Source organism: Balaenoptera acutorostrata, chromosome 2 (genome assembly GCF_949987535.1).
Source record: "Balaenoptera acutorostrata chromosome 2, mBalAcu1.1, whole genome shotgun sequence".
Lineage (NCBI taxonomy): Eukaryota > Metazoa > Chordata > Mammalia > Artiodactyla > Balaenopteridae > Balaenoptera > Balaenoptera acutorostrata.
Genome location: NC_080065.1, coordinates 178,895,677 through 178,997,750, shown reverse-complemented (window position 1 = coordinate 178,997,750; position 102,074 = coordinate 178,895,677). Strand labels below are relative to the sequence as shown.

At 53.3% G+C, this 102,074-nt stretch overlaps 3 protein-coding genes and 1 non-coding gene across 17 annotated transcripts; 2 read left to right on the top strand and 2 right to left on the bottom strand.

The window, feature by feature from the left end:
• Positions 1-5,272: 5,272 nt before the first annotated feature.
• Positions 5,273-29,874, bottom strand: TYK2 (tyrosine kinase 2). Of its 8 annotated transcripts, none has more exons than XM_057540752.1 (25): positions 29,748-29,842; positions 28,247-28,352; positions 27,716-27,931; positions 24,606-24,729; positions 24,341-24,488; positions 23,857-24,020; positions 20,502-20,868; positions 19,708-19,914; positions 19,427-19,584; positions 16,712-16,820; positions 16,428-16,617; positions 16,240-16,343; positions 15,962-16,144; positions 15,786-15,873; positions 14,740-14,867; positions 13,717-13,852; positions 13,480-13,634; positions 12,608-12,758; positions 12,040-12,137; positions 11,607-11,799; positions 11,119-11,237; positions 10,530-10,702; positions 10,192-10,309; positions 9,133-9,243; positions 5,273-9,049 (listed from the first exon to the last, which is right to left on the bottom strand). In XM_057540752.1, the coding sequence occupies exons 3-25, from the start codon at positions 27,909-27,911 to the stop codon at positions 8,915-8,917; spliced, it is 3,555 nt and encodes a 1,184-aa protein (XP_057396735.1). In that variant the 5' UTR covers positions 27,912-27,931; positions 28,247-28,352; positions 29,748-29,842; the 3' UTR covers positions 5,273-8,914. The 8 variants fall into 8 exon arrangements, with proteins under 8 accessions (XP_057396735.1, XP_057396738.1, XP_057396736.1 ...); XM_057540755.1 differs by having other exon boundaries at positions 28,288-28,352; XM_057540753.1 differs by having other exon boundaries at positions 29,621-29,754.
• Positions 29,875-39,449: 9,575 nt separating this feature from the next.
• On the top strand, positions 39,450-39,553 carry LOC114236198 (U6 spliceosomal RNA). The gene has a single exon (XR_003622194.1). It is a non-coding gene; the product is annotated as a U6 spliceosomal RNA (small nuclear RNA).
• Positions 39,554-43,146: 3,593 nt separating this feature from the next.
• On the bottom strand, positions 43,147-52,859 carry CDC37 (cell division cycle 37, HSP90 cochaperone). The gene is made up of 8 exons (XM_057539882.1): positions 52,634-52,859; positions 46,671-46,952; positions 46,222-46,330; positions 46,003-46,118; positions 45,794-45,916; positions 44,992-45,174; positions 44,820-44,891; positions 43,147-43,725 (listed from the first exon to the last, which is right to left on the bottom strand). Exons 1-8 carry the CDS (start codon positions 52,733-52,735, stop codon positions 43,573-43,575), a joined length of 1,140 nt encoding a protein of 379 aa, XP_057395865.1. The 5' UTR covers positions 52,736-52,859; the 3' UTR covers positions 43,147-43,572.
• A 1,282-nt stretch (positions 52,860-54,141) lies between these two features.
• On the top strand, positions 54,142-101,581 carry PDE4A (phosphodiesterase 4A). 7 transcript variants are annotated; one of them, XM_007168982.3, is made up of 17 exons: positions 54,142-54,335; positions 60,071-60,178; positions 60,954-61,153; positions 85,654-85,845; positions 86,758-86,794; positions 86,916-86,986; positions 87,778-87,827; positions 88,006-88,118; positions 91,581-91,674; positions 93,217-93,440; positions 94,504-94,602; positions 94,699-94,863; positions 95,426-95,525; positions 95,684-95,838; positions 96,072-96,194; positions 96,663-96,845; positions 98,919-101,581. In XM_007168982.3, the coding sequence occupies exons 2-17, from the start codon at positions 60,131-60,133 to the stop codon at positions 99,597-99,599; spliced, it is 2,535 nt and encodes an 844-aa protein (XP_007169044.2). In that variant the 5' UTR covers positions 54,142-54,335; positions 60,071-60,130; the 3' UTR covers positions 99,600-101,581. The 7 variants fall into 7 exon arrangements, with proteins under 7 accessions (XP_007169044.2, XP_007169048.2, XP_057395863.1 ...); XM_057539880.1 differs by lacking the exons at positions 54,142-54,335; positions 60,071-60,178; positions 60,954-61,153 and adding exons at positions 72,645-73,027; positions 73,141-73,196; XM_007168986.2 differs by lacking the exons at positions 54,142-54,335; positions 60,071-60,178; positions 60,954-61,153 and adding an exon at positions 63,759-64,314.
• Positions 101,582-102,074: the final 493 nt, after the last annotated feature.

The following is a 102,074-nucleotide window of genomic DNA, read 5'->3' as shown; positions in this document are numbered from 1 at the left end:
AAATCCTGAGCCACCGTCTGCCAAGGGTGCTACTTGTAACCGGCTCTTACCCCTGTCCCCCTCCCCCCTTGCCCTTCTCCAGGTAGCTGGTCTCTTTATCCCAAGAGCAGGGACTTGGCTGGGGGGGTGTGGTGGTCAGGTGGGGACTCCCACCTCCATCAGTTCCATCTCTCAGGCCTCTGACCTGCCTCCTGTGCCTCTGATCTGAGCTCCAGAGAGGGACTTTGTTGAAGATCTTTTTTTTTTTTTTTTAATTTATTTATTTATTTCTGGCTGTGTTGGGTCTTCGTTTCTGTGCGAGGGCTTTTTCTAGTTGCGGCAAGCGGGGGCCACTCTTCATCGCGGTGCGCGGGCCTCTCACTATCGCGGCCTCTCTTGTTGCAGAGCACGGGCTCCAGACGCACAGGCTCAGTAGTTGTGGCTCACGGGCCCAGTTGCTCCGCGGCATGTGGGATCTTCCCAGACCAGGGCTCGAATCCGTGTCCCCTGCATTGGCAGGCAGATTCTCAACCACTGCGCCACCAGGGAAGCCCCTTGTTGAAGATCTTGATGGCACTCAGCATTCATCCACTCTCCCCATCCCTAAGGCCACACCCCCTCCTCTCTCACCTGGAGTACCCTCCCCAATGAGGTCTCTCCTCACCTGCCCCGCCTCCCAAAAATCCATTTCGCACATGGTGTCCAGAGAGCAACTAAAACCCAAATCAAAATTATTTGTAAATAATATATCTGATAAGGTATTAATATCCAGATTATAAAGAATTCCTACAACTCAACAACAAACCCAATTCAAAAATGGGCAAAGGACTGAAGTAGACATTTCTCCAAAGCTATACAAATGGCCAATAAACAAATGAAAAGATGTTCAACATCATGAGCCACTAGGGAAATGCAAATCAATGCCACAGCAAGGGTCTTCCCTGGTGGTCCAGTGGCTAAGACTCCGTGCTCCCAATGCAGGGGGCCTGGGTTCGATCCCTGGTCAGGGAACTATATCCCACATGCATGCATGCCGCAACCCAGAGCTCGCATGCCACAACTAAGGAGCCCGTGTGCCGCAACTAACTAAAGGAGCCCGCCTGCCGCAACTAAGACCCCGTGCAACCAAATAGATAAATAAAAATAAATAAATATTTTTAAAAAACCACCACGAGATAGCACTTACACCTATTAGGTTGGCTGCTATCAAAAACAAAAAACAAAACAGAAAATAGCAAGTATTGGCGAGGATGTGGTGAAACTGGAACTCTCATACTCAGTATATGCAAATCAATCAATGTGATACACCATATTAACAAACTGAAGAAGAAAAACCATATGATCATCTCAATAGATGCAGAAAAAGCTTTTGACAAAATTCAACACCCATTTATGATAAAAACTCCCCAGAAAGTGGGCATAGAGGGAACCTACCTCAACATAATAAAGGCCATATACGACAAACCCACAGCAAACATCATTCTCAATGGTGAAAAACTGAAAGCATTTCCTCTAAGATCAGGAACAAGACAAGGGTGTCCACTCTCACCACTATTATTCAACATAGTTTTGGAAGTCCTAGCCACGGCAATCAGAGAAGAAAAAGAAATAAAAGGAATCCAAATTGGAAAAGAAGAAGTAAAACTGTCACTGTTTGCAGATGACATGATACTATACATACAGAATCCTAAAGATGCCACCAGAAAACTACTAGAGCTAATCAATAAATTAGGTAAAGTTGCAGGATACAAAATTAATGCACAGAAATCTCTTGCATTCCTATACACTAATGATAAAAAATCTGAAAGAGAAATTAAGGAAACACTCCCATTTACCATTGCAACAAAAAGAATAAAATACCTAGGAATAAACCTACCTAGGGAGACAAAAGACCTGTATGCAGAAAATTATAAGACACTGATGAAACAAATTAAAGATGATACCAACAGATGGAGAGATATACCATGTTCTTGGATTGGAAGAATCAATACTGGGAAAATGACTATACTACCCAAAGCAATCTACAGATTCAATGCAATCCCTATCAAATTACCAATGGTAATTTTTACAGAACTAGAACAAAAAATCTTAAAATTTGTATGGAGACACAAAAGACCCCGAACAGCCAAAGCAGTCTTGAGGGAAAAAAACGGAGCTGGAGGAATCAGACTCCTTGACTTCAGACTATACTACAAAGCTACAGTAATCAAGACAGTATGGTACTGGCACAAAAACAGAAATATAGATCAATGGAACAGGACAGAAAGCCCAGAGATAAACCCATGCACCTACGGTCAACTAATCTATGACAAAGGAGGCAAGCTATACAATAGAGAAAAGACAGTCTCTTCAATAAGTGGTGCTGGGAAAACTGGACAGCTACATGTAAAAGAATGAAATTAGAACACTCCCTAATACCATACACAAAAATAAACTCAAAATGAATTAGAGACCTAAATGTAAGACCGGACACTATAAAACTCTTAGAGGAAAACATAGGAAGAACACTCTTTGACATAAATCACAGCAACATCTTTTTTGATCCACCTCTTAGAGTAACGGAAATAAAAACAAAAATAAACAAATGGGACCTAATGAAACTTAAAAGCTTTTGAAAAGCAAAGGAAACTACAAACAAGACGAAAAGACAACCCTCAGAATCGGAGAAAATATTTGCAAGCAAATCAACGGACAAATGATTAATCTCCAAAATATATAAACAGCTCATGCAGCTCAATATTAAAAAAACAAACAACCCAATCCAAAAATGGGCAGAAGACCTAAATAGACATTTCTCCAAAGAAGACATACAGATGACCAAGAAGCACATGAAAAGCTGCTCAACATCACTAATTATTAGAGAAATGCAAATCAAAACTACAAGGAGGTATCACCTCACACCAGTTAGAATGGGCATCATCAGAAAATCTACAAACAACAAATGCTGGAGACGGTGTGGAGAAAAGGGAACCCTCTTGCACTGTTGGTGGGAATGTAAATTGATACAGCCACTATGGAGAACAGTATGGAGGTTCCTTAAAAAACTAAAAATAGAATTACCATATGACCCAGCAATCCCACTACTGGGCATATACCCAGAGAAAACCATAATTCAAAAAGACACATGCACCCCAATGTTCATTGCAGCACTATTTACAATAGCCAGGACATGGAAGCAACCTAAATGCCCATCGACAGACGAATGGATAAAGAAGATGTGGTACATATATACAATGGAATATTACTCAGCCATAAAAAGGAATGAAATTGGGTCATCTGTAGAGACGTGCATGGATCTAGAGACCATCATACAGAGTGAAGTAAGTCAGAAAGAGAAAACCAAATATCGTATATTGACGCATACATGTGTTAACCTAGAAAAATGGTACAGATGAACCGGTTTGCAGGGCAGAAATTGAAACACAGATGTAGAGAACAAACGTATGGACACCAAGGGGGGAAAGTGGCGGGGGGGTGGTGTAAAAAAAAAAGTGAAATTCTGGGTCTTCCCTGGTGGTCCAGTGGCTAAGACAACACACTCCCAATGCAGGGGGCCAGGGTTCGATCCCTGGTCAGGGAACTAGATCCCACATGCTGCAACTAAGAGTTCACATGCTGATGGGACTTCCCTGGTGGCGCAGTGGTTAAGAATCCACCTGCCAATGCAGGGGACACGGGTTTGAGCCCTGGTCCGGGAAGATCCCACATGCTGCGGAGCAACTAAGCCTGTGCACGACAACTACTGAGCCTGCGCTCTAGAGCCCGTGAGCCACAACTACTGAAGCCCGCACGCATAGAGCCCGTGCTCCGCAACAAAGAGAAGCCACCACAATGAGAAGCCCGCGCACCACACGAAGCGTAGCCCCCACTCGCCACAACTAGAGAAAGCCTGCGCACAGCAACGAAGACCCAATGCAGCCAAAAAATAAATAAATAAATAAACTTATATTTAAAAAAAAAAAAATGAGTTCTCATGCCGAAACTAAAGATCCCGCATGCTGCAACTAAGACCCGGAGCAGCCAAATAAATAAATAAATAACTATTAAACAAACAAAAGAAGTGAAATTCTGACACGTGCTACATGGATGAACCTTGAAAACATTAAGTGAAATAAGCCAGACACAAAAGAACAAATATTCCACTTATATGAGGTCTCTAGAATAGGCAAATTCATAGAGAAATTAGAAGGATGGGTACCAGGGGCTAGTGGGAGGAGGAAAGTTAGTATTTAATGGGGACAGTTTTTTTGGAAGATGAAAAAGTGCTGTAAATAGATCGTGATGTTGACTATAGAACATTGTGAATGTACTTAATGCCACTGAATCATACACTTAAACCATTTAAAAATGGTTAAAATGGTAACATTAATATTATGTATATTTCACCATAATAAAATAAAGTGACATCCACCTATTTTGGTTTTTAAAAATTTTATTTTATCTATTTATTTTTTTTAATTTATATATTTTGTTTTATTTTTGGCTGTGTTGGGTCTTCATTGCTGCGCGCGGTCTTTCTCTAGTTGTGGCGAGCGGGGGCTACTCTTCATTGTGGTGCGCAGGTTTCTCATTGCAGTGGCTTCTCTTGGTGCGGAGCACAGGCTCTCGGTGTGCAGACTTCAGTAGTTGCAGCACACAGGCTCAGTAGTTGTGGCACACAGGCTTAGGTGCTCCACGGCATGTGGAATCTTCCTGGACCAGGGATTGAACCCGTGTCCCCTGCATTGCCAGGCAGATTCTTAACCACTGCGCCACCAGGGAAGTCCCACCTATTTTGATTTGTATCCAATACATGAGATGAATTGATGGATGGGCAGAGGAATGGATAGATAGATGGATAGATACATCATGATAAAGTAAATTTAGCACCATGGTAATTGTGGAACCTATGGGTATTCACTGTACTCTTCTTCCAACTTTTCTGAATGTTTGTAATTGTTCAGAATAAAATGTTGGAAAAGAAAAACTGCCTCTTGGTGGATCTGGGTGGCGGCTTGTGTCACAAAAGAAGGGACAAGCAGACTCGGACAGCTTCCCGCCAAGAGGACACATTGCCCTCTGTGAGAGAGACTTGCCCAAAACTGGACACGGAATCTGACCCTCGGTTGGTCAAGTTGAGGATGGAGGAATGTGTTAAACTATGCCACAAGGATGACATCAGACTGGTAAAGTCTACAAGACAAGCAGCCTCTTCTTCAACAAATATGTTGCAAGGGGGGAAAAAGAAGGAGAGGAATCCAGAACTTAAAGGAAGCTGCCCCCAAACAAAGTCAATGCATGGACCTTGTTTGGAGTTTTATTTGAACAAACTGTAAACAAACAAACACCAAATATTGAAGAGACAATTGGGGAAATCAAAACACTCTAAATTATACAATGATATAGAAGAATTATTGTTTAAACTTTCCAGTTGTGATAATGACATTGTAGTTATTGTTTGTGGTAATATCTTTCAAGATAGATATCAAAGTTTTTACAGAAGAAATGCTATGCCTTCTGAGATTTGCTTCCAAATGATCCAGTGGCATGGGTTAAGTTGAAACAAGACTGGCCATGGGGTTTCCCTGGTGGTGCAGTGGTTAAGAATCCACCTGCCTACGCAGGGGACATGGGTTCAAGCCCTGGTCCGGGAAGATCCCACATGCCACGGAGCAATTAAGCCCGTGCACCACAACTACTGAGCCTGCGCCCTAGAGCCCTCGAGCCACAACTACTGAGCCCGTGCGCCTACAGCCCATGCTCCTCAACAAGAGAAGCCACTGCAATGAGAAGCCCGTGCACCGCAACGAAGAGTAGCCCCCGCTCACTGCAACTAGAGGAAGCCCGCACACAGCAACAAAGACCCAACGCAGCCAAAAATAAATAAATACATTTATTAAAAGAGACTGGCCATGGGTATTAGAAACCGTTGATGCTGGCTGTTGGTTAAGTGTAGGTTCATTACATTATTCTCCTTAGTTATGAATATGCTTTAAATTGTTCATAATAAAAGTTTTAAAAGGTAGCTGCCAAAAGCAAACTATTACACAGAGTTTACAACAAGGATAAACAATAAGGTCCTGAGATTGGATCAAGATGGCGGAGGAGTAGGACGTGGAGCTTACCTTCTCCCATAGATACATCAAAAATACATCTACAGGGACTTCCCTTGTGGTCCCGTGGTTAAGCCTCTGTGCTTCCACTGCAGGGGGCATGGGTTCCATCCCTGGTCGGGGAACTAAGATCCCCCATGGCATACCGCACGGCCAAATAAAAAAAAAAAACAATTGACATGTGCAAGGATTCTCACAGAACATCTACTGAACACTGGCAGAAGATACCAGGCTTCCAAAAGGGCAAGAAAATCTCCATGTAACTGGGTAGGACAAAAGAAAAAAGAAAAAGAATAAAACAGAGAGAACAAGGTCCTACTGCATAGCACAGGAAACTATATTCAACATCCTGTGATAAACCATAACAGAAAATAATTTTTTAAAAATATTTATTTATTGAGTTGCACTGGGTCTCAGTTGCAGCAGGAGGGCTCCTTAGTTGTGTCATGCACACTCTCAGTTTGGCAGGCGTGTGGGATCTAGTTCCCCGACTAGGGGTCGAACCTGGGCCCCCTGCACTGGGAGCGTGGAGTCTTAACCACTGTGCCACCAGCTAAGTCCTGGAAAATAATTTTTGAAAAAAAGAATGCAAAAAAAAAAAGTAGCTGCCCGAGAACAAGCCAAGATAATTTTGAGAAAAGAATGAGAGACTTGCCCTATCAACTATCAAAATATATTCTAGTGGCAATGACTTTCCAAATTACCAGGTTAGATCGTGCAGCTATTCCCATTGGGAATTTGTCCTACAGATACCCTTGAACGTGGGTGAAACCATGTGCACACATGGTTACTCACTGCAGAAGCCTGGGTATGGCAAAGGATTAGAAATGATTACATGAACAAATGCCGATGACATTTGAATGAGCTACAACACAACCATAAAATAGAAAGAGAAAACACTGTTTGCCTCCAAGGCCTATTATGTGGGAAAAAAATAGAAACGATACCGGCTAGAGCTCTATATAGCAGCACATACTATTATTTTTGCGAAAAATGGGGAAATATAATATGTGCACAGATTTCCTTGTATCTGGATAAAATGTCTCTGGAAGCCAAAACAGGAAACCAGATAACATTAGTTGTCTCCCGGGGAGGTGACAGTGGTGGCTGATGGACAGAGGAGGGAAACATTTCACTGCCTATGGCAATATTACCTTTAAAAAAAAAAAAAAAAAAAAAAGGAAGATTTACAATTATAATGAATATTTAATTTTAAAAACTGTTATAAAAAGCAAATATCACTAGAATAGTGTGAAACTGTCCAGTCAGGGGAGCCGCAATGCACAGGGTCTTAGAAAATCCCACGGGAAAGAACTCTAACTGCCTTTCACAATGTGGCAGACCCATCTCAAGTATACCTGTTAAGCAGAAACACATTGGCAAACACCAGATTAACAATAATATCAAATATTTATTGAGCAGTTGTTTGCATATCTCTCTGCTAAGCATTTGACAGATACGACCTCATTAGCTCTTTTTTTTTTTTAATTAATTTATTTATTTGTTTTTATTTTTGGCTGTGCTGGGTCTCCGTTGCTGTGTGCGGGCTTTCTCTAGTTGCAGCGAGCAGGGGCTACTCTTTGTTGAAGTGCGGGGCCTTCTCATTGTCGTGGCTTCTCTTGTTGCAGAGCACGGGCTCTAGGTGCGCGGGGTTCAGTAGTTGTGGCACACAGGCTCTAGAGTGCAGGCTCAGTAGTTGTGGTGCATGGGCTTAGTTGCTCTGCAGTATGTGTGATCTTCCCAGGCCAGGGATCAAACCCGTGTCCCCTGCATTGGCATGCAGATTCTTAACCATTGCACCACCAGGGAAGCCCTCATTAGTTCTTGACATTAGTCCTACAAGGCAGCAAGCATGACCATCCCAAGTTCATAGTTGAGAGCTAAGGCCCAGAGAGGGGAAGCCACTTGCCTGAGGTCACGCAGCGAGAAAAAGGTGAAACTGGCAATCTTATTTACATGGCATGTGGTCCCCCAGGTCCTTTATTGATATATTTAACATATATCTTGAGGGCCTTCCGTGTTCCAGGCATTGGTCTAATTGCTGGCTGGTGATTTAGAGGTGAGCAAAGGTTCAATAGTTGAATCTGACTTCTTCTGCAATGAGTTGCTCTAGCTGCAGTCCCCAGGGGAGTGGACACTCACTGAAGAAGGGCCCAAGGACCATGCCTCTAGCAGAGGAAATATGAGTTTTTAACCAGTTAGGGGAGATAGTGAGCTCCAAGGGCAGGAGCTGGGGGAAGATAAAAAGATCGGATTCAAGGGCCTGGTTAAGCTCCTTGCTTGTCCTGGGTCCCTCAGGAGCCTGTGTCAGGCTCATGATCTTGGAAGGTTCAATGGTTTGAATGTTTCTGTCCCTTCAAAATCACTATGTTGAAATCCTAACACCCAAAGTGATGGTATTAGGAGGTGCATAGGTCATGAGGGTGGAGCCCTCATGAATGTGATTAGTGCCCTTGTAAAAGAGGTTCCAGAAAGATGCCTTGCCCCCTTGGACCTTGTGGGGACATAGTGAGAAGGCATAGGCTATGAACCAGTAAGAGGGCTTTTGCCAAAATTCAACCATGCTGGTGCCTTGATCTTGACTTCCCAGCCTCCAGAACTGTGACAAATAAATTTCTGTTGTTTATAAGCCACCCAGTCTGTGGCGTTTTGTTATAGCAGCCCAAACGGACTAAGACAAGGAAAGTCAGTTCAGAGGGGTGGGGCCTCCAGACAGGGGTAAGGCACAGGGAGTCAGTGAGGCTGACCACCCCCTCTTGGGCTCCTCTTAGGGTGGGGAGCAGGAGGCCCTCTCTTTGAGTACTGTCTGCTCCAATCCCCCCAAGCAGAGCTGCTGGCGGGCTTCAGCAGACACTGAACACTGAGGGTGGCTGGCCTTGGTATTTCTCGTGGACCGTTTTGAGGATGGGTATGAGGTTCTGGAAGGTCGGGCGGAATGAGGCCTCTGCTTTCCAGCAGTTCTTCATGAGGCAATAGATCTGGGGAAGGAAAAACTGAGGCTGTGATCTCTGCTTTCTCCCTGGTCCGATGGTGGAGGCAGGGGGAAAAGGGAGGGTCTCACCTCACAGGGACATTTCTCTGGCTGTGGCAGCCTCTCCCCTCGTTCCAGCAGCTCAGTGAGCCTCAGCACTGTCATCTGCCCCTGGGTGAGGCCTATGAGCTCGATGAATTTCTACAGAAGAAACAGGACAAGCTCTTTTTAAGAGGCGGGGCTGCCTAGATAGAGGTCAAGAGCCTGAACCTGGACGGCAGGAGTTCTAATGCCATCTCTACCACTTCTCAGCTGCATAACATTGGTCTTATGACTTCGCCTCTCTGGGCCTCAGTTCTCTCATCTGTAAAATGGGTGATAACATCTACCACCTGGGGTTATTGCGAAACTTAGATAAACTAATATTCATAGAGTAAGACTGAATTAGGTGCTTGCTATTATTATTAAGCCTCAGCAAGTTGTTTTTGCCTGTTCAGAAACCTTTTTTTTAAATTCTCCTATAAAGGCACTCTGATTGGCTTTGGGAATAAACCCCTAACATACTCTAGGCTCCTCCCCTCAGCCAAGGACTACACAGCGAGTGGCTCCCTGGAGGGCACGTGAGCCAAGCTGGGCCAATCAGAGAGTCCTGAATTATGTTGGAAAGAGAAAGACCCTCCTCCCCTCAGCTGAGTCCACTGTTGCCACAACAGAGGGAAGGCTTGCTTGAGAAATGCTACCAGTGGTTAAGACTCGGTGCTTCCACTGCAGGGGGCACAGGTTCGATCCCTGATAGGGGAACTAAGATCCCACGTGCCGCATGGCACAGCGAAAAAAAAAAAATGCTACCACGGAGAAGAGCAGAGCTGAGAGATGGAGAAAATGGGATTCCTGATGGCATTTGAAGGTCTAGATCAAGCCATGTTCCCACTGTCCCCTTGGGGTTTGCAAATGGCAGAATAAGCCGTTCCTATTTGAGTGGGTTTCTGTCACAATCCAAGCCCTCTGCAGTGTAACTGGCCCACTTTACAGAATGCGACTGTGAGGCTTAGGTGGGTTAAGCTCTTGCTAGGGTGGGGGAGCTGGGAACTGAATGCATGCCTCGCTAACTCCTCTAGTATGGGGTCGGGGTGCGGGCCTGGCTCTCACCGAGGGGGGGCTCTGGGTGGAGTCACAGTAGGTCAGCAGCTCATACATGGTGACCCCAAAGGACCAGACGTCGGATGCATAGTAGAACTTACACTCCTTCAGGCACTCCGGGGCATACCTGGGGAGAAAGGGCACTCAGGCCTTGGGCCAGACCAAGCTGCAGTCCTTACCTGAGGCTTAGGAGCCCTGTGGCCCCAGTTAGGGCCCCACCCTTAAGAGTGGGGGCAGTGTCACTTGACCAAGGCCCTGTCATCTGAGACCCCAGCATCCATCTCCTCCACCCTGTCTGCTCCAGGTGACCCTGGCGCCCCTCCCTCCGGCTGGGTCCCGCTGGTTACCAGAACACGGGACTGTCCCCATCCTCGCGCACACAGTAGTACTCGTGGCCTTCGGGCACGGCCTTGGCGAGGCCGAAGTCCCCAATCTTGACCAGCCTGTTGTTGTCCAGCAGCACGTTGCGTGCGGCCAGGTCTCGGTGCACGTAGTGCTGCGCGTGCAGGTAGGCCATACCCTGGGGGTGGGGCGAGTCAGGATCAGCGCGGGGGCAGGACCGGGCCTGGGAAGCAGTGACCAGGATGGCTGGGAGACAGTCAAGTTGGCGGGGACCGGGCGCGAGAACGGGCAGGACGGCGGGTGGGGCCAGAGCAAAAAGGAGCAGAGCCGGACAGCAGAGGTGGAGCCACATGGGGGGCTCCCCTGGGGCAGGGGGCGGGAGAATTGGGAGAAGCCGGCCTGCCGGGCCTGATCACGTCAGCAGTGGGTATTAACGGGGGTGGGGGCCCGGGCCAGCGGGGGTGTGGCCAGGTGATCGGCAGAATGGACAAGGATGGAGGAGAGCAGGCCCAGGGGGGTTGGCGGGGTAGATAGGAAGCTCAGGCCAAGCCAAAGAAGGGGGCAGGTTCTGGGAGCAGGGGCAGGCAGGCCCACCTCGCAGATCTGCTGGGAGAAGAGCAGCAGCTGGGCCAGCCCGACATTGTGCCGGGGCAAGTAGTCTCGGAGGCTGCCCAGGGGCACGTACTCCATGACCAGCTGTACCGACTTCTCGCCTGACACCGGAGAGGAGGGGCCCGTAAGGGTGGTAGAGACCTGGACCACAGGCTGCCCACCCTGCACCCCCTATCCCAAGGTGGGGAGGGAAAACCAAGATCCATCCACACTAGGACCAGTCCTCAGGTGGGGCGGACCCATCCTGAACCCGTCCGCAGGCAAGGGAGCTGACTCCCACCCATCCTGGCCCCAGCAGAGCGCCTAAGGATGGAAAGGAGGCAGCCGGGCCTCGCCCACCTTGGTGTCTGCAAACTGCATCCTCCAGCCTGGAACTGAGAGGCTCTAATTGGCCAGGTCCTCCTGGCCCCGCCCACCAGGCCACACCCAAGACATAGCCCCACTCTGTTACATCTCTAGGCCCCGCCCACCTTGGTCCTCGCAGCAGCCCTTGTACTTGACAATGTGCTCGTGGTAGAGTGTGCGCAAGATTTCGATCTCTCGCCTCCAGCCTGTACGGAGCTGGGGACCGCAGTCTGCCCTGAGGGCCTTCACGGCCACCATCTCACCAGTGCCGTCATTGGTTGGATCATAGCAGTACAGGCTGACCTTTCCGAAGTGACCCTGGCCGGAGTGTGCAGGAGCGTCAGCCCCACCCCCAGCTCCCCAGGCCCCACCTCCAGGCAGGTTTGTTTGGAAAATCCAAGGCCCCACCTACTCCATGTGGATGGGTCCCCTTGGGGCCGAGGCCTCCCTTTCAATTCCCCGGGGCCTCCCTTGAAGCTGAGGGTCTCTAAGGCCAGGGCCTTCTAGCAGCCCATGCCCCCCCCCCCCCCAAGCCGGTCCTCCAGGCCTCGCCCTTACCTCACCCAGATCCCGGATCTTTTTCAAATAGCGCTTGTGGAAAACCGTAGGATCTGACGCCGGTGAGTCCGGGTTCACAGACAAGACATCAACGAGATCTGGAAGAGCTACAGTGGGTGAGTCTGGAACACAGCCCTTTCCCCAAAAGGGTCCACACTTGGGGACACAGAAAGCCAGCTACTGCTATCCCCAGCATCTGATCCCAGAGATAAGGAAACTTTTTTTTTTTTTTGCAAGGGCTGGAAAATTCCACTTCTTGTCCAAAACACAGAGTTGGCTGCACACATAACCAAAACCTGGGATGTTCTGAGATGGGGTAAAAAGGGCACAAACTTTTCATTAATAACCAAAAAATTTGCCAGGGTCTAATTCATCCAAAGAAGCTGTGGCTCTCCCCAAGCAAAACATAAAGGAGAGCTCGAGGCTTCCCCTCCCCCTTACTTAAGTGAATTAGAAACCGGCACACACCCTAAGCCACTGTACAGAGACTTGGGTGCACCATGCCCGAGTCAGCAGGGATCCCAGCCCCTCCCCCTCTCCAGGGTCCCTGCCCCGGAGTCATGCTCACTTTGGGGCTGCAGCTGAGTGAGGTCACGCAGGATGGTGCGGAAGGATGGCCGCTGGGCTGGCTCATAGGTCAGGCACTGGCTGGTGAGTGTGGCCAGCTCTGGGCACGAGGGCTCAGGCAGCTTGTGCTGCTTCTGGTAGAAGCGCTCTTTCTGTTGGAGAGGGGACCGGAAGGAGTCAGTGTACACCCTCAGTCCCCTTCCCCAAGAGGCAGAGTCAAGTCCCCAGAGCAGGGCTGGACCAGCCAGGTCCTTGTTCTTGTCATTCCCATTTTACAGATGAGGCCACTGAGCCTCGGCAATGGGATGCAGACTTGCCCACCACCGCAGAGTCAGGATTGGAACCCAAGTAGAGCAGACTGTGCTGTGCTGGAGCATCTCACACTTGGCCCTTCCTGCCCTGACTTCCACGCACCTCTGCTCCCAGGACGCTTTTGCATACTGCAGCTCCCTGAATGCCCCAAAGCCTCCCGGCCTTTGCATAGGCTGTGCCCACCACCTAGGCTGCTCTTCCTAGCCTGGGACACTGTGCTATTTCCGCACTGAGATTAAAACCTCCTCTGGGAAGCCCTGCCCCATCCCTCAGCTGGGTCAGGGGCATCCTCTGGGTCCCCTTCCTCCCGACAGCCTGTGCTCCCCCTTGATGCCCTGGTCACTCTGCCTAAAGCATGTGATCTATTTGCTTTGTGCCATAACGACCTTATGAGGGTGGGACTGCAGTTCACTGCAACTGACAGGTGACCTGATGGAGCCCCAGGGAGACGAGGCTGCACAGCCAGAGGGGAGGCAGCTCTGGACCCTGAATGTACCCTCTGGACTCCTTGGCGGTGCCAGCCCTCTTTGTGGCAAGGGCCCAGGGGTCCCCTGGACATACCTCAGAGGGGCTGCGGCCCTGCAGGGGGGCCTCCCCATCGAAGCAGATCTCCAGGAGGGTGGCACCAAAGCCCCACTTGTCGGCTGCAGTGCTTAGGCTGTTGGCTCCACCGGACAGGCACTCAGGGGCTGTCCAGGGGATCCGCTCCACCCGTTCTGGGGGCCAGAGTCAGAGGTCAGCAAGGTAAAAGGAGTGGGGGAAGCCCGTCCCTGTGCCCAGCCCTGCCTGCGTCCTCACCCTCCCTGGAGAGGGCGCTCAGGCCCACGCCGGGGTCACTCAGCTTGATGAAGGGGCTGGTGCCCTCCGCCAGCCCCAGCCGTGCCAGCAGGATGTTCCGGCCACACACGTTGCTGTGAACCAGGCTCTTGTCTTCCTGGGGTGGAGGGGAAAGGGAGCATGGCCACTGGGGGCTGTAGACCCCACCCCTACCCCATCCCACATGGTTCCCCCAGGGACAGCCCAAGTGAAAAAGACAATCACGGTCATTATGGAGATGCCAATCCATTGTCATAGTGACAAGGCAGCACTGGGTCTCCAGTGGGTCCTTCCTGTTTTCCCAGTGCTGGTGGCCAAGGCTCTCAGCCAGGGACAAAAGGCCAGAGGACCCTACTGCGGTCCTCAAACCCATGGCAGGCATGCTCCTTCCCCAGGGCCTTTGCACTGGCTGTCCCCTCTGCCTGGAATGCACTTCCCCCAGATACACTCACAACTACCCGCCTCTCCCCCTACCCCATGTCACCTCCAGGTCACCTTAGTGAGGCCTTCCCCAACCCACCTGTTTAAGACGTCACCTCTTCCCCAAACTGTATCAAATCCTCATCTCCACCTCTGCTTTTTTCCCCACAGTTCCTGCTACTTTCTGGCATATTATGTAATGTAACGTACTAACTATTATTTCTCGTTTGTCCCTCCCAACTAAAATGCCAGCTCCCCAAGGACAGAAACTTCTGTCTGTTTTGTTCTCTGTTGGGTCCCCAGGGCCTAGGACAGAGCCCAGCACACAGGGGGTGTTCTGGAAACTGGGGTGACTGGACCAGGAAGGGCTGGGGAACAAATGGCAAGAGTGATAGAGGCGACTGCCACAGGGCCTTGGACACCAAGTGGAGGAGGTGGAAGAGACGGGAGCCACAGGGCTGCGCGAGCAGAGGAGGCTCATGAGAAGATCTAGTGCGTGGACGGATGCGTTCAGGCCTCCATACGCAACGCGGGGGCTGCCCTGGCCCTCCCCGCCCACGCAGGCCCCGCCCGCAGCCCACGAACCAGGTAGCTGAGGGCGCTGGCCAGCTGCTGGGCCACTGCCAGCTTCCAGGCCAGGGGCACGTGGCCCCGCTCCCGCCGCAGCCACACGTCCAGGGGTCCGTGCTCCACGTACTCCGTCACCATGATGTCTGCAAAGGCCCAGCCACTGCAGGTGCTGCCCACCAGCTTACCCTCCAGGGTGCCAGGGGGCAGGACGCAGGGGGGCTGGGATTGTAGGTGGGGAAGGTGTCGGGCAAGGGTGCGGGGGGAGGCTTGGGGGCGACTCTGGGGAGAGGAGGAATGCAGTACAGAGGGCAGGCGGAGGTGGGTGCAGGGTGAGGCCGAGGTGAATGGTGGCATTTGGGTCCAGGGTGGGGCTGGGGTAGAGAGGAGGCTGCGAGTAAGTGACAAAGGTCAGGACGGGGCTGGGGAACTGGGGGGAGGGTGCAGACGAGCGGAGGGAGTGGAGCTGGAGGTTGGGATCCCACAGGGCTGGGGGTGCTTGTGCAGTGAGAGGTGTGCAGGGTCGGCACGTAGGCCAGCGTTGGGGGGAAGGCAGGAGAGATGGACACATGGCGTTGAGGTCGGTGGGTCTGGGGGCTGACCGTGGGCGCCCTGTACAAGGAGGTACACACAGAGTAGCGGGAGAGGTGGGGGAGGAGCAGGGGCTGAGGTCTGGGAGGATCGGGGTGGCCAACAAGGCTGGGGTCTGCATGCTGTCACGGTATTGAGGGGGTCAGAGGATACACAGAGGCAGGATTGTAGAGGTGTTTGGGTGGTAGATGGAGCTAGGGATGCAGTCTGGAGTCGGGGTGTAGGTAGACGGTTGGGGCGTAGCCAGGGATCAGGGAGCTGCTAAGGGTCATGGTGTAGACAGGGTTTAGGCTGTAGGTGAGAGTCGATGGGCACAGACTGGAGTGCGTTCAGGGGTCGGGGTGTAGCTCAAAGGTCAGTGTGCAGTCAGGGATAAGGATGCAGGTCAAGAGTGTAAGTGAGGTCGGGCTGTAAGTGGGGCAGAGTGGGGTGGGGTGTGTGTGTATGTTGGGGGTGGGGCAGGACCCACTCACTCTCGGAGCCGTGCACGTAGATGCCGTGCACGAAGACCAGGTGCACGTGGGAGACCTGGCTCATGAGGCTGGCTGTCTCGTAGAAGGCCTGTGGGGACGGGACAGGTTAGGGGCCTGCAGGCCCTGACCCTGACCCTCTTCACCCTGCCGCCCATCCCCTGGCCACGCTCACTCACCAGGGCGATGTCATGGTGACTGGGATCTAGCACCTTGAGCACCACTCGCAGCTCCTGTTCACAGCCCGCCCCGGGCATGGGGGGGTCCCCGCCATCCACCTTGTCCTCCTCGGGGCCTCCGCCCCCCACTCGCAAGAGGCCCTCATACACGTTGGTCCTCGTGCCCTGGCCCAAGTGGGACAGCTGGGGGGACATGGTGTGGAAGATCTCCATGACAACAGCTCCAGGCGGCCTCCCTGGTGCCCCACGCCCGCAGGGGCCACCCCTGCGCCACGCACCTGGGTGATGTCTTCCTGGCGGACCCGGTGGAAGCTGAGATGGCTGAGGTTGAGCGGCCTGCTGCTGGCCCGAGGTCCCCGCGTGACGATGAGGTTGGAGATCTCTGGGGATGGAAGCAGTCCCTGAGGGCTGGCACGGAGGGAAGAGGCCCCCCCTCCCCGGCCCCGTGGCACCCCCGTCTTGGTACCTCCTGGCCGTGGCAGGCAGCAGTGGCGCAGGGAAAAGCAGTCGTCGCCGGCCCGCAGGGAGCAGCCCTGCAGGGCAACCCGCAGCTCGCGCACGCTGGGGAAGGACCGGTCCCAGCCCTCCAGCGCGACAGTCCCAGCCTGCAGCTCGATGGGGAACTTCCGTAGGTGCAAGCCCTTCACGCCACGTGCCTGGAGCGGGTGGCAGCAGGGGTGAGGGCGGTGAGCAGGGGTCCAGGCAGGGAGCACGCCCAGCCCCAGCCCAGGACCCCCGCCCCAGGCCCACCTGGTCGCGCTGGGCCACCGTGAGGATGAGGCGGTTGAGGTGGCTGGTGCTCCAGTGGATGAGGTAGAGGCCATCCCCGGGCTGCAGCTTGGCCAGCACAAATGGCTCCCTGGGCGGGGGTGGGGGTGGGGGGGGGCAAAGGGGCACCATCAGGGCACCTGGGGGCACTGCTGGGCCCACACCTGGCAACAAGGACACACAAAACCTGCCCAGCGGGGCACACTCCCAGCTGGGATAAATGTCAGACACAGCTTATGTGGTGACACTGTGTCTGAACACACACACGCCTGTAACACTGTCCCATGCATGAAAACTCACACACAGACACAGGTACCGGAACAGGCACACGCTCGTGCGTAACAGCTGTGGACACCGTGGCTGACAAGATCACACACACACACACACACACACACACACACACACACACAGGAAACAGCCATCAGATACCAAATGGGCACACACCCAGCCATAGACACTGCCACTCCCAGGGTGACGCACAATGCACAGTCTGTCACACACCGAAAGGAAAAGATCACAGACAGAGGACTGCCCTGGTGGTCCAGTGGTTAGGACTCCACGCTTCCACTGCAGGGGGTGCAGGTTCAATCCCCGGTCGGGGAACTAAGAAGCCACATGCCGCGCAGTGCGGCCGTAAAAAAAAAAGAAAAGAAAAGTATGAAAGATCACAGACACAGCCGCTGTGTAACATAACAGCACAGGGGCACTGGCATCCCAGACCCAGAGGTGACAACTGTCATAAGCACAAACAGGTACCACAAGGCGACACAGCCACACAGACTCTGACAGTTACATACGTAGTGCCATAGACTGAATGTCTGTGTCCCCCCAGAATTCCTATGTTGAAGCCCTAACCCCCGACCAAGGTGATGACATTAGGAGGTGGGTCTTGGGGAGGTGATTAAGTCATGAGCGTGGAGCCCTCACGAATGGGATTAGTGACTTAGAAAATGGACCCCAGGGACTCCCCTGGTGGCGAAGTGGTTAAGAATCCGCCTGCCCATGCAGGGGGCACGGGTTCGAGCCCTGGTCCAGGAAGATCCCACGTGCCGCAGAACAATGAAGCCCATGTGCCACAACTACTGAGCCTGCACTCTAGAGCCCGCGAGCCACAACTACTGAAGCCTGAGCACCACAACTACTGAAGCCCGTGTGCCTAGAGCCCATGCTCCGCAACAAGAGAAGCCACCGCGGTGAGAAGCCCGGGCACCGCAACGAAGACCCAACGCAGCCAAAAAATAAATTAAATAAATAAATTAAATTAAATAAATAAATACATAAAATAAAATGGACCCCAGAGATCTGGCTCACCCCTTCCACCACATGAGGACACAGCCAGAAGACTGAACTTCGGTTATGTAACAGGAGATGGGGCTCTCACCAGACACTGGATCTGCCAGCACCTTGAACTTGGACTTCTAGCCTCCAGAACTGTGAGAAATAAGTGTCTGTGGTTTCTAAGCCAGCCAGTCATTGGCATTCTGTTACAGCAGCCCGAATGGACTAAGACACACGCTGACATGGCCCATAGACCCCGTACGGCCACAGCCCTTGAGAGGTGAAACGACCACTTCACCCTCCTCTGGTGTAGAGACTAGGCTTGGAAGGGTGAGACCTCTTAGACTGACCCAGGGGCCAGTCCCAGTGTCACAGGTAGGACAGGGGACACCCAGGCACAGGGCCAATGACCAGACAAGCTGATAGTAACAAACCCCAACCCGGCAGCATACAGGATGGCCACACACACCTGATGACCACATAAGCCCTGACACTTCACATTCTCAGCCCCACACGTCCAAGCAGGAGTGCTCAGACAGCGATCCACAAGTACCAGGACAGACACATGCCTGCAGGGGTGTAAACACCCACACGTATATCTGAACAGCCACCAGCGTTTGGACAACGCATAGCCCAGCAAAACTCACCAGTCCTGTCACGTGCAAAAACACACACTGACAATTTAAAACGCAGTTGGAGGACTTCCCTGGTGGTCCAGTGGTTAAGACTCCGCGATTCCACTGCAGGGGGCACAGGTTCCATCACTGGCCGGGGAACTAAGATCCCGCATGCCATGTGGCGCGGCCAAACCAACAACAACAACAAAACCAAACAAAACGCACTCGCCAGAGTAGTGACACAGCTGCATGCCAAATGGGCTGTTAAACATGCAGACATGCACGGTGACAGTCCCAAACCCAGGCACTCTCAGCATGACATGCCATCCATGCCATTACAGGTGCCCTTTCTCCCCCCATAACCCCTGGTTGCACACATGCACGCGTCACACGTGCACCCACGTGAGCACCCACTGACGTGAACGCATCACAATGCAGTATGAGCAAATCCTTGCACGTGTACATGCACGCACATACAGACACATGCATGTGCACACTAGACACGAATGCTCTCACACACGTGCATGCACACCCACCCACACTCACATGCACACACAGGCACACACACACACACTGACATGTACACACTGCGACATGAATGGTTGCGCACACATGTGCACTTATACACATGGGTGAACACACAGGCCTTCACACCCTAAGACACAAATGCACACACTAAGACACCGACATGCACACACCTCGTTCAAACCCCACGGTCCCTAGAGCTCACTGCCCAGTTCACAGTCACCACCACACAGCCCACCCCCGCTCCGCCCGCCCCCCCCCCCCCCCCGGCACGCACAGCAGGGGTCCGTGGATACCGTCCTGGATACTCATCACCAGCCGCGGAGGGGCCACCTCATGGCATAGGTAGTGGCTCGAGTCGGCCGTCAGGCGGAAGTAGCCATCCACCAGTGACACCAAGGACAGGGCCGCAGCCCGGGAAGGCAGGGTCAAATCCTGCAGGCCAGGGGGGGCGGCGGCGGGGAGGACAACATCAGGCAGATGTCACAGGCCAGAGGCTCCCACCGCTCCCCAACCTGCCCCCCCCCGGCCAGCCCGGCCCCCAGCCCCGGGCCCCACCAGGCACTTGTTGTCCTGACAGTGAATGCTGACGCGGCGTTCCTTCAGCACCACGTGGGTGATGTCCTGGAAGTCGCAGAAGTAGGCCCATGGGGCCTCCTGGGGCCTGTCCACTGGCTGGCTGCCCACCTCCTGGGCCTTGGCTTTCTTCCCAGATGCGCCAGCGTGGGGCATCCTTCTGCCGCCGCCGCCGCCAGCACTGGGACCCTGGAAACCAGCACGTGGGGCAGGTGAATGGAGCAGGGCAGTGCCTGTTTAGTCCCGCTGCACTCTCCCCCGGGGGAGAGGCGGGAGCTGGAGGGACCAGGCATCCCCCCCATGAATCCCAGTGTCACAGGCTGGACAGGAGACCCACCCAGAGAGATACACATGCCAGAAACTGGAACTTCGGGGAGAGTAGAATGGAGGCTCCTCACCCTCTCGGCCCCAGATGCCAGACCCTAAAAATCAGGTCCCCAGGGGGGCAGGCAGACAGAGGACACTCCCCAAGAAACAGACCCCCAGGGACTTCGCTGGCGGTCCAGTGGTTAAGACTCCACTCTTCCAATGCAAGGGGCACGGGTTCGATCCCTGGTCGGGGAACTAAGATCCCACATGACACGCCACGTGACCAAAAAAAAACAAAACAAAAAACCAAAACAAAACAAAAAAAGAAACAGACCCCCAGGCACAGACTGACATACCCCAGAGGCACGTGGGGGAAAACCACCTTCAGAGGACAAGGCCAAGGCTGAGCAAGAGCGCGCCACCCCCAGCTGCCCTGGACTGCCGGATGGAAGAGGCGCCCCACTCACCTCTGCCTGCACCAGCCGCCACCGGATGCCGTCAGTGCCCGACACCAGCACCTCGTGGGTGGGGGGTCCGGCGGCAGACTCGGGCCCGGGGTCGGGAGGGGCCTGTCCGCCAACCCGGATGTAGCAGGGCTCCCCCTCGGCCTGGGCCAGTAGCTCTAGGTGGCACACGGGCACGCGCTCTGTGCCGAAGCGGGGCGCCAGCCGCTCGAGTGTGGCCAGGTACTTCACCATGACAACCTGCCGCGAGAGGCAGCCCGGCTGGAAGGCCCGCAGGAACTTGCGGAAGATGCTCCGCAGGCGCAGCCGCGTCAGAGCGTTGTGCTGCCGGATCTGCTGCCGGAAGGAGCGTGGGATGCAGTCCTTGAAGCTGTGGGGACGACCAGGAGGGGCCAGTCAGGGGCCGGGATTGCAGGCCTAGCTGGGTGACGTGGGGCAAGTGGCTTAATCTCTCTGAACCTCAGCTGCCTCGTCTAGAAAAACAGACAGGCTGCAACTTAAATGTCCATCGACAGATGAATGGATAAAGAAGATGTGGTACATATATACAGTGGAATACTACTCAGCCATAAAAAAGAATGAAATAAAAAAATAAAAATAAAAAATAAAAAATAAAAAAAAATAAAAAAAAAAAGAATGAAATAATGCCATCTGCAGCAACATGGATGCAACTAGAGATTGTCATACTGAGTGAAGTAAGTCAGGAGGAGAAAGACAAATACCACATGATAGCACTTATATGTGGAATCTAAAATACGACACAAATGAACCTATCTAAGAAACAGAAACAGAATCACAGACATAGAGAACAGACTGGTGGTTGCCAAGGGGGAGGAGGTTGGGGGACAGATGGAGTGGGAGGCTGGGGTTAGCAGATTTAAGCTTTTATGCATAGAATGGATAAACAACAAGGTCCTACTGTATAGCACAGAGAACTATATTCAATGTCCTATGATAAACCATAATGGAAAAGAGGATGAAAAAAACAAGAATGTATATATATGTATAACTGAATCACTTTGCTGTATAGCAGAAATTAACACAACATTGTAAATCAGCTGTATTTCAATTTAAAAAATATTAGGGGGGGCTTCCCTGGTATCGCAGTGCTTAAGAATCTGCCCGCCAATGCAGGGGACACAGGTTCGAGCCCTGGTCCAGGAAGATCCCACATGCCTCAGAGCAACTAAGCCTGTGCGCCACAACTACTGAGCCTGTGCTCTAGAGCCCGCAAGCCACAACTACTGAGCCCATGCACCACAAGTACTGAAGCCCACACGCCTAGAGCCCGTGCTCTGCAACAAGAGAAGCCACCACAATGAGAAGCCCGCACACCTCACCAAAGAGTAGCCCCCACTCGCCACAACTAGAGAAAGCCCGCACGCAGCAACGAAGACCCAGCGCAGCCAAAAATTTTAAAAATAAAGATAAAAAATATTAAAACTGAAAAAAAACCACAAACAATAAAAAAACAGGCAGGCTGTCATGAAGGTGGAAAGAGAATGCTATAAAGGGCCAGCACAGGGAGGCCAGGTGGTGTCTGGGCCCAGGGCCCAGGACTTTGGAAGAGACTATGGGTCGGAAATCCCAGCTCTTGGGCAACTTCCTTAAGCTCTAAAGGGCTCTGTCTTTTCATCTGTAAAATGGGATCAAACAGTGCCCACTTCTAGGGCTGATGAGAGAATCAGGACTATTGATTGGCATAAAATACGGACTATGTGAGTGTTGGCTATTATTATTATTGGAGAAGTCGCTATTGTTTTGATCATTAATATGATTATCAATAAAAGGCACAGCTCTGGGAAGCCACTCTGCTCTTCACAAAGCCATACCCTTCACCCCTTCTCCTGCCCTGCACCTGCGCACCAGCATAGCCCACTCAGATAACAGATTTCCAAGCCTCACCCTCCATGTCCCAAGCCACCTCTTCCAACCTTTGAATAGAAAGATCCTAAAGGTCAAGGTTCTAGCTGCCTTCTGCCCCCACTTCCAAGCTTTCCAGGGCTCCCTAGTGCTCTCAGGGAAAAAGGTTCCCTGACTAGTGCCTGGCCGTCTCCTGCACTTGGGCAATCACATTCCGAGTTCAGTTCCCCTGGAAATGGGCCTTTGCCACCTCCTGCCTCTGGGCCTTTGTATATGCTGTTCCCTCTCCCTCGAATGCTTGGCCAAAGCAATCCACATCTGGATAAAGCCAACTCAACCTTCAGATCTTAGCAGAAATCACCTTCCCCCAGGAGAATCCTCTGATCTCCAGGCTGGATAGGGTCCCTCCTCTGGGCTTCCCAGCGTCCTGGGCTTCACTGTCACAGCCTTAGTCCTCCAGGGATAACACGACAGGGATTGAAAAATATGTGCTTTAAGAACTGCAAGTCCTGGGAAATTCCCTGGCGGTCCAGTGGTTAGGACTCGGCGTGGGTTCAGTCCCTGGTTGGGGAACGAAGATCCCATAAGCTGTGTGGTGCAGCCGAAAAAGAACTGCAGGTCCTGAAAGACCCATTTCTCTTGCTGCCTCCTCCAGGCAGTGTGCCCTGATTGCCCCAGCTCTCACTGCAGTGGAGGCTAGCAGCTCTCCAGACTCCTGCCTCCTTTTTTCCCTTGAATTCTAGGGAGTCCTCCAAGCTCACCCTGCTCCAGCCACACTTCCTCCACCATATATCAAGCATGGTACAATCTTAGGGCCTTTGCACTGGCTGATCCTTCTGTGGAGAATTCTCTTCTCCCAAATACCCACCTGGCTCCCTCCTTCACTTCCTTCAGATTTTTGAATTTGAATGTCACCTTCTCAGTGAGGAATTCCCTGATGACCCAGTTTGTTTTTTTTTTTAATTTAATTTTATTTATTTTTTATATAGCAGGTTCTTAAGATGACCCAGTTTTAAATTATACGCCCCTCATTCCCTGACACACCGCTTCTTCCTCTTTTCCTGCTTAATTTTTCCCCATTGCACTTATCATCGTCTAAAACACTATATATTTTATTTTTGTATTTTGTTTATTGCCTGTCTCCTTCATCAGATGTGACCTCCAGGAGGGCAGGCATTTTTGTCTGTCCTGTTGGCTGTTGTGTCCCCAACACCCAAAACTAGTACCAGGGACTTCCCTGGCGGTCCAGTGGTTAGGACTCAGTGCTTTCACTGCCAGGGCCCTGGGTTCAATCCCTGGTCGGGGAACTAAGATCCTACAAGACGCTAAGCACGGCCGGAAGAAAAACAAACAACTAGTACAAGCATACAGTAGGCGCTCGATAAATGTTTGTTGAATGAATGAAGGCATGACAGTACGCAAGGTCTACCCTGGCCACCAGATGCCTGGGCATGTCTACCCACCTATGCAGTGTTCCCGCCTCATTCTCAGATACCTTATCTTCTTGGCCACCTTCTCAAGGGGGACACCATGGCAGAGAGCGAGGTGGCAGAGGTGCAGAAAGGCCATGCCCAGGCTCTCGTTCTGAAAGTGGTGGATCTCCTCCTCGCTTGACAGCTCCCACAGCGATGCCACGTCATTTACAAACTCATGCTTGCCCTGGGGATGGGGAATCAGGCAGAAAGGGAGGCATGAGAACCTGTTCACTCCCCAGCTTCTGGTCACTTTGGGGAAGGGAAGGATCCCACATGTATGCCTCCTCTGCCCAACCCTATGCCTGTGGCAGACATCACTAATCGATCACAGCACTCTTATCCCTACAACCCTAAGAGTCTCAAAACCCTTTGGTTCAGGCAGCCAAAGGATCCCAGATGGCATGAGTTGAAACCTACTAGCCATAGCAAATTGGGAGGGAAGTGAGGACTCCTCATTTGCAACCTCCCACACAAACAGTCTCACCTCCCCAGCCCTGCTCACACCTGCTCAAAGAGGTACTCAAAGGAGGCAGGGTCCAGGAGTTGCACCCCCTGCTCTGCCTGTTCTGAGGAAGGCTCGGACCCTGGGGGACCGCAGCGGTACACAGCCGGCTCCTGGGGATGCATGCCATGCCAGTTCCGGAAATAAAACCTGCAGGAAGGGAGGGGGCACAGCTGGGGTTTAGCACAGATTCAGACCAGGTCCAGGAAGGTGGGGACAGGGGAGGGAGGGGACAGAACGAAAGCCTTCCAAGGGGACTTCACCCACCTCATGCGGAAGTGCAGCATCAGGCTCGAGTCTCTGGACATATCCAGGACGTGGTTTGGAGGCAGCCAGACCTGGGCCTGGACATCGAAGAGGGCAAAAAGATTGAAGCAGGGTGGAGTGATGCCTGGACAGGGGAGAAATGAGTCAGGAGTCAGTGCCTGCTGCTGTTAGCCCTGTGGACCCCCAGACCCACTGTCTCCCTTCACAATCCCTCCCTGGGCCTCCTGCCTTGCCAACAGAAGATAATGCAATATGTAAACCATCCTGTGGCCTCACAGGAAAACTACATTTCCCAGCCTCCCTTGCAACTAGGATGGAGGCATTGGGCTGGTTTTTGGCCAGTGGGATGTGGGCATAAGGGATGTACATTTTTCCAGGCCCAGAAATAAACTTTCCTGCCATCTTCGCTGCCCCAGGAATGTTGGAAACCCCTTATGCCTAGTGGTGAAGCTATAAGACAGAGGGGAACCATCTGACCTGCATTAGATTTTAGGTAAATTGTCATTGTCTTAACCCAGTAGAATTGGGGGGGCTGCTTGTTACTACAGCAAAACCTATCATAGACTGACTAACACAGCTCTACAGACTGCTGGCACTTTGCCTGGTCTCTCTCTGAACTCCAGACCCAGAGAAATATCCAACTACCCCTTGGCTGTCTTCCTCTAGACATCTCGGGCCCCCTGAGATGTGCCTTGTTCCAAATAGATCTCATCTGAGGTCCCCAAACCTGCCCCCTCTCTGCCGGACTTCATCCTTGTCCTCAACTCATCCCATCCCCTCCACATCAGATTGGTCACAAGTCCTGTTCTTTCTGCATCCTCCATCTCTCTGGAATCTATCCACTTCCTTCAAATCCAAACTCAGCCCTAGTTCAGCCTCCAAACTTACTGTCATTCCCTACACTGGCTGCCCAAGCATCTATTTTTTATACACATCACTTAAAAATTGTATCTAAAATAGTTCAGAATTATTTACTTATTTTTATTTTTTTATTTTTAATTTAAAATTTTTTTTCTTTCTTTCTTTCTTTCTTTGTTTTGGCTGTGCCGGGTCTTAGTTGCGGCATGAAGGATCTTTAGTTGTGGCATGCAGACTCCTTAGTTGCAGCATGCATGCAGGATCTAGTTCCCCAACCAGGGATCAAACCCGGGCCCCCTGCATTGGGAGCACAGAGTCTTACCCACTGGACCACCAGGGAAGTCCTTCAGAATAATTTATAATCACCTAAGTACCAGCCACAAGAAAAAGAATAAAACCTGGCAAGTACAACTGAAGCCCCCACCTACATCCACCTCCTCTCCCCTCCCACAAAGAGGTAACCATACTCCTGAACTAGTTTATCATTTTCATATTCTCTATCACCTAGCTTTGAATGTTATAAATTCAAATGCAGTATTATACCATTTGCTGCAATTTGTTTTTTCATGCTACGATAGGTTTTAAGCTTCACACGTGATATGTGTAACTTTGGTTTAATTCCTTTTTCCTGGCTGTATAGTATTCCAGTGTTCAACCATACTGCAACTGATTTGTGCATTCTCCTACACACAGACTTTGAGATGGTCTCCTGTTTTCACTAAGATAAATGAGGCCACTCTGAACATTCCCGTGTACATCTCCTGGAACACATGAGCTGAGTGTCTGTAGAGTGCATATCTAGGAGTGGAACTGTGTGCCCTCAGGGAATGTACATTTCAACCATGTTAGACGATGCCAAATTGCTCTCCAAAATCATTGCATCCGGGAATTCCCTTGTGGTCCAGTGGTTAGTACTTGGTGCTTTCACTGCCGAGGGCCCGGATTCAATCCCTAGTCAGGGAACTAAGATTCCACAAGCCGCATGGCGCGGCCAAAAAAAAAATAAAAGAAAGGAAAAGAATCATTGCATCCAAGTGTACTGCCCCCCAAAGAAGGAGCATGCCTCCCTATGAGACAACTTCCTAAAGAACCAATCTGTTTCACTCTCTGGCTTAAAACTTCCATCGCTCCCCTTTGCCCCCTGAGAAAGCCCAACCCCCTCAGCACTGAATAACCATGACCTGGACCCAGACAATTATGCTCTGCTTTCAATTCCTACTTCCTCTTCCAAATTCTTGAAAACTATGCTCCAGTTACTCTTAAGATCTTTTGCTTCCTCAAAAATATCAGGTTCTCTGGGTCCTTGGCCAGGCATGTTTCACACCACCCAGCAAACCAGTACTTCTTTAAGAATCTGCCATGGATGGGAAAGTACAAGGTGTTATAGAAATCTACCAGAAGGCCCCCATCCAGTTGTGGGACAGGCGGTTTGAGAGGACGTCCTGGAGGAAAGGGTATGTAAGCAAAGTCCCCTTGGAGAGACCTTCTCCTCCTCCGGCAGGAGAAATTAACTTTGAAGCACATCTGCTGCCGGCTCTCTCAACCATTCCATGCTTCACTACTGTTCCTGGGGAAAACTTTAAGCCCTAAACTCCTCCCTCTGGGGTTTAAAACACTGTAAGATCTGAACCTGGCTGACTTCTGCCCCATCACCTCCTACTTGGAGGTCCTTACTCCCGCCCTCACCCGCCACAGTCTGCTCCCCCTACAGCAGCCAGAGATCATCCGTGACACTTGCGTCCAATTACATTCCTTCTTCACTCACAGTCCTCTGTGGCTCCCATCTCACTTGGAGTAAAATCCAAAGTCCTCCCTGAGGCCCAAGAGGCCCTGTACAACCTGTGCCATCACCTGCTTGCCCTCACCTATTCCTGTCTCCCCTTCACGCACTCGGCTACAGCCACACCGGCCTCCTCGCTGCTGCTGGCAAGTTCCCACCTCAGGGCCTTTGCACTTGCTGTTCCCGCTGCCTGGCGCCATCTTCCCCAAGCTATACCTGTGGCTCAGTCCCTTATCTCCTCAAGTTTTAAATCTTTTACCATGATCTCTGGCCTCATACAGTTTTCTTATTTATTGTGTTTCTTGTTGATCCCTATTAGAATATCAGCTCTACAAATGTAGTTAACTGGGGGCTGGCACACACTAGGTGCTCACTCAATGTCCGCTGAATGAATGGACAGACGACTGGATGGATGAGGCCCAGAGGCTGCCAGCACCTCCACCCTGCCATGGGGCTGATGCCCGGGACTCACCGACTTTGTGTGCAATGTGGATGCAGACCTCCTCCGCAGTCAGTGTGGCCTCGCTGAAGGTGACCCAGGGCTCCCCGCCACCGGGGCCGGCCCAGTGCAGAAGCACCTTCAGGCCTCCTCTGGTGGCCATGGGCTGAGCTCCATCCCCATCGGGCTTTCTGCCCCGGGTGGTGGCCCCCCATTGGCACAGAGGCATGCTCTTAACAGCTGGCTTCCCTGGGAAGGAACATCCTGTCAGCCCCAGGCCTCAGCCTGGAGGCCCCTTTGAGCACCTCAACCTTCCAACCATCCAGACTGAGGCTTGGGGGGAAGATTCTGGACCCCTGCTCGCTGTGCAAACTTAGGCACCCAATTCCCCTTCCTGAGCCCCAGTTTCCACAACCGTTTGATGGAGTTGGGGTATGTGTCCCCACCTACCAGATCAGTCATGAACAATAACACCACCAAACCCCTTTATTGGACGAATTCACCAATATAAAAATCTGCTCTGTCCAGTAAAATTTTTTTTTTTAAAATCTGCTCTGAACCCACCTTTCCAAAATAACCAGGCAGACAGGGGTGGCCAGACAGACCTGGGGGTGAATCCTGTGTCGACTCAGATGAGTCACTTAGCCATGCTGGGCCTCAGTTTCCCCATCTGGAAAATGGAGATGCTGAGAGTGTTGCCATGAAGAGATGGTTGTGAAGTTTCTACATTCTTTTTTTTTTTTTAACTTTTAAACTAGAGTTGTAAGTGAATTACGCACCACTGTCACCATATTACAGATAGGTAAGGACTTACTATTGCCATTTTGTTGTTTTCTGTTTGTTTTGTAGATCCATTGTTCCTTGTTTCTTATCCTGCTGTCTTTCTTTGTGTTTGGATGTAATTACTATAAGATTTTTCCTTTGTGGTTACCCTAAGTTTAATGTTATAAGTTTAAGACATTTTATGAGCCTTACATAACATACCTTACACTTGTAACACCCTATTTTAAGCTAATAACAGCTTCACTTCGATAGGACTGGTAAACATTATACTTTTCATTCTCCTCCACCTCATATTTTGATTACTGCTGTTACACTTTACATGTTTTTTATATTGTGTAACTAAAACAGATTATTGTATTACGGTTATTTTTTCTACATCCTTTTTTTTTTTAAACTAGAGTTGTAGATCGATTAGGTTGTGACGTTTCAACACAATTCTGCACATCACATGTTCAGTACCTTGCTACAGGCATGAAAAAATAACAAATATGATAAAACCAATAATGAAGTCATTATTGGTTTTATCATCATCATCCTTTTTCTCTTTCAAGCCGAGATTCCTGCATACCACATCTACCCCCACCAGCGACCCCAGTCCCTGCTGGCTCCCTGAGCGGAGGAGGGGCTGTGTTCAGCGCTTTCCCCAACAATCTGGAACTTTTCTAGAGTCAGGCCCAGGGCTCAGGCCTCCTGAGGTCTCCAGTATTTGCAGGGAGGGGCTGTCAGCGATTCGACCGATGTTACTGATTTAAGACAGTGATGGGGGAAAAGAGAAGGTTGTAATAGGACAACGTCGGAGTCGTCAAGAATCAACTCCTCTCCGAGCCTGTTTCCTCATTTAGAAAATGGGCATAAAACAGTCTCTCTCTCAAAGGGTTGTTGGGAGGATTCAGTGAGGTGAGACAGGGAAAGGGCTCCGCACCGGGCCTGGCGTGCAATAAGTGCTTGATAAATGTTCGCTATTATTATCTTATTAACGTTCGAGATAAGATCGTGGGGATGGGGTTTTGCAGGTGTCCATCTCCTCCTTCCTTGTCCCCACTGGGCCCAGACCCAGCTTTGAAGATGAGGTCTGGGTGAGGTCCGCAGCCCCCGCCCCCCAACAGAAATCTCCAAACCCTGCTGGCAGGGGCGGGAACCGCGACGTGTACCCACCGGGCATCAATCAGTCCCAAGGCAGCGTGGGGGCTTCTACCGACCTCCTGCAAAGGGCAGTCCCGCCGGCCGCATCCTTCTTGATGACCTCCCGGGCGCGCCCCCTCCCGCCCCTCTCCAGACTCACCTTTTCCGGGGAACTCCGGCTCCAACCTGGGACCCCGCCCAGCCCAGCCGCCAGGGACAGCCGCCGCTTGATCGCCGCTGGGACACCGCCTCCCATTGGCTGCCTGAAACGGGCACACTCATTGGCGACCGCTCTGTTCCGCCCCCTCGCTGCTACGGCGGCATTCCCATTGGTCCCGGCTTCATGTTTCGCTCAGCAGCGGGCGGGCGTGTGAGGTCTTCCCGCGCCACTGCGACTTTCATTACCCACGCGGGCGGTGGGCTTAAGTCAGGCTTCCGGACCTGACCTTGGTGCAAGCCCAGGTCCTCAGCTCGGCAGTCTTTCAGTCCTCCAACTCCCCTGCCATATGGCCCTACATCTGTCCTGCCTTTCGTCCCTGTCTGCCTGGCCAGCCCTGCTTCGCGGCCTGAGACCCCCTTCCTCTACGGGAGGCATTTCCGGCCCACCAGCTCACATCCCTTTTCTGATCACCCGTAGCCCTGTCCTCTGAGGGCCCCTTGCTCTCAGGGTAGCAGCTTGGACGTCCCACCTGATCCGAGTTCTGACGCCTACACAGCAGGTCGCTGCCCTTTTACAGAAAAGGCTATGCGCTGAGCGTTTGACACGCGTTATCTCATTTGATGCTAGCAGTAGTCCTCTGGGGACTCTTATCCCCATTTCTCAGAGAAAGAAACTGAGGTCCAGAGAGGTGGCAGACTCTCTCCTTGACCAAACTGTAGTCTTCTGAACCCTTTTCTCGACTACTCCTCAACCTTGGCCGCAGTCCTGTCTTTGGCCTGCACAGTCCAGTCTGAGCAAAGAATCCTTCTAAGTTATCCCCCAACCCTTGATATCTGATCAAGTTTCTCATTCCCCACCATTGATGTATACATCCTTGGCCTCTCTTTAGCAAGAATCCCCCTACCCTCGATGTCTCCATGGACCTCCTCACTCTGCTCTTTGGCTGTCAATCCCCAGCTGTCTTTGCTGCATTCAGAGCTGAGCCCAATGCTTTCCCCTTTTGCAATCCGCCTATTGCAATAGTCCTGAATAAAGTCTTCCTTACTGTTCTGTGAATGAAAAATATTGCCTGCCATATCAATAAACAAAGGATGTTGTAGCCATCAAGCCATCACATTACAGCCCCCAGATGGTGACCCCAGAGGGAACTCAGGATAGAAACAGGATGCCCACCATCAAGCCATCAGCCACAGCACACCACACCACACCACCCCCCCACCCCCGCAATGATGCACCCTGAGGAGACTCAGGATGAGAAAGCCCAGGATACTGGCCCTAGATAGCTGAGGTGCCTATCAAAGGAACGACTTCAGTGAGCCCAGACTCTTGCATCTTCCCATACATAGAAAAGTGCTAAATTCCTTAACTTGAGATAGTTGGTTTTCTTTAATTAACAATAATCTTTTGATGTTCCAACTACCTGGTCTTTGATGCAAAAACTCCTATATATCCTAGACCCCCACTTGCCTCTTCAGAGCAATCTCTCAGAGTTATCTGAGATGCTGTGTCCCATACTTAATCCTCAGTTTTGTCTGCTGAATAAAATATAACTCTCAACTTTTAGGTCATGCTTTTTTTTTTTCAGTCGACAGTTTTTAACAAGTGTCAGAGTAAATTTTTTCTTTAACAGAGGCTGAGTAACTTTCCCAGGTTAGCTAGTTTCCCTGCACAAAAGAGCAGAACCAGGTTTATTTCTGAAGTTGGAGCCATAACTGCTGTGACCAAGGGCATGTGGCTACTCATCTCAGTCTGAGAAAATGCGGGGACAAACCGACTCTTCTTCACAGGGCAGCTATGGAGATTCAATGTGAAGTTGTAGATAGAGACTTAGCCTTGCACCTGGAGGGTAGTGAGTTCTAGGAACTTGGGAACTGGGGAATCAACAGTGATGCATCCTGACAAGGGAATAATTTGCAACTGGGGGAAAAAAAAAAAAAGAGGAGCTCTGTACTGATATGGAGACATCTCCAGAGTGTCTGTATATTTCATAACAGAAAATGAAATATATAGAATAAAGAGAATGTGTTATATTTCTCTGTGCCTGCTCAGCCCACCTATGGGAAGACTCAAGAGAAATACAGAAATATTGGTTAGCTCAAGCAAAAAAATTTCAGAGAATCTCAGGAAAAAAAATCTCACATTTGTCTCACACCAACCTTTGGTTCATCAGCAAAATCTCACCCCTCCTGGTCCAGATCCCATCATCACTTGCCTGGACCAATGCAGTTGCTTCTATCCTGATCTGAGGCTCCTCCCCTTGCCCCTGCCCACCACCACCTCCTTGTCTATCCTCCCTGCATCACCCACAGGGCATCTGTGAGCATCTGAGCACAATCTCTTATCCTTTATAGATATGTGTGATCAGGCCCAGAGCCTGATTGTGTGGGTTACAGAATTGTAAAACCATTTAAATGCTCAGGGTCTCTTATGCTAAGGTAAGGGCACTGACTGGGGAGGAGTGAGTCTCTGAGGTTTGGAATAGGAATATTGGGCAGACACAGATGACCCTGAGAACTTTGACCCCATCAATACACTTGTCTGAAGGAGTTGGCCCTTCCACGTGTGATATTGTGATGTAACAAGAAATATATATTTGGTCTTCATCCCTGATTCCTGGCACAGAACTTCAAAAACTCTTGAAACTTCTTGAGTGAAAGAGCTGATAGCATCATGTTTTGTTATAGTATTTGGGTTTAGTTCCTGGTTCCTGGCTCAGAGCTCCTAAAACCCTTGGAATTTCCTGAGTGACAGAGGTGAGAGGTGAGAAAAACATCTTTTGTTTTTCGTAATAAGCCTGAGCAACCATACCCGAGTTTATGCTAATGAGGTGACTCATGGATGGACTCATGGGTCAAACTAAGTGAAGCAAGTCAGATAGAAAAAGACAAATATCATATGATATCACTTATATGACGAATCTAAAAAAAATGATACAAATAAACTTATTTACAAAACAGAAACAGACTCACAGACTTAGAGAACGAACTTATGGTTATGGGGGGGAAGGGTTGGGGGAGGGATAGACTGGGAGTTTGGGAATGACATGTACACACTGTTATATTTAGAGTAGATAACCAACAAGGACCTACTGTATAGCACAGGGAACTCTGCTCAATACTCTCTAATAACCTAAATGGGAAAAGAATTTGGAAAAGAATAGATACATTTATATGTATAACTGAATCACTTTGCTGTACACCTGAACCTAACACAACACTGTTAATCAACTATACTCCAATATAAAATAAAAATTTAAGGGTCTTCCCTGGTGGTCCAGTGACTAAGACTCTGCACTCCCAACGCAGGGGGCCCGGGTTCGATCCCTGGTCAGGGAACTAGATCCCACATGCTGCAACTAAGAGTTCACATGCTGCAACTAAAGATCCTGCATGCCTCAACGAAGATCCTGAGTGCGGCAACCAAGACCCGGCGCAGCCAAATAAATAAATAACTATTTTAAAATATAAAAAGAAAAAAAAAAAAACTTTCATGAGCTTCACCCGTGGGCTCAGTTTTAAAGAAAGAACAATAATAAAACAAACCAAATACCCAAGCCAAGAAATAAACCCTCACCACTCCCCAGAAGCTCCTCATTCTGAATCAGCAAGCCCATCTTCCTGTCCCCTTCACCTGCTATATTTTTCTTAGCAGCCTTTATGACAGTCTGACATTCCACTGGAAGTCTCTTTGAGCACTGGTTTTAATGCCTGGCTTCCATTCTAGAATGTCAGCTCCACAAGGGTTCTCCACGGTGTTCTCAGTGCCTGGAATTGTGCCTGGCACCCAGTAGGTTCCAAGAAGCTGGTGGAGTGAATGATCTACGGAGATGTCTAGGCTGGGGCTACTGTCCTGCTCTGCTGTGGAAGGGCTGGCCATGGTCTTCCGGCCTCAGCTTCCTCTTTGCCACTAGGACCGCAGCAGCAGAAAACCAAGTGTGCCAGATTCTTCAACAGCCAGCCTGGGTGAGGTCGGTTGGCCTCCCTGGGCCTGGAGGCCGGACTACAGAGGGCGGGCTGGACCTGGGACCTGCTGTCTACTGCCCGAGGAGGGACCGGCAGGAAATGTCAGATAGGGTGATTAATGATAACAATAATGGTAATAAACCCAGCCATAATAATAAACTCTACTAATAGTTCACATTTTTCTAGGCTGGATGTTGTCTGGGCCCAGGCCTGGGTGTTGAGAATTCTCTGAGCCGTCTCAGGTTCTTTTAAAGTGGAACGAGTACCCCACTTGACAGCTGAAGAAAAAAGAGGCCATGGAGGCCACTGGGAAGGCTCATGTGCTGCCCCTGAGGCCTGAGTCCTCTTTCCTGAACTCCTACACCTCAGCTGGGGTCCAGCCCCAGCAGGGAGGCTCCGGGTTACCCCGACAACCATGGGGGTTTGCCTAGGACCGAGGGGGGTTCCCAGGCAAGGGACTTTCCAGGTTAAAATTGGGACAGTCCTGGGCACACTGAGACTACTGGTCACCCTACCCCAGTGGGGTTTTTTTAGGAGGAAGCTAGAACTGGGGAATTCCCCAGACTCTGAGAGGCCTGCTGGGACCTCCCTAGAGCTCCGGCCAAACCAGGGAAAAGTCAAGGGCTGCTAAATTAAAACAAAAATCTCTTTGTGTCCTTTTGAACGGGAGGGCTCAGGAAACAGTCAGCCCCCTCCCCAAAATAGCCATGAGGTCGGTTGGGAATCCTTCCCTTGTATGTGTGTGAACACATTACCTCTAGAACATTCTCATAAGTAGCCACAGACAAGCACATTCTGTGCTGAACTCCAGAGGAAACAGAGGAGTTACACACATGAAGGCTGGAGCCAGAAGGCCAGTGTGATCCCAAGCCATCCCTCAACCTCACCATGCCTCAGTTTCTTCTTCTGCAAAATGGGGCTAATTGGAGTCCCAAACTCAGAGGTGTGTCAGGATCATCAAATGAATTAATATACATAAAGAGCCAGGCACAGAGCAACTGGTATTATCTTTTTCATTTCACAATATTTCTTAGATATCTTTCTTTTCCACTGTGTATAGATCTATTTGGTGGATTTTTTTTTTTTTTTTTTTTTTTTTTTTTTTTTGCTGTGCCTCGCAGCTTGTGGGATCTTAGTTCCCTGACCAAGGATCGAACCCATCCTTCGGCAGTGAAAGCTTGGAGTCCTAACCACTGGACCGCCAGGGAATTCCCCAGAATTGTTTGTTTTGTTTTTAATCAATTTTTATTGGAGTATGGTTGCTTTACAATGTTGTCCCGGAATTGTTTTAATATGAAATATTTCAGGCATCCAAAAAGGTGTAGAGATAAATAAAAACATCACCTAGGCACCAGATGGAAACAAACCCAGTGTCCATCAACAGATGAATGAACAAACAAAATGTAATATAGCCGTACAATGGAATACATTCGACCCTTTGTATCCACGGGTTCTGAATCCCGGATTTAACTAACCATGGATGGAGAATAATCAAAAGAAAAGGAAATTCCAGAAAAAAGCAAAGGCTTGAATTTGCCACATGCTGGCAATTATTTACATAGCATTTACATTGTATTAGGTGTTGTAGGTAATCTAGAGATGATTTAAAGTGTACAGGAGGATGTGCGTAGTTTATTTATTATTTATTTTTTATTTTTTTATTTTTTTGGCTGTGTTGGGTCTTCGTTTCTGTGCGAGGGCTTTCTCTAGTTGTGGCGAGCGGGGGCCCCTCTTCATCGCGGTGCGCGGGCCTCTCACTGTTGCGGCCTCTCTTGTTGCGGAGCACAAGCTCCAGACACGCAGGCTCAGCAGTTGTGGCTCACGGGCCCAGTTGCTCCGCGGCATGTGGGATCCTCCCAGACCAGGGCTTGAACCCGTGTCCCCTGCATTGGCAGGCAGATTCTCAACCACTGCGCCACCAGGGAAGCCCATGTGCATAGTTTATATGCACATACTATGCCATTTTATATAAGGGGCTTGAGCATCTGCAGATTTCGGTATCCATGGAGGGTCCTGGAATGAATCCCCATGGATACCGAGGGACGATTGTATTATTTACCCATAACAAGGAATGAAGTTCTGACACATGCTACAGTGGGCATGAAACTTGAAAACCTGTCAAATGCTGGGACTTCCCTGGTGGTTCAGTGGTTAAGACCCTGCACTCCCAACGCCGGAGACCCGAGTTCGATCCCTGGTCAGGGAACTAGATCCCGCATGCGCAACTAAAGATCCCGCATGCCACTAATGAAGATCCTGCGGGCCGCAGCTAAGACCTGGCGCAGCCAAATAAATAAATAAATATTAAAAAAAAAAAAAAGAAAACATATTAAGTGCAAGAAGCCAGATACAAGAAGACAAGTATTGTATGATTCCACTTTATAGGAGGTCCCTAGAGGAGACAGAAAGTAGAATGGTGGGGGCCAGGGGCTGGGGGAGGGGGAGGGGGAGGGAGATGGGGAGTCAGTGTTTAACGGGAACAGAGTTTCAGTTTGGGAAGATGAGAAAGTTCTGGAGATGGATGGTGGTGAGGGTTGCGCAACAATGTGAATGTACTTAGTGCCCCTGAACTAGAAACTTAAAAATGGTTTAAATGTGAAATTTTATGTTATGTGTATTTTAACCACAATGTTTAAAAAATCAGGGGGAAGTGAGGTTAGTGAAATGGACAAAGGTGGTCAAAAGGTACAAATTTCCGGTTATAAAATAAATAAGTCCTGGGGATGTAATGTACAGCATGGTGACTAATAATACAGTATTGCATAATTGAAAGTTGCTAAGATGGTAGATCTTAAAAGTTCTCAACACAAGAAAAAAGTTTTTGTAACTATGTATGGTGATGGATGTGAATTGGACTTATTGTGGTGATCATTTCACAGTGTATACAAACATCAAATCATTATGTTGTTCCTGAAACTAACATAATGTTATATGTCAATTATACCTCAATTTTCTTTTTTTTTTTGGGCTGCGCCTCAGGGCTTGCAGGATCTTCCCTGACCAGGGATTGAACCTGCGTCCTCGTCAGTGAAAGCACAGAGTCCTAACCACTGGACTGCGAGGGAATTCCCTCTCAATTTTCTAAAAATCTAAAAAAATTGTCTGTGTTCCATCCACTGAGGTAAAAAACAAAACAAAACAAAATCAGCATAAATACCGTGGAGGATCTCAGAGTTCCACTCTCCACTTTCATCCCTGGAGGGAAGTGGATGTTGTCCCTTCCACCCCCTAAGCAATGAGTAAGGGCCACTTTTCATTTAGTCAATACATATCTCTTGAGCACCTACTTTATGCTCGGCCTTGTTCTAGGTCCTGGCAACACAGCAGGGAAGAGAACAGATAAAATTCCCTGCACTTGTGGCGTGACGTTCTAGATGGGACGACAGCCAAGAACAAGGATAAACAAGTAAAAATATATAGTGTGACAGATGGTGACACGATATAGAAAAAGCAAAGCAGGGAGGAGACGTCACTGGAGATCGGGTGGCCTGGGACCATCTTTCTGATCTGCAGGAGCTGAGGTGGAGACACAAGGATGTCAGGGGCAGGGTGTACCAGGCAGGGGGAACAGCTGAGGCAAAGGTCTGGAGGAGAAGGCTGTCCTTGAACTTGATGCAATTCCTATCTATCTACTGGGCCGCATAACTTGCTTCACTGCATTTCTCTTTTTTTCTTCTCATTTCATTATTTCTTTTTTTTTTTTAATTTTATTTATTTATTTATTTTTGGCTGTGTTGGGTCTTCGTTTCTGTGCGAGGGCTTTCTCTAGTTGTGGCAAGCGGGGGCCACTCTTCATCGCGGTGCGCAGGCCTCTCACTATCGCGGCCTCTCTTGTTGCGGAGCACAGGCTCCAGATGCGCAGGCTCAGTAGTTGTGGCTCACGGGCCCAGTTGCTCCACGGCACGTGGGATCTTCCCAGACCAGGGCTCGAACTCGTGTCCCCTGCATCGGCAGGCAGACTCTCAACCACTGCGCCACCAGGGAAGCCCCACAGGATCGTTTTGAGGACAAGTCGCCACTCTGCTTCCAGCCCCCTGACACCCATCTCATTACTGAATTCAAAACATGCTATGGTTTAATGGTTCCTCAAAAAGAATTACCATATGATCCAGCAGTTGCGTTTCTGGGTGTATACACAAAGAAAGCACGGACTCAGAGAGAGATTTGTACATCCATGTTCATAGCATCATTATTCACAATAGTCAAGAGGTGGGAAGCAACCCAAGTGTCCATTGATGGATGAATGGATAAACAAAATGTGGTGTATTCTACAATGGAATATTATTCAGCCATAAAGAAAAAAAAAAAAAAAGAAGGACATTCTGGCACATGCTACACCATGGATGAACCTTGAAAACACTATACTGAGTGAAATAAGCCAGGAACAAAATTACAAATATTTTATGAGTGGGGACTTAAGTGTTTAATGCATACAGAAATTCTCATACTTGGACTTCCCTGGTGGCGCAGTGGTTAAGAATCCTCCTGCCAATGCAGGGGACACAGGTTTGAGCCCTGGTCCGGGAAGATCCCACATGCCGCGGAGCAACTAAGCCCGTGCGCCACAGCTACAACTACTGAGCCCACGTGCCACAATTACTGAAGCCCGCATGCCTAGAGCCCGTGCTCCGCAGCAAGAGAAGCCACCACAATGAGAAGCCCCCACACCTCATCGAAGAGTAGCCCCTGCTCACCGCAACTAGAGAAACAAAGACCCAACAGACAAAAATAAAAATAAATTAATTAATTAAAAAAATAAAGTATACAATTCAATAAAAAATAAATAAAGTCTTGTACTTAATACCACTGAATCGTACCCCTCAAAATTGTTAAAATGGGGACTTTCCTGGCGGTCCAGTGGTTGTGACTTCCCGATCCCACTGCAGGGGCCGTGGGTTTGATCCCTGGTCGGGGAACTAAGATCCCGCATACCATGTGGCGTGGCAAAAAACAAAACAAAACAAAACAACCCAAAATGGTTAAGTGATCAGTTTTATGTTATGTACATTTTACCACAATTAAACACACACACACACACACACACACACACACACACGTGCGCGCACTTACGGAGTGCTTACTCTGTGCTGTGTTCTCAGCCGTGGGGATTTAGCCATGAACAAAACACAGGAACTCCTGCCTTCAGGAAGCTTACATAAACCAGATAAATACTAATAAGTGGGTTTTGTAGGTTTGTTGGAAGGTGGAAGTGGTGGGCAGACAAGAGTGGAGCAGATAAAGGGTATAGGGTGCAGGAGTAACTTGTTTTAGGCTCTGTCCTCAGCACCCAGTGTAATTCCAGGCCCCCAGCAGGATATTTGTTGCCTATGAGCAGCTGTGTATTCAGGGCTTCCTCCTATAGCCACAAAAAAAAGCACATTGCTTCACTCAGCTTCCATGTCCTTGGCTTCTGGTGGGTTCTGACGATGGGGAAGGCTGGCAGATCAGAGGGGGGAGACAGACCAGGGTCCCTATTCCCTCCCTGCCCAACCACAGTTGGGCAGTGGTGGTTTCTCTGTGGCCACTTTACCTGCAAGGAGCCCCTTCTTCACGGCTCCAGATGTCAGCAAGTTCTGCTCCCTTCCCATCCCCTTTAGTCCTGTCAAAATCTCCCCACTGTTGCTAGTTCTGGGTGCCTTATGGAATAACAATGCCCCAAAGATGTGCATGCCCTAATCCCCAGTAAGGGAGAATCAGGAATTAAGAATGCTACTCAGATGACTTTAAGATAGTGAGATTAGCGCTTGCTTCAGCAGCACGTATACTAAAATTGGAAGGATACAGAGATTAGCGTGTCCCCTGCACAAGGACGATGTGCAAATACGTGAATCATTCTATATTAAAAAAAATGATAGGGAGATTATCTTGGTGGACTCAGTGTAACCACAAAGGTCCTTAAAAGTGGAACGGGGTGGGGACTTCCCTGGTGGCGCAGTGGTTAAGAATGTAGGGGACACAGGTTCGAGCCCTGATCCGGGAAGATCCCACATGCCGCGGAGCAACTAAGCCCGTGCACCACAACTACTGAGCCTGTGCTCTAGAGCCCGCGAGCCACAACTACTGAAGCCTGAGCGCCTACAGCCGGTGCTCCGCAACAAGAGAAGCCACCGCAATGAGAAGCCCGCGCACTGTAACGAAGAGTAGCCCCCGCTCGCCGCAACTAGAGAAAGCCCACGTGCAGCAACAAAGACCCAATGCAGCCAAAAATAAATAAATAAATAAATTTATTTAAAAAAAAAAGTGGAACAGGGAGGCAGAAAAAGAGGTCAGAGTGATGTGACAGAACTTGATTCACCTTTGCTGTCTTTGAAGATGGAGGAAGGGGGCCGTGAGCCAAGGAACACAGGCAGCCCCTAGAAGCTGGAAACAGCAAGGAAATGGATCTTACCCAGAGCCTCCAAAAGGATCACAGCCCTGCCAATGCCTTGATTTTAGCACAGCGAGACCCGTGTTAGACTTCTGACCTGCGGAAGTGTGAGGTAATGCATTTGTGTTGAAGCCACTAAGTTTGTGGTGATTTGTTACAGCAGCCATAGAAAATGAATCCACTCAACACACATCTGTTGGTTCTCCTGTCCCACTCACATCATTACATTTCTGTTCAGTGAAACCCTTTTGAGTGGAATTCTGTTTGCCGCTAAGACCCAGCCAATCCTGCTTCTGGGAGCTTACTCTATAGGTGGGATGCCTGTCCTCGTGGAAAATGGTGCACAAAGGTATTTTTCGCAGCATTGCTTGTAAAAGTAGAGATGGAAAAACCTGCAAGTGTTAAAAAACAAAACAAAAAAACGCTGGTGAAATAAATGCTGAGATGTGCACATACTGGAGCTTTCTACCAGAGTAGAAAGAATGAGGAAGTGCTGATGAACTGATAAGGAAAAATCTGCAGGGCCACAAGGTTCAGTGAAAAACAGCAAAGACGCGTCACAGACTGCAGAGTGTGTTAGCTTTGTGTAAAAAAGGAACGGAAGGGGTAAGATTACATTTGAACTTACAAAAAGAAACCCTGGAAGGAGTCACGAGACACCGTAGACAGTGGGTTCCCATGGTTGGGGGCAGGGAACAGGCTGGGTGGAGAGTGAGTAGGGAGAGAACCTACTCTATGTGTCTCTCTTAATAGCTGATGTTTTAAATCCTAGCCGGCACTAGGGTGAGGCAGGCGAGGCATGAAAGCAAAGAGGGCGCCAACTCAGTAATCGAGATAAATATTTTAATGTAATATTTTCCAAAAACACCATTAATGTGAAAAAAACCATGATGAACAAAATACTGAAATTTTAAGTCAAAAATCAGTAACAGGGCTTCCCTGGTGGCTCAGTGGTTAAGAATCCGCCTCCCAATGCAGGGAACACAGGTTTGAGCCCTGGTCCGGGAAGATCCCACATGCCGCGGAACAACTAAACCCGTGCGCCACAACTACTGAGCCTGCGCGCCACAACTACGGAAGCCCATGCACCTAGAGCCCGTGCTCCGCAACAAGAAAAGCCAACGCAATGAGAAGCCCACGCACCGCAACGAAGAGTAGCCCCCGCTCGCTGCAAGTAGAGAAAGCCCAGGCACAGCAACGAAGACCCAATGCAGCCAAAAATAAATAAATTAATTTTTTATGCAGAGAACGCGGGTTCGAGCCCTGGTCTGGGAAGATCCCACATGCCGCGGAGCAACTCGGCCCGTGAGCCACAATTACTGAGCCTGCGCGTCTGGAGCCTGTGCGCGGCAACGAGAGGCCGCGATAGTGAGAGGCCCACGCACCGCGATGAAGAGTGGCCCCCGCTTGCCACAACTAGAGAAAGCCCTCGCACAGAAACGAAGACCCAACACAGCCATACATACATACATACATACGTACATAAAAAGAATGTAAGCAGACAAGAATATCATTAAAAAAAAAAAAAATTAAAAAAAAAAAAATAAATAAATAAATTAATTTTTTTAAAAAATCAGTAACAGTGCTGAATTCTATTGAAGCCTGAGGTCAAACAAAATATCAGGAATATGGATTCTATCTTTGAAAGTTTTTGCAGTAAAGAATTAACAAGTTGATGATCCTGAGTGGATCCTGGATGGGTGGGGTTTATCCAGGGCCTTAGGAAGGCCCCCCCATCCCCCCCATCCCCCCCCCCCACCAGCCATTCTCATCTATATGAAAAGCATTAGGTAATGCCACTCAGGTTTGCAGCTCACTGTTGCCCCCTGGTGGTGATCAGCTTGAACACAAAGACATTTACTGACGGCCAGGACCCCTTAGGGGCGCTGGGAATATTTTAGGACCAAGAAAGACTCAGTTTGTGCCGTGGTGGTCCTCACAGCATAAAGGAGACAGCAATACACACATTAGCAAAGCCAGGCAGGTGAAGAAGCTGCATGGCCAGATGTGATGGGTGACTCAAAAGGCGGGTCAAGGAGGACCTCTGGGAGGAGGTGGCAGAGCTCTGATTGGAGTGAGAAGCAGCTGCCAGGGGGTGGTGTCCCCCAGAAGAGGTGGGCAGTGGGCTTCACTGGATCCTTGGCATTTCATGTCTTAAAAGCTGTTGTGTCCTTGTTTATTATAGTATTCTTTAAGCCTTTCCTGCAGCCCGAATATTTCATTCACTTTTAAAGGAAGACAGCTTTAAAAAGATTACTTTTTAAAGGGAAGGGTGTTCAAGCAGAGGGCCAGGCATGTGCCGAGGCCCAGATTTTGAGCATCTGAGTACCAGGCACCACGCGTGCCTGTACATTATCTCACCTACTCATCGCAACCCTGGAAGGCCTGAACATTACTCTCATTGTAGAGGGGGACACTGAGGCTGAGGAAGTTGCCCAAGGTCACACTGATACAAAAACTTGAAAGTGCTTAAGGATCAGCAAGGAGGGAGTTGATGAGAAGGGGAGGACACGAGACAAGGGCAGGGAGGTGACCAGGCAGATGGTACAGGGCCTGGTGAACTGCAGGGAGGTCTTAGGCTTCTGCTCTGAGGGAAGGATGTGCCCGGACTCAGGTGTCCACAGGTGCCCACTGGCGGCTGCCTGTTGGGGTCCAGTGAGGGCAGGTGAGACAGGGAAGAGGCTGGAGGGGGCATGCAGGCCAGAGGTGATAGGGACCTGAACCAGCGTGGAGGACGAAGGGCAGTGGACTCAAGATTTGTTTTGAAGGCAGAGCTGGCCGTGTGGAAGGTGAGACACGGTGCAAGTTCATGTGGTGGGGGTCTCAGAGGGATGAGATAAGCCCAAGACTTATGGGCGGGGTGGGGGAGGGTAGTGAGAACTCTGACACAAAGGTGTCCTGAGGAAGTGTTCCAAGCGGCGGAACAGCACGTTCCTGGAGAGCCTGGAGTGAGGATGGAGGACATTGCCCATTTGCTGCAGGGCAAAGCTGGGGGCATCACAGGCCCAGCCGCCAGCACTCACCAGGGTTCCCTCCCACCCCCTCAAGAGAAGAGCTGTGCCAGCCCTCCTGAGGTCTCGCGGAGCATCTGAAATCCTTTATTGGAAGATAATTGCTGTTTACTATATAGGAGACTCAACAGCAGATGAACAGTGAAAACGGAGCCCACAGTGACTGGGGCAGGGCCCTCGGCTGGGGACCCCACCCCTACCCCGTGGACCAGTCTGGCAACCTCTACGCCTCCCTGGACCCCCGAGCCTTTGGCATAATGCTGAAGAGGGGGAGCTGCAGGCAGTGAAGCCCCTTGACTCAAAGCAGACTTGGATGAGCACTCGGGGAGTGGGGTCAGTGGAGGGGGGTGGGCAGGCCCCTCCGGGCTAGGTGTGGGAGCAGCAAAAGTGGAGGAAGCCAGGAGCTGGGGAGATGGTGTCTATTTTTGTTTTCTGAAAAGGGGCACACAGGGGCCTGCAGGCAGTCGGGCAGCAGCTGAGGTGGGTCACGCGCTGACGTCTTTCTCGTCGCCTGGCTTGGAGGCTTCCAGCAAGGGGTCCCCGGGACCCGCCTCCTCCTCTTCTTTGGCCTCACTGGACTTGGAGTTGGGGACCCAGAGGCCAGAGTCGATGCAGCGCTGCATGTGGTACTTCGCGTCCTGCAGGGAGAAGGGTGGGTTGGTGAGGCTGGGCTGCCACCTTCTGGTGGCCCGCCTGTCCCCTGCACATCCTCGAGCCTGCTTCCTGCTCTTTCTAGATCACAGCTTTACAGAAGAACTGCCCGCAATGATGGAAATGGCCTGTAATCTGTGCCGTACAATATGGTAGCCACCAGCCACGTGTGGCTACCGAGTACTTCAAATGTGGCTGGTGCAGGGGAACTCTAAATCTTACTTAACTTTAATTCAAGTTTAAACAGTGTAGTCTAAAACAAGGGTCAGCAAACTTTTTTGTAAAGGGCCAGACAGTAAATATTTTTGGCTTGCAGGCCCTATGGTCTCTGTCAAAACCTCTCAACCCATCATTCCTCAACTTTAGGGTTGTAGCACAAAATCAGCCACAGACAAGATGAAAATAAGCCAGCCTGGCTGCTGCATTGCAATCAAGTCTTATGTAGAGACAGGCAATGAGCCTGCAAGCCACAGGCGGAAGACCCCTGGTCTAAGATGTTCATTCCCACAGAAGCGTCTAGAAACCCTGGGCCAGGTCTTGCGACCAGACTCATTTTACAGATGAGGAAAGCAGTGTGGCCAACCAGTGAGCCAGGCAGCAGGAATGGGGTCAAACTGAGGTCTATCAAGACTTAAAGTATTTATCTACCAGCGCGGTTACTGCTCCAAACAGCTGCTGTTTACCAGCACCAACTACGTGCTCAGCCCTCCCCATGGATTTCGTGAGTTAGTATCGAGAGAAAGCGGTTTGATGAGGTAACTGAGGCTGGAAAGGGACCCCCTCCTTGGGCCACTGTGAGCTGCTGGCAAAGGTGGGGTCACCTGGGTGTGCTCATAAACAGCCCACAGGGACAGGGACACTCAATCTGGACGCTGGGCACACAGTAGGTGCTCAATAAATGTAAGTGAGCAGGTGGCACAGAGCCTGGCTGCCTCGTGTGCTGGCCACACAGTGACAAAACGTCCCTTGTTCCTTGGAGAAGCCCAGGAGGGACACTTCTACCAATGATGTGGGCAGCAGAGCTGGAGGGAGCGGGGGAGACACACTGCTCGCCCAGGTGGGCTTGGGCGCAGTTACTCACGGTGGGGTCCATCTTGCTGATGGCATCTTGGAGCATCTGCACATCCTTCACGTCAAAGCATTTCTGGAGTTCCTGTGGGTGCAGAGGGGCGGGGTCAGGGCCTGGGTCCCAGGGACCCCGGGGACCCCACTGGCTGCCTGCCTGCTGCCCGCCAGGGCCCAGGGAGCCGCACCTCAGGGAGGGACTCGTAGACCTCGACGGGGTCCAGGCCGCCGGGGCCGAGCCGCTTCTTGCGCTCCTCCTCCTCATACTCCTTCATGGCCTTCTCGATGCGCAGCTTGGCCCGGCCCCGCACGCGGTCTTTGAAGGCCTCCAGCTCATCGTTGAAGCCCTCCATGTACTGACGGTCGGCAGTCTGCGGGGGGCAGGGGCGTGCACAGGGCTGAACTGGGGGACCCAAGACCCTCCCACTGTAGGTGCTCAGAGATGCCCCAGGGCTCCCCACATCTGGTCCTGAACTGAAAGACGGGCACCCTGGGCCTCAGGGCTCTCCTCTGCCTCCTCTGAGCTCGACTTGACACCTCTGTGCTCACGACCACCTGCCTGCACATCCCCCTGAACCTCAGACTCGTGACACCCACCTCCTCCAGGTCCTCCTGTGGAGTTTAGCAGGCATCTCAAATGCAACACAGCCACCCCGGAGCTCCAGATCACACCCCTCCATCTGTACTGCATCTCCCCCAGCTCTGCTCTTCAGGTGCTCAGGTAAGAAACCCACAGGCGTCCTTGACTCTGGCCCTCACCCCAGGTTAGGACTTTCAGCACATCGTGCCAGCTCAGCTTTCCAAATCTGCCCAGGAGCCGACCACTTGTCAGCTCCTCCGTGGCCCAGCCCTCTCCTGACTGAGGAGAGGTCTGATCACAGGGGCTTGAGTCCGAGTAGACCCGTGTCTGTCTCCCCCAGTGGACCGCAGGCTGGTTCCCTGAGGAGGACCACCCTCCACTCTGCTCTGGCCGCCCGGGCCCCTCCCTACCTTGATCTTGGTGAAGAACTGCCGGAAGCAGGCACGGGGGTCCACCTTCAGGCTCTTGGCCAGCTCCAGGATGAACTGCATGACGATGGTCTGGTGGGCCACCTGCTCCATCAGCGCACATTTCTGCCGAGGGAAAACAAGCACGGCGTCACCAAGTGGCGGACTCAGGGCAGAGCCTTTCCCCAGCCCCGGGGGCGGGCTCCACGTACCTCCTCTACCTCTAGGTCAATGCACCAGATGACCAGGTAGTTGGCGGTCTCCTCGCACACCAGGTGGACGTTGTCCGACAGGTACTTCTGGCTGTCGTCCCAGCGGCGGAGCATGCCTGCGAGAAGGCGTTGGCAAGGTGTTGGAAGGGCCCTGGAGGCGGAGGGCCAGCCCCTTGTCACGTGCACCGTCCACTGGGCCCCGACCTGGGCCCAACTCACCGAAGTGCTTGATCTGTTTCTCATACTTCTCCACGAAGGTTTTGTGTTTCTGTTCCCTCACCTCCTCCGACTCCTCCTCCGCCTGCTCAGGCTTGGTATTGACCATGCTCTGTGGTGGGGTGAGAAGGGGAGTGGGCTGGGGCGAGGCCGTGGAGCGCCTCAAGCGTGGCCGGGTGGGCCGCGGCCGCAGCGCCCATCCCATCCAGGGTGGAGGTGGTGACGGCGCCATGAACATCAACGTGGCGGGAGCGTGGGCGTGGCAGGTGTGGCCTCGGACTAGGGCCTTCGGGCAGATCAGAGGGGGCGGGTACCGGTGGGGTGCCTCACCTGCCTGGCCCCTTCACCCCTGATCCCCTCACCCTCCACCCCCATCCACCCGTCCCTGGACCTGAGCAGTCCCCTCCGCCACACCTGCCACTGTCTGCCGAGCGTGCCCGGCCCTCGCACACCTTGCTGAAGCCGTCCTTGCTGAGCGTGTCCACGTTCCAGGGCATGCTCTTCTCCTTCTTGCGCATCTCCTCTAGCTTCTGCTCCCAGCTGCGCTCCTCCTTGCGCAGCTGCTGTGCCTCGGCCTGCAGCCGTTCCAGCTCGGCCCTGCTGCCCTTGCCCTCGGCCACCTCCAGCTCCTGTAGCTTCCGCTGGCACTCGGCCACCTTGCGCTTGCACTCACGACAGCCCCTGTCCAGCTCCTCCTTCTCTTTCTGGAACTGCTCCATGCGCTCTACCCGGGCCTGTGGGACAGGCACGGCCCATCACTCTGTGGAACGGCTTGTCCCTCGACCCCAGCCCCAGGACCCCAACAGCTGCACCTGGGATGACCCCAGAGAATGTCAGCACCAACCTCCGCGTGCCGGACTCCCAGCTCCCGCTCTCGCCCCTACAGGTACCCCTGAGCCAGGGTGGATCCCTCTCCTGCTCAGAACCCTCTACGGCTCCCACCTCACTTGGAGCAAAAACCTAAGTCCTCCCTGTGACCCACAGGGCCGTGCGCAATCTGTCCCGTGCCCTCCGTGGCCTCACCTCTTCCTGCTCACCCCCTCCCTCCAGCCACACTGGCTGCCTCACCTTTTCTTGAACCCACTTCAAACCTCAGGGCCTTTGCACTGGCTGTTCCCTTGGCCTGGAATGTCCTCTCCCCAGATACCCCCCACCCCGGCATCCTTATCATCTTCTTGTTTTAAAAAATATATTATTTATTTATTTATTTATTTATTTATTTGCCATGCCGTGCAGCATGCGAGATCGCGGTTCCCTGAGCAGGGGTTGAACCTGTGCCCGCTGCATTGGGAGTACAGAGTCTTAACCACTGGACCACCAGGGAAGTCCCCCTTATCATCTTCAAATGTCCCTTACAGGGAATTCCCTGGTGGTCCAGTGGTTAAGACTTCGTGCTTTCACTGCCGAGGGCCCGGGTTCAATCCCTGGTTGGGGAACTAAGATCCCACAAGCAGCGCAGTGCGGCAAAAAATAAATAAATAAATAAAAATAAAAGTCCCTTACAGATGAGGCCTTCCTTGACCACCCGGCTCAAGGTCTCAACCTCCCCCCACTCTGCTCTGCTTGATCTTCCTCCTCAACACTTGTCGCCCGACAACAGCCTGTGACAATTATTTATCATGTTTCGGGCACTGTCCTCCTCCAAGGATACTGGCTCCACCAAGGTGGGGATCTGTTCACTGTTGTGCCTCCAGAGCCAGGAACTGGGCCTGACACACGGTACGGACTCAGAAAAGCCTTGCTGGATGTGATAAAGTAATAAGATGCTGGACAGAGGCCTCACCCCTCCCCAGGGTCTCAGGTTCCCCCTCCTCCCTGGAGCCACCCTCAGTAACACTCGGGCACCCTCCTGTGCCCACCACGCCCCTCAAGCCACCGCTGCCTGGGTGTCCCACAGGCACCTCCAATTCTGTGCCCAAAACTGAACTCCCCATCGGAGCCCCCCAGACCTGTTTTTCTGCTGTGTCCTCCCTCAGCAAAGAGCCTGCCCCCGCCTCCTGTCCCAAGCTGAGGCCTGTTGTGAGCCCTGTCCCTCCCTCTCTGCCACCAAATCCTGACACTATTTTTCTTTTTGTTTGGCCACGCTGCGTGGCTTGTGGGATCACAGTTCCCCGACCAGGGATTGAACCCAGGGCACGGCAGTGAAAGCCTAGAAACCTCACCACTAGGCTACCAGGAAACTCCCCTGACACTTTTCATTTCCAGTTGTTTCTCCAATTTGCTCCACCCCGAGTGCTGCACCTGGATCTGCGGAGGCCCGCTCAGCTCTGTCTCCAGGCCAGCATGCCCTCCGGAGCCCAGCCTAGTGCCCACCAGCCTCCTGTGCCCCCCCACCCCAGACGCCGCTCCTCAGACCTCCTCTTCCACTGCACCCCATCTCCTCAGTCCCCCATTCCGACCCCGATCAGGTCACGGGGCCCTGTCGCTCTCCAACCCTGCTTGCCTCCCAGCAGCGCCTGCTCAACCCAGAGCCGATGACTGACCCCTGAGAGGTGCCACCGTCCTCCACCGCTGTCGCCCCAATCCAGGCTCGGAAGCTGCCACAGGAGTCTTTGAAATGTACCTGGCTGACCACAGCCCTCCCTGCTACCTCAAACTGGAGTGTCTGGGTTCAGAGGGGACCCCAGACCCCTGCCCCACGCTGGCCAGATGGCCAAGGCTCCTTGGGGGGCTGGGTCCCAGGCTGATGCCGGCCCCTGTGGTTGATGCTAGCCCTGAATGGACCAGCTCTCTCCTGACTCTTAGCCTCTGCACATGCTGTTCCTCCCACCTGGAACTCTCTTCCCCTTATTCCATCTGCTTTGTCCCCAAGTCTCAGCTTCGACAGAGCCTTCCCCAAGTGCCCAACCCCCAGAGTCACTGAGCCCCAAAGGCCCCTCTGTGATCATCAGATGACGTGATGAGATGCTAGTGGAAGGCCTTGGGGCACCAGACCTGGGGTCACATCTCACAGCCACCATGTAATGGCCGGGTGTCCCTGGGCCAATCCCCTAACTTGTTTCCTCATCTGTCAGATGCAGACAACAGTGCTGACCTCACAAGGCTGCATCGGGAAAAGCAAAAAAGGTTATAAAAGTAGACAGTCCAGAGCCGTGCTGGGTGCTCAGTCAGCACCATTCCCACGTTGGCTACTGTCATTACTGTCTGTCCAAGGGGACAATCTGTCTCTCTCTGGGGACTGTACTGGGGCGCAAACAAAAAAATGTACTTCAAGTGTTTAGCTCGATATCCAGTAAATGCTTATAACTGGTAACTGGGAGCAGTTGTTACTGCATCATCAGAGCAGCCCAGCTCCACCACTTACTGGTGATGTGACCTTGGCCAAGTCTCATGTCTCTCCCTGCCTTGGTGTCCCCCTCTATGAAATGGGACCTCACAGCGTTGTTGTGAGGACTAAATGAGTTACTCCCAGGAAACTGCTTGCAGCACGGCACTCGGTATACGTGTCCTCAACTGTCATCACCGTCGTCATGGCCACGGCCACGGCCACCAGCATGGTCTGCTAACTTGCTTCTGTGCTTTACTAGAGGCCGTATCTCCAGGTTCTAGCACAGGGCCAGGAAGACGGCAGGTGAGAATCGGGAGACCTGAATCCTTCTCTAACGCCCCATAGGACCGACATGGTCAACCCTGAGCTTCACTTTTCCCACTCGGATAAGGCCGTCGCCTTGCGGAGGACACCTTGCGGCCTCTGCCTCCTCTCTTTTTCCATGATGGGCCTGTGTCACCTGGAGCCTTCCTGCTGCCTTATGAGGGTTACGGTTGGCATTATAGCTGGCCTTGGGTGGCAGCAGGAATCTACCACACTGCTGGTTTCTGCTGGACGGCCATCAAAATCTTCCCGGCATCCTCTGAGCAGCCGCCAGGGAGGCCAAAGCTAAATAAAGGCCTCCTGGAGCTGCTGGGGGTGGCAGCCTGCCCGGCCTGAGCTTTACGCCTCCAGGAGGGGCTGTAGCAGGCTGGGCAGGGCAGAAGCCTTGGCAGCGAGAAGGGGCCACAGGTATCACTGCCCTCGTTACAGACAGGGGACCCGAGGCTCACAGAACCTGGATGCCACACAGCTCACTGGGAGGAGCCACAAGAAACTAGTACTGGTGGCTGTTTCTGGGCAAGGGAGCCAGGGAGCTGGAGCTGGAGCTGGGAAGACTCGCTGGTCCCCTTCTGGAACCTTTGGATTATTTTTTTACCATGAGCGTGAATGACCTGAGTAATAATAATGATAGTGGCTAAAGTTTCTACACAGTTTATTACATGCCAGGTGCTGTCCTGAGAGCATTACACACATTAAATACATAAGGCAACCCTCACAACAACCCTATGAGGCAGACACTAATAAGATCCCCAGCTGGAGAAACTGAGGCACAGAGAGATCAAAACTCACTGGGGGCAATGCAGCAGGTCAGTGATTCAGCACGAGCTAGCATCTGAACCCGGGTGGGTAGGCCTATGCTCAGAAGCACACCAGGCTACCTTTTCTCTAATCCCCCCTTTCCCCTCTGGTCCTGCTTACTCCCTCCCAGGCCCTGAGCCAAGTTCTTTCCAGATCTCATTTCATGTCGTCCTTACGATGGTCTCATGGAGGCGGGGTTTCGCTCCCCCTAAAGCAGCAATGGCCCTGTGGCAGGGCTGGGGTGAGAACCCAGGCTTGGTGGCCGCTGAACCGGGTGCTGGAGACACCAGGCTCCCCGCCTCCACTCCAGCCCTGGGGCTCCCAGCGGCAGGCCAGGAAAAGCTTTTGTGCCAGGAGGGAGAAGGGTGTGGTGGGAGGAGGACGCTGCAGGAGAGGGGGCATCGGCCTCCCAACTCAGCAGGACCAAACCGTCCTCCCCACGGTGATACAGATTAACTATGTGACAGAAATAGGTGTTCCCAAGAATCGCCTTGAGAGCTTGCAGAGATCTTCAATATTTCATAATAAAATGTTACACATGGCAAGAAAGAGAAGTGCTAGAACTTTCTCCTTACACTCCAGGGGCCCACCCGGCAGGTACACTACCCAGGAGGCTGCTGCTTTAAGGAATGGGTTGGAACTGGGACTGGGAACCAGATGTAGGGACTAATGCTGGGTCTTGGCAGGATGGGGAAGGGCCCTTCTAGAAGCTTCTAGATAAACGACTGGGAGCTGATATATGGGAAGGTGGGGTGAGGAATTCCTAACTGGAAGGTTCTGAGAGATATATGCCCTCAGTTTGAGAGTACAAGCATAGGAATGTGGGTGCAGGAGCTCTGATTTGGTGGAGCAGGAGATTAGAACATTAGGTCCCACGAGAGCCATTCTGTTGGGCCTGAGAGTGCTGCTGGTCAGGGAGAGGGGTGAGAGAACACACAGACTTGGGATTCTGGGGTCTGGATTTGGGGGAAAATAAATAAAAGAAGGGGCAGGGAATTTGGAATCAGACTGGGAGGGTTCCTGGTAAAAGCAGGGTCAGTGTGGGTGTCTGAGAACAGCAGACCAAATAGGGGTCAGAAGGAAGCTGGGGTGGGTTTAGGTCCTGGACTTGGGCTTGAATGAGGCATTTCAATGCTGGCGGAGGTTCCTACAGGAAGCCTGTCTTGGGGGTGGGCGGTGACTGGGCCTGCAGTACCAAGTAGGGGCAGGGGCTCTGGCTGGGCAGGACGCCACGTGGGTAGGGTTTCCTGATGCAATGGGAAATTGGGCCTACAGTACATGAGGCTGAAGGAGAGTGGCCGGAATTGGAGGCTCCATCAGGGTGGAGCTGGTGGTTCAGTCTGAAGGGGAACCAGGTTTCAAAATTCCAGTCCTAGATGGGACTGAGGGCCCTGGTGGGGCACCGGTCTACGTTCTAGGGAAGGGGTCCTGGGTGTGGGTTGGAGTCCCAGACCAGGAACAGAAATCTCAGGGGAGGACAGAATTCCTTGCTCTATTGAGAGGAGCAGAACCTCTAGATCTAAATGGGAATCACCGTCAAGATTCCGAAAGGCAAGTCACAGACTAGACTTAAAGTATTGGGAACTCTAGGGGCTGGGAGGGGCCAGTGGGACATCCAAGATCATAAGTGGGTATTCAGGGTGCAGACTCTGAGGTAGAATTCTGGGTGTAAGTGGAAGGTCCCAAATGGATTGGGGGGGCACGTCCAAAGCTTGTCTTGGTAGTCTAAACTGTGAAGAAGGTGCCCTAGGGGTCAACTGGGAGTTCCAAGAAGAAATTGGAAGGGGAGGGGGGAGGGGGGAGGGCGGAAGGGGGGAGGGCCCGGGATCGCGGGCAAGGAACTCAAGGGTCTCGACAGTTCTGTTGCCCCGGAGTTGAATCAAGGAACCCCGGGCGATCCGGAAAGTCCAGACTGTAGGGTGGGAAACCCAGGTGTCAATGGCTGGGCCCCCGGCAGTATCAGGGGTCAGAACTCTGAAGCGGAGTCCCGGGAGTGGGGGAAGGCGCTGGGCGCGCGCGCTCTACCTGATGCCGCCAGCGGAAGAGGCTGGCTGTGTCGATGTTGGGGTGCGTCTCGTCTTCATCGTCAGACACCTCGATGTGGTCCCACACGCTGTAGTCCACCATCTTGCCTCCGCGGCCCAGCCCGCTCCGGCTCTGGCAGCAGCAGCGGCGGCAGCGGCGGCGGCAGCAGCAGCGGCTACGGCGGCAGCAGCGCACAGACTCTGCCCGCAGAGTCCCGCCCCTTCCGTTTCCGCCCGGGCGCGGACGCCCCCGCCCGCGCGTGACGTCACATCCCTAGTAACCGCGGCAGCAGCACTGGCGACCGAGGTCTTAAAGACCCCCGCGCACGTGTTTCGGCTCCCGGGAGTCTTCGCCGAGACCTCACCCTATCGGGCTCGGGGCCTCCGCTAGGCACCTCCTAGGGGTATACGAGTGGATTCTCCATCCTCGAGCTCCCCTTATCTCCCGCTGCCCCACGGTGGGCGTTTACGGCGGCCGTGAGGGGGGCAGATGGCGAGACTGAGGGAGAGGATTGTCCCCTTAGCCACGCCGCAGTGACGTCAGTCCGAGTCCACTGCTGGGGCCGGGCCTCGGCGAGAAGACCTCGCTCCCGCCCCTTGTGAAGAGGAACTTAACTTTGTGCCTGATAGGAAAGGACATTCCCAGTCCGAGGGGTACAGGGCCCTGCCCTGGGAGGGTGAAGGAAGGATATGGCCCTGCCCTTGAGGAGTCGGAGGTGGGGGCGATGTGGCCCTGCCTTAAGGGCTGGTGTTTCCCCGGCTCGGACCACAGCCTACCCCTCGCGTCCGCATCTTCTGCCTCTTTAGCGGGGATTCGCGCATACACGCCCCCTCTGGAATCACCCGAACCGCACTAACGGGCCTCGGGAGCCTGTCTACTGCGTTCCCCCCGTGCAGCCGCTGGGTGTCGCTAGTGTCTAACTAGCGGCCCGTGCTCTTGGCTTCGCGCCGGGTGGGGGTGGGGGTGGGGGAATCTTGGCAGTGAGCACGGCGGGGGGTCTTGACCCGTTGATGTACTCTAGGACTGCTCGCAGCGCCTGCCCCCTTCCTCGTCCCGGGCGCTAAGGACTCCATTACACTGAGCTTGGGCGACCCCAGCCACACATTTTCATACATCCCTATCCACGCTGTGACACCGGGATAAAAGGCTTCGTTGCAGCCTAGGGCCAGGATTATCTCAGATTAAAGGGCGCTGGGGGGACGGGGTGGACGGGAGGAGCTTCAACCACTCTGGTGAAGGGAGCCTCTTCCAGACTCCCCCAGAGCAGGCGTTGGAGGGAGGGGCTGGAGCAACTGGAGTAAAGGTCTCTAAAAGGGTGGGGGTGTGGGGGATTCCCCTGCCCACGGAAGGGGAGGGGCCATCCGGACAAAAGCGCCCGCCTGCTGCCGCCCCTCCCCCTCGCGCTCCATTCAAACCCGCGAGTAGGCGGGCGGGGGCGGGGGAGTCCCCCTCTCCTCCTCCTCCCCCTCCAGCCCCGGCAGTCCAGCATCACAGCGGCAGTCAAGTCCCGGGCACGCGCGCGCAAGGACCCACACCTCAGCGGGTCTCACAATCTCTCTCTCTTTCTCTCTCTCTCTCGCGCACACACACACACACACACACACACACACACACCAGCAAACAAAGGGTCTGGACACCCCCGTCCCCTCCCGCCCACCAGGCCGGAGAGGGCGGGGCATCCCCTGCCCAGCCCCCCTGCAAGGTAAGCTTTGGACCACAAGCTGCGGTGGGGAGGGGGACAGGCGCCGGGAGGGAGGGGGTCTGGACGGGGGGGGACTTTCCTCGCCCCCCAAGAAAGTCAGGGGCCCCCTGTACGCCCTTTGAGGGCTTCAGGCCGGCCTCCAGGCTGAGGGTGTGTAGGGAGGACACCGGATGCCGGATTCCCGGGTAGGCGCGGGGGTCTCTACCTGGCTTCGGAGACCGGAGCTGCCTGGCCCCAGGGAAACAGGGTCCCAGGAGCCCCAGCTCCCAGAATTGGGGACAGGGCGCCGGAAGCTCCCCGATCAGCGCCAAGCATTTACTAATCTCCTGACAACACAGCATCTCCAGCCCGGGGGACTGAGACAGAGACCCCTGAGTTGCTTTGCACTGTCCCTCGGACTCCCAACCGCCCTCCCCCCATCAGCGCACCCCCTGCTGGGCGTCTTGTACCTGTGGGGTGGGGGTGGGGGGCTGGGAATGCTCCTCTAGGCTCCCAAGCTTCCTCTGCTGCATCCCATAGCCACACACTGCTTAGCTGCGGCTGTGGGACTGGGCAAACGGCTTTGCCTTCCTGAGCCTCAATTTCCTCATCTGCAAAGTGGGTAATGACACACCCAGGACTCGGGGAGGTCATGCATGCGAGTCTGCCGTTACGCCATCATTTATTTTACAGTTCATTTCACACATATTTCCCAAGAGCCTACTGTGTGCAGGACACTGTGACCAGGCTGTCAGGCTACAGCAACCAACAAGACCAGCTGGGTCCCTGCTCTGCTGACCCTGGACACTGATGAGGGAGCAAGATCAGTGGGTAAACAGAGAAAGATCCACGGTGATTTCACACTGTGAAGACTAAAATTTCATGAGGCATAGAGAGTGACTGCAGGGAAGGATGTTCAAGATTAAATGAGATTTACGGTTTGTATCTGCCTTCCTCATTCACTTTCAGCTCCATGAGGGGAGGGCCAGGTCTAGAAGAGCGGCTGGTACACAATAGGTGCTCAGTAAATGTTGAATGAGTTAAAGAGGGGATTAGATTAAGACTATTTTCATAGCACTTTAGAGCAGGTAGGAGGTTTATCATGAACCAATCCATCCTCTCTCCTATTTTACGGATGAGGCGCGTGAGTCCCTAAGACCCAGAAAGGGGAAAGATGTCATCAAAGGCAATAAGGGAGTTGACGGGGTGTCATCATTCCCACACAAGTGAGGGTGGCTGAAGGAATGGTTTTGAACAGCGGGGAATGGAAGAGAGTAGAGACCAGACTTGAGCACAGGTCCCTCCAGGAACCCATGACACCCTGCCGGTGCCCATCTCTCTCCCCATACCACACAGACACAGCCCTGCACTCATCCATTCAACAAGTATCTACTCAGTGCTTACTATGTGCCAGGTGCTCAGGACACAACAGCAAACAGAAGAAAACCCCCTACGCCCATGGAGCTGACATTTAGTAGAGAAAACAGAGAAGAAACAACATAAACAAACGAATAAATATATAACAACAAACTGTGATTAGGACGGTGATAGAAATAGCTTGTGACAAGAGAGAAAAATGGAGGGATCCACTTTGGGTTGGGTATCCAGGAAGACCTCCCAGAGGAGTTGCATTACTCTTCAAACACACACACGCACACACACACACACACACACACACACACACACACACTTTGATCCAGACAAACGTAATCCCACAAACACCACATACAGGCTGGAGCCTGAGAACCGTAATAGTGTGCCTGAGGCCCCATAACTACTGGGTGGCCGTGCAGAGATTTGAACCCAGAATCCATCTTTCTAACCAATGTACTTCCCGCTGCACCCACATGCATGTACCCTCCCCGCCTCCACACACACACATACTCAGAGTCACACAGAGACACAGCCAGCCTCATGCCCACATAGACTGATATGGTGTCACTTTGTCACATACACACACTCCTGCGGGTATGGTCTAGTCTCAACTACGCAACACTCAGACTCCCAGAGAGTTCTACCCGTCCGGTTGCATGTGGGCAGCTGTGTTCAAAGTCACGTTCACACACGCGCATGCGCGCGCGCGCGCGCACACACACACACACACACACACACACACACACACACACACGCATGCCCCGTGGGGAGGGGGGCTGGGAGTCCTTCCCAGCTCCAAGTCATGGAGCTTGGGTAGTCATTGTTCCTCCTCAGGCCTGAATGACCTGGGGCAAGCTGTGGACAAGGGTATTCATCCTCATTTCCATCCCTCTTTGGCTGTCCATCAGACAGTGGCCCATCACCCTGTCCTTCTGAAGGCGGTGGAAGTTGGGTGAAGCCAGTGCTCCTCTGTCAGCCCAGGCCAGGGACGCTGACAAGCTGGATGAGGGAAGAGGCCTCTTCTCAGCTTGAGCCTGGCGCCTGCTCTGCCATCTGGACCCCACTCACCAGCCGGCTGCTGCGCAGGGGAGAGGAAGGCAGGCTTAGCGGCTCCCTTCCACCTGGGCACTCAGGCCAGTTTCTGAGGCCTTGTGTCCCATGCCCAGGTTTCTGCCAGAGATGATTTCTGAAAATGTGCACAGGTGTCCAGACAGTGGTGGCATGTGTGTCTCCACCTCTCTCCCCTGGCCTCCTCCATTCCTTCCTTCATTCCACGAATCCTTGAGCACCTACCATGGGCTGTTCTGGGCGCTGAGGATACAGCCAGGACCGGCTAAAGAATTCTGCAGAGCCCAGGGCCAGATGAAAATGCAAGGCCCCTGTTTAAAATTATTAAGAATTTCAAGACGACGACAGCAGTGCATTAAACCTTCTAAGCATGGGGCCCAGTGGGACTGCTCAGGTCACGTGTCCATGAAGTTGGCCCTAGAACAAGACAGAAAAATCTCCTGCCCTCATGGAACTAAGGGGTGGGGCAAGCAGAAACAAACATATGATACCTCAGGGGTGATGAGTGCTGAGAACAGAAATAAAGATGAGTGAGAAACAGAGGGTGATGGGGTGGGGGGAGGCATCCATGCCAGGGAAGGCCTCTAAAAGGAGGTGACTTTGAGCAGAGAGGTGAAGGAGGTGAGGGAGTCAAGTGGATTTATTCATTCACTTGAGACATTTGTTGAGCACCTACTGTATACCAGCATTGTCCTAGGTCCTGGAGATCCAGCAGGGGACAAAACAGACCAACATCCTGACCTCATGTCCTAATCAAAGGACAGGCAATAGATAATAAAATAAGTAAATTATATATCTTGTTAGAATGTTGTAAGTCTAAAACAAACAAAATGAAAGCAGAGCCAGGGAGATCGGGGGTGGGAGGAGCACAGGATACCTGAGGCTGGTTTTCCAGGGGAGGGAAAAGCAAGTGCAAAGGCCCTGAGGTCTAAATATGCTTGAAGTGTTTGAGGAACAGCGAGGAGGCCAGCGGGATGAGCGGGGAGGACGGGAGGAATTGAGGTCTCTGTGAATGTGTAGCTGTCTCCCATGTTATGTCCATAGCTCCACTGAGTCAACAACAGTGATAATTGTTAGTATTATTAAGATAGTGGCCACTGTTTCATGAGCACCTACTATGAACCAGGCACTGTGCTCAGAACCTTACATGCATTATTTCATTTCATACTCACAACAACCTCCTCAGGTAGGTATGAATATTATCCCCATTTTACAGATAAGGAAACTGAAGCTCAAAGAGGCTGGGCAACTTGCCCCCAAATATACAGCTAATAAGTGGCACAGTCAGGATTTGAATGCATGTCTGTCAATGTAATACTGGAGCCTAAGCATGGTCCTTACTACATGGCTGTTTCTCTGCCTGTCTGAGCATATGTGTCTGTCTGCATACAGAGGAGAGGGTGCCTCTTTCTCTGTATGTCTAACTCATTTCTTCATTTATTCATTCAGCATTCATTGAGACTATGTGTGGGGGACCATGATGAATGGGTACCATTTCTTGCCCTCACAGAGCTCTAGTGGGGAATACAAATAATTACAACCCCTAATGATGAGTGCTTTAATAGGGGCAGAACAAACAGCAGTGGGAGCCCAGAACATGGACTGGCTCAGTCCAGCTGAGAAGTGGAGGTGACCTTTAAGCTATCTTTATACATTCATCCATTTGTTCAACAATTGTCTGTCATAGACTTGCCTGGTGCTAAGCACTACGTGGGTGAGATGACATTTACATTCACTTCTACTAGTTCATATTGAACTGAAGTGCTAGTTAGAGCTATAAGGCAAGAAAAAGAAATAAGAGCCAAGGTAGAGGGTAAAGTAGCTAGTAGCTAGTAGACCTTCTAGGAACATTATTAATATGCTCTTGAGTCCTCAAAACAGTAGCTAGACATTGAATAAATACTTATTAAGAGCCTATGATGTTCCAGATTCAGTTCTAGGCACTGGGGATATATTAATAAAATAGATAAAATATTTTGTCCTCCTGCAGCTGATATTCTAGTATGGGACAAGACAGACAATACATGTAATAAGTAAATTACATAGTATGTTATGAGGTGATAAATGCTGTGAAAAAATAGAGCAGGATAAGGGAGTTTAAGAATCCTGAGGGGCTAGCAACTTTAAACAGGGGTGGGGTGGAGAGAAACACCAGGAGAAATGCTGAAAAGGTGAGATGTGATTAAAGACCTGAAGGATGTGAGGGACCTACGGATGTTTATGGGGAAAAAGTTCCAGGCAGGGGAAACAGAAAGTGCAAAAGCCCTGAGGCTAGAGTTTGCCTGGTGTGTCCAGAAACAGCCGAGAGGCCAGTGTAGATGGAGCAGAGTGAGCCTGGGGGAGGGTGGGAGGAGGATGAGGACAGCAGGACTGTGTAAGCCTCTTGTTGAGGACTTTGACGTCTCCTCTGAGGGAGGTGAAAGCCATGGAGGGCTCTGAGCAGAAGAGGGACATGATCTGACTTGGGTTCTAACAGGCTCCCACAGGCTCAGATGGTAATAGCATTTATTAAGCACTTACTGCGTGCCAGACGCTGTTCTTCGAGAATTCAATATGGTCTGATCTCATTTCATTCTCATATAGAACCTGCAAGGATTATCATTCCATTTCACAGAGGTGAAACTGAGGCTTAGACAGTTTAAGTCACTGACCTACGGCCACACAGCAATAATTTGCAGCGCCTGGGTGTGACGGTGCAGCGAGCCGGCCTTCCCCTCCCGCAAGCTTTTAGATAGGGATTGCCGGCAGCAGAGCGCACTCATAATCGGGAGTTGCGTCTGTGTCCCTGTCTGTTTCTATTTCCACGCGTCCCTGTCTGTCTCTGCGCGCCTCTGCCTGCGCGTCCCCCATCTGTGCCCAAGCCGCCGTCTCGCTGCGCCCGGCCCCCGCACATCGGAGCTATTTCGGGTTTAGGCATAAAAGCCCAACAGCTCGGAGAAGACGCTTCCTCCTGCCCCCGACTCGGACCACGCGCCACACGCGGCCGGCTCTGGGAGCTCCCTGTCTTCTCTGAGGGATCCCCAAGCTGGAGAAGCCCCCGCAAGAGGACAGGTGGGGGCTGGGGCGACCCGGGCCGGAGGCTCTCGGCCCCCCAGTGGCCAATCCAGGCATTGACGCTGTTCAGAGCCCAGTCGCGCATCAGCTGTCGCTCTGGCAACAGACGGGTGACGTCACCGACAGGCAGTGCGTCAGCCACCTGCTTACGTCACGCCCCAGGAGAGGCAGTTGGCGAGGGGCGGGTGCGGATTCCATGCTCAACCGGCAGGGGGAGCCCCAGGGAGCTAACGGCGGATGCCTTCGGCCTGGTCCTGCAGGAGGCACTGGCCGGGGCCGACATGGCCCCTGAAGCCCCCAAGGCGCGCTAGTCTGGCGGGATGAAGAGGAGTCGCAGTGTCCTGTCGGTGGCCCGGACCGGTGATGAGGTGCGAGGGGCGGGGCCCTGGCTGGGGGCGGGGCTTGGGCTGCGACGGGGAGTAGGGAGCCCTCTACAGACCAAGACTGACTGCTCACTAAACCTGGCTTCACTTTCCCCCCAGGCAGCAAGGAGTCTTGTCCCCTTGTGCCTCAGTTTACTCCCTTGACTTCATTATACTCCTGCTGCCCAAATTAAGGGCTCTCAGCCCAGGGATAGAAGGCAGGGTCTTCCAAGGGGCTTTCCAAATAGGGAGAGGATTGTAGGGTGGAGGGGAGGGTGCCGGGGGTGAGGCCTTAAGGGTCTCAGATATGAGGAGAGGGGGCCACAGACGTTTAGGCCAAGAGGGGGCTTCCTGGACGTGGAGGGTGGTGATGTGTTAGAGGGGTTTCACAGTGAAGGGCAGAGTACAGGCATGAGGGTCCAGAGCCCTGGCCGTCCAGTGGTTAAGAATCCGCGCTTCCACTGTAGGGGGCACGGGTTCGATCCCTGGTCAGGGAACTAAGATCCGGCATGCCGCGTGGTGCGCCCACACACACAAAAAGAGAGGAAAAAAGGGAGTCCCACAAAAATTATGGCTGAGAACGGGCACCCTTCAGATGTAAGAGCTGAGAAGGGACCCTCTGTGGGAGGGATTAGTGAGTGGCTAAGACGTGAGAGGGGCACAGGAGCCTATATCCCCATCGGCCACTATCTCAGATGGTTAGGGAGGGACGTTACTGCAGGGAGGGGCTCAGAGCTGCCTGACCAGGCTGCACCCCTATCCCGCCCTTGTCACACCTCAGAGGCCGCGAGAGACCCCCGAGCCCGGCCGAGCCAACATGCTCGGGGCTGCCCTCCGACACCCTCGCCGACGCCTCTCCACGGGCCCAGGCCTGGGCTGGGCTGAGCCTGAGCCCTTGGACACTGGGGTCCCTCTGCCATCACGGCCCACCACGCTGCCACTGCTGATCCCCCCGCGGATTTCCATCACCAAAGCTGACAGGTAGGCAGGAGGTGGAACAGGCTGGGAGGTGGGGTGGAGGAACAGGGCCACCTGGGCTAAGTCCAGCCACCAACCCTTTCCCGTGCTCTAGGCTCCTGGCTCCCTGTGTTTTGCAAAAGCAGCTGAAACTTCTCCTGGAGCCTGGTGGGTCAGGTTGTGACATAACCCCGCCCCCACAAGAGGCACCTCTTGCAGCCTCTAGGAACCCCTTCTTCCATTTTGCAGCTGCCTGAGTCAGCAAGGGGCAGGATTTCGGAAAGGGTTTCAACCCTCCAGTCCCCAACGATGCTCCCATAATCAGAGAGCTGGGACAGGCTAGGGAGTGAGCCTCCCACCAATCCGCTGTGCACCTCTATTTCCCTTTCTGAGAGGATGCAGTTTCTTCAAGGCCTTAAAAGGAGATGGTGGGACCCTGGAGGAGGTCTGGACTGGCATTTTTCTTTCTCCTGAGCTCTGCTTCACACTGCACTTCCGTGCTCTTTCTCATCTGGGGTCCTCGGAGGGCACTTCAACCCCCATCTTGGCCCAAGGATGAATTTGAAAGCCAGACAGCTGCCACTGTTCTCTGCAGCCTCAATCTCCCCACCCACCCCTTTGTCTACTCAATCGGAGGGCCCCAGGGTTTCTGCTTGGGTCATGGTACAATGGTTCATTTCCAAATGGAGGAGGAATTGACTGTCATTCCCCTCTCCAGTGGTCTAATGTAACCCCCCCCAAAAAAAACAACAAAAAGAAAATTCCTCTAGCGTCTACCTGGTTCAGGCCACAGATCCAACTACCAGCTCTGGCCGACTGCCTTGGGCTTTCCTTTTTGTGCAGCCCCCGCTGTGACCTGACCCCACCCTCAACCCCACCCTGTGTTACCCCACCCAGAGCTTTGACAAGACAACAGCAACCCCCGCCCCCCCGCCAAGAATTTGGTCCAGCCCAAGACCCTCAAGTGATCTGGGGAGGACTTCCAGCCCTTACCGATCCCCTAGAAGCCTTTTTGAGTATTCACTTGTGGGGAGGGTCCCTGAGAGAAGTTGGGGGACACAGTTCTGGCCTCTGGGACATCCAGCCGCTGCTAATGGGAGGGCGTTTCTGGCTCTGCGTTCGCCCACGCCTGGAGCCCCCTCTGGCGGGGAGAAAAGCGGCTGTGAGGGTTGGAGACGGGCTTTGTTTTTTTTGTTTGTTTGTTTGTTTTTTCCAATAAGAACAGTGCGGAGGGAGGGCGGTGGCAGACGGCAAGGCTTGCCCGGGGGGAGCCCTTGAGGGGGGCGCGCGGGGGCGGGGCCTGGTTGCGCGTACTTGCACCCAAGCTGGTTAATCCGAGCGCGCAACGGCCGGGGGCGGGCCACTGGTGTGTGTGCTCTCCCCGTGCCCGGCAGCCACCGACACCAGGGCTCGGCCCGGGCCGGGGCGGGGGAAAGGGAGGGCGCTCGGATCCCGCTAGCTCTCTGCTCGCTCGCGCTCAGCGCGGCGCTGGGGGAGGCGGGAGCGTGAGTCACGGCGACTCCCGATTTAGGTGCCGGAAGGGGGGCTCTGCCCGCGGGGGCAGCGGGGAGGAGGCGCGGCTGTTTACTCGCCTGAAAAGGGCACGGGGATGCGTCCCGCGGCTGCCCGGGACCTGCCTCAGTTTACCTGCTGCAGAAGCGCTTTAGAAGGAGCAGCGATACACAGAGAGGTGGGCGGGCAGTCGGGGTATCAGAGCCGGGGTGTCCTCCTGGAGCCACACAGGAGCCAAAGGGACACACCCCAGTAACACCTCAGAGTGGCCCCAGGCCGACCACACACACACACCAACACACATTGACTCCCTCAGACACCACAGTCAAACAACAGAGGCTGAATCGAGTGCACAGCTCCGCGAGCGCGGACCCACCACAGTACACACCCAATCGCGGGGGAACACAAGCACAGACCCCAGGCCACCAGAACAGACCCTGTAAGAGGCACACACCCTCCAAACAGGCAGCACACGTGCACACACTTCCTCCAGCCACAGACACGCAGATACACGCACAGCGAAATCCAGGTAAACAGGCAGACCGCAGCAGCCAACCACGTGCGCACACACACTTCGAGGAGACACCGAAAACACAGACATCCCTCGGAAGAGGCCACGTGCGCGCACCTCCCGCCCCAGGCACACACCATCACCGTCCTCCGACCCACCAACAGGAGATTCCCCGAACACCGTCGCCGCCCGCTGCAGGGACCGCATCCGTGTTACCGGGACCACTTCCCACAAGCTCCCCCTGGCCAGGGGTAGCGAAGAGGACAAGCCAGCACTGGGCTCCGCCCCCACCATGATGGACGGACTGACTGACACACCGGCAACCAGTCGGGTGTCTCCTTCACGATCGGATTAACCGTTTAACTCCTTCGTGGCCGTGCGCGCCGCGGCTGAGGCAGGGCGCTCTGGAGAGAGCTGAGTTCCGGCGCCCCCTCCCCGCCGGGAGCGGGTCTCTGCGTGGGCGGGAAGGGCCCCCTCCTTGGGTGGCTGCCCCCCACTGGCCCGGACGGAGGAGGAGGGGGGCGGTGCTGACAGCCGCGGCGGGCGGGGGGCGGGGAGAGGCGGGACGGGGCGGGGGAGCCGGGGCTGCCTCCGAGCGGGACGCCGAGCGCGGAGAGCGCTGCCCCGCGTCAAGCAGAGCGCCAGGCGCTGACAGGAAGCCTCCGCGCCCGGCCCGGGGGCGATCGGCCCGTAGCGCCCCCGGGTCTCTCCCCGGGGCGCCATGGCCCCACCGAGGCCAGGCGCACTTGAGGGGCCCCGGGAGCGTCAGCTCGCGCGCAGCTGAACGGGGTGCAGCTTGGAGAGGGCCGGGGCCCCCTGGGGTGCAGGTGGGGGCTGCGGCCATGGAGCCCCCGGCCGTCCCCTCAGAGAGGAGCCTATCTCTGTCTCTGCCCGGGCCCCGGGATGGCCAGGCCACCCTGAAGCCGCCCCCTCAGCACCTGTGGCGGCAGCCGCGGACCCCCATCCGTATCCAGCAGCGCGGCTACTCGGACAGCGCGGAGCGCGCCGAGCCCGAGCGGCCGCCACACCGGCCCATAGAGCGCGCCGACGCCGTGGACACCGGCGACCGGCCCGGCCTGCGCACGTCCCGTATGTCCTGGCCCTCGTCATTTCACGGCTCCGGCACCGGCAGCGGCAGCGCGGGCGGAGGCAGCTGCAGGCGGTAAGACTCCGCGGCGGACGCGCGCGGAGCGGATAGGCGCGCAGAGAGGACGCAACTCGCCCCGCTGACCGCAGGGGGGCGCTGTGATGCGGGTGGGATCAGTGTGACTGACGGGGCTGGGGGGAGGAGTTCTACTGCGGGGGCGTCTGGGACCTGACCCCCGGTGGTGCACTGTACCCGAGACTTCCTACTGAAGATGATCCTGAGATCGATTTATGGGGGCGCCATGCTGCGTGTGCTGTTAACGGGGTCTTGGTTGAGGGTTGCAGCTTTAGGGGTCTGTAGCCTTCGTCGGTGACAGTGCAGGACAGTGACTAGGCTGGGTGCCACTTGACGGGGCTGGATTCACTGTGTTTGGGGATGGCCTAGGGGTCAGTCTGTAGGGAGTGCCTGCGAGAACCACAATGCTTCCTGCAGGCTGGGGGGCTCCCAGGGTCCTTCTAGAGTGGGGAGGACTGTATTGGGAGCGGGATTCATGGACTTGCCCTGCAGCTGGGGTCAGTAATCTAAAGGGGACCTCTTGGGGGAGCCCTTTGTTGGGGGCCTGTGTGCTATGTCAGAGCCCCCGCTCAAGGCAGGAGTGTTCGGGTTCAGTAGCTGCCCAGAGGGAGAGAGAACAGTGTTCAGGGGGTGCACAGTCCCAGCACAGGGTGAGGGAGTCCCTGGCTCCCTAGGTAACAGTGTTAGTGATGAAGTGTGAGTTGGGTACCCTCTCACTGACCTGAGTTTGCTCCAGCTGTTGGGGATGGCCAGCTGTGGCCGCCTTGGCTGCATGCTCTGCCTGGGGTTCTGGGGTCCTATGATTGTGACAGCATAACTGTGTGTGTGTCCAGGATAGTATAGTTTGTGACATGTTGACTGTGTGCTCCCAGGACAGTGATTGTGCCAGTGTGACTTGTGTGCTTCAGGGACATGGTGATTGTGACAGTGACATCGAGTGCTCCTGGGACACAGTGATTTTGCTGGGTGACTGAGTGTGCCCCTGGGATGCTGTGATTGTGATGGGATGACTGTGTGTGCTACTGGAATACTATGATTGTGACAGCGTGGCCGTATGTGCTCCCAGGACATTGTGATTGTGTCCCTGACTGTAGGATGTGGTGATTGTCACAGAGTGACTGTGTCTGCTCCCAGGACAGTGATTGTGACAGAGTGACTGTGCGTGCTCCTAGGACAGTGATTGTGACAGCGTGTGTTTCTGGGATGCAGTGATGGTGGCACTGTGATGTGTATATTCCTGGGGACACTGTGATTGAGACACTGTGAAATGTTCTCGGCTGCTTGTGTGCCCCGTGTCTGAGAGTTGGTGCTCTCACTTTCAGGGCGTGCACCCAACTCCCTGGCATGCTGTCCTCTAACCAGCTAGTGTTCCGATGGGGTCTGACTTTGTGTCCTGGTGACATGTGTGACTGATGGCTTTGACTGAGTGCTTCGCCTGACTCCCATGGGTGCCCCTCTACTTGGAACACCACTGGGACAGTCAGATTCAGGCCTCTCCTGGAGTTCCTGAGGGAGGCCCCTCTAGGCTGGGACCCTACTATTTTAGCTCTCTCTGGAGATCTCCAGCAGGCACCACAGCCTCCAGGTCACCCACCCCCCTCCATTCGGGGCACTCCAGCACCCCTGCCCACCCCCAGGATGCAAGTGTCATGGATCCAGCACTCACAGCCTGCTGTTTCCCACAGGGAACTGGAGAGAGGCTGAAGGAAAACAAAGCTGGAATCAACAGGAAATGCCAAGACCAGGGGCAGTGAGCCAAACTGGCGCAGGTCACTGTCCTGAGAGACCCAAGAGGGGGCGGGGTGCAATAGGAACTGGGCATTAGTCCCTTTTTAGGCCCCAGGGACTCCCCCTACCCTGGTCTCTGTGGTGCTGACTCTCTGGGGACAGTGGCTGAGTGACAATCATCATCATTATCTTAGTGAGATCCATCTCATAATGGCTCACTCTTGGGCTCCATGCCAGGGACTTTTCCACACATCTTCATCCCTAGTGACCTGTGAGGTAAACTGAGGCCCAGAGGGGCAAAGCCCTTTCTCCTTTTTTTTTTTTTTTGGCCGCGCCACATAGCATGCAGGATCTTAGTTCCCCTTAACCAGGGATTGAACCGTGCTCCCTGCAGTGGAAGTGCGGAGTCTTAACCACTGGACTGCCAGTGAAGTCCCCCCTTCTCCTTCTTACCCAAGTTCACACAACCAGGAAATGGCAGAGCTGAGATTCCAGCACAGGTCCCATCTGATGCCTGTGTGTCCTGGCACAAGTGTCTTGCCCTCTCTGAGCCCCAGTTTTCCCATCCGTAAAGTGAGGTTGTTGTTGTCACTGCCCTGTGGGGGTCATTTCGAGAGTTCTGCGAGCTTGGGGATGTGTGTAAAGGACTTCACACAGCGAGTGCTTGATAGTCACTCAGGGACCCGAATTTGGGAGAGGAGGTGGGGCCTCCGTAGACCCTGCTCCTGTAGGGTGGGAAGGAAAAACAGGAACCTCAACCACATCCCAGCAGGGGCTCAGGTTTCTGTTTCACTGTGGGCCTGCGTAGCCTCCAGTGGCTGTGGCCGGAGGGAGGGCACTGGTGCCAGCATCCTCCCCCCACCCCCAGGCAGAAGGAGGAAGGAGAAACTGAAAGGCCTCTAATGGGAACTCACTCCTTAGGAATGAGCATTCTGCCAAGCCCAGTTCTCCAGAAAGGGTGCACACACAGGGGGTTCCAGTGCTATCCACGTTAGAGTTCATGCAGCCACCAGAAAGGGGATCCAGAGAGCCCTCGAGACTTGAATCAAAGGAACCTCCAAAGAGAGGGCACTGCCCCCCCGTCTGCGATGGCATCTGAACCCCCCCCCCCCTCCAGACCTGGGGATGTAAGAGCCTGCGCTCCCGGCTCCCTGTGGGGCTGAGTCACGGCACCGCCACAATCTGTCAAAAGGCAGATGGAGCGGGAGGAAGAGGAGGACTCTGGTGGTGAGGTGGGGAGACTTGCCTGAACTGGGGGGCGAGGCCAACGTACCGACCCCTTTTGAACCCCCAGACTCTCCCCACCGAGGGAGGCTCTGCCTGGCCCCAGGAGGAGGTGGATACCGGACTGGGGTCTCTCTCTGGCCCGTGGTCTCCACTGGGGTCTTCGCCTCCCCCAGTCCCTGGCGCTCCCACATCCCTGCGTGTGTATCGGGAGTAGGTCTCTCCTCGCGCCCCTCCCTCCGCACGCCCTCTGCTGGGTGACAAGAAAGGCACAGGCTGAGTGTGCGCTCGGAGTCCGGACCTGCCTCCGGAACTCTCGTCCCCTAGCAAAGTCGCCGCCGCCAGTCACTGCCGCGGCGCCCCGTATTATTCATGTTTATTGAGCGCCCCGGACAGCGGGCGCCAGGCCGGCCGACCGCAGGCTGCGGATGAGGTCCTCGCCCACCCGGGGTTGGTACCAGGCCGCTACCTCCATCCTCCACCTTCAGCCGAGCGTGGTGGAGACGGCCGCCTGGCGGATGGAGAGGAACTTGGCGGAAAAGTTGAGGACGCGGAGTTCCCCTCTCGCCTCCGCGCGCGCTTGCCCAAGCCAATGCCCATGCCAGGGCCTCCCAACACCAACCTGCGTTTTAACTCCCGGCATCTTTGGCTTTCCATTCCTGCCGAGGAAACCGAGACACAAGTGATTTGCCTAAGGTCACACAGCGAGGAAGGAATTGGGGTTAAAAACCAGGTCTCCTCGACTGCAGACCCGTGGGTGAGATTCAGATTGTAGCCCTGTCCGCTGACTCGCTGTGTGACCTGGGGCCAGCATCATGCCTCTCTGGGCCTCAGTTTCCTGGTCAGTAAGCCGGGCTGAATAAGATCTGCCCCCCCCCCCCCCCCCCGGGCTGCGGTAAGGCTGAGATAGCCGACATTGGGGCTGGGCAGCAAGGAGCTGGTGTTTTGAGAACTGCACTTCCTCAAAATGCACTTCCTCAGCAGAGAGAAAGGGGGCGTCCCCCAAACCACAAACCCGGGTTCTGGCTGCCAGCGTGCCCCCTCTTTCAGCAGTAACAGATGGACTGCAAGCTCCTCTGAGTTGCAGGAAACTAGGGCTTTGGGCCTGGGAGAACTGCAGATCGGCAGGGTGAGGGCAGAGTTTTGGGGGGCATCTGAGCCCACTGTTTTCACTCCTGAGTAAGAGCCCAAATCCAGCCTTTGCCCTTGACTTGCTGTGTCACCTTGGGAAAGGAATTCACCTGTCTGAGCCTCAGTTTCCTCTTCTGCAACAGGGCCATTCATTCCAAAAACATTGACTAAGTGGGACTTCCCTGGCAGTCCAGTGGTTAAGACTCGGCGCTTCCACTGCAGGGGGCGTGGGTTCGATCCCTGGTCGGGGAGCTAAGATCCTGCATGCCCTACATCGCGGCCAAAAAAATCCAAAAGTAAAACAAAAAACATCGATTGAGCATCTTCAAGCTGTGGTGAAGACTGAAATGGACCCAGTTCCCGCCGTCCTGGAGTTCTCAGACGAGTGAGTGAGGAAGAAATAAGGAAAGGCATTCAATAATTATAGATGGTGACACATGGGACGTGAAGAAAAGAGGGACCTTGAGGTCAGGGAATGCCTCTCTGAGGAGGTGACATTTGAGCAGAGACCTAAATGAAGGGAGAGAAGATGCTATGTGGGTGTCTGAAGGATGAGGTTGACAAGCAGAGGGAATAGCAGGTGCAGAGGTTCTGAGGTGGGAACCTGTCTCATATGTTGGAGGAAAAGCAGGGAGGCAATTGTGACTGGGGCAGAGTGAGCAAGGGGTGCTGGGAGGAAATGGGGCACAGAGGTGATAGGGCAGCTCATGTAGGGCCTTGTAGATCATGGTCAGGGTTGGCTTTAGACATCAGTTTATATCTGACTTCAGGGGGCCAGAAGGAAACTGAACCGTGAAGGCCCTTTTGGCCAGAATTCCAGTCTCTGAAGTCAGACAACTCAACTTGTAATCGAGGGAATTCCCTGGTGGTCCAGTGGTTAGGACTCGGCGCTCTCACTGCCGGGGTTCAATCCCTGGCTGGGGAATTAAGATCCTGCAAGCCACGTGTCGTGGAAAATAATAATAATAATCAACTCATAGTCGAGCTGTGCTCCTTCCAGGCTGAGTGACCCTGGCCAAGTCACTTCCCTCTCTGGGCCTCAGCTTCCCCATCTCTGAAATGGGTCTAGTATGAACCCTATTCCCAAAGTCTGATGTGAGGAATCAGCAAAACAATGCAGGGAACCCTGAGAGCAGGTAAATACAAATGCCCTTCCTTTCTGTTTGTACCTGACTGAGGGGTACCGGTGGCCAGGGCATGGGTCTTAGTGGGTTTAGAGCAACAGTTCTCAACCAGGGGCAATTCTGTCCCCCAGGGAACATGTGGCAATTGCTGGAGACTTTTTTTTTTTTTTTTTTGATTTATGGCTGTGTTGTGTCTTCGTTTCTGTGCAAGGGCTTTCTCTAGTTGTGGCAAGCGGGGGCCACTCTTCATCGCGGTGCGCGGGCCTCTCACTATCGCCGCCTCTCTTGTTGCGGAGCACAGGCTCCAGATGCGCAGGCTCAGTAATTGTGGCTCACGGGCCCAGTTGCTCTGCGGCATGTGGGATCTTCCCAGACCAGGGCTCGAACCCGTGTCCCCTACATTGGCAGGCGGATTTGTAACCACTGCGCCACCAGGGAAGCCCCGCTGGAGACATTTTAGTCGTCGTGACTGAGGGGTTGCTACTGGCATCTAGTGGAGAGGAGCCAGGGATTCTGCCACTGCTACTATCTCACAGGACTGCCCCCCAGGACAAAGGATCATCTGGTGCTCAATGTCAATGGTGCCAAGGTTGGGAAGCCCTGCATTCCCAACAAGGGCGACATCACCTCCAACGGGGTGAAATTTGGTTCTTGGGATGGAGGTGTGAAAAAAAGCTTACTTTTATGTATAAAGCCCAGATAAACACCCAGTACATAAATAGATATACAACATGTCTATGGCATTAACATTTCATGGAGGAGGCAACTTGGGGGTGGGTGGGGAAGGGAGTGTCTAAAAAAGCACTCGGGGGGATGATTGTGAAATAAAGGGAGACAACCACTGGTCTAGAGCCTGGCTCAGCCACTCATTGGCTCTGTAACCTTGAGAAGATTGTTCCTCTCCAAGACTCAGTTTTCCCATCTGTAAAATGGGACAATAGTGTCACTTGATGGGCATTTTGTGAGAATTAAATGAGATCATAGGTAGAGGCAGTAAATGCACAGGAAGCATTCTGAAGGTTAGCTGCTATGTCATCATTATCATCATCACCATCATCTGTATCCTCTGTCTAGTGCATGGCTTGCACATTATAAGCTCTCCATAAATGTTTTGTCCAATAATAATAATCGTAGGTAGATAGTTCTTTGGGGCATGAGTCCACCATCTTCTCGGTCTGCTGGCTTTCCGAATAAAGTCACGATTCCTTGCCCCAACATCTTGGCACTCAATTTATTAGCCTGTCGTGTGGCAAGCAGTACGAGTTTGGACTTGGTAGTGCAGCCAGCCAGGAGCCTTGCTGCCCTGGTTGGGGAATTTTCAGGTAAGGCCCTAGCAGCTGCTAGGACCACTTGTCCTGAGAATTAGTCCTTCAAAATTCCTCAAAGCAGCACCAGCTGCCTCAGCGCTTGGTGGTTGGAGCAAATTAAAAAAAAAAAAATCGTAACTAACATTCAGTGAGCGCTTACTATGTCAGACACTTTTCTGAGCCTTTTACGTGTCCATCCATGAGGTATGTAGTGTTATTTTACCCATTTTACAGGTAGGAAAACTGAGGCTCAGTGAAATGAAGTGACTGGGTCAAGGTCAAATGGATAAGAAGCGCCGGAGGCCGGACTCAAGCCTAGGTCATCCAACTTTGGGCCCCTTGACATGGGAGCCAACAGGTAGAGAGGGAAAGATATTCACAGAGGCAATTTAGATTTAAAGTAGAGATTTGCCCCATTTTCTTATTTTAAACAATTTTCTCCCCCTTCCCTAACCCCAAAGAGCTGTAGACAGGAGGGATAGGCTCTGGAATTATAACTAGCTAGCTGACTTTATTCAAGAATCTTCATCTCTCTGAGTCTCAGTTTCCCCATCTGTGAGAGGGGATAATATGCCCCTCACAAAGTCACAGTGGCTGGACATGCAGTCACCACCACTGGGCCCCACAGAAGTCAGTGCCGAGGGAAGGTTGGGTTCTTGGAGCCACCTCATGAGCTGTGGGGCCCCCAATTCTAAGAGGTGCCTCAGAGAGGTGCCTCATGCTAAGGAGTGGGAGGACCGGGGGATTCTTAGGAGTGTCTAGGGGCTGTGAGCACACTCCAAGCTTCTAGGGGTGTCTAAGACTTATAAGGCATGTCTCAGAGCCTGTGGGGGGGGCATTCTGGGGATGCCCCAAGGATTGTGAGTACATCTTGGATTCTGGAGGTAGCCTAGGGTTGTAGGCCTGTCTTAGGAGCTGTGGAGGAATCTAGTTGTGCCCCTGGGATCTATGGGGGGCACCCCAGGATTTTGGTGGCATCCCCATGGTTATGGGAATATCCCCTGAGTCCTAAGGCACCCCTGAGGTAATGTTGGGTTCTCTGCACTTCTGGGGGCATCTCAGGAATGCTGTGGAGCTACTGGGGGAGGGGATCTGAGGGATTGTGGAAGCATTCCTGAAGTCTGTAAGGGACCCCAGGATTTGGGGGGGCCCTCACGGAGATCTGTGGGAATGCTCTGTGGCTGTGGGGGATTCTTGGGGTGTTTGGAGGGTCTCTGCATGACTCAGAGATGGTGGGAGTGCCCCAGGAGATTTGGGGGACATCTGAGGAAACATAGTCGTTGTCCTGGGATCTGAAGGGGTTTCTCGTGGACTCTCAGAGCACCTCTGGCATTTGTGGGTACATCCTGGGATTGTTGGGGTGCCCCTGGAGTTTGTGGGCATGTTTCAGTAACAATGAGGGGACATCTGGGGAGCTGTGAGAGTGTCTGGTGTCTATGGGAGCCTCTCAGAGCACCTTTGGATTTTGTGGGGGAACCCAGGGATTTGGGGGGTACCTCTGGGTTGTGTGAGGACAGCTCAGGGATAGTAGGGGCACTCCTTGGGATTGTGGAGATCTCAGTCTGAGGGACTCTGGGGATGCCCCTGAGGTCTGTGGGACGTCTCAACATCGTGGAAGCTGTGTGTGTGTGAGAGCACCCCAGAGATCTGGGGGCATCCCAGGTGTTTGTAGAGATGCTTCCGGCGATTGTGAGGACGTCAGAGGGACTGCGGGGGGCCCCTGGCGTCTGTGGGGTGTCCCCGCCGCGGCCGCGTGGGGGCCCCTGGCCCGCCCCGCCCCAGGGGCGGCCCCAGCGCGTAGCCGGAAGGGCCGAGGCGGCCGGGAGGGGTGGGGCCCGTGGTCCCGCGGGTAGGGCGGCCGGCCTGCGTGGGCCGCGCGGGGCGGGCGGCGCTGTTCCCCAGCGCCCGCCGAGGCCGGGCCGCTCTGCGGCCCCCCCCCGCGCCCCCCGCCAAAGCCATGGCGCGGCCGCGCGGCCTGGGCCGCATACCCGAACTGCAGCTGGAGGTCTTCCCGGCGGCGGCAGCGGCGGCCACCGAGGACGAGGCGTTCCTACCCGAGCCCCCGGCCCCGCGCGCGCCCCGCCGCCCACGATCGCCACCTTCCTCGCCTGTCTTCTTTGCCAGCCCGTCCCCAACTTTCCGCAGGCGCCTTCGGCTTCTCCGCGGCTTTCAGGATTTCGGTCGCCAGGCGTGGGCCGGGTAAGTGCGCGCTGGTGTCTGTGGGTTCGAGTCCCCCCTGGCCATCAGGCGCGCGCCAGGGTCTGGGGTTCGTAGCTGGCTCTGTCAGCCTCACTTTTTTTCTTCCGTCACAGGGCAGCGATAAAAATCAAGTCTGCTCGCCAGGGTTGCCGTGGAGACATCTGATAAGGCATGCAGTAGGCGCTCAATAAACGCTATGTTCCTCCCACTTCCCGTGCAGACCTGAAGCTGCGGTCAGGCTTTGGGGGAGTGAAGCCAACCTGCCATCCAGGGTGATCTGGGGACGTGTGTTCAGTTGTGTTATCCTTAGTCTACAGGCCTGTGAAATGGGGCCAGCGCTGCCCTCTGGGGGTTACCTTGCCAGGAGGCGCTGGAATATTACCGCGTGCACCGAGCAAGGAGGGCAAATGGAAGTTCCCTTCCTGGCCAGACCCGGGGTGGGCCGCGGGGGCGGGCAGCCTGGGGGTGAGGAGCCTGGAGGCCACATCCGGTCTGGCTTTCCAGTGTCCGTTTATCTTGGAAACAGAGGTTGGCGGCCCGGAGGTAGGCAAGGGCTGGCTTCGGGGGCTTCTCCGGAGCCCGGAGAGGTCCTCGGGTTGCCCTTCTCCTCGCTACTCTCCGCGTGCACTTGTTTAGAACCTGAGTCCGGAGACACAGGCTGAGAGAGGGCACTGCAGGGACAGTACGCGGGCCCGCGTCCGGATTTGGGGACGAGATCGGGGCGGGAAGACATAAGGAGGAGGGGTCGAGGCCCCTGGGAGGCCCGCGTGGGGTCGGGAAGGGTGTGTGTGTGGGGGGAAATCAGTGCCTGTCTCCGGTTTCTCTCTGTGTCTCTGTCCTCACCTCTGCCTCTCCTGTCTCTGTTACGCCGCCCCCACGCCCCCAACTCCACCTCCCCCGCATCCATCGTCCCTCCCCCGGGTTTTTGTCACCGGACCCCGCACTGCGCCCGCGGGCAAGTCGTTCCCCCCCAGGACGCACGGCGTTCGGAGACCTCCAGCGGGCCCAGCTCGACGTCAGGGAAGGGGTGGAAAAGGCGGGGCCAGGGGAGGGCTCGGAACCCGGGAAACTGGAGCCCGGGGCACCCTCCGAGGCCCGGGGGAAGGGAGGCAGGCGGGAAGTATGCGCAGAGTTCCGCAGGGCCCCCGCAGGAGGAGGCAGGCGCGGAGCCCGCCCAGGCGCTGCGGAAGAGGGGACGCCCGAACGCCCGGGGCCGTCCCTGGGGGGAGTCACCGGGAGGGCGGGTGTGGAGGCGGCGCCGGCGGCGGCCGCAGACACCTAGGACCTGGAGAGCAGTGCGCGCCACACCACCGTGCAGCCGTCCCCATGCGCGCCCCGACGGTGCTTGGCACTCATGCGCTCCAGTGCAGCACCCCGGGCCCGACCCCGGCCCCCTGCCCTGGCACTGCCCCCCGCGGGCCCTGAGTCCCTGGTCCACTTCTCCTTCAGCGACGAGGACACCTGTTGGTACCCTCCAGGCAGATCTGTCAGGTGGGTGGCCTCCGGCCAGTCCCCTCCTTTGCCACCGGAGGGCTCTGGCTGCTTTGTGTGTGTGTGTTGTGTGTGTGTGTGTGTTGTGTGTGTGTGTGTGTGTTGTGTGTGTGTGTGTGTTGTGTGTGTGTTGTGTGTGGTGTGTGTGGTGTGTGTGTGGTGTGTGTGTTGTGTGTTGTGTGTGTGTTGTGTGTGTGTGTGTGTGTTGTGTGTGTTGTGTGTGTGTGTGTGTTGTGTGTGGTGTGTGTGTTGTGTGTGTGTTGTGTGTGTGTGTGTGTGTTGTGTGTGTGTGTGTGTGTTGTGTGTGTGTTGTGTGTGTTGTGTGTGGTGTGTGTGTGGTGTGTGTGTTGTGTGTTGTGTGTGTGTTGTGTGTGTGTGTGTGTGTGTGTGTGTGTTGTGTGTGTGTGTAGGGTGGGGGAGCAGTCTGCCTTCCGGGGAGTCCCCAGTGTCTGGTCTGGAGCCTCACCCCCTTCCCTGGCCCTAAACTGTCTGGATGCCACTGAGGGCTTCCTGCAGGTGGTGCCCCCCCAGAATGGGTGCTGGGTCCTGCCCCCTTCCTGCTTACCCAAGATGGGATCCCTTTACCCTCTTTGTGCCCCAAATCTGGGCTTCTGGCATTCACCGTAGCAGCAAATATGGGTGTCCCGCATCACCCGGGCTCCACTCCCGGGCTACTGGCCTCAAGCCACGTCCCTCCGGCCCTGCTCTGCTCAGTGCCTCCAGCCTTACCCTCCCTTCTTCCTTGCTGGGGCTGCCAGGATGAAAACCAAGCTAGGGTGGGGGTGGGGAGGAGGTTCCTGCTGGAACTCCTGGGGGTATTTAGAATCAACTGGACCGCGCTGAGGCAGAGAAGTGGTCTTTAGGTTCTCAGAATTCTCAGGGTGCTCCAGCCTTGTACCTGCTCCCCTGCACCAGTCCCTTCAGACACCCAGACACGCACATGCTCTCCCACATGGATACACACACTCCACATATGCAGCTACATAGGACACAAACACAGACACACCCACACCCAGGGTAATCGAGGTCACCTGGTGTGTACTGTGCTAGGCATGGGTCTTCTGGCTGATGGGGCCAAAAAGAGAACCCCACAGGTGACCCATGGCCATGGTGACAAACACCACGGAAACCCTGGTCTCACACAGCCTCGCATACACTGCGCTGACCCCAGGAACACACTGTCACTGCAACACACACCCAGGCCCGATTCCCACCTGCACATGGCCACACACAGGAGCTTTCATACCTCATACCCACTGAAGAGTCAGGGCCGCCCATGTGCAGCACAAAGGTACCCTCTCCCAAGGTCATACAGACCACAGACACAGACATAGATACACAGATTCACACAGGCACCACCAACACCCAGACCCCGCTCACACACACACACACGTACAAATCCACACAGACAACTCTATGCACACAGGGGCTCCTGAGCGTGCACACACACCCCGACTCACACATACACAGACCCTCCTTGCACACCCAGCCCCAAAAACTGCCGTGTCACCTGGCACCACGCGCCCTCCTGGCAGACACACACCAGCGCCCGCCCCCAACCTCCGTGTGACCTTCACAAAGCAAATGCCAGGCCTTTCCATGAAGCCTGCCTGGCACCTCCTACAAGGCAGTCAGGTGGAGTGGGGCAGGGAGCCCAGGGAGATGCCAGGCCTGCCTGGGGGAGACAGACACCCAGTGATTTACTGGGCAGCCTTGTAGCCTGGCTGCCCTGGTTCAAATCCTTGCTTTACCACTAGCCAAGTTACTCATCCTGTTTGTGCCTCAGTTTCTTTCTCTGGAAAATGGGGCCTCAGTACACATCCAGGCATAGCAGAGTGCCTAGCATGTGACATTCAGTAGCAGTTGGCTACTTTCATTGTTATGATCTTTACCAACTGGGATGTGTCCCCTTTCCTGGCTACCCCCCTCCCCTGCTTGTTTCTTTCCCATCGGCCCCTGCAGCAGAACTCTCTGAAGCCTGGATCTGCCCCTGGGCTGCACAGTCCTGCAGAGGCCCAATTTGATGCTCTGGGAGCCCAGGTGGGCAGTCATCGGGGCCCCAGGGGGGTGGAAGCAGGTAGCAACTTCAACTGAGAATGCCATCAAGTGGTCAGCCTGTCCAAAGGGGAGTCTTGGGCAAGTCGTTTCCTTTGTGATGAAGTGTCTGGGTGTGTGGCTGTGATGTCAGTGCCTGTCGACTGCCCTTGACTCTGGTTTGTGGCTTCAGGTCCCATTGGGACATTGCTGGAACAGCCTCTAGCCTGACTTTGGCCACCCTGAGCAGTGGCAGGTCAGGGAGGGGTGAGTCCCCACAGCTCTGGAGTTTGGTTCTGCGGGGTAGCTGAGACCCCCCCCCATACACACACACACACACACACACACACACACACAAACACACACACACACAAACACACACACTCAGGCTGCAGTTCAACAGGCCCGATTCTCTCTCCTCTGCCCTTACACAGCCCAGGGGACATTCGCTCCTGGAAGCACAAACAGCAGGGCCCCAGGGAGCCTCTTCTTCCCATCCTGGCCTCTGGGCTCCTGCTTACGTGAGCTGAGTCCCCTGGGGCTGCAGGATCTGCCCGCAAGGCTAGTCGGGCGCCCTCTGGACTTGGGTCTCACCTTCCCCCAACGAACTGTGGCTTCAGTTCCTGGGGCGGGGTTGAGGTCCTCAGGATGGAGCTATGTTCCTCTCCCCTCCACAGGGCCTCTCAGCAGAGCCATAACGTCCACGCTGGGCCTTGGGAGACAGGACATGGTCCGCAGGCAGCAAGGCCACCAACCCCTCGCTGCCCCTCTGCACCTCAGCCTCCTCATTGACCCAGGACGTTAACAGAACCCAACTCACAGAGTTAGCGGGAGACCTCATTGGGTTCACGTGTACAAAGCACTTCGATAGTGCCAGGCACACGGCAGATACTGAATAAGTATCTTGTTATTATTACTATAAACTTAAAGGATCTAACCTGGCACCCAGTACACAGCAGGTGCTCAATAAATGGGCATTATCACCAAAGGCCCAAGCTCATGATCTAAGAGTATTTTCATTCCTGAGTGTTTTTTTTTTTTTTTTTTTTTTTTGGCTGCGTTTGGTCCTTGTTGCTGCGTGCGGGCTTTCTAGTTGCAGCGAGCGGGGGCTACTCTTCATTGCAGTGCAGGGGCTTCTCACTGCGGTGGCTTCTCTTGTTGTGGCGCATGGGCTCTAGAGTGCAGGCTCAGTAGTTGTGGCTCACGGGCTTAGTTGCTCCGCGGCATGTGGGATCTTCCCGGACCAGGGCTCGAACCCGTGTCCCGTGCATTGGCAGGCGGATTCTTAACCACTGTGCCACCAGGGAAGTCCTTGAGTGTTTTTTTTTTTTAATTTACTTAAAAAAATTAACATAAAGTAAAATTCACCTTGTTTTTGGCTGCGCTGCACAGCTTGTGGGATCTTAGTTCTGTGACCAGGGATCGAACCAGGGCCCTGGCAGTGTAAGCGCAGAGTCCTAACCACTGGACTGCCAGGGAATTCCCCAAATTCAGCCTTTTTAGTATATATTGCATAAGGGTTTTTTTTTAATTGTGGTAAAATATGCATAATAAAATTTACCATTTTAACTTGAGTGTGCAATTCAGTGTCATTAAGTACAACCACATTGTTGTGCAACCATCACCACCATCCATCTCCAGGATTTTTTCATCTTCCTAAGTTGAAACTCTGTCCCCATTAAACACTAACTCCCCATTCCCACTCCCTCAGCCCCTGGCACCCACCATTCTACTTTCTGTTTCTATGAATTTGACTCCTCTAGGGACCTCATGTAAGTGGAATTGTACAATATTTGTCCTTTTGTGTCTGTCGTATTTCATTTAGCGTAATGTTTTCAAGGTTCATTCATGTTGAAACATGCGTCAGAATTTCCTTTCTTTTTAAGGCTGAGTAATATTTTGTTGTATATATATACCACATTTTCTTTATTCACCCATTAATGGGCATTTGAGTTGTTTCTACCTTTTGGCTGTTGTAAATAATGCCGCTATGAACATTGGTGTACAAGTATCTGAGTCCTGCCATTCAATTCTTTGGGGTGTATATACTTAGGAGTAGCTTTGCTGGATCACATAGTAATTCTGTATTCAAGTTTTTGAGGAGCTGCCAAACTCTTTTCCGCACTGGCTTCACCATTTTGTATTCCCACCAGCAGTGCACAAGTATTCCAATTCCTCCACATGCTCCCCAATTTTCTTTTTCTTTTTTTAAATAATAGCTATCCTAATGGGTATGCAGTGGTATCTCATTGGGATTTCTTTTTATATAAATTTATTTATATTTGGCTGCGTTGGGTCTTCATTGCTGTGTGCAGGCTTTCTCTAGTTGTGGTGATCGGGGGCTACTCTTCATTGCAGTGCACGGGCCTCTCATTGTGGTGGCTTCTCTTATTGTGCAGCATGGGTTCTAGGCGCGTAGGCTTCAGTATTTGTGGCATGTGGGCTCAGTACTTGTGGCACACAGGCTTAGTTGCTCTGCGGCATGTGGGATCTTCCCGGATCAGGGATCGAACCCGTGTCTGCTGCACTGGCAGGCGGATTCTCTCATTGGGGTTTTGATTTGCATTTCCCTAATGACCAATGGTGTTGAGCATCTTCTCATGTGTTTATTGTCCATCTGTATATCTTCTGTGAAGAAATGTTTATTTAAGTGCTTTTCCCACTTTTTTTTTTTTTTTTTTGGCCACGCACGTGGCTTGTGGGATCTTAGTTCCCCAATGAGGGATCAAACCCGGGCCCTCAGCAGTGAGAGCACGGAGTTCTAACCACTGGACCACCAGGGAATTCCCTCCCACTCTTTAATTGGGTTGTTTGTTTTGTTGTTGTTGTTGTTGTTGAGTTTTAAGAGTTCTTTATATAGTCTAGAACATTAATCCCTTGTCAAATATGTGATTTGCAAAAACATTCTCCCAGGACTTCCCTGGTGGTCCAGTGGTTAAGACTCCACGCTTCCACTGAAGGGTGCACAGGTTCAATCCCTGGTCGGGGAACTAAGATCCTGCATGCCCCGTGGTGCAGGCAAAAACAAGCAAACAAAGAAAAACATTATTTTAAAAAATGTTCTCCCATTCTGTGGATTGCCTTTTCACTCCCCGAATAGTGTCTTTTTTTTTTTTTAATTTATTCTTTCTTTCTTTTTTTGTCTTTTTTTTGGCTGCATTGGGTCTTCGTTGCTGCACGCCAGCTTTCTCTAGTTGCGGTGAGCAGGGGCTACTCTTCGTTGCGGTGCACGGGCTTCTCACTCCGGTGGCTTCTCATTGCGGAGCACGGGCTCTAGGTGCGCAGGCTTCAGTAGTTGTGGCACGCGGGCTCAGTAGTTGTGGCTCACGGGCTCTAGAGCACAGGCTCAGTAGTTGTGGTGCATGGGCTTAGTTGCTCCGAGGCATGTGGGATCTTCCCGGACCAGGGCTCGAACCCGCGTCCCTTGCATTGGCAGGCGGATCCTTAACCACTGCGCCACTAGGGAAGCCCCTGAATAGTGTCTTTTGATGCACAAAGGTTTTTAACTTTGATGAACTCCAATTTATTCTTTTGTTGCCTGTACTTTTGATGTCATATCCAAGAAATCACTGCCAAATCCAATGTCATGAAGCTTCTAAGAGTTTTATAGTTTTAGCCCTTATGTTTAGGTCTTTGATCTAGTTGGGGTTAATTTTTGTATATGGCGTAAGCTAAGGTTCCAACTTCATTCTTTTGTAAGTGGATAACCAGTTTTCCCAGCACCATTTGTTAAAAAGACTGTCCTTTCTCCATTGAATGGTCTTGGCTCCCTTGTTGAAAATCATTTGACCGCACGTATGTGAGGGTTTATTTCTGGGCTCTCTGTTCTATTCCATTGGTCTATACATCTGTCTTATACAGTACCACACTATTTTGATTACTGTGCTTTGTAATAAGTTTTGAAATCAGGAAGTGTGAGTCCCCCAACTTTGTTCTTCTTTTCCAAGGTTGTTTTGGCTCTTCAGGTTCCTTGAGATTTTTTTTTTTCCTACAAAGAACGTTGTTGGGATTTTTTAATTATTATTTTTCATTTATTTATTTATTTTTTGGCTGCATTGGGTCTTCGTTGCTGCACGCGGGCTTTCTTTAGTTGCAGCAAGTGGGGGCTACTCTTCATTGTGGTGTGAGGGCTTCTCATTGCGGTGGCTTCTCTTGTTGTGGAGCATGGGCTCTAGGTGCATGGGCTTCAGTAGTTGTGGTGCTCGGGCTCAGTAGTTGTGGTGCATAGCCTTAGTTGCTCCACGGCATGTGGGATCTTCCCGGACCAGAGATCGAACCTGTGTCCCCCGCATTGGCAGGTGGATTCTTAACCACTGCATCACCTGGGAAGTCCTGAACATTGTTGGGATTTTGATAGGGATGGCATTGAATCTGTAGATTGCTTTGGGTAGTATGGACATCTTGACATTATTAAGTCTTCCAATCTATGAATATGGTATGTCTTTCCATTTATTTGTGTTTTTACTTTCTTTCAGCAACATTTTGTAGTTTTCAGTATACAAAGCTTTTGCCTCCTTGGTTAAGTTTATTCCTAAGTCTCTTGATCATTCTGATGCTATGGTAAGTGGAAATAATATCCGTTTTGGTTTGTTCATTGTTAAGGGCATAGAAAAGCAACTGACTTTTGTGTGTTGATTTTATATCCTGCAACATTGCTAAATTCATTTATTAGTTGTATGAGTTTTGACACGTAATCCCCACCACTGGCTTCTTTCTCTTAGCAAAATTCATTTGAGAGTCATCCAAATTATTTTGTGTTTGAGTAGTTAAAAAGGAAACTGTTTCTTTCTACTTTTGCAGAAAACTTCTGACACGAAATGTGTTTGGTTTTTTCCCCACACCAACCCATTCTCCAATACTCTATGGACACTAACTGGGTGAACTACAGTTTAATTCAATTCTGACACTAACTGGAGTTCGTGCAGATCCCACAGGTTAAGGGCTCAGTCCCACAAGACCTCCCCCACTTCAGATGTCAGTCTCAAATCCAGGTTGTCGCCTGTGCTTTTGGACGACCAGCTATAAATCAGAGGTACCTACAACCCCCTCCTCTGGTTCGATAATTTGCTAGAACAGTTCACAGAACTCAGGAAACCAGTTTACTTACTAGATTGCTGGGTTGTTTTTTTTTTAATTTATTTTTTGTATTCCCCTCCTGGTTTATTTTAAAAGATACAACTCAGGAACAGCCAGACGGAAGCGATACATAGAAAAAGGAATTGGGGGAGGGACTTGGTGCTTCCCCAGGTACGCCACCTTCCCAGCACCTTGATATGTTCAGCAACCCAGCAGCTCTCCAAACCATGTCATTCAGGGATTTTGATGGTGGCTTCATTATGTAGCCATGATTGACTAAACCATTGGCCATTCCACTGGTGATTAACTCAACCTCCAGTCCTGGTCCCTGAACTGGTCCAGCCTCTCTAATCACATGGTTGGCTCTCCTGGCAACCAGCCCCCATCCAGAGGCTGTCCAGGAGTCCCTAGCAGTCAGTCATCTCGTTAGAATACCTATTACTGTGGAGATTTCCAGGGTTTTAGGAACTGTGTGCCAGGAAACCAAGGCTGAGACCAAATATATATATTTATTCTTTCACAGTACTTATGGTCCCCGACTTATGATAGTTCAACTTATGATTTTTCAACTTCATAATGATGTGAAAGCAATACGCATTCAGTAGAAACCGTACCTCAAATTTTGATATTTTCCTGGGTTAGTAACATGTGGTCTGATTCTCTCTTGTGATCCTGGGCAGTGGCAGCAAACTGCAGCTCCCAACCAGCCACGCAATCATGAGGGTAAACAATTCATACACTTAACAACCGTTCTAGACCCATACAACCACTCCGTTTTTCAGTTTCAGTACAGTACTCCATAAATTACATGAGATATTCGGCACTTTATTATAAAATACGCTTTGTGTTAGATGATTTTGCCCAACCGTAGGCTAATGTAAGTGTTCTGAGCACGTTTCAGGTAGGCTAGGCTACACTGCGATGTAGGTAGTTTAGGTGTATTAAATGCGTTTTCAGCTATCAATATTTTCAATTTATGGTGGGTTTATCAGGACATAACCCTGTCATAAGTCAAGGAAGATCTGTAGTTCATGTTTGTGTTTTTGAAACTGCTGAATAGTATTCCATGGCATGGATCTGCTACAGTTTATCCATTCATCAATTGACGCACACTTGATTTGCTTGTTTCTAGTTCTTGGTGACTATGAACAGAACTGCTATAAACATCAGTCAGCAGGTTTTTGAGTAGACATATGTTTTTATTTATCTTGGGTAAATATATAGGAGTGGATTTGTTGGCTTGTACAATAAGCGTGTGTTTAATTTCATAAGAAACTGACCAACTGTCTTCCAGAGTGGCCGTACCACTTTGCATTCCCATCAGCAATGAATGGGAGTTCCAGTTGCTCTGAATCCTTATCACCACTTGATTTCGTTGTCAGTTTTTGTTTGTTTAGCATCCTAGTAGGTGTGAAGTGATAGTCATGGTTTTAATTTGCATTTGCCTAAGGAGGAATGATGTTTCCTCTGCTGATTTGCCATCTGTTTATCTTCTTTGGTGAACTGACCATACTTTTGCTCATTTTTTCACTGAGTTATTTGTCTTCTTATTATTGAGTTTTCAGAGTTCATTATGTACACTGGCTACAAGTCCTTTGTCAGATATTTTCTCCCAGTCTATAGCTTGTCTTTTTATTCTCTTGACAGTGTCTTCTGCAGAGCAGTTTTCAATGTTTTTAAAACGTTTTTTGAAGTTTGTTTCTAAAAGAAGTTTGAATTTTTGACTATTTAAAATTTCTGGTTTCTTTCCTAAAATTGGAACATCTGGTTGGTCAGTGTCCCCAGCTCCACTCTGCTTTTTATGTTGGCCGCCTGACCCCTGGAAACATTTGCTCTAATGGGAGGAATGTGCTCTGATGAGGGTCAAGTCAGCAGAGGGCAGCAGTTAACATTTTGGTCTGAGGAATCACAAGACTTTGGTTTGAATTCTGACCCCACCATGACCTTGCTGGGTGACATAGAGCCAATCATTCTCCTCTCTGAACCTTAGTTTCTTCATCTGTAAAATGGAAGCAATAAAGTCCTTCCCCATTCCCTCACCCCAGGACTGGCCTGGAAAAAAGGCTCAGTATATGGAAGTTGATATCACTGTCCTGGCCTAGGAGATTTCAGATTTATTTCTTGGCAGAGGGAACATTCAAATAAAATCTTAGGCTGACATTCAGTAGTAGGACCAGAAAGTGTGTGTGTGGGGGGGTGGGGGGGTTCTATTTCTTCCCCCTACCCCCTTGTACCCACCAGAGCATTGCCTGAAGTCGGCTGACCAGTCTACTAACCCCCTCACTTTAAGGGTAACAGACCAGAGAAGGCAGTGACCTTCTTGAAGTCACACAGCATGTCACAAGCACACAGCTCCCCACTCTCATCCTCAAATCTTCATACTGATTGCCTTGCTGAGTTCACTCCCCAAGTGTCATATAAGGGACTGATAGACTTACAGTTGCCAATGTTTTTTGAGCTCTTTGTTAGGCACCATTCTGAGCGTTTTGCCTGTGTTAACGCTGGTCACCTGGATGACCTGAGGCAGATGGTGGTTGTCCCCATTTTGTAGATGAGGAAACTGAAATTCCATCTTTCCCTCAAGTTACACAGCTGGGAAGTGGCACAGCCAGCTTTTCCCTGACTCATCCTGAGGGTCTGTCTTGCCAGTGCCACCAGGCTGTGTCCTGTCCTTATGTAGCTGTGTCTATGTCATCTGTCTGTATTTCTGCTCAAGCCACACCAGTTTCCTTGCTGGTCCTCCAACAAAAACCAAATCCTGCCACCGGGCCTTTGCACTTGCTGTTTCCTCACCCTGGAGTACTTTCTCCTACCTCCTGACCTGTGGCCTACTCCTTCTCATCTTTCAGGCCCTGCTCCTGAAAGATATCCTGGAGATATCACTTCCTCAGAGAGGCCTGCCTCAACCATACCAGCAAAAATCACCTCTCCAGTCACCCACCTAGTTTTAATTCTCTGCATGGCAGTCCGTATATTCATTCATTCACTCATACATTGATTCATACGATAGACAGCTGTTGGACATCCACTGCATGCCAGGCCATGTTCTTGGCCCAAAGTATACAGTAGTGAACAAAGCAGACAAAAGTCCTTGCCCTGCAGAACTTAGTTCTAGAAGGGAAGGCAAACAGTGAAGAGTAAAATATAGAATGTGTCAGGTAAGTAGTATTTATTTTAAGGAAGGGAAATGTGAAATATAAGGGCAGGGGTTGACATTTTAGATGGGTTGGTCAAGAGAGGCCTTCCTGAGGAGGCGACATTTGAGAAGGGGCCTGAAGGAAGTGAAGGAGGAGCCAGTGGAGATCTGGGCAAGGGATCTTGCAAAGGCCCTGAGGCAGGAATGTATCTGGAATGTTAAGGAACAGTAAGGAGGCCATTATGGCTAGAGCAGAGTACGTGAGGGGTAGACTGGGAGGTCGTGGAGCAGGGTCTGTGGGCACAGCAAGGACTTTGGCTTTTGCTTTGAGTTGAGCTGGGAGCCATAGAAGGTTCTGAGCAGAGGAGCGATGTGACCTGACTCAGGTGTTCACAGGCTCCCTCTGGCCGCTGTAGGAGAGCAGACTGAGGGGCAAAGACAGGAGCCTGGGGACCAGGGCAGAGGCGAATGTACTGGTCCAGGCAAGTGATAAGGTGGGGCTGGCCGAGGAAGGGGTGCAAAGCGGACAGATTCTGAGCAAATTTGGTTGATTTGAGGTGCAAAGGAAAGAACAGAGCCAAGGAGGACCCCACGACTTTTGGGGTGTGCGTTGCTGCTAGGTTAACCTGTTGATAGTCTAGCCCTCCCCGTGTCATCTCTGTGAGGGCAGATCATGGTCTGTCTTGGTCCCTGCTGTGTCTCCGGCTCCTGCAACGGGACCTGGCCCACAAAGGCGCTCGGTCACTCATCTCTGTCATTTCCTGTCTCCCATCTCTTCTGGGGTGTCTGTCTCTCTGCCAGGAATTTCCTTGGTCCCCTTATTCCTCTTGACCCACCCCCCAATGCCATCTCAGCCCCCCTGACCCCTCTTCCTGCCCGCCCCTTGCAGCTTGGAGGCGGAGAATGGGCCGACGCCATCGCCAGGCCGCAGCCCCCTGGACTCGCAGGCGAGCCCGGGCCTCGTGCTACACGCTGGGGCGGCCACCAGCCAGCGCCGAGAATCCTTTCTTTACCGCTCAGACAGCGACTATGACATGTCACCCAAGACCATGTCCCGGAACTCGTCGGTCACCAGCGAGGCGTGAGCACCCCCGCTCCCTACCCGCCAGCTCTTCCAGGCCTGACCCCAGCACAAGCTGCCCTTCCCAGCAAGGAGGGGGACACTGCCCAAGTCCCCGTCCACTCGCACACCCGTCCTCCCTAGTGAAAAGTAAACAGCACCCTTCTCCCCTGTCGAGGGCTCAGTCCCTCTGTAGCATGTCCACCCAGTGGCGTATGAGCGCCCACCCTATCTCTGCCCCCTGCCCAGCCACGCTGAACCCCTCCCTCAGGCCCAGCCCGGACTCAAGTCCATATAGTACCCGCCCACCCGACCTGCCCAAGCCCACTCCTACCCCTTGGTTTTTGGGGACCTGGCCCACCTCATCCCATCTCTCCAGCAAGAAGGGGGCCCCCCCTGGCCACCACTTCCTTCCAGAGTGTCCATCTTGGCTGACCCCCCTCTTCCTCCCCCATTCCGGGCTTCCCAAAGCCAGCCCCCCTTATCATGACCACCTGTGGAGGTGTGCGCACTCCCGATCTCTTCAGCCCCCTTCCCTCTCACCCAGTCCTCCAGCCCTGCCCCTACCCATCAGGCATCCATCTCACCTCCCCGCGGCTCCTTCCGGCCCTCCGCGCCCTCCCCGCCGCTGGTCTCCCCAAGCCCAGCCCCTATGGTGTGTTCATCACCCTCCTTTTGTCTCTTCGCCCACCCACACCCCTGAGCCCTTCTCCCTGCCCGGCCCCCCGCAGCGTGGCCACCCTTGTGAGGTGTAAGTGTCCTCCCCCCACCAACCCACAGAGCCCCCTTCCTGCCCACCAGCCTCCCCGGGCCCAGCCCTCCCCAGAGTGACCCCCCACTCAGAGACTTGCTTCCCTGCACCCCAGCCCCTCTCCACCCCAGGCCCTTGGGGGTCCCACTGTGAGGACCCCTGACCTGCCCCTGTCCTTGTAGGCATGCAGAGGACCTCATCGTGACACCGTTCGCCCAGGTAAGACCCCTCCCCTAAGGAGGGAAGGGGCTCTAACCTTACCCCACACTTAGGTACAGGGGCCCAGCCCCCGCTGCCCCTCGGGGTGGACCACTTTCCTCACTGTGGCTTCCCAACCCAGGTGCTGGCCAGTCTCCGGAGCGTTCGCAGCAACTTCTCCCTCCTGACCAATGTGCCCATTCCCAGCAACAAGTAAGTGGAGGCTGGGGCCCAATGCCCCATGATCATGAGGCTCAGCACACCTGGGTTCAACTCTCCATGCTGCTGTGTGACCTCAGGCAGGCACTTGACCTCTCTGAGCCTCTGTTCAGGTGACAGCTCCCTCTGAGCCAGTAAATCATTGTGATTTGAATGCCTAAGACGCAGAAACTTTTATAAATAAAGACAGAGGGGTCTGGACAGAGTTCTTGGGTGGCCAGGCGCCCCAGCCTCTGGGCCACTCCTGGCCCTGATGCCAATTTACTGAGCAAATAGCATCCTGTGGTGCCTCGGTTTCCCCTCCAAAATATGGGAATTTAATAGTGTCTCCATTAGAGAGCTGCTATGAGGAGTTCAGAGGTGATATATAGAAAGTGCTAGAATATTGCCCAGCACATAGTAAGTGCTCACTAAATAGAAGTAGTTGTTATTATTTGGGGGCAGGGGTGTGGCTGAGAGCTGCTGGTCCCTCTGGGAGTGGGGGGCAGAGCCATCCTCAAGTTCAAGGAGCTGGGGGGAGGGATGGTCAGGGAAACAGGGACTTTGGAGACACAGGACCTGACCCTACCAGCCGTGTAGTCTTGAGGAAGCCAGTTCACCTCCTGGAGCATCAGTTTCCTCATCTGTAAAATGGGTTCTTGTGGGGCTCTGTGAGAGGCTGCGGGCAGAGTACATGGCAGCACAGAGAGGTGTCAGAAAAAGGAAAATCAGCACTCTTCACGGACAGGGGGAAGCAGAGATGGGGGGGAGGACCAGGCTGTTGTTGGAACCCCATTTCTTTGCAGGCGGTCCCCGCTGGGCGGCCCGACCCCCGTCTGCAAGGCCACGCTATCAGGTAACTAAGCCCCGGGGGATGGGAAAGGCCCCTCTTGCTGCCCCAGTGGGGGGTCCCTCACCCAGGGAGCCTGTCTCACCCCCCTCTCCCTGCACCCTACTCACCTGGTGGGCCCCCATCACCTCTGGGGGTCTGCATGTGGACCCTCTCAGTCACTGCCCCGGCTGCCCTTCTCCAGAAGAGACGTGTCAGCAGTTGGCCCGGGAGACGCTGGAGGAGCTCGACTGGTGTCTGGAGCAGCTGGAGACCATGCAGACCTACCGCTCTGTCAGCGAGATGGCGTCCCACAAGGTGTGCAAGGCCTGTGGGGTGGGGCCAACTGCGGGGGCGGGGTTAACTGTGGGGCGTGGCTGGTGGGCGGGGTCAGCCTGTGGCTAGAGCCTATGGGGTGGGGTCAATCCCTGGGCGGACTTTGTAGCGCCTATAGATTCTGACTTTTCCCAGGGCTGGGGGGCCCTGGGGTGTATGTGTGTGCGTGTTTGTATGTGTGTGTGTCCGTAGGCGACCATCTTTCCTGGGGGGTGGGTTGTATGTTTGTATGGTTTATGAATGTGTATCTGTGGCTTTGGGTCTATGTGGCTGTTGATTTGTTGGCTACACATTTGCAGCGCGGGAAGGTGTGTTCCACTAGGATCCGGCAGGAGTGGCATGCACGTGTGTATCTATGGAGTGTGTATGGGTGTGCACACGGGGCTGTAAGTGTGGGGGGCTGTGGCAGAGGGGTGTGTATGTCTAGAGGTGTGAGTTGGTCCAGATGTGAATCTGAGTGTATATCTCCATGTGTTTGTAACTCTGTGTGTGTGTGTGCGTGTGTGTGTGCGTGCTTGCAGGGCTGCGGGAGAGGGTGCAAGGCTTCCATGTACAGCTGTGCAGACTGTGCACTGCACAACTCCAGGGGACACCATTCAGAAAGCAGGCAATGTGAATGACACTTCCTGGAGTTGTGCAGCATGGTAGCAGCCCTTGTGGGGGAATGCCTATCAGGAAATGAATGTGCAGGTAGACGTGTCTGTGTTGGGGGGTGCATACACCCATGGGTGGAGGTTTGTCTGGGAACATGTGAGTCTGAGGGCGCTTGTGTCCCTGAGGGTGTGTTGAGCATCCGAGAATGTGACCGTGTCTCTGAATGTAGGTCTGTGGGTGTATTTCTGCGATGGGGTGTGTGCGTGTGTATCTGTGGGTGTGAGTGTGAGTATCCCCTTATGGATTTGTCAGGGCACATATGTGTCTAAGGCCACATGGGTATTTGTGTTTGTTTACAAGTGTGTCTGTGGGTGTGTTGAGTGTGTCTGTAAGTGTGTCCAGTATCTGGGTGTTTATCCCTTAGTGTGTGTCTCCACGTCTGAGTGTGAGTCTGCGTTCTTGGAAGGGGTGTGTCTGAAGGCATTTGTATCTCTGTGAGGTCAACTATATACCTATAAATGTGTTGAACAAGAGTTGGGACTCTGTGTGTGTGTGTGTGTGTGTGTGTGTGGTCAGCAAAGGACGGAGAGCATTTGGGTGTTGGAGTGTATTCAAGTGCACGAGTGTGTCAAGTGTCTGGCTGTATTGGTGTGGAAGGTGTGTCTGAGTGTGGGTGTGTCTGTGTGGGGAGCATGTGGGTGTGTGTCTTTGTCTCTGGGTGTGTCCCCGGAGGGGGCACGTCCTCTCCAGGGTGTGCGTGCCTCCCTGCCTCTCCCCAGCAGCCCCAGCCGGGTCCTGCCCGAGGCCCGTGGGCTCCAATGCCCCTTTAACGCCCCCCCCACCTCCAGCACCACCTGACATCAAGTGCAGCCTGCCAGCGCTGCAGTGAGCACGCACACGCACACACACAGGCGAACACACGGAGCCCAGAGCCTCCGAGGCCTCCTCCTGGGACCCTTACCCTGCCCCCCCACCCCATGGGCAGGGGTCCCTGGCCGCCTCCAGCCGCCGCCGCCGGAGTGCCCATCGGGGCCAGGGGCTGGCGGACCATGTAACCAGGTCTGCTGCCGGGAGCGCGGAGGGGAAGGGAGCCCCCAGCCCTGCTGGGCCGGCCCAGGCCCCTCCGCGGCTCCCCCTTCCACTGCCCACCTGCCCAGCTCCCTGCCCCCCCGCCCCCCTGCACAGTAGCTGCTAATCCCGGGACTCCCCAAGCCCAGCCTCTGTGTGCGGCAGCCCTGAGCAGGGCTAAGACTCCAAGATGCCCTTCGTGGATTTCTTCTGCGAGACCTGCTCCAAGCCATGGCTGGTGGGCTGGTGGGACCAGGTAGGGGAACTCGGGGTGGAGGATGGGCAGGAGGCCCGGCTCTGGTCCTCCCACCTCAGACCCTCCAGCCCCTGGTCTAGGCTTGTGTGTGCAGCTGTGCACGTGTGCGGCCTGGACATGAAGCCTTGTGACTGGGTCTCTGTGTGTGGCCCAGGGCTGGGCGTGGATGGCGGGTGGCTGGGGGTGTGGGTCTTTCTCTGGGTGTGACTGTCAGTGCACACACGTGTCTGCAGTGGTGGGGGGCTGCCTGACTATATGCTTGGTTGCCTGGGTCAGGGACCAGGGGGTGGCCCTGGCTGAAATCACGTGGCTCTGATTGTGGTGTTGTGTTTGGGGCCATGTTTATGAGCCCAGAGCGGCGTGATTTTTCTGGGGCATGTGACCCTGAGTGTCAGTGACTGCCTTATTGTGTATGCTCCTTGGTTTCTGCGTCTGGGGCTGTGTAGAACTGTGTAATATGGGAGTCTGTGACTCTGTGTGCGGTTGTGTGACTTTGTGGGTCCATCTTGTGTGTATGTGTGTGAGTGTGTGTTTGTGTGTGTGTGTGTCTGACTCTCTATGTGTGCCCAGGCCTCTGGCAGCACTGGGAGGAAGGAGCGCTCGTCCTGATGTGGGCCATGCGGGCTCACCCTTCCTGCTGAATGTCCCTCTTGCCTCTCTGGACAGAGTCTGCTCCTGCTTTGGGGGTGCTTTGGTGGAGCTTGGGGGCGGGGAGCCGATGCCCTTTCTCCTCATGCACAATGTCACAGCAGATGCTTGTGTGAAGTGCTATGGGGGGACCAGAAGGAGCCCCCAGCCTGGTTCTGGGTATACTCCGTCCATCTGTGCATCTGTCCACCACTCTGAGGTTGGGGGAGAGGGGGCTATGATGGGAACCCCCTCCCCTGGGTGACTGAACTAGGGTTTCCTCAGCTCACTATTCTCCCTGCCCTGGTCAAACCTCTCCACCCAGAACTTCAGGACTACATTCCCTCCTTCCAAACCAGGCTGGGGGCTGGGGGCTGGGACCCCAGGGAGTGGGGTCCCTGTCTGGGAAGACCTGGGCCAGGGGTTGCTCTGGGAAGGCAGGGGTTAAAGGGCCTGCCGGCTGCCCCCCCTTTCCCCAGCTCAGCAGCTGGTTGGAGGGGGAGTTGCTAAGGAGACTCCCATCACCATGGTGATGGGATTCTCCTGACACCCCATTGGCTCCCTGTTAGGTAGGAGCCCCTCCCTTCCACAGGTGCCCCTCTGGCTCCTCCTTGGGGGGAGAAGGAGGGAGTATGGTGAGAGGAGCCCCGCTTCCTCAGACAGGGAAGGGTATGCTAAGTCCTGACTCCCCAAGCCTGGGGACCCCCATCCAGAGCTGGGAGGAGAGGAAGGACTGACCCCTCCCCTCTAGCAGCCTGCTGAGGACTCTGTTGGCTGAGCAGAGAAGTGAGAGGGACTCATGGGTTCTTCAGAAGTTTCTTGAGAGGGCCTGGCCTCACCCCCCCACCCACACCTGCCATGACCCCATCATTCCTTCCTTCTTGCGTCCTTCACCTTAGTTCAAGAGGATGCTAAACCGTGAACTCACACACCTGTCAGAGATGAGCAGGTCAGGAAACCAGGTCTCTGAGTACATCTCCACCACATTCCTAGGTGAGTGAAGGGCGGCACTTGTGTGTGGGTTATGGGGGGGTGGAGGCATTGCATAACTGGACTGCAGGGGGCCACCCCAGGCCCTGGGTCCTGTTGCCCACATTTGCCCAGGGGACCCTGACTTAACTCCCCAAAGGTCAAAGTCACCACGCTCAAGAGCTCCTATATCGCGATGCCCCCAAATTTAGTGGGACCCCAACTTCTATAGAACACACACATTTAAAAATCTCTCCAAGCTGCAAAGCTCCTCCAAACTCAGGGGAACCCCATTGGAACTCTTAAACTCAAGACCCCAAGAAACTCCCAAACTCAAATAGAATTCCTAAACTTTAAAATGCCTCCAGGCTGAAAAGTCTCCCAAAATTCACTAGAATCTCCAAACTTGGATTTCCGCCCCCCCAAATTCAGAAGACCCCTCAAACTTGAGAGATGTCCGAACTCAGTAGGGTTCTCAAACGTAAGGGAACCCCTGCCCTTAAGAGCCCATAAAAGACCCCTAAACCTTTCCACCAAGCTGAAAAGTCTCCCAAATTCAGTAGAATCCCCAAACTTGGTATGACCCCCCAAATTCAGTAGACCCCCCAAACTTTAGATACCCAAATTTAATAGGATTCTCCCGCTTAAGAACCTGTAAGTGATTCCCCAAACTTAGGAGAATTTCCTAACTCAGTGGAACCCTGAAGACAGTAGAATACCCCAAATTCATTGGAACCCTCAAGCTCATGGGGATCTCCAACTCATCCTAACCTCATCCTGAACCCAAGAGACCTAGCTGAGGATATCCCCCACAAACTCAGGATAATTTCACCCTCAGAATTTGTCACCAAAGGTCCCGGAATTCAGGGTACCCCCCCATCAAGCTGGAAAGAAGGTTTCAGAGTTTCAAACACTCCCGCCAATGGGGGTGTGGTGTGCCTGAGATCCAGCCAATAAGAGCACGGCATGCAAATGAGCCCTCTTAGGCCCTGTCATTGACTGGCGGGCCCCAGGTCACAACGAGTGGCCCTGGCTGGGCTCTGGAAACCCTAAAGAGCTCAGGAAAGGGGCTTCTGGGGCTGGCCCCCAGGCAGGCTGGTGTCCAGGGGGTGGGGGTGGGGGTCCATGGAGCCAGAGACCACCCTTCCCTCCCGCCTCCCAGCGCTGTCCACCTCCACCCGCCTCTGGGTCACCATGGGGGTGTCTTCCCTGCCTGCTGGATAAGGTTCCCTGCCTATCCGAGGCAGGCGGTGGCTCTCTCTAGCATCCCCACCCTGCTTCCTGACTTCCCACGCCACCCCCATGCCAAACTTGGTGATTGGACCGGGGCTACCCCATAGCTCTGGGCTGGCCCCAGGGTCCCCACTCCAGCCCACCACCTCCCAGAAGAGTTCCTACCTCCTCTCTGGTTTCCAGTCCATAAGTAACCAACAGCATGACACCCGGAATAGGTCTGCCCTCCTGGGTGAGACTTCCCAGGGCTTGAGGGGTTGAGGGGGGGTCTGAGAGCCAGATGAGGGAGCCTCTGTGAGGTTCTCATGCTGGCCTCTCCTCTATCTTCTGCAGACAAGCAGAATGAAGTGGAGATCCCATCACCCGCAATGAAGGATCGAGAAAAACAGCAAGTGCCACGGCAGAGACCTTCCCAGCAGCCTCCGCCGCCTGGGCCACAGTTCCAGCCAATGTCTCAGATCACCGGGGTGAAGAAGCTGATGCATAGCAGCAGCCTGAACGATTCCAGCATCCCCCGCTTTGGGGTGAAGACCGATCAAGAGGAACTCCTGGCCCAAGTGGGTGGGGCCTCAGCGGGGGCTGGGCTGGAGAGGGGCAGGGTTCTCCTGGGGCCCAAAGAAGGACTGGGCTTTGGATCAGCCTGAGATGAGTATTCGGGTGTACCTGCTTTATGAGACTCTCAGGAGAGAGGGCGTGGTCTCAGCTGGTGTCCACAGGGGGCTCTGGAGTATGAACAACAGCACTGAGTTGAGCCCACCTTGAGGCAAGTGTGCTGGCATTTTATACCCTTGTGTCAGTCATGGGCTGGGGGCTGTCCCCAGGGTAGATGGCATCACCCCCTTCACATAGCTCCTGTGGGGGAAGAGCAGATTTTTGACAAGGGGCAGCTGTGAGTCTTTGTAAGCAACAGCCCCAGCAGCTGGGTGATGGGTGCATTGACCAGTGAAGGGAATCTGGGCAGAACCCAAACAGCATCCACTACAGACCAGACCTGGATTTGCCTCCTGGCTTTTCCATGAAATCTTAAGCCAAGGGGCTCCCACATTGATTTGTACAGTGGACTTGATGCAAGCTCAGTGGCTCCCTCAGCTGACATTTGTTGTAACCCTCTGCGTGCCAGTACTGGCCAGGGCTAGATTCAGTCATTCAGTGTTTATTGAGCACCTACTATGTGGTGGTGCTGTTCTGAATTCTGGGGAGACGTGGAAAATTAGCCCATGTTCCTTTCCTCTCAGCGCCCAAGAGCAGTTTAACTGAGGCTGAGCTGTGCTTTGGGGTCAGCCACGCTGGGTTCACATCCTAGCTTTGCCACTTGTGAGATGCGGGGTCTCGGGTAAGTCATGTCGCTGCTCTGAGTTTTGGTTCCGTCACCTGCTATGTGAAATCAAGCGCTTAGTGCAGTGCTTGGTGGATAATACACACTCAGTAGACTCTGGGGTTGCTTTGTTATTTTCTGGCCCAGTAGGACCTGGGCAGTAAATTCTATACTGCTGAACATGCTACCTACTGGGTGAGCGATAATGGTGCCACTATTCAGACCAGGGTTCTGAACTCCTAGAAAAGAGTCTAGAGGGCCCTGGGCCTTGGGGGCTCCTGACCTCTGGCCTCCATCTCCACCAGGAATTGGAAAATCTGAACAAGTGGGGCCTGAACATCTTTTGCGTGTCAGACTATGCGAGGGGCCGTTCCCTCAGCTGCATCATGTACACGATATTCCAGGTAGGGCGGGCTGAGTGGGGCTGGATGCAAGGGAGGGGGCGGGGCGGGGAGCGGAGGGCCGGTGTGGGGGTCACCGCCCCCTACTCTTGCCCTCAGGAGCGGGACCTGCTGAAAAAGTTCCGCATCCCGGTGGACACGATGGTGACATACATGCTGACCCTGGAGGACCACTACCACCCCAATGTGGCCTACCACAACAGCCTGCACGCGGCTGACGTGCTGCAGTCCACCCACGTGCTGCTGGCCACACCTGCGCTGGATGTGAGCATCGCCTGGCCCCCATGTCTCCCCAGCTGCCCCCCACACTATCCATCTCCAATCTTCTGTTTATCTTTCTGACCCTGAGTCTCTGACGTCCGTCTCTCTCTGACCCCGTTCCTCTCTCTCCTGACTCCCCATCTTTCTTTCTTTTTTTTTTTTCTTATAAATTTATTTATTTATTTTTGGCTGCTTTGGGTCTTCGTTGCTGCGTGTGGGCTTTCTCTAGTTGCGGCGAGCGGGGGCTACCCTTCGTTGCGGTGCGCGGGCTTCTCATTGCGGTAGCTTCTCTTGTGGAGCACGGGCTCTAGGCGTGCGGGCTTCAGTAGTGGCTCGCGGGCTCTAGAGCGCAGGCTCAGTAGTTGTGGCACAAGGGCTTAGTTGCTCTGCGGCATGTGGGATCTTCCCGGACCAGGGATCAAATCCGTGTCCCCTGCATTGGCAGGCGGATTCTTAACCACTGCGCCACCAGGGAAGCCCTCCCCATCTTTCTTGACTCCCCATCTCTCTCTTATCCAGTCTCTCTGACTCCCCATCTTTCTAACCCGTCTCCCTCTGCCCCCAGGCCGTGTTCACGGACCTGGAGATTCTCGCCGCCCTCTTCGCAGCTTCCATCCATGATGTGGACCACCCTGGTGTCTCCAACCAGTTCCTCATCAACACCAGTGAGTGGCCCGCCACGGGGGCGGGGCCTGCTGGGCTGGAGGCGGGGCCTGCGGTTCCCCTCTTAGCGGGGGCGCGCCCTGGGTGGGTCCTCCCCTCCCCTCCCCTCCCCTCCCCTCCCTTCCCCTCACCTGACTGCCCGACCCTGCCTGGGCTACAGATTCTGAACTGGCGCTCATGTACAATGACGAGTCGGTGCTGGAGAATCACCACCTGGCCGTGGGCTTCAAGCTGCTGCAGGAAGACAACTGCGACATTTTCCAGAACCTCAGCAAGCGCCAGCGGCAAAGCCTGCGCAAGATGGTCATCGACATGGTGGGCGGGGCGAGGGGCGGGGACAGAGCGGGAAAGGTCACCTTTGGGGCAAGGGGGCATTGGGGAGGGCCAGGTCTGAGTCTGGGATAGAAGGGCCCCTAGTGGGGGAGACGTCCTTTGGGAGTGGGTCGTGGCGGCTGATTGTGCGGAGTGAAAACTCCAGAGGCCCTGCCCAGGTCAGTACAGCGGGCGGCCAGGCTTCGACGGCCCCCGTGACAACTTCTTGCCCACAGGTGCTGGCCACGGACATGTCCAAGCACATGACCCTCCTGGCTGACCTGAAGACCATGGTGGAGACCAAGAAAGTGACCAGCTCGGGGGTGCTCCTGCTGGATAACTATGCCGACCGCATCCAGGTGCCCCCCTCCCCACACCGTATAGGGAGATTGGACCCTCCCTTCCCCCCTTAGGTCTGGGTTGCTTCCCCTCCGTCTGCTCCAGCTCCCAGGTTGCCCATCTTCCTGTCTCTTTTTTCTCTCCTCTCCCATCTAACCCTTTCCAACTCCCACCTCTCCATCCCATCTCCTGCCATCTCCTCCAGTTCCCTCTTCCCTTTCCTCATCAACCCGTTTCCATGTCCCCCACACCCGTGTCTCCCCACCGCCTCTTTTCCCTTCCCTCCCTCTGCCCTTTGCTCATCAACCTCGTCTCATCTCTCCCCTTCTCTCGCCCACTCATCGACCCTCTTCCCTCACCTCTTCTACCTTTCTCCATCTCCCCGCTACCCCTTCTCCCCTACTCTCCTTCCAAAGGGGAAGTAAGGAAGCCTGAGGCCTCAGACTAGGAGGGGGACACGGCCTCTGAAGGTCCCCCACCCCATACAGGTCCTACGGAACATGGTGCACTGTGCAGATCTCAGCAACCCCACCAAGCCGCTGGAGCTGTACCGCCAGTGGACCGACCGCATCATGGCCGAGTTCTTCCAGCAGGGCGACCGTGAACGCGAACGTGGCATGGAGATCAGCCCCATGTGCGACAAGCACACGGCCTCGGTGGAGAAGTCTCAGGTACAGTCTCGGCACCACTGGCAGAGAGCAGGGCGGGCCTCCTCACCCCACACCGGCCTGGAGCTCCAAAGGCCCAAGAGGTCCTAACCTGCCCGTACACAGTGTCAAGTTTGTCTTTGTCTGTTTTTTCCTTCTCTATCCTGATGGGAAATAGGCAACACTTTCTCCTCCACAAAACAATTGAACTGAGCCTCTGGACTCATAAGTTGTAGATTTGCACCCAGACAGTTGTAACTCATTTGTAGCAACTGCCATAACATCAGTAATAACACTTACCTGGCCCTTAGTTACAGACTTCATGTCCTTTCAGCCTCTCGGTTTCCGTATAACCTGGCCACTCATTTTGTGCCTGAGTTTTGGTGGATTTTGTTGTTGTTGTTGTTTTTTGGCCACGCCACGTGGCATGCGGGATCTTAGTTCCCTCACCAGGGATTGAACCCGTGCCCCCCTTCAGTGGAAGTGCGGAGTCTTAACCACAGGACCACCAGGGAAGTCACTTGGTGGATTTTGAAATGAAGTTAAGTGACTCGTCTTCATCACGTGCCTTTTTAATTTAACGAGAGGGACAGAAACACAGTCTCGTAAAAGACAACACTGAAGTGTGACTATGAGAGTTTCTCACTCTCCCTGCTTCCAGCCTCCTCCCTGGTGAGACCTCCTCTTCCTGGTTCGGTGTGTATGCCCTTCCCATCCAGGGTTATGCAGCCTCAACACTGCTGGCGTTTGGCGCTGGATCATTCTTTGTGGTGGGACCGTCCTGTGCATTGTAGGGTGTTGAGCAGCGTCACTGGCCTCCACTCACTAGATGCCAGGAACACCCTCCCCTTCCTGCGGTAACAACCAAAAATGTCTCCAAACACTTCGAAATGTTCCCAGGGCATGCACATAGCCCCAAACCCCTGATGAAAACCAGTTTTGCTTGTTTTATTATGTATTTATGTTCACAAGCAACTTAATAGCAATAGTTTGTGGGTTTAGCTTTTTTAAAAAATATAAACTGTATCAATATATACCTTTTTTGGGGGGGGGGCGGCACCGCATGGCTTGCAGGATCTTAGTTCCCCGACCAGGGATTGAACCTGGGCCCTTGGCAGTGAAAGTGCGGAGTCCTAACCACTGGACCGCCAGGGAATCCCAATGTATGCCTATTTTTATACAGCTTGCCTTTTCTTTCCAAAAATGACTTGGAGATCTGTCCACATTATTACACATAGATTAAGCTTATCCTTTTTCACTGCTATATAGTATTCCCACAGAGACAGATGGATAATGGTTTGTGTTGTGTAGTGATTGCTCTGTTGGTGGACATATACGTGTTTAGTAGTTAGGAATTCACAGTGACTCAAACAGGATAAAGCTTTATTGATTTTTTTTTTTCTCTTATGTAAGGAAAGTCTGGAGAAAGAGAATTTGGCTCTCTCTGGCTCCACATAGTTGGCAGGCACCCCAGAACTTTCAGTGTTTCTCTTCTATCATGCGAAGCTTGGGGTTTCTCTCCTCAGAGATGTCTCTTGTGGTCACAGATGCTGTTGAAGCTCCAGCCATTCCTCCCTGGAATGTCGGGGAACTAAGATCCCACATGCCGCACGGTGTGGCCAAAAAAAAAAAATAATAACTTAAAAAAATAAACTAATTCCCAACTGATGTATATATGGAGGTGTTACCAGTTTTTGTTTGCATCTCATACGTGTTTTTTTTTCTTTTTTTCTTACTTGTGCAAGAGTTTTTCAAGGGTGGCTCTGGAGAAGCAATATTGCTGGGTCCAAGGGTATCAACATCTTTTATTTTTTTTATTTTTTGCCGCGCCACGCAGCATGAGGGATCTTTGGGGCTTCCCTGGCGGCCCAGTGGTTGGGTCTTCACCTTCCAGTGCGGGGGTTGGTGTGGGTTCGATCCCTGGTCGGGGAGCTAGGATCCCACATGCCTCGTGGCCAAGGAACCAAGACATAGAACAGAGGCAATATTGTAACAAATTCAGTAAAGACTAAAAAAATTTTTTATTAGATCCCGCAGCATGGCAGTGCCATCTGCACCAGCAGATCCCTGGTTTATTCTTCCTTCTCCCTCCCTCAGGTGGGTTTCATCGACTACATTGTACACCCGCTGTGGGAGACGTGGGCTGACTTGGTTCACCCAGATGCCCAAGAGATCCTGGACACTTTGGAGGACAACCGGGACTGGTACTACAGCGCCATTCGGCAGAGCCCATCGCCACCACCTGAGGAGGAGCCCGGGGGACCAGGCCACCCCCCTCCACTGGATAAGTTCCAGTTTGAGCTGACGCTGGAGGAGGAAGAAGAGGAGGAGGTGTCCACTGCCCCAGGTGCAACTGAAGTGCAGGAATTGTCCACCACCCAGGATGTGTTCACAGCTGAGGAACCGTTGGAGGTCGATGGCCAGGACCAGTCTACGGAGGTGGAGGTAGAGGAAATGTACTTGACCCAGCAAGCAGACTCAGCAGATAGTGTGGCTAAGGGTCAGGACGCGTCCACGCCCCCAGATGCATCTGTAGGCTGCAGCAGCCCCCCTGCCCTGTCTCCTGAGAGCCTCCCTCTGCCTGTCTTGAGGACCCCGCCCCCTCCAGAGGAGGACCCGGGCCTTCTGGGCCTCCCCTCCACGGCGGCCGAGGTGGGGGCCCAAAAAGAGGATCAGGCTGCCAAAAGGGCATGCTGTGCCTGCACAGGAACATCGGGCGAGGATCCACCCACACTCCCAGCTCCTGGAGGGTGGGGGTCAGCTGGAGGCCCTACCTGAGCCTCGGCCTCTACACCCCGTTGGCCTCCCTGCCTCCCGCCACCACCATCACACCCCCACCTCCTCCACTGCCTCAAAGACTCTTGGGCCTCCTGAGAAAAAAGAAAACAGAAAAGTGGGGTTTTTTCTCTTTTCTTTTTTTCCCCTTTCCCCCCACCCCCTCCCATGGGGCCTCTTTTTGGAGGTGGGGGCTGGGGAACAAGGGGCTGAGGTCCCGGAAGGGATTTTATTTTTGGAATTTTAATTGTTACATTTTTAGAAAAAAAAAACAAAAAAAAACCAAAAAAACCCAGGATGAAACACAGCAACTGTAGATGCTCCCGTTCCCAGCTCCCCTCGGCCAGCTCCAACCCCCTCCCCCCGCTTCCCCCCCAGAGCCCCACGTTCCCCCTTCCCCCCCACCCCCGCTTCCCCCCCTTACCCCGCCCTGCCCCGCGCCCCAGGTTCCAGGCTCAGTCTTCCGGCCTCTTTGGTCTCTTCACCTGGTGTAGGGTCTCCCTCCAGACTTTTCTTCTGAATTTGGGAGGGTCTCTAGAACCCAGCCAGGAATAGCCATTCTGGGCGGGGCCTCTGGGGGCGGGGAGGGGGCGCCCCATGAGCTCTCTGACGTTCCCTCCCCCCGAAGTCTTCAGCCTCATTTTGCACAAACCTGGCAATACTGACTTGGGGGACGGGCAGGGGGGAGACGGGGATTTTAAGGATGCAGGGGTAGGGTGTTGGAGGGACATTCACACCACCCACCTGGGGTCTGAGGTTTGAGGAGGGCGTGATCCGCCTCCCCCCCCTCCACTGGCCACCCCTTTCCCCTTCCAGTCTGGTTTCCGTTTGAATTTTCTCCATTTGCGGGGGCGGGGGACGGCTTGGAGCCGCACCCCTCCTTCCAGCTGCTTCTCCTCTTGTTTCTGCCTTAATGATTCCCACGGCCATAGGAGAGGGCGTTGCAGTGGCTCCCACCTGCACCTTGGGTGGAGTAAGACCAGGCCCAGAGCCCCCATCATGGGCACAGCCCCCTCCCCAGCATCCTCCTGCCCCCCTCCCCGACTCTTTGCCCTAGGAGGAAGCAATAACGGTGTACACCCACGTCCCCTTTCTGGGCAGCCCTTCCCACCCTGGCAGCCAAGGTCATCTCTCCTTTGCCCGCACCTTGCCAAGCCTCCCCCTCTACCCCTAGCTCTTCCCCCAAGCAATACGACAGACAGATGCAAGGCCATTTTTCTCCAAGCCATGGGGGGCTGTTTGGAAAGAAAGACCCCCTCTTCCCCTTCCGCTCTGCCCCTCAGCCTGGCTCTGCAGCTGGGCAGGACCGGCCTCTCTCTCTCTCTCATTTCTCTCCCCTCCAGTTCGGAGCACACAGTACTGTAGCCCCCAGCTCCCCCCAGCCTTCCATCTGTCTGTCCTTCCCTGTGGGGAGTACCACCCGCTCCCACCCCCACGATGCTGTACAGGGTTCATTTTTGTAGTGAAAGTAGTTTCAGACCCAGCCGGCCACCGGAGTGGGCCTTTTTTTTTTTTTTTTTTGGTTTTCCTTCTTTCTTTGTTTTTTTCTTTCTTTCTTTCTTTCTTTTGTACATACTGTAAGGTTGGTTTGTAAATTATTCTACAGAGGCAAAAAGGGAAAATAAACTTGCCCTTCCCCCGCTGACTCAGGGGAAGGAGGGGTTGGGGGTCTCCCGATGGGAGTCTCCATTCCTGCTGTATTATACAAACTGTACCATAGACCCCAGAAGTGTGGACTCAGCACTGTTGTTGAACGGCGAGTCATGTCATCAGAGAGGGTGAGGGAGGACTGGGCAGAGCCTGCCCCTCCCCCGGCCCCAGGGCCAGGAGTGATTGGCAGCTGGGGACAGGGACCCCGGGGAGTTGGGGGGGGGCGGAGTCAGTACCCCCTTGAGCTGCTCCACTTTGATGATCAGTCAGTAGGTCTGCTGATCGATACTCAATCCTTCGATCTTGTCTCCAATTAAACCGAGGCTTTCACCCATCTTCCTGGCTGATGTGGCTTCCTTTCCCAGCCTGTTTCTCAAGGTGTGTGTCTCTCTCGCTATCTGTCTGGGGAGGCGTGGGGAAAATGAGCGGCCTCTGTCCCTGCCCCTTCCCAAGCAGATAGAACTTGAAGGGGGTGCAGACAGCTTGGCGGCAGGCAGCCCCCCGGCCTGGGCCAGGTCCAGGCACAGGGGCTGCAGGTTGTAAAGTGGAGGTTCAGACCACGCAGTTTTTAGAGGCCAGCAGACCCAGGTAAGCCTTGTTTCTCTCACGTGGAGCATATCTGACGCAACGCGGGTTCTCCTGGTACCACGAAGTCATTCCTGGAAACCTGACTGACCCCCACCTCCAACATCTGGTTGCCAGGTCATGATAAAAGCTCTTGGATCAAATTCTGCCCTGCAGACATTAAACTTGATTTATTAGCACAAGAGAATTTACATCTGTAAGTTCCATGAATTCTGGCCGTGATAGTGTTGCAGCCCTCAGGCT

Coding starts and splice junctions, on each gene's coding strand:
- TYK2 (XM_057540751.1), bottom strand. Junction 19,915..20,501: donor GGCGGCTGGTGCAGGCAGAG/GTGAGTGGGGCG, acceptor GCTGGTTTCCAG/GGTCCCAGTGCTGGCGGCGG. Junction 16,618..16,711: donor CGGTGGCCCAGCGCGACCAG/GTGGGCCTGGGG, acceptor CACCCGCTCCAG/GCACGTGGCGTGAAGGGCTT.
- CDC37 (XM_057539882.1), bottom strand. CDS start 52,735: ATGGTGGACTACAGCGTGTGGGACCACATCGAGGTGTCTGACGATGAA. Junction 46,331..46,670: donor GCAAGGACGGCTTCAGCAAG/GTGTGCGAGGGC, acceptor ACCCCACCACAG/AGCATGGTCAATACCAAGCC. Junction 45,175..45,793: donor AGTTCTTCACCAAGATCAAG/GTAGGGAGGGGC, acceptor TGCCCCCCGCAG/ACTGCCGACCGTCAGTACAT.
- PDE4A (XM_007168986.2), top strand. CDS start 63,995: ATGGAGCCCCCGGCCGTCCCCTCAGAGAGGAGCCTATCTCTGTCTCTG. Junction 91,675..93,216: donor CATCTCCACCACATTCCTAG/GTGAGTGAAGGG, acceptor TATCTTCTGCAG/ACAAGCAGAATGAAGTGGAG. Junction 95,839..96,071: donor GCAAGATGGTCATCGACATG/GTGGGCGGGGCG, acceptor TCTTGCCCACAG/GTGCTGGCCACGGACATGTC.